A 136,798-nucleotide genomic window follows, 5' to 3' on the forward strand; every position below is an offset into this window, starting at 1 on the left:
AGGAGTGGCAGGGACTGTGTGAGGATATGGGCAGGAACCTAGAGCAGTGGGCACCTCCAGTGCTTTGGAGCTTCACCTCTGAGAATGTGCAGAATCCTAGAAAAAACTGTGAAATGCTTGAAAACTGCGTGTGATCACCCTGGCATTTCCAAAGAGACACAAATTACTGGAATGTGCTGGGGCTTGACCTGTGCTTAACAAGCCACAGGCAACACGTCTCCGACCCCTGGGACTTTTCCTGCAGGCACACGCCAGTCCCTGTGGCAGGCCCATCAGCCACTCCAACTTCTCCTGGACAGATGCTCCATTCTGTCAGTTGTTAATTTCTGTAGGCAGATGACTCACCCTGATTGTGCTGTCTCTCACAAGATAACAGCAACAGGAGTTGCAGGACGCTTTAGAGAATACGGCAGTAAGCAGTTGAACGGAATTACAGCATAGACTCAGGTAAGGGCAGGGGATGTAAGGCTGCCACGTTCCACCTTTTCTGTGCTTTTTTTCCATCCATTTTTTCGTTTGGTGTGGAGCTCAGTCCTCCATGTCTTGAAGCTGTGCAGGGACAAAATCAGAATGGCCAAATCCTAACTGGAGCTCTATCTGACTATTACTAACAAAAAGAGTAATTATATATATATATATATACATATATATACACATAACAAGAGCATTAAGGAGCATCTCCATTCTGAATTGGATGTGAGGGGAATGATAGTGACATAGAACCATAGAAGACATGAGGAAAAGGCTGAGGTACTTAATTCCTTCGTTGCCTCAGTTTTTAGCAGCAAGACCAGTTGTTCCCCTGGTACTCAGCCTCCAGAGCTGGTAGATAGGTACAGGGAGCAGAATGAAACACTCATAATGCAGGAGGAAATAGTTAGAGAACTGCTACTCCACTTAGATATACACACATCTATGGGGCAGAATTGGATCCACCTGTCACTACTGAGGGAGCTGGCAGAATCACTTGCCAACCTGCAACCATCATTGATCAGCAGTCGTGGCTATCAGGGGAGGCTGCGGTCAACTGGCGACTAGCAAATGTGACGTCTGTCTACAGGAAGGGCTGGAAGGAGGAGTCGGGGACCTACGGATCTGTTATTCTGTCCACGATGCTGGGAAAGCTCATGGATCAGATTATCCGGAGTACCATCACACAACACATTTCCCTCTGTACTCGGCTCTGGTGAGGCCGCACCTCGAGTACTGCGCTCAGTTTTGGGCCCCTCGCTACAAGAAGGACATCGAGGTGCTTGAGCGGGTCCAAAGAAGGGCGACGAAGCTGGTGAGGGGCCTGGAGAACAAGTCCTACGAGGAGCGGCTGAGGGAGCTGGGCTTGTTCAGCCTGGAGAAGAGGAGGCTCAGGGGCGACCTTATCGCTCTCTACAGATACCTTAAAGGAGGCTGTAGTGAGGTGGGGGTTGGCCTGTTCTCCCACGTGCCTGGTGACAGGACGAGGGGGGATGGGCTTAAGCTGCGCCAGGGGAGTTTTAGGTTGGATCTTAGGAAGAACTTCTTTACCGAAAGGGTTGTTAGACACTGGAACAGGCTGCCCAGGGAAGTGGTGGAGTCACCATCCCTGGAAGTCTTTAAAAGACGTTTAGATATAGAGCTTAGGGATATGGTTTAGTGGGGACCGTTGGCGTTAGGTCAGAGGTTGGACTCGATGATCTTGAGGTCTCTTCCAACCTAGAAATTCTGTGATTCTGTGATTCTGTAACACTGAAAGAACAGTCGGGTGATCAGGCCATTTCAGTAGGTGGTTATCAAAGAGAGGTCCTGCTTGACAAATCTGATCTCCTTCTAAGACAAGGCAATGTGCTCAGTGGACGAAGGAATGGCTGTGGATGTGGTCTACCTAACCCTCCGTAAGGCTTTCGACACCTTTTCTCACAGAATTCTCCCAGAGAAACTGGCTGCTCAAGGCTTGGGCGCATGTATGCTTACCGTTGCGTCCCGCATGTTCGTGGGAAACCCGGTGCTAAATCATTTGTAGACGACCTGATTCTGGGTCAGGGTTCCGTACGTAGCAGAGCAGCTCCCTCGCTGCGATCTATTGAGAGTCAGCCCTTGACACGAGTTTTTGTCACTTTTCACCCTTGCCACCACCGCGCGGAGGAGGGAAAGGCAAGGGGATGCGGTTGTCACGCGCAGACCTGCGCCTGCCTGCCATTCACTCGTTCCCCCCTCGGGGGAGAACACACTCACTTTTCTCCCTCTTTTCCCTCTTACCCTCTTCCCATCACACGGCCCCACTTCCCCGCTCCACGCAGCATGGATTGGGTCTCTCTCCTGTCTCCTTCCCCGTTTTTTTTTCTCCCCCCCCCCCCCCTTCCCGGGTCTGGGTTGACCTGGCGGCTCCGGCTCTCTGTTGGAGAGGGTCCAGAGGAGGGCGACGAAGATGGTGAAGGGCCTAGAGGGGAAGACATATGAGGAGCGGCTGAGGGCGCTGGGCCTGTTCAGCCTGGAGAAGAGGAGGCTGAGGGGGGACCTCATCGCAGTCTACAACTTCCTTGCGAGGGGGAGTGGAGAGGCAGGTGACCTATTCTCCGTAATCACCAGTGATAGGACCCGTGGGAAAGGTGTTAAGCTGAGGCAGGGGAAGTTTGGGCTGCACATCAGGAAGAGGTTCTTCACCAAGAGGGTGGTCGCACACTGGAACAGGCTTCCCAGTGAAGTAGTCACTGCACCAAGCCTGTCTGAATTGAAGAAGCGATTGGACTGTGCACTTAGTCACATGGTCTAAACTTTTGGGTAGACCTGTGCGGTGCCAGCAGTTGGACTTGAACGTTATGGGTCCCTTCCAACTCGGGAGATTCTACGATTCTACGATTATTTCTTCATTATCTCTAATTCAGGAACGTGTGCAATAGTGCAAAGCCACCTGCAAATTCCTTTCCCACACAAGACCCACAAGGATCATTGAGTCAAACGCCAGGCTCCACACAGAACCGCCCAATATCGGAGAATGTTAGAGCGTTGTGCAAACGCTTGACTTGACTTGACTTCCAGCAGGCTTGGAGCCATGCCCAATGCCCTGGGCAGCTTGTCCCAGTGCCCGACCACCCTTTCAGTGAAAAACCTTTTCCTAACACCCAGCCTCTGCCTCCCCTGTCCCAGCTCCGTGCCATTCTCTCGGGTCCTGTCACTGTCCCCAGAGAGCAGAGCTCAGCACCTGCCTGTGGTACAGTTGCCTGAAGTAACTAGGAAAATAAAACTAACATTCACATCTTAAAGAAAATGCACAGCATTGAAAAGGCTTTCAGGGTAGGGCGTAGCTGCATTACCTGAGCATTCCCTAGGCTTCCAACCTTAGATGCTATTGCGCTGGGGGAACCTGGTGTGCTAGCTCTAAGGAACAGCACGGAGCATAGAGTGGAGTGGAGACACCATGGCTAGGCTCTGTGACCAGGTGCGGACTCGATTGTTCCTGTGCACGCTGAGACCGATAAGCTGCACTTTTTGCTACCCTGAGCCAACGACCTGTCATGTTTTGACAAATGCTGTACTCTAATGTACTTTTGCGCATTATTGTGGTGGTTTTACCGTGCTGGGCAGCTAAACCCCACAACCGCTCTCTCACTCCCCCTCCTTTAGATGAGGAGGGGGAGAAGTAAAGCAAAGAACAACTCACGGGTTGAGATAAGGATAATTTAATTAAAGGGAAATAACTATAATAATTAAATCAAGACTACTATGAACTAAAAATTTAACTAAGGAGAAATAAAAGGGAAAGGGGAAAAGGGAGGGGGAAAGGGAAAAATAAAAAGAAGGGAGGAAAACAAACAAATAAAATAAATGAAGGCTATATGGAAGTGCAGAGGAAAGAAATTACTCTCTACTTCCCACAAATGAGCGATGATTGACCGTGTCCTTGAAGCAAGGCCTCAACGCACGCAGCCAGTGTTCCAGAGGAGGAGCGACGTCTTCTCAACGAGAGCCCACCCCTCCCCTCTTCTTCCTGTTTCCACCTTTTATTGCTGAGTGTGACATCACATGGTATGGAATATCCCTTTGATCGGTTTAGGTCAGCTGCCCTAGTGATGTTTCTCTCCTCACTTTCTGCCCACCCCCTAGGAGGGTTAGAGAAAGGCCCGATGCTGTGCCACTGCTGCTCAGCAGTAGACACAACACTGGTGTGATAACACTGCTGTTCCAGCTACAAGTACAGAGTACGGCACTGTATGGGCTGCTGCCGGGAAAGTTAACATTCCAGCCAGACCCAGTACAATTATAATATCATTAAAATGCCAAAACACACCTCCATCCCAAAAGCTACCTGCTTCCAAGGTGCGACCACCCCTCTCTGAGCATGTGCTCTGAATTTCTCAGAGCCTACTACTTTAAACAGAGGCAAGAAACCTTTTCACCAATCCTAACTAAAATATGGTTGACTAGAGTCACTCAAGCTCCACCTCATAAATTGGCCTAAGAGAGAGGGTGTGTCAGGGAAGATACCATTGTTAGGGAAGGTACCATCATTAGGGAAGATACCACCATCAGGGGAGATGCCATCCCAAGGGAATACACCATCCTGAGGACCTCCTGACTCCTGGGATCAGTCGACGGGCTGAGCCTCTCTTCTCGCCCATTGGGACGCCTTTGGGTGAGATTTGAACACTAGGTTATATCGTGTGTCTCTGCGGAAACTTAGGAATCTCTATAGAGTCTTTGTGCCTTTTAACACGTTCATTTCCAGGCTGCGCACCTGTGCCACCTCTGTATTTCATACATGCTAGCTTGCTTTTGCAGACAGTAACTATCGCCGGCAATCCAAAGAACCTGTGTACCTGTTGCTGTACTAAACTGCACTTGATTGCATTGTTCCTAGTCGTGGTAGTTCTCATTAAATGCGACTAGAGTAAGGGTGGTTATACGTTATTGGTGAATCCGTGACCGTGGTAGTTTAGTGCTCTGAATCCAACCAGACCCCTAACGGTTAATGCGTTATTGGTGAATCTGTGATTGTGATAGTTCAGGACCCTGAATCTGACCGGACCCGTAACACTTAATCAGCTACACCCCTAAATGCCACACTGCCCCTCTGCTCCCCTCGTGAGGGAGCTGCAGGCCGCCAGGAGGCCTCCCCTCACTCTCCTCCAGGCTGAATTCTGACACGTATTCAACTTGCTGTCGACCAAAACCCCCAGATCCCTTTCTGCAAGGCTGCTCTCCAGCCTCTTCTGCTGGCCCTAAGTGGAACCCTGGGGAACCCCACTAGGGACTGGTCAACAGCCTGATGCAACCCCATTTCTGTAACCCCTTGAGCCCAACCCATCAGCCAACTTTTCACCCTAAACAGCATGTATTTATCTAGCTGTACAATGGACATTTTGTCCAGAAGGATACTGAGAGAAACAGTACTGAAAACTTGATGGAAATCCAAAACCTGGCATCCCTTGCTCAACTAGACGGGTGATGTTGTCATAAAAGGAAATTAAGTTTGTTAAACAGGACTTTCCCCTCATGAACCTGGGTGGGCTGTGATCAACGACTGCGTTGTCTTTCCGGTGTTCTTCAGTAATGCCCAGAACAGTTTCTCCATATTTTTACTAGGCTCTGAAGAGAGACTGGCGGGTCTGTAATTATTGGGCTCTTCTTTCTTGCCCTGCTTGAAACCTGTCACAATGATTGCCAGCCTACAGTCAACTTGGACCTCTCTGGCCTCCCAAGACCATTGAAAAATAATTGAGAGAGGTCTCACAAGGACATTAGTCGGCCCTCTGAGAACCCTGGAATGAATCCCCTCAGGCCCCGTAGACTCATATGCATCCAGTGTGGGTTTGGCTAGGAGGTTTTTGTTACCGCACTCATGGCCCCCCAACTCTGGGCCCCTTGGGTCCCAGAGCCCAACATTGCTCTTGAAGACAGAGGCAAAAGAGGCATTAAATGGCTCTGCTTCGCCTATGTCTGTGTTTGTGAGGTGACCATCCTCAGCAAGTAACGGACCAATGTTTCCTCTAGCCCTCCTTTAGCAGTTCACATCTTCAATACACATATTAATGTATATATCTGCGTTGTCGCCCACACTACTAGCCAGCTTCACCCCTGAGCTTTGCCTACACGAATTTTCTCCCGACAGAGGCAAACAGCACCTCTGTAGCCCTGCCATGTCACACGACCTCGCTTCCAGTGGCCACACGCTTTCTTTTTCCACTTAAGCTCTAGAAGAAGATCCCTGCTCAGCCAAGCTGGCCTCCTGCCCCGCCTCCTTGACTTCCAACATTTTGGAATCGCCTGCCCCTGTGCTCTTAGGAGGTCGTGCTTAAAATGATGGACCCCGATACCTTCCAAAACAGCTTTTCAGAGGATCTTCCTAACTAGTTCCCTGAGCAGCCTGAACTCTGCCCTCCCCGTGTCCAAAGTTCACAGAATTGGAGGGGTTGGAAGGGACCTCAAGAGATCATCGGGTCCAACCCCCCTGCCAAAAGCAGGTGTACTGGCAGTCTTCCTCCTATCGCCAAAGATTTTTAAACTCAACTGCTTCATGATTGCTATGGCCAAAATGGCCGCCCATCACCACTCCACCCACCGCACCCTCTGTGTTCACGAGCAACAGGTTTAGGATGGCACCTTTCCTTGTTGTCTCCCTCAGTAGCTGTACCAAGGAGTTGTCATCAAGGTGTGTGAGGAATCTCCTGGACCTGCTTGTATCAGCTGTGTGGTCTTCCCAGTTAACGTCTGGCAAGTTGAAGTCCCCCATCAGGACAAGGGCAGTTGAGCTAAGAGAGGTCTCTCTTAGTTGCTTAGCGAAAAATTCATTGGTATCGCAAACACCCACTGCAACATCCAAGTGATTGGTTTCTCCCTTAATCCTTACCCAGAAGCTCTCGGCCACGTCCTTGTGCCAGCCCCTTGCCTCGCCTGCCCTGCCTATCCTTCCTGAAGAGCCCATACCCGTCCATCACAGCACACCAAGTCTCGCTTGTTCTGGGATGGAGCTGAAGCTTCCAGCTCCTCCTGCTTGTCCCTCATGCTGGGTGCATCGGTGCAGAAACATTCCAAATGTGCTCCAGTGTACCCAGCGTGGCATGGAGCAGGCCGAAGGATCTCGCTAGCGCACACTCCCTCCCATTTTGGTGTGCCACTTAGAAGATTCTGTCAGGACAGAACAATAATGGATGATGCTCAGAGGGCCTTACGGGGCGAGTGAGCTTTCTAGAAACATCTTTTACCCTGATCTCCTGGGAGGCAGCAGACTTCTCCATGGGTTGGGTCAGGCCGGCATATGCGGCCCTCTGTTCTGCTCAGAAGGGAGTCACTTATGACAGTAACCCTTCTCTTCTTCTTGATGGAGGTGGTCGTGATACTGGGGAAGGCTGACTTGCCCTAGAAAACCCCTCCAACCTGGATGGACCTTCATGCACATCATCGTTTGTGTGTCCATTACTTCCAGAGTCTGTTGTTTCAGGGCACCTGAAAGGAAGGTGAGGTAGGCAAGGAGGGGTTCGCCTGCTGCCCCGAGCAGATCTAAACTTCCATCCCTTCGTCACTGAGATGCACTCCTTCTGCCTGATGGCCAGAGGGTAGGGGATCCTCCATTTCCTCTGCTGTGTCTGCCTGACGCATCTGTCCCAGGGCTGGCACAGTACAGTTCAACCTTCTCCGACTCCCTGGTGCTCCTCAGCCTGCCCACGTCCTCCCGAAGCTCTGCCAGGAGGCTGAGCAGTTCTTCTACCTGGGCGCACCTACCACAGGTGGACTCACAGGATGGGATGTCAGGAAGAATTTCTTCATGCAAAGGGTGGAACCGGCTGCCCAGGGCACTGCTGGAGTCCCAGGCCTGGAGCTATTAAAGAAATGCGTGGACTTGGCGCTAAGGGCCGTGGTTTTGTGGTGGGCCTGGTGGTGTTAGCTGACGCTTGGACTTGAGCTGAAGGCCCTTTTCCAAGCGCAAGGGTTCTGTGACTCTTTCACTGGTTGAGTAGGCGCCATGCAGTCACCGGGCCCAGGGAAAAGACGTCCTTGGTGGCCTCCAAGTTAGCTCAGCGTCATGGCACCGAGTCACTGTGAAGGAGCTGCTGGAATAACGAGACAACAACCTAGTTCTATTCAAATATATATTGCTCTTTTGAGGACTGCTGCGGGGCTAGCAGCACCACAGCAGTGGAAATCTCCGTCCTGACATTGCCTTATGCCTTGACGTCAGGATCAGGGTGGTTTGAACTGCCAGGGAATGGACCATGGGTTCTGGGTCTTTATATGAAGGCTGGAGGACTGCAAAAGAAAGAAGAGCAGAGATGAAAACCCACTCCTTGCAGAGATCCCCAGGCATCCCCTGCAGACCATGCCAGCCCCACTCGACTCTTCCCCAGGCCAGGAGGAGCAGGAGGGACAAAGGAATCCGTTGAAAGCTGCTGCTCAGCAATGTCCCAAATGCAGCCACCAGTCCTTCCCCACCTGCGCACCACAGGTCAAGTGGGGCACCTTCACAAGCTGGTTCCCTCACCACCTGCCTCCATCCCTTGGGAGGATTCACACACTCCAGGAATCTCCTGGACTCTTTCCTCTCGCTATTGTGCTTCCCCATGAGAGCAAGGGCTAGCAATCGTGACCCTGCTCCTAGCTGCTTGTAGGCTGTCTCATCTCCCTCTTCGTCCTGGTTGCGTGCTCTACAACAGGCTCCCACCTTCTGTCAGCCTTACTGCCCTTTCCCCTGACTCTTCCTCAGGGACACTCAACCCTTTCAGCGGCACTGCCCAGCTCCAGGCTGGGAGGCCATTCCCTGACACCACAGGCTACCCCGTCTCCTCTCCCTCGTTCCTATAGGTGCATTGCTCCTCCGCCCCGAAGCATTTCCCTGGAGCAGGGCAAGGCACGGGGGCCTCTGCCGCTGTCCCCCCAGCCCTAGCACACCCCCCACTGCCCTCACTCACCTCTGAGGATTTCATTCAGCTTCTCCTCGCTCTGGTCCTTGCATTAGTGCGCAGCAACGCCCTAGATTCGCCAAAGATTTTAAACTCAACTTCTTTGTGATTGCTATGACCAAAATAGCTAGCAATCACCACTTCCCATGTGGCTGCCCCCTCTGAGGTTTTTTTTTTTTTTTTTGTATATATGAAGAAAGGTTTGGGCTAATTTCAGTTGAAATATTTTCAGTTGCTTGCTTGGCCATATTGTCCTTTCAATGTTGAAATCTGAAGCAAAACCACGGGAATTGTTGCTTCTAGGAGTAGCCCAGTTCTCTTGTCTGCACTCTGCATTCTATTGATCTAAACCATATTTAAAACCAAACCAAACTAAACAAACAAACAAACAAACAAACAAAAAACATCTGCTGCTCTTCCTGCTCTCTTTGTCTCTTTCTCCCTTCTTTTGCTTTGCCCTTCCCCTTTCCCAGGTGACTGGAGTGGAGTGCTAGGCAGGGTCTAATGGTATACGAGTCCCAGGCATCCCATCAGAGCTCCTTATGCCTGAGCTGCTCTTTAGGGTAAGTGCTTTGTTTTTCCTTTAGCTGGTTGCAGGATTCTTTAGGTGGGTCAGAGTCTGTGGGCTGATGCATTTCCAAGTTGAGAGAGGTAAGCAAGTCTTTTTGAGGTAACAGCTAGTAGGAGCTTTTAGAGTAAAGCAATCTATATAGTAGTAGGTGCCTTTATTGCATGCAGCTCTTCTTCAGATGAGTAATTATTATAGCATGTTTACGGATAGGATGACGATGTTACTTTGTGTGTTTGCTTTGTGCTTCTAGGTCCCTTGTGATGTTTCCAGAATAACAGGGCTTACTGTGAATGTGACCTTATGTCTTCACTTGTGTGTCGAATACTGTCAAAGTTACAGCCTTGGTGGTAAAGTGATACATGCAGAGCAGGGCTTAGGGAAAATGTATCATCCAAGTTCCCTGTGCCAGTATGTATCTGAAAACAGCAGCAGTAGGCACCTAAGGTGTAGTCTTTTTCAGGGTTAGGAACAGTTTGTTATATTTTTGGAGCTTTTTCCTGCTGTTTTGCTGGCTGTATATTTTTTAGACCTTGTAGCCTGCTAGATTCTAAGTGCTTGGAATTCCCTTAGTAGAGGGATATTTAGCAGAGGTTGCTGGCTAACTTGGTTTTGGGACACGGTGGGGTACGCTTCTGGTTTTGGGTTATGTTTTAATCTCAAGATAGATCAAGCCATTTGTGTAACTCTCCAGAGGATTCACAAAGAGCTTCAGTACGCACCGCAAGAGTCTTGACCACATAGGCACAATATTACCAAGAGACTGAGCAGGGTCACCTTTTTCAGCTGTAAAGGATAAGTCTGTGATTCCCTCTGTTGGGGCTGCTGTGTATTCATGGCCTTTTGGCATTTGTGGACCTAAGGGTTTTTTTTCTGTCTCTGGTCTCTGCGCTTGAGTCCTCTGCAAGGAGCTGTGCTGTTTGCGTGTCCATCATGGATATGACCATCTCTCTTTGTTTCTCATAGCCCCGGGCATAGGCAATTTGAACAAGGCATGAGGATGAGTGGATGACACTGTGGGCCATGAGTTGGTCAGTTGGTTTTGTTAGTCTGTTTTGCCTGGCAGGCAGGCTTAGCAAGCACCTTGTGATGGCAGCATTCATCTTCTGCCATGTTCCTGTGTCACGCCAGGCATCAGCGGTTCCAGTTCCTGAAATGCTGGAGATGCTGGGAGTGCTAGAGGAGCTGGGAGCGTGATGCATCTCCTTGGGATGTTAGGTGAGCGAAGCAGTGGTACTGGGTTGGGGCACGTGGCTCTGGGGCTTCTTGGCTGTTGGGGTAGGGGAGAAAACAAGAGGGGTGGGTATAGGCTGTTTTGTGGATTGTCACATTTGTCTGTTCTTTCTCTTTGGTCTAACCTATGTGACCTTGGCTTGGCATGGTGAATGGATGCACTAAACCTTGATCGCGAAGGTGAGTGGAGAAAAGATGGAAAATGGGAATGGTTTTTGGTTTGGTAGTCTATCAGTCCACCTCTGGGTGACTCCTCTTTTCAGGGGATGAAGAAGAATCTGTCGACATCCTAGTTGGCCTCTGTGGTCCACACTGAGGATGGATTCTGACCCCTGAGAATTAAATCAAGGGGCAAATACTGTGTGTTGGGAGTGGTTGGCAGGGGGCGGCGGGGAGTTGTCCAGCAAGTTGTCTATCTGACTTGAGTAGCAGAGCAGGTCAGTTGACTACCGTTCTGCTTCTGAGGAGGGTGTTACATTGGAAGAAGTTTGGCTGGTGTGCCAGTTCCTGATGGCCCTTTATTTCTGCAGGTGAAGAGGAGCCTCGTACCTGAAGCCATGTTGTGGGAATAGAAATGTTGTTTTTGCAGAGTTACGCTGTTTAGAAGGAGGGAATGTGGTACTGAGATATGCTTAGTGATAAGACGGTTTAGCAGGCGACCTAGTAAAATGCAGACAAGCAGACTCCTTAGGACAATTAGGTGAAAATCACGGTGTCAAGTCAAGTCAGATAAGTGAAGAAACATTACCACTTCAAGCAGTAAAAATGTCAAAAGAAATTTGAAATTTAGCAGGCCGGCAACTGAAGGCCATGCGTTGTTTGTGAAGCATCAGATAGATTGTGAACCTGGATTACCCACTCAGTGGGGAAACAGGGGAGGGTCCTGCCATCAAAAGGTATATAAACTGTGTTTTGGAACTAGTAGATGCGCTCTCTCCTGCTTGTGGGGCGCCCGCCATTGCAATCGCGAATAAATTACTACTTCACTGAGATCCTCGCCTGAGCCTAAGTTATTGGCTACGGAGTGTTTCTCACAATGTCCTGGTTAGCCTTGGTGTTCCTTGATGAGGATGGAACCTGCCTCCCAGCATTGCCAAGCTAAGCTGGGGGACAAGCGATATGTTTAGGGGTTGTGAATGGACACACAGGGCAAGGGTCTGTGCTTTTAAGTCGTTGCAGCAGACGGAACTTTTCAGGATTGGTCACGGTCAGGCGGGGGGGGGGGGGGGTCCGTCAGGTAGAGCATGAGCATGTGCCAGGCAGGGCAGTTCCAGGTCAGATGGAGAGAAGGCGCAGAGTCCTGTTGCCTGTGGGGTTGTGTAAAGGCTCCCCAGGGGAGTTCAGGTGTACCCAAAGGCTTCTGTTGGGAGCACTTTTGTATGGGGGAAAGTGTACTTTTGTACTGGGCTGGGGGAGTGACACTGGGCATTGGGATGGGGGATGAGGGAGGTGGTACCTGCACTGAGGGGGGTGCTACGGGGATGGGGGAGGAATGCTGGGAGTGAGGGGTGGGTACTGGAACCAAGGAGATACTGGGACTGAGGAGAGGGGGTTACTGGTGTGGAGGGGGTGTACTGGTGTTATATATGGAGTGGTAATTTGTGTTGAGAAAATGGTTGATATTAATAAAGAAGGGGGAGATTTGGGAATGTGGCCATGGGGGTTGGAAAGCCCCATGGTTGAGATAACATTAGACTCTTAAAGACGAGGCCATCAGGAATATAAAAGAGTTTAGAGGGAAGAAAGAAGGGTGATTCAGGAGACTTCATGCAGGCTCGGGTTTCTTGTTCTCCAGCCATTAAGGCATGGATGTTTCTGGGCGTTTGCTGTTGTTGTTACATTCAAAGTTGTTTGACCAATTAAAAGTTGTTTTGAAAAGAACTGCTGTGGAGAGAAGGGGATAAGAGGGGAGCCTGCCTTCAAGATAAAAAAAGAAAAAGGCAGCACGATGAAGTTACATCAATAAAGAAGCAGGAAAAAGAAGTGAAGAGGAACAGGCTGGCAGAATGGAGACCAGGACGGGAACAGGCATTTTGATTGCCTCATGAAGATAGGTTCGGCCAAACTCAGCAAACTGCTCAGAGAAGCTCGTACTGAAAGTCGCTGGAAACAGGCGCGCCAGAGCTGGAGAGAAGCTCGAGCTGAGAGAAGCGGAGCCAGCACACAACTGCCCCTCGCTGCTAAGCAGCTGCGCATTATGGGGAATCATACGTCCTTAGGAACAAAGACTGTCCTGGTCACCTCACAGCTTATTCTCCTTATTAACAATCGGACAGTTTATGATCCTGAAACATGGGACCAAACTGAGGTCAAGGTGTGGGACTCTGCAACGAGAAACGACAAGGTTGCAGTGGGATTGCTCGGCACCTGGCGAGCAGTCTCTGAGGCCTTAAAGAGCCCTGTGGGACCACAGTCAGAAACGTGTGGTTTGCCAGACTGTGAGGGAGCCGTGGGCTCCTTTACTGCTCCTTCTGCCACGCCATCGGCCCCTCTGCTGCTACAGCCATCGAAGGCTTTTGCTGTTACGCCCATGGTGACCTGGATGTGCCTTTTGGCCCAGGCCCTATGGCCTTGAGAAGGAGCTGGATATGCTTGTCTTCGATTTGGGAAGAACGGGATCCATAGGGCCTGAAGACCGAGTTGCTTGACAACATAAAGCAAGACAGAATCACAGAATCACAGAATTTCTAGGTTGGAAGAGACCTCAAGATCATCGAGTCCAACCTCTGACCTAACGCCAACAGTCCCCACTAAACCATATCCCTAAGCTCTACATCTAAACGTCTTTTAAAGACTTCCAGGGATGGTGACTCCACCACTTCCCTGGGCAGCCTGTTCCAGTGCCTAACAACCCTTTCGGTAAAGAAGTTCTTCCTAACATCTAACCTAAAACTCCCCTGGCGCAACTTAAGCCCATTCCCCCTCGTCCTGTCACCAGGCACGTGGGAGAACAGGCCAACCCCCACCTCACTACAGCCTCCTTTAAGGTATCTGTAGAGAGCGATAAGGTCGCCCCTCAGCCTCCTCTTCTCCAGGCTGAACAAGCCCAGCTCCTTCAGCCGCTCCTCATAGGACTTCCTCTCCAAGCCCCTCACCAGCTTCGTCGCCCTTCTCTGGACCCGCTCAAGCACCTCGATGTCCTTCTTGTAGTGACGGGCCCAAAACTGAACACAGTACTCGAGGTGCGGCCTCACCAGAGCCGAGTACAGGGGGACGATCACCTCCCGAGCCCTGCTGGCCACACTGTTTCTGATACAAGCCAGGATGCCGTTGGCCTTCTTGGCCACCTGAGCACACTGCTGGCTCATATTCAGCCGACTGTCCACCATCACTCCCAGGTCCTTCTCTGCCTGGCAGCTCTCCAACCATTCCTCTCCCAGCCTGTAGTTCTGCTTGGGGTTATTGCGCCCCAGGTGCAGGACCCGGCACTTGGCCTTGTTGAACTTCATGCAGTTGACCTCAGCCCATCGGTGCAGCCTATCCAGATCCTCCTGCAGAGCCTTCCTACCCTCGAGCAGATCGACACAAGCACCTAGCTTGGTGTCATCTGCAAACTTACTGAGGGTGCACTTGATCCCCTTGTCCAGATCATTGATGAAGATATTAAAGAGGACCGGCCCCAGCACCGAGCCCTGGGGGACGCCACTAGTGACCGGCCTCCAACTGGACTTGACTCCATTTACCACAACTCTTTGGGCCCGGCTATCCAGCCAGTTTCTAACCCAACGAAGCGTGCGCCAGTCCAAGTCAAGAGCAGCCAGTTTCTTGAGGAGAATGCTGTGGGAGACGGTGTCTAATGCCTTGCTGAAGTCAAGGTAGACCACATCCACAGCCTTTCCCTCTTCCACCCAGCGTGTCACTTTGTCATAGAAGGAGATCAGGTTCGTCAAGCAGGACCTGCCTTCCATAAACCCATGCTGACTGGGCCTGATCGCCTGCTTGCCCTGCAAGTGCCGCAAGATGGCTCTCAAGAGGATCTGCTCCATGAGCTTCCCTGGCACTGAGGTCAAACTGACCGGCCTGTAGTTCCCCGGGTCTGCCCTCCGGCCCTTCTTGTAGATGGGTGTCACATTTGCTAGCCGCCAGTCAGCTGGGACCTCCCCCGATAGCCAGGACTGCTGATAAATGATGGATAGGGGCTTGGCCAGCTCCTCTGCCAGTTCTCTCAGTACTCTTGGGTGGATCCCATCCGGCCCCATCGACTTGTGCACATCCAAGTGCCGTAGCAGGTCACCAACCAGTTCTTCGTGGATGGTGAGGGCCACATCCTGCTCCCCGTCCCCTTCCACCAGTTCTGGGTACTGGGTATCCAGAGAGCAACCGGTTTTACCACTAAAGACTGAGGCAAAGAAGGCATTGAGCACCTCCGCCTTTTCCTCATCTCTTGTAACTAAGTTTCCCCCCGCATCCAGTAAAGGATGGAGATTCTCCTTAGTCCTCCTTTTTGTGTTGATGTATTTATAAAAGCGTTTTTTGTTATCTTTAACGGCAGTAGCCAGCTTGAGCTCCAGATGAGCTTTGGCCTTCCTAATTTTGTCCCTGCACAGCCTCGCTACATCCTTATAGTCCTCCCTAGTGGCCTGCCCACTTTTCCAAAGATTATAAACCCTCTTTTTTCTTCTAAGCTCAAGCCACAGTTCTCTGTTGAGCCAGGCTGGTCTTCTTCCCTGCTGGCTCATCTTTGGGCACATGGGAACAGACCGCTCCTGTGCCATTAGGATTTGCCTCTTGAAGAGCGCCCAGCCTTCCTGGACCCCTCTGCCCTTCAGAACTGCCTCCCAAGGGATTCCACCAACTAGTGTCCTGAGCAGCCCAAAGTCAGCCCTCCAAAAGTCCAATACAGTGGTTTTACTGGTTCCCTTCCTGGCCTCGCCAAGAATAGTGAACTCCACCATTTCGTGGTCACTCTGCCTAAGACAGCTCCTGACAATCACATCCTCCACCAGTCCTTCTCTGTTTGTGAAGAGAAGGTCTAGCGGGGCACCACCCCTGGTAGGTTCACTAATCAGCTGCGTCAGGAAGCTATCTTCCACTGTCTCCAGAAACCTCCTAGACTGCTTCCTCTGGGCTGTGTTGTGCTTCCAGGATATGTCAGGGAAGTTGAAATCCCCCACGAGTACAAGCGCTGACGATTTCGCAACTTCTGTCAGCTGCCTGTAGAACTCCTCATCCGTCTCCTCATCCTGGTTCGGCGGTCTATAGCAGACCCCGACCAGGACACTAGCCTTGTTGTCCCAGCCGATCCTAACCCAAAGGGACTCGACCTTGTCATTCCTAGCCTCGAGTTCTACAACATCAAAAGACTCTCTAATATAGAGAGCCACACCGCCACCCCTTCTGTGCTGCCTGTCCCTTCTGAAGAGGCTATAGCCAAGCATCGCAGCACTCCAGTCATGAGACTGGTCCCACCACGTCTCCGTGATGGCAACCAAGTCGTAGCCTGCCCGCTGCACGATGGCTTCCAGCTCCTCCTGTTTGTTATCCATGCTGCGTGCATTGGTGTAGATGCACTTCAACTGGGCCATTACCTTATCCTCCGGCCTTGCCATTGCTCCCCCTGGCACAGCCCCAACAATCCCTGCTTCAGCCCCATCCCCCTTCTTACCTAGTTTAAAGCCCTATCAATGAGCCCCGCCAGCTCCTGGCCCAGGGTCCTTTTCCCCTAAAGGATAGGGACCCGTCTGCGGCCATCAGGCCAGGTGCCGAGTAAAGTGCCCCATGGTGGAAAAACCCAAGATTTCTGCATTGGCACCAGCCCCAGAGCCACGTGTTTAACAGGTGGGTTTTCCGCGTCCTCTCCGTACTCCTCCCTGCCACTGTAGGGATGGATGAAAACACTACCTGCACCCCCGCTCCATCCACTAACCGTCCCAGCCACCTGAAGTCTCTTTTGATTGCCTTCAGGCTTCTGTCTTCAATGTTGTCACTGCCCGCCTGGACTATCAGAAGAGGATAATAATCAGAGGGGCGTACCAGGTTGGGAAGCTTCCTGGCAACGTCCCTGACCCTGGCCCCAGGGAGGCAGCAGACTTCCCTACGGGTAGGGTCAGGCCGACAAATAGGGCCCTCTGTTCCCCTAAGAAGAGAGTCTCCAACAACAATAACCCTCCTGTCTTTCTTGGTGGAGGCAGTCCTGAGGCGTGGAGTCGACCTCCTCGCCCTAGGCATCCTCCTGGGAACACTTTCTACCTCTTCCTCAGTTGCTGGTCTCTCAAGCTCCAGGGCCTCAAACCTGTTGTGTAAGGGCACCTGGGAAGGTGGGGCCGGAAGGGGAGGGCATCGCCTGCGATGTCGAGCAGGGACCTGTCTCCACTCCTCCTCAACTCCCAGATCCCCTCCCTCTGCCCGACGGCGACAGGGCAGGGGGTCCACCCCCATTTGGGGTGTCTCACCCTGGTACCTCTCCTTGAGGCCCTGCAGGGAGTTGCTCCAGAAGTCTATCTCCCGCTCACACTCCCTGATGGCCCTCAACCTCTCTACCTCCTCCTTGAGCTCCGCCACCATGCGGACCAGGTCATCCACCTGCTCGCACCTCACACACGCAGCGTCTCTGCCTCCCACCGATGAGCAGCAGGCTCTGACACTCCGTGCATCCGGTGACCTGAACTGCTGCATTCTTTAACGGGCAGTCGGTCTGGGTGTGTACCGACCTCCTGGAGAGCGCACCGTGCCTGGTGGAGACCATTATCGCCTAGCTAACGGCTGTCGTTAAGAGGTGTTCGTGTGGGCAGGGGGTTGCTCTCCGCCCTTCCTGCGCGAACTGCCGCGCTAACTGCCGCGCCACTCCCCTACTGACGCGCCATGCCCTGTTTGCCCACCCTGGTCGCCGCGCTCCCTAGGGGCTGCTTTTGAACGGCCGGGGAGGGGGCGCTGCTGGCTCCGCCTTCGCCTCGTCAGCCTCCCTCACGAGGGCTGCCGGGTCCTGGCGGCTCCCTGAAGTCGGCTCGATGCCGGAAAATTAGCCCTGCCTGGCCCGATCCCCCGCTCCGCTGCAGAACGCGTCTGCCCCGGAGCCGATCGCCTCGGCAAAAAAAAAAAAAAAAAAAAAAAAAAAAAAAAAAAAAAAAAAAAAAAAAGACATATTGTTCAAAAGGAATGGAAAATGAAGACTTGTTAGTAATCAAGAAAAGGAGTGGAAAATGGAGACTGTTGAGTCATGGAACTTAAAGGATTGTTACCTTTTCTGATTGTACTTATGTATAGGCGTACTCGATTTTAGTAAGTCATGGAACTTAAAGGATTGTTTGTTACCTTTCCTGATTGTACGTATGTATAGGCATACTCGGGTTTAGTATGTCAAGCAATGTTCTGTATATTTAGAATGTGTGATGTTCGTGTGTATGTCTTGTATGTTTTACATTCCTTATCTTCTCCCTTTGTAAGCAGTCCTCCTTATCTCTGACCCCTTGGTTAAAATTCTGAGCCACGACGGGCTCCTGTTATCTGGAGGCCTAAGCATAGCACAGGCGCAGTACATAGCATCTATTCCTTCTTAATCAATTATGCTCTAATTTCTAATCCCAATGATTCAGTCCCCCCTTTTCTGGAAAATCTAGTAAATTCTTTTACTTAACATAAAAATTCTTCTTCCCAGTCTCTATGATATGTACCCCTCAATACCTTGCCATGCACTTTTGTCAAGGAAGCTAATATAGACATTCGTTGTAACAATTTCCAATTCCATACAAGTATTATGAAAGACAATATTAAACTTATACCAACTAATATCAATAAAACAATAATTGGGTGACACAATGTGTTCAAAATCCCAATTGCAGCTGGCAACCATCCAAAGAGTGTATCCCACCAGTTGTGATTTGTGTACTTGATCAACTGGTGGGATACCACTGGTGCCAAATATAGAAAATCACACCCGACAATTCTAACAAAGTTACAAATACAAAAGTTAGAATGATTTTTGCTAGGGAGAGTTATGTTCTCCTTATCTACTTCTACAAAATCACAAGCAGTTCTTAAACACACACAGCCTTGACTAATATATACAAGCACAGTCTTTTGACTAGTATTTGGATGAATTTCAAAGTGGCAAACACCTTGCTCCATGTCAAGACATACATCCTGAGCATCAATTGTATTGCTCTCATAAATAAATCCCTGTTGTTCCCAGGTAACACATGATTCTAGATTTACAGACTGCCATTTCCCATTCTCCATCCATGCCCATGTTCTATGCTCTGAAGGACAGAGCACTGTCTCCTCATGGTTTAATCCTTGTGCAATGATCGGGTGGATAACATAAACTGTGACATTATGTATAGTAAGCACAAAGGCAGTAGTCATGTTAACAATGGGATCATAGGTAAAATTCACCAGAGTCCACCAAGATTGGAACTTCTTCTCAAAATCATTGGCATTGTCCCAAACAGTCTTTCAGACTTCAGCCAGAAAAATGCCTTCACTTCCTTCCCGAATGATCAAGGCAGCCGTTGTCTGCATCCATAACTGTGCTTGCATACAACTAAGAGCTAAAGATCTAACTTTCCATTAATGCTCTTATCCTCTGTTGTTACAGCTTCAGACCAAGGCCACTCACCATTCTCTATTATCATAGAGGCACCTTCTTGAATCACAATTACAACTTATAAGCCATAGAAATAAAACAACTCTGTTAACGAAATTCCTGCTAACTATATTATTAAATACTCCTGACTGTAATGTCCTCGTTTTGCTCAACTGAGCTTTAGTTTCAGTTCACCGTCACCTGGCATTACTTTCCAGGGGGCTTCTAGAGCTTTCTTCACTTGAGAATGGTGAATCCAGGCACTCTGTTCCTTGATCTCAATTGTGGTGGAGGTTGTAAGGAGCACCTGGTATAGTCCTTCCCACTATGGTTTCAAAGTTTTCTCTACAAGAGACTTAGATACCTCTCAGGCTTTGGCAGTCCTAGTGGGGAAAGCCTCTGGCCATCCTGAAAAGGTATCTGTTAACACCAGTAAATATCGACACCCCCTCTTTTCTTGAAAGTTCAAAAAAGTCAATTTGCCACTGTTGCCCGGGTCCATGGCCTTTTCCAATTTGACAGTTTTGGTTTGGGGGCATTTTTGGGGTTAGTCTGGAGACAAAGGTCACATTGGTAAGTTATTTGGGTGATGGTAACGTGTTCCTGACGATATTTTTTCCAATTAGATAGTTATACAAAGCATCTATTCCCCAATGTGTTTTCCGGTGTTCTTTCTTTACCAGTGACCACAATAAATTGGAGGGGATGACTAGCTTCCCTTCCCTTCTTTGGTAATAGCCCATCCATCTTGGTTATATTTTCCCTTCTGGCTTTCGATTAATTTTCTATCCTTTTTGTTATATACAAGCTTACTTTCATGGGGAATTTGCCTGTCTGGAATCAGGGCTCCCTCAGTTGCTACCTCACCTTCTGCTGCTTCTTTTGCCTCTCTGTCTGCCAGACCATTTCCTTCCTCCAATTCTGAGCTCACCTTCTGGTGTGCCTCAGTGTGCATGATTGCTACCTTTTCAGGCAGCTGAACTGCTTCCAATAATCTCATTATTTAGTCCCTATAGATGTTTATTTTCCAGATTCTGTTATGTCTTTGCAAGTGGTAACTGCATACCCAGCATGTCGTTTTCCCCTGATGACGTAGCTGCTCCCATATTTCCACATCATCAAAAGGAGTGTCCTTCAGATCTGGACGGCTGGAGTAGATAGCTTAAATGGTCTCCAGGCAGTCATGGTGTACTGGCTCCCCTTGGTTTCTGCTGATTTAAGGAACCTTTGTGGGGAAAGCCAGTGATCGCCTTTCACTTCCAGCACTGTGGACACTGTGTGAGACACTAGTACAGTTATTTTCTGACCCAAGGTGAACTTGCGTGCTTCCTGGATATTTAGTACCACTGCTGCAACAGCTCTGAGGCATCCCGGCCATCCCTTGGCAGCAGCATCCAGCTGCTTAGAAAAATAAGCAACTGCTCTTCAGTATGGGCCCAGGTCCTGTGCTAGTTCCCAGGGCAATCCCCTGTTCCTCATGGGAGAAGGGGAAAAATGTTTTATTCGCATCTGGAAGTCCCAGAGCTGGGGCTGACATGAGAGCCTTCTTTAGTTGGTCAAAGGCTCGCGTGGCCTCCTTTGTCCATTGGAGGTCCCTGTTCCCATTTGTAATGAGTGCATACAGCAGTTTTACAAGCAATCCGTAATTATAGATCCACAATCTGCACCACCCCCCCGTCATTCCCCAAAAGGTTCACAGTTCCTTTATTGTCTTGGGTTTCAGGTTTTGACATATCGCTTCTTTATGATCTTGCCCCAAGGTCTGTTGTCCGGCACTAACCTCATAACACTGGTAGGTCACCTTCTGCTTTACCACCTGAGCCTTCTTCTTCAATACCCTGTACCCCTGTAGTCCCAGAAAGTTTAGGAAGCTTACCGTCCAGGCCACACATGCTTCTTCTGTCTGGGTGGCTACTAGGAGGTCATCTATGTACTGCAACAGCCTTCCTTCTCCTGATGGGGCTTCCCACGTCTCCAAGTCCTTTGCAAGCTGTTCTCCGAGTAAGGTGGGTGAGTTCTCAAAACCCTGAGGCAACCTTGTCCATGTGAGCTGTGTTTTGTGCCCACTCTTAGGGCTTTTCCAATCAAATGCAAAGATTTTCTGACTGGCTTCATGGAGAGGGAGGCAAAAGAAGGCATCCTTCAGGTCTAAAACAGTAAACCAAGTTAGCTCTGGTGTTAAGCATGTTAATCAATTATTGGGCTAATTCCTTCTCTATCTTTCTTTTTCAAGGGGCGCTATTTGCTACTCCACCAGGATCCCTACAAGTCCATGGGTCCGGATGGGATTCATCCCCGGGTGCTGAAGGAGCTGGCGGACGTCATCGCGGAACCTCTCTCAATTATTTTTCAACGATCCTGGGAGTCTGGAGAGGTCCCGGTAGACTGGAAGCTGGCAAATGTTGTGCCGATTTTCAAGAAGGGTCAGAAAGAAGACCCTAGCAACAGGCCTGTCAGTCTCACGTCAGTGCCTGGTAAAATCATGGAGAAGATGGTTCTCAAACTTATTGAGGCGCACCTGGGGGACAAAGCAGTCATTGGTCCCAGCCAGCATGGGTTTGTGAAGGGTAGGTCCTGCCTAACTAACCTGATTTCCTTTTATGATAAAATCACCCGTATGGTGGACCAAGGGAAACCAGCTGATGTGATTTTTTTTGGACTTCAGCAAGGCTTTTGACATGGTTTCCCATAGGATCCTACTGGACAAAATGTCCACCATACAGCTAAATAAAAACATCATACGATGGGTGAGCAATTGGCTAACGGGCAGGGCCCAAAGGGTTATGGTGAATGGGGCTGCATCAGGCTGGCGGGCGGTCACCAGTGGGGTCACAGAATCACACAGAATCACAGAATTTCTAGGTTGGAAGAGACCTCAAGATCATCGAGTCCAACCTCTAACCTAACACTAACAGTCCCCACTAAACCATATCCCTAAGCTCTACATCTAAACGTCTTTTGAAGACTTCCAGGGATGGTGACTCCACCACCTCCCTGGGCAGCCCGTTCCAGTGCCTAACAACCCTTTCAGTAAAGAAATTCTTCCTAACATCTAACCTAAAACTCCCCTGGCGTAACTTTAGCCCATTCCCCCTCGTCCTGTCACCAGGCACATGGGAGAACAGGCCAACCCCCACCTCGCTACAGCCTCCTTTAATGTACTTATACAGAGCAATAAGGTCACCCCTGAGCCTCCTCTTCTCTAGGCTGAACAAGCCCAGCTCCTTCAGCCGCTCCTCGTAGGACTTGTTCTCCAAGCCCCTCACCAGCTTCGTCCCCCCTTCTCTGGACCCGCTCAAGCACCTCGATGTCCTTCTTGTAGCGAGGGGCCCAAAACTGAACACAGTACTCGAGGTGCGGCCTCACCAGAGCCAAGTACAGGGGGACGATCACCTCCCTAGCCCTGCTGGTCACACTGTTTCTGATACAAGCCAGGATGCCGTTGGCCTTCTTGGCCACCTGAGCACACTGCTGGCTCATATTCAGCCGACTGTCCACCATCACTCCCAGGTCCTTCTCTGCCTGGCAGCTCTCCAACCACTCATCTCCCAGCCTGTAGCTCTGCTTGGGGTTATTGCGCCCCAGGTGCAGGACCCGGCACTTGGCCTTGTTGAACTTCATGCAGTTGACCTCAGCCCATCGGTGCAGCCTATCCAGATCCTCCTGCAGAGCCTTCCTACCCTCGAGCAGATCGACACACGCACCTAGCTTGGTGTCATCTGCAAACTTACTGAGGGTGCACTCAGTGCCATCATCCAGATCATTGATGAAGATGTTAAAGAGGACCGGCCCCAGCACCGAGCCCTGGGGGACGCCACAAGTGACTGGCCTCCAACTGGACTTGGCTCCATTTACCACAACTCTTTGGGCCCGGCTATCCAGCCAGTTTCTAACCCAACGAAGCGTGCACCAGTCCAAGCCAAGAGCAGCCAGTTTCTTGAGGAGAATGCTGTGGGAGACGGTGTCAAAAGCCTTGCTGAAGTCAAGGTAGACCACATCCACAGCCTTTCCCTCATCCACCCAGCGCATCACTTTGTCGTAGAAGGAGATCAGGTTCGTCAAGCAGGACCTGCCTTCCATAAACCCATGCTGACTGGGCCTGATCGCCTGCTTGCCCTGCAAGTGCCGCATGATGACTCCCAAGAGGATCTGCTCCATGAGCTTCCCTGGCACTGAGGTCAAACTGACCGGCCTGTAGTTCCCCGGCTCTGCCCTCCGGCCCTTCTTGTAGATGGGTGTCACATTTGCTAGTCGCCAGTCAGCTGGGACCTCCCCCGATAGCCAGGACTGCTGATAAATGATGGATAGGGGCTTGGCCAGCTCCTCTGCCAGTTCTCTCAGTACCCTTGGGTCCCTCAAGGCTCCATTTTAGGGCCGGTACTTTTCAATATTTTTATAAATGATCTGGATGTAGGAATAGAAGGTATTTTGAGCAAGTTTGCTGATGACACCAAACTTGGAGGAGTTGTGGACTCGAATGAGGGTGGAAAGGCCTTGCAGAGGGATCTGGATAGGTTGGAGAGCTGGGCGATCGCCAACCGCATGAAGTTCAATAAGAGCAAGTGCCGGGTCCTGCACCTGGGACGGGGAAACCCTGGCTGCACGTACAGACTGGGCGATGAGGCGCTGGAGAGCAGCCTAGAAGAGAGGGATCTGGGGGTCGAGGTAGACAGCAAGATGAATATGAGCCAGCAGTGTGCCCTGGCAGCCAGGAGGGCCAACCGTGTCCTGGGGTGCATCAAGCACGGCATCGCTAGTAGGTCAAGGGAGGTGATTGTCCCGCTCTACTCTGTGCTGGTGCGGCCTCACCTCGAGTACTGCGTGCAGTTCTGGGCACCACAGTATAAAAAGGACATGAAACTGTTGGAGAGTGTCCAGAGGAGGGCTACGAAGATGGTGAAAGGCCTGGAGGGGAAGACGTACGAGGAACGGCTGAGGGCACTGGGCCTGTTCAGCCTGGAGAAGAGGAGGCTGAGGGGGGACCTCATCGCAGTCTACAACTTCCTTGCGAGGGGGTGTCGAGAGGCAGGAGACCTTTTCTCCATTAACACCAGCGACAGGACCCGCGGGAACGGGGTTAAGCTGAGGCAGGGGAAGTTTAGGCTTGACATCAGGAGGGGGTTCTTCACAGAGAGAGTGGTTGCACACTGGAACAGGCTCCCCAGGGAAGTGGTCACTGCACCGAGCCTGTCTGAATTTAAGAAGAGATTGGACTGTGCACTTAGTCACATGGTCTGAACTTTTGGGTAGACCTGTGCGGTGTCAAGAGTTGGACTTGATGATCCTTAAGGGTCCCTTCCAACTCAGGATATTCTATGATTCTATGATTTAAGTGCATTTTTTGCCTTCCCTGTTACATTAGAAGATCATACTCCAGAAAACACTTGACTTAGGATTTCCTCACTACTTTCCTCTTTGGTCTCAATAGCTGTCAATATCAAACTCAACACTTCCACATATCTTTGATCATTTACCTCCAGAATAATCTTCCCATTTTTAAATGAAATGGTTGCATGTAATCTTTCCAATAAATCTCTCCCTAGGAGTGACTCTGTAGAGTTGAGAACTTGTGAATGCCCCACTGCTTCCCATATTTGTATTTCAATGGTTTGCAGAAATATGCCATTTCAGATTAGCCAGTTGCCCCCTTCACTGCAATGTAATCATTCCCCACTAATACTAATGCTTTATTTAAAACTGAATAGGTTGCCCCCTCACCCACCATAAGTTCCACCTCTTTTCCCTCCTTCCCCAGCTTCATTTTTATAACCAGCGGATCTCTGGAGTAGATTCCCCCAGTCCTCCTCTTTTGTCATCTTTTGCACGCATGACCACCACCTCCCTTCTCCGGTTCCCTTTTCCATTTCTTTTGCATTCTGGGTATTCATTTTCCCAATGCCCAAATTTCTTACACAGGGCACATTGCTCCTTGCCTAGCCGGGGCTGTTCCTGTTTGGGCCTCCTTTTTCCTTCTCCTCTAATAACTGCTATCAGCCCCTTCTGCATGTTTAATTGAAGAAGATAAAAGTCCTCTCTCCTTCCAAATTGCCCCGTGTGCATGCGCCACACAAAACGCATATTTCAAATTTGTCCAAATGTTTGCCAGCTCAAAAGCTCTTATCAAGGCGATGATTTCCACCTTTTGGGCTGATGTTTGTTACCGCATGTCCTGTGAGGCAAAATCCCTGGCAGACGAAGCTGCTGCCATCTATAGACCAATCCTCCGCATCTTCTAGGGGTGCTTCCTTTAAGTCTGGTCAGCTGGAGTATACCATGTCCGTGGTCTTGATGCAATCATGAATGGGTGATCTGGAAACTCTGTTACTCAGGAAAGAGCCTGGGTTCACAGTATTAGTGCCAAAAAAACGTAGTGAACTAACAGTCCATTGTACACATTCCGTTTCTTCTTCAGTAGCTATCATTTATGTATTGCAATAGTGTCCCCTTTTCCCGAAGGGGTATTTCAAGCTTCAAGATCACAGTTCCCGAATATGGTGGGGCTGCTCTTGAACCCCTGTGGTAACACTGTCCAAGTAAGCTGAGTTTTCCATCCTCTATTATTATTTTCCCACTCAAAGGCAAAGAGTTTCTGGTTTTCAGTTGCCACAGACAGGCAGAAAAAGGCAGCCTTTAAATCTAGCACCAAGAACCAAACTTGACTGTTTTTTCATTTTGTAATCCCAATCATTTTTCCCAATTTAAACTTCAAGCATTGCAAAAAAAACGCCTTTTCCTGTTGGCCACTTGCTCCTATTATATTTACAGACTAATTAACACAGAGAAATAAGTTCCCATAACCAACAAAAAATTCAAGCTTCGCTTCTTCATTCCCTAGCTTTGTTTCAACCAGCGGACCTGCTAGGCTAGATGCCCCAGGTCCCCATCATTCCTGACTGTTGTAAGTTTATCCTGCAACCTAAGACAATTTCTTTCCAGTATCAGGAGCTGATTGCCCTAGAAAGAGGCTAACCAATTGCCTCTGTTTGTTTTCTGAAGCCAGATTCAATTTTTTTTTTAATTTATACATTTATTATTATTTTTCTCCAAAAAATAATATTATATTTTTATATTATATAAAAATATTATTATTATTATTATGGAAAATGGAGACTGTTGAGTCATGGAACTTAAAGGATCGTTTGTTACCTTTTCTGATTGTACATATGTATAGGTTTACTCGGGTTTAGTATGTAAAGTAATGTTCTGTATCTTTAGAATGTTTGATGTTCGTGTGTGTGTGTTGGTGGAGCGTAGACTCCCCGCACGCCCAGTGCTGTTTACTTGCCTTTTCTACCTTTTATAAATATTTGTTTTATAAATATTATAAAATTCAGATTGAGTTGAGACTTCATTTATAACAATCCCATTCCCACCCTTTGGAGCTCAGCACCCTTTATGCTCCATCCGTCCCCTTTTCCTGCTGTTTTCCCCCAATTTTGAGGGCTCCGGTGGGGCTTTGTGTACCTCCCAGGGGGGTAGCATTGCTCTTCCCCCCCATCCCACCCCCCTTTTCCTGCTGGTGTTTTTCTCACCAAACCTCCCTTATTTAGGGTCATCCGGGAGGTGTTGGTGGGTTTTTGATACGCAGCAGGGGGCAGAGGTGCAAATTGCCCCCCTCATTGGGACATCTAATGGGGCAAGGGGGGGCTATTGAGGGGGTGACAAGGACATCAGCGGGGTGGCAAGTGCAAGGAAGGAAGCAGTGTTTTTGAAGTAGAAGGTGGCTTTATATTCCAAAGGGATCACGCAGGCAGGACTGTGGCACAGCAAGATGTGAAGGGGAAGGTCCCACGGTCCTGACGTAAGGAGGACGGCTCAGAAAAAGAGGGCAAAATCAGCAAAACCGAAAATCACAGGCCCTCTAGGCATGGGAGAAGAACGGAAAGAAAAAAGGGAGACATTAAATGGTTGGTCAAATAAAATTGTTCATATAGGATATAGAAAAGGCTTTGAGTAGGTTGTGAACCTGTAGTACTCAGCCAGCGAGGAAATGGGGGAGAAATCATGAGAAATCAGCATCAGAAATAGGGAATGTAGCTCCACGGATCACCCCGTCTGGAAAACTTACTGGGATTTTTTGCACAACTTTCATCAGCCCCACATGGGATTCGTTCGGCCCCAGCCCACGGCTCCTGTCCCCACTGTGTGCGCCCCCCCAGTGCTCCCTCCTCAAGCACGCGCAGCGCCTCTAGGGAAAAAGAGAGCACCAACACTGCTGCGATCCCCACAGCAACAGCCTCTCAAAGGACTTTATTGGGGCAGAAAGGTCCTGATTGCGGGTCACAAACACCCCAATATTGGGGCACAAACTCTCGGTATTGGGACACAAACATCCCGGTATCGGGGCTCAAACGTCCCAATATCGGGGCACAAATGTCCCAGTATTGAAACACAAACGTCATGATATCAGGGCACAAACGTCATGATATCGGGGAACAAGCTCTCGGTATCGGGACAAAAACATCCCGATATTGGGGCACAAACATCCCAGTATTGGGGCACAAAGTCTTGGTATCAGGGCACAAACATCCTGATATCAGGGCGCAAATGTCCTGGTATTGGGACACAAACGCCCTCGTATCGGGGCACAAGTGTCCCAGGATCAGGTCACAAACTCTCGGTATTGGGAAACAAACGTCACAATATCAGGGCTCAAACAGGATTGGGACTCAGACGTCCCAGTACCAGCAAGAAAAAAAACCCTCCCCTCCTTCTCCAAAGTCCTCTCTGGTGTCTTGTGGGGTCCATCACCGCTGCCTCAGACCTGGAAGGTGCCGGGAGGGTTAAAGAAGAAGAAGAGGAGGACGAGGAAGGGGCAGTTACGCTCCGAGCGCAGGGTCCTCATCCTCACCTGTGTGGCCGAGGCCCGGGGTGGCAGAGGCTGCTCTGTCCCTGGGGGGCTCACCCCAGGACCCCCCCCCGGCTCCAGTGTTCGGCTGCTGGTGAGAAAAAACACATCAGCCATGTGCCCCAACTCATCCCCCCAGGACCCCCAGCTTCCCCCTTGTCCCCCCGTGCCCCCCAGCTGCCCCACACCCCCCCCGTACCCCTCACTCTCACCTCTCCCCCCCCCCCGCCCGCCTCCTCCACCCGCGGGCCGCCAGCACCAAACCCAGCCCAGGCCCCAGGAGGGCGACGGGGAGGGCGCAGGCGATGGCCAAAGGCGCCGGGGCCTGGCGGCGAGGAGAGGCCGGGGGGGGTCCCCCGACCTCTTCCTCGCAGCGGGGGCCCATGAAGCCGGGGGGGCAGGCGCAGACGTGGCCGGAGAAGTGGGTGTAGCAGGTGGCACCGTGCAGGCAGGGGCCCGAGGCGCAGGCGTCGGCCCGCAGGCGGCAGCGGGCGCCGGCGTAGCCCAGGGTGCAGGAGCAGGTGAAGGCGTTGGCGCCGTCCACGCAGGTGCCGCCGTTGGCGCAGGGGTTGGGGCTGCAGTCGTCCACGTTGTGCTCGCAGCGGGGGCCCGAAAAGCCCGGGCGGCACCTGCAGAGCACGCTGCGGCCCCCCAGGTCCAGGCAGTGGCCGCCTGCGGGTGAGGGGTTATGGGGATACTGGGGGGGAGGTGGGGGGGGGGGGGGAAGAGATGGGGGTCGGGGATGGAGGGGAGTGTGGGGAGGTGTTGGTTGGGGAGGGTTTGGGGGGGGGTGGGAGGGGAGAGAGGGGGGTTGGGAGGGCAAGGGGGTTGTGGGGGGGAGAAAGGGGGTCTGGGGCGGAAGAGAGGGGGTCTGGGGGGGGTGGAAAGGGGGCTTGGGGGGTGAGAGATGGGCATGGGGGGGGCAGAAAGAGGGACTTGGGGTGGGAGGGGGCACACTGGGAGGGATCACAGTGGGGGGGGGGCACCCAGGGGGAGTCCCAGTGGAGGGGTCACACTGGGGAGGGTCCCAGCAGGAGGGTCCCAGCGGGGAGGGGGGGGGCACCCAGGGGGTCCCAGCAGGGGGGGGTCCCAGTGGGCCTCCCCCCCCCTCACCGTTCTGGCAGATGCTGTCGGCGCAGCGGTCGGTTCGGCGCTCGCAGTTGGAGCCGTGGAAGCCGGGGGGGCAGCGGCAGCTGTAGCCGGTGCCGGGGGGGGGCGCGGGGGCGCAGGCCCCCCCGTTAAAGCAGGGCCCAAGGGCGCAGGGCGACGGCGACGCCTCCGGCACCGGCTCCGCTTCGGGGGGGGCTCTCGGGGACGGGGGGCGCCCCAGGGCGGGGGGGTCACAGCGCGGCCCCCCCAGGTCGCTCCTAAAGACCTGGTGGGGGGTGTGGGGGGGGGGTCACCGAAAGCATCCCCGGGGGGGGCACGGAGGCCTAAAAGCCCATGTGGAGGTGGCAGAGGGGGGGGTCCCAAAGGTGACATAGGGAGGGGGGGGGGCCTGAAGGTGGCACAAGGGGGTCCCAAGGGGGTCCCAGAGGTGACCCGGGGGGGTCCCAAGGGAAGTCCCAGAGGTGGTACGGGGGGGTCCCAAAGGGGTCCCAAAGGTGACCCGGGGGGGGGTCCCCAAGGCGGAAGGGGGGGGCCCCCAAGGTGTCACTCACCGTGCTGTTGGCACCGGGGGGGGCACAGCCCTGGCCGTCTCCCCTGCACCCCCCAGCCTGGGGACAGGCGTCGGGGGATGCCGGGGAGGAGGGGGGGGGCTCTGGGCACTCCCGGGGGGGGCAGCAGCGGGGGGGCCAGCAGCGGCGGTGCTGGGGTGGGGGGGGGCGGCGGCAGGCAGCGGGGAAGGGGGGGCAGCGGCGGGGGCAGGGGGCGGCCGAGGGGCACGGGGGGAGGCAGCGGGGGCCACGGGCGGGGGTGCGGCAGCGCAGGCGGGTGCCGAAGCGCAGCCCCCCCCCTGCCCCCCCCCGCCACGGCCCCCCCGGCACCAGGCGCTGCCTTGCCACCGCTCGGCCCAGCAGCCGGCCCTGGGGAGCTGTGCGAGCCGTCAGACCCCCCCCCCCCAAAAAAAAAAAAAAAAAAAAAAAAAAAGGTCTGCCCCCCCCCCAAAAAAAAAACAGACTTTTTCTCCTCTGCTTGCCCCCCTCCCCAAATGCCCATTTGCAACATCCAAACTCCCACCTCCCCCCCCCCCAAATCTTTGTGTGTCCCCCCCCCCCAAATAAAATCAATAAGGTCTGTGCCCCCAGGGCATCCTATGGACTCCCCCCCGCAATCCCAAATTTGAACATTTTCTCTTCTGCTTGCCCCCCCCAACCCAAATTCCCATTTATAACACCCAAACTCCCACCTCCCCCCAAATCCTTGTGTCCCCCCCCCCCAAATAAAATCAATAGGGTCTGTGCCCCCCCCAGCACCCTATGGACCCCCCCAATCCCCAATTATTATTTTTTTCTCCTCTGTTCCCCCCCCCATCCCAAATGCCTATTTACAACATCCAAACTCCCACCTCCCCCCCCCCAAATCCTTGTGTCCCCCCCCCCAAATAAAATCAATAGGGTCTGTGCCCCCCCCCAGCACCCCATGGCTCCCCCCCAGCACCCTCTGCCCCCCCCCACTCACCCCCAGGCCCTTTGGCCTCATCCAGCCGCCAGGATTCGACCACAAGGGACACGGTGCCCTGCTCGGGGGGGGGGGGAGGCAAAAAATGGGGCGGGGGGGGGTCAAATCTATGGGGTCCTAGGGACCAGATTGGGGGGGGTATTTGCAGGGAGCCAAGGTCTCGGCTCCATGGGTGGGGGGGGGCACGGGGGGGTCCTCACCGGCCAGGGGAAGGCGAAGGGCAAGCGGAGCAGGCGGGGGGCACCCGGGCTGGGGGGGGGCCCGGGGGGGCTGTGAGTGATCCCCAGGCTGCAGCCGATCCCCCCGGGGGGGCGCAAGCAGAGGCGAAAGACGAGGCGGCAGGAGGGGGGGCCCCCGCACGGCCCCCCCGGGCCCCCCCGTGCCGACAGCACCCGCAGCTCCAGCACCCCCCCGGGCTGCACCTGCGTGGGGGGGGGGGGCATCGAGGACCCCGGGTAAGACCCCAATGCCCCCCCCGCCCCCCCCTTGGGGAGCACCAAACATCCCAGAGCCGCCCCCTCCCCCAGCAAAACCCAAAACACCCATTGGGATTTGGGGATTTGCCCCCTCCCAGCACCCCAAAAGCCCCCCACCGGTCCCCAAATCCACCCCCCAGGTCCCCAAATCCAACCCCCAGCACCCCAAAAGCCCCCCCAGCTCCCTGAAAGCCCCCCCGGCACCACCAATATGCCCCCCAGGACCCCAGAGCCCCCCCATGTCACCAATTACACCCCCCCAGCACCCCAAACACACCCCCAAGCTCCCCCAAATCCACCCCCCAGCACCCCAAAAGCCCCCCCATGTCCCCAATTACACCCCCCTAACACCCCAAATACGAACCCCCCCCCCGGCACAACTCTTCCAACCCCCCCCCCAAAGACCCTCCAGTGCAAACTTTGAGGGCAAAGACCCCCAAAACACCCCCCAGGACCCTCCCCCCCCCCCAAAAAAAAAAATAAATCCACTGAGAGCCTCCTGAAGAGCCCCCCCCCGGCCCCTCTCACCGGGGGGGGGCAGAGCAGTGCCAGGAGGGCAGCCAGGAGCAGCGGGGCCATGGCCTGGTGCTGGGGGGGGGGTCCCAACCTGGTGGTCCCGAGGCTCAGCAGGGTCTGAGCCCGACCCCCCCCTGCCCCCAGGAATTCCTTGGGGAGGGAAGGGCCAGGGGAGAGCCCGCCCCAAAGCCCACCCCCCAAATGGGGGGGGGGGCACAGCCCCCTACCATCCACGCACCCCCCAGGCAAGACCGCAAAGCCCACCCCCAAAAGGGGGGGGAGCACCCCATAAAGACCCCAAAGCCCAACCCCCTCCCAAAGCCCACCCCCAAAAGGGGGGGGGGCACAGCTCCCTACCACCACCCCCAAAGACCCCAAATCCTGGGGACACCGCCCCCCCCAATAAAGATCCCAAATCGGGGGGATGCAACCCTCTGCCCCCCTCCCCAAGACCCCAAATTTTAGGGACACAGACCCCCCCCCCATAAAGACCCCAAAGCGGGGGGGACACAGTCCCCTGTCCCCCCATAAAGACCCCAAACTGGAGGGACACAATCCCCCCCCCCTGCATAAAAACCCCAAACAAGGGGAGGGGACCCCCGCTGTGTGTTCCCCCCCCCAAAAAAAATCACCACGCAGCGCCCCCACCTCCGCCAACTCCTTTTATTTCCCTCCCTTGCGGGATGCAACCAACCCCCCAAAAAAATAAAAATAAAAGCTGGGGACGCGTCGGGGGGGGTCAGTGACAATAGGGGGGAGTCGGCGACAACGTGGGGGGGTCGGGGACACGAGGGGGGGGTCGGGGGCGTCACTGCTGCTTGGAGTGGGGCCAGAGGCGCCGGGCGAGGGTGCCCAGGAAGAGCCCCGGGGGCTTCTTGCCCTGCGCCAGCTCCGCCAGCCGCTGCTGCTCCTCCTGTAACGAGACCCCAAAAGCCGTTAAAACCCTTTTTTTTTTGGAGCCCCCCCCCCCCCTCCCAAAAACCCGGCAAACGTCCCCAAAAAAGCCCCGACCTCCTCGAGCTGCGAGCGGCGCCGCTTGAAGGCAGCCAGGGGGTCGTCCTCCAGCGCGTAGTTCTCCAGCACCGCGCGCACGTCCTCCACCCCGCTCAGCGCGATGGCTGGGGGGGAAAAAAAAAAAGGGGGGGGGGGGTGAGGAGCTAAGGAAGGGGTTTTTTTGGGGCGGTTCGGGGCTTTTTGCTCACTTTTAAGGAAGGCGGCCAGGTCATAGAGGGAGCGGTCGTCGGAGCTGCCGTCCCAGCGGCGCAGCGCCAGCCCGTTGTAGGGCTGCAGGCAGAAAGCTTCCCGGCGGCAATCCACCACCACCACCTTGGCGGGGTCTCTGTTGAGGCACGAGATGTCCTGGGGGGGGGGGACAAGGAGCTCAAACCCCCCCCCCCACCCCAGGTCCCCAAAATCTCTCCCCCCCCCCCCCCCTTCCCAAACCTTGACGTGGTGCCCGTCCATGTAGCGCGTGGCGTCGCGGAAGAGCCGGTAGGAGACGAAGCCGTGCGGGTCGATGCTGTCGATGAGGGGGAAGGCGGTCTGGGTGGGGGGGGGGGGGGGGGGCGAAAAAAAGAGGTTTTTTGGGGTCCGCCACCTTTTTTGACAAGGGGGGGGCCTCCCCGTGGCGGGGGGGGGGCGCTGACCATGCCCGTTTCGGAGGTGAAGACGACGATCTCGTAGAGGGGGGCGAGCTGCTGCAGGAGGCTCTCGATGCCCGGGCGCTTCTTGAAACGCCAGCCGGTGACGAGCTGAGGGGGGGGGGGGGGACATAAAAATGGCACCTGGAGGGGGTGACAGCGAGGGGGGGGACACGCAGGGCCCGGGGGGGGCACTCACCGACCACTCGGGGTGCAGCAGGACGTCGGTGAGCTCGATGACGAGGGTGTAGGGGGGCTGGTAGTAGGGCTCGCGCAGGGGGTCCGGCAGCAGCTTGGGGCTGGTGGGCTCAATGATCATCTGGGGGGGGGGGGGTTAGGGGTGAGAGCCCCCCCTCAAATAGAGGGGGAGCCCCCCCCCCAACTTGGGGAGAGCCCCCCCTGGAATTAGGGGGGCGGGGAAGGCTCGAATTGGGGAGAGGAGCCCCTCAAATGGGGGACGGGGACAGCCCTCAAACTGGGGGGGGGGGGGGCAAATTATTAGGGGGATGGGGGGGCAAATTATCGGGGGCGGGCCCAAATTATCGGGGGGGGCTCCAATTATTGGGGGCGAACAGGGGGAGCCCCCAATTACTGGGGGGGGAAAGGGACCTCAAAACCGACACCCAACGCCCCAAAATGACGTCAGAGCCTCTCGAAAGGGGACCCCAAAACGGGGACAAATCTCATGGGGGGGGGGCACTCAGGGGTGCCCCCCCCACCCCTGCGGGAGACAAACAGCCCCGAAACAAAGCGAAATGGCAGGAAATTGGGCAAAAATCCCTCCCCCCCAAAAAAAAAACCTGTCGGTAGTCCTTGAAGTATTTGTAGGTCCGGCGCAGCTGCTGGATGCCCACGGGGTCTGCGGGGAAAAAGGGGGGGGCGAGAGCCATTTGGGGGCCCTGTGCGCCCCCCAGCAATGCCCCCCCCCCCTTAAATTCCTTTTCTGCATGGGAAAAACCCCAAAAGCGCCAAAATTCCACGGGGGGTGTGAAGAACCTTATAAAAGGGCGTGGGGAGGTGACAAATGGCCCCAGGGACACCTCCGTCCCCCCCCCGGGGGGGGGGGTCACTCACCTCCATCGAACTCGTCAGGGACCTGCAAAAAATAAAGGGGGGGGGGGGGCGAGAGGTAATATGGGGGGGTGACCCCATAAAAAGAGGGGAACCCCATAAAAAGGGGTTGGGGGCAGCAGGAAGGGGGGGGGGACACCTCAAGGGGGGGGGCACGGGGGCAATTTGCAGCTGGGTGAGGGTTTTTTTTTGTTTGGGGGGGGGGGTGGGGGGGGGGGAGCTTCCTGAAAGCCCCTTGATGTCCCCAGCGGGGGGCCGTTGTCACCTCCGCCCCCTGGGGACATCAAAAGCCCCGAACAATCATAAAAAAAGGGAATTTGTGAAAAAAAAAAAAAAAAAAGAGGCTTGGGGGGGGCGGGCACCAAGTCCTGCCCCCCCCCCCCACATGGGGCGGAGTCTCTGAAATGGGGTAAAAAGAGCAACAAAAGGGGGCAGTGAGGGCGCGGGTTTGCTGAGGGTAGGAAGGGGGCTCGGGGGGGGGGGGTCCTGAGGGGGAGGGGGGGGAAATGGGGATGGGGGAGTCCGGGGGGGGGGTCCTGGGGGGGCCCTCACCTTGGCCCCGTGCTCGTCCACGGCGTTGCTGCCTGCGGGGAGGGGAGAGAAGGGGGCGTGAGGGGGAGGGGGTCCCGGTACCGGTTTTTTTGTGTTTTTTTTGTTGTTTTTTTTTTTGGGGGGGGGGGGGTCCCGGGGGGGGGTCTCACCGAAGACGTAGACGATGGCCAGGCCGGTGCCGGCCCCCAGCAGCCCCCCCAGGCGCAGGGCCAGGCGCCGAGCCCCCGCCAGCCGCTGCCGCCGCCGCTCCTCCTCCTCCTCCTCCTCCTGCTGCTGCTGGGAACCGGGCCGGGGGGGGGCACCCGGGGGGAGGGGGCCCGGGGGGGGCGCAGCCGCTGCCTGGAAAAATAAATAAATTAATAAATAAATAAATAATTAATTAATTAAAAGGGGGGGGGGGAACGGTGAGGGAGGGAGGGAGGGGGGGGAACGGGAGAGCCCCCCCACACCCCAGTAATAGGGAAATAGAAACCGAGAGACCCCCGGTGAACCGGGACCCCCCCCCCAGGACGCTGGGAGCCCCCCGGTAACCGGGAGCCCCCCCCCCAAAGGGACCGGGACCCCCCCGGTAATGGGGAAATGGGAACCGGGAGACCCCCGGTGAACCGGGAACCCCCCCCCGGGACACTGGGAGCCCCACCCCGGTCCCCGGCCCCCCCCCAAGCCCCCACCTGGTGCCGCCGCAGCCGCTCCTGCAGCAGCTCCGCGGTCCCGGTGCCGCTCCCGGTCCGGAGGCGGCCCTGAAGGCCCCGGCCCGGCCCCGGCGGGCCCCGAGAGCGGCGCGGGCCCCGCACGCCACCGCCGCCCGCCCGGCCGCCGCCATCTTCCCGCAGGCCCGAGGGCAGCGCGCAGGCGCGGCCCCGCCTTCGAGCACCGCCCATCAAGCCGGCGGCCAATAGGAAAAGAGGGCGAGGCGGAAGAGCCAATGGGGAGAGGGGGGCGGGGAAGGGGGCGGGACGTGGGTGGGGAGCAGGGTGGGCGCGCGGTCCTAGTGCCCGGCGCTCGCTCCCAGTACCCCGCCCCCCCCGTCCCAGTACGGCCCCCATGGTCCCAGTACGGCCCCCCCAGCCCCAGTCCCCTCCTCCCTTTCGTCCCAGTAGCCTCCCCCTCCATCCCAGTAACCCCCCCCCCCCCCATCCCAGTATTCAGTATCTCAGTCCCAGTATCCCAGTCCCAGTGGCCCAGTGAGGCTGCTGGGACCCCAAAACCGGGGACATGGGGCACATGGGGACATGGAGCACCTGGGACCCGAAACCCCGTGATGTGGGGTTAATGGGGACGTGGGGGACATTGGGACGTGGGGCAGCAGGGACCCCAAACCCGTGATGTGGGGGTCCTGGAGATAATGCGGTTAATGGGGACATGGAGCACCTGGGACCCCAAAACCCGTGATGTGGGGTTAATGGGGACGTGGGGGACATTGGGACGTGGGGCACCTGGGACCCCAAAACCCCTGACATGGGGCTCGGGGGGACACGGAGCACGGGGGGGACACCCGGGGCACCGGGGGGGGGCTGTCCCATATGGCTCGCGGAAGCCCGACCCCAAAAGCAACCCCATAACAGAGCCGGCTCCTGGCGCCCACCTTTATTCCAGCACCAAGGGTTTTGTTTTTTTTTTTTTTGGGGGGGGGGGGGCAAAAGCCGGGGGCCGTGTTAGCGGAGAAACTTGGGGGGGGGATTAAAATTGGGGTGAAAAGGGGGGAAAAAAGAACACCCAAAAGCTCAATTAGGATCTTCGGTGGGGGGGGGGAGAGTGGGGTTAACGCCCCCCCCCAAATGGGCCGATGGCGCCGCTTCTTCCTCACCGGTTCACCTTCTCCTCCTCCTCCTCCCCTGGGGGGGGGGGCAGCGGGCGGGGGGCTGAGCTCCAGCTGGGGCAGCTGGAACTTGGGGTGTCCCCCCCTGCCCCCAGCCCCTCCACGGCCCCCCCGGCCAGCTCGGGGGGCACTGGGGGGGGGCGAGCTCCAGGCGGGGCAGCCGCACTTTAGGCTGCTTTTGGGGGAGCTGCTGCTGCCCCCCCCCCACCGAGAAGCCCACCTTGGGCACCCAGCGCCGGGGGGGTGCCTCGGGCTCCGTTTTGGGTTTAGAAAAGCCCCAAACGGGCCCCCCCACCCCCCGTTTTCCTCGCCCCCCCCCCCGGCTTTGCCCTTCACCAGCACCAGCACGGCCTTCCTCACGCTGCCCATCCTCAGCCTCGCCTCCGCGCCTTCCCCCCCCCGCCGTGGGGGGGGGGGATTTGGGGGGCTTGGCCACCCCCACTCCTCTCCCCCCCCCCCGGCTGCTTCTTTGCCCCCCCCGAGCCCCCCCGGGGCCGCCAGCTCCAGCTCGGGCACCTTCAACGCCGGCCTCTTCCTCGCCCCCTCCTCAGCCTCCCCCCCCCCGCGGCCTCCCCCCTTCCGAAAAGCCCACGGCGGGGATGGAGACCCCCAGCCCCCCCCCAGCCCAATTTTTGGGCCCCCCCCCCAGCAAGCTCTCGGCGCTGCCCCCCGCCCCGCCGGCCTCGCTTTGGGGACCCCCCCGCTGCGGATGTCGGGGGTCGAGCCCCGAATTGGGGCAGCCTCGCCCCCCCCCACCGCCACCCCCCCAGCTCCCAGCCCCCGGGGGGGGGCAATTTGCCCCCCTTCACTTTGGGGGGGGCCAATTTGGGGGGTTTGGCCTCGGGGACGCCCGCGTCCCCCCCGCTCCCCAAAGCCACCTCCAGGGCCACCGCAGGGGCGGCCACCTCCAGGCCGGGCATTTTGGGCCCTTCGCCGCCCTCGGCGGGCGTTTTGGGGCAAGAAAGGCCCAATTTGGGCAATTTCCCTTGGGCGCCGGCTTTGGGCAGCGCCAAACCCACCTCGACCTTGGGGACGGAGATGGCCAGCACTGGTGCCACTGGTGCCACTGGGGTCACCTCCTTGGGTGGGGGGGCGCCCAGCCCCACCTTGGGGACCGCCACCTTGGGGACCCCCACTTTGGGCACCCCCACTTTGGGGACCGCCACCTCCACGGCGGGCAAGCGGGGGCCCCCCCCGCCTCTGGTGTCCCCCCCCGGGCTCGGTGAGGGTCCCCGGCAGTGCCACCTCCAGCGCCGCCGCCTCCTCCCTCACCGTCACCCGCTGCGGCCGGGGGGCTTCGGGCACCGCGCGGGGGGGCGAGGGGGTGGCGGGGGGGGGCTCGGTGCCTGCCCCCCCCCGGGGGGCAGCAGGGCCAGCTTGGGCAGGGCCAGCTCCACGTCCACGGGGGGCGACGGGGGGGCTTCTTCTTGAGGGGCGCCAGGCTCAGGAGGTTCTGGGGGGGGGACAGAAAGCGTGGGGGGGGTTGGGGCTGGGGGGGGGGGCGTGGGGATGGCCAGCGGGAGGTGGTGGCACCCATGGGTGTCCCCTTGTTCCTGGTGACAGCCGTGGGTGTCCCATGTCCCTTGTGTCACCCATGAGCACCCTACGCCCCCAGTGCCACCCACGGGTGCCCCACGTCCCTGTAGCCACCTATGGGTGCCCCATGTCCCCAGCACCACCCATGGGTGCCCCATGTCCCCGGTGCCACCCACAAGCACCCCATATCCCCAGTGCCACCCATGGATACCCCAGTGCCACCCACGAGCACCCCACACCCCCAGTGCCACCCATGGGCACCCAGTGCCACCCATGGGTGCCCCATGTCCCCGGTGCCACCCACGAGCACCCCATATCCCCAGTGCCACCCATGGGTGTCTCACGTCCCCAGTGCCACCCATGGGTGTCCCATGTCCCCAGTGCCACCCATGAGTACTCCAGTGCCACCCACAAGCACCCCATGCCCCCAGTGCCACCCATGGGCACCCAGTGCCGCCCATGGGTGCCCCACATCCCTGTAGCCACCTATGGGTGTCCCATGCCCCCAGCACCACCCATGGGTGCCCCATGCCCCCAGTGCCACCCATGGGCACCCTGTGTCACCCATGGGTGTCCCATGTCCCCAGTGCCACCCACGAGCACCCCATGTCCTCAGTGCCACCCATGGGTACCCCAGTGCCACCCACAAGCACCCCATGTCCCCAGTGCCACCCATGGGTGCTCCATGTCCCCGGTGCCACCCATGGGTGCCCCATGTCCCTGTAGCCACCTATGGGTGCCCCATGCCCCCAGCACCACCCATGGGTGCCCCACGTCCCCGGTGCCACCCACGAGCACCCCACGCTCCCAACGCCACCCTCCCCCCCCCCCCTCCTCCCCCAATCCCCGTCACCCACCAGCTTGGCCACCTTGGCCTTGGGTTCCTTGCCCTGGGGGGGGGCTGTGGTGGTCCCGGGGGGTCCGCGCCCCCCCGGCCCGGGGCGCTTGAGGCAGAAGGAGACGCGGCAGGGCTGGGCGCAGCGCAGCACCCGCGCCGCGTCCTCGCACCGCACGTCCTCGAAGAAGACGCGGGCGCTCAGCAGCCGGTCACCTACGGGTGGGGGGGGGGGTGAGGGGGGCTTTTTGGGGTGGGGGGCGCCAATGATAATGGGGGGGGGCTGACCTTGGCGGAGGCCGGAGCCGCGGTGAGCCTCGCGGACGTAGATGCCGTCGCGGCCACCAGCCAGGAGGATGTCACCGGCACCGGCCTCCACCACCACCTCCAGCAGCTCCTGGGGGGACAGCGCCGGGGGGTGGGGGGGGGCACCCAAGGGTGGGGGGCGCCCAGGTTCAGCGTCCGAGCGCCGACGTCCTCCCTCCCCGTCCTCCATCCCCCTCTGGCCTCCTCTTCCTCTTCTTCCTCCCCCCCTTTCTCCCTCCTCACCTCTCCGCTGGCCGGGGGGCTCCATGGTGCCCGGGGGGGGGCTTCAGCGGTGCCCGGGGGTGTCACCAGCGTCACCACGGGGGGGGGGGGCTGCAGGGGACGGGGCAGAGACACCGCCTGAGCCCCCCAATGGACCCTCTTGCGAGGCAACCCCCAGCGCAGCCCCCCCCCCAGTGCAGGCCCCACCTTGAAGCCCCCCTATTGAACCCCCCCATTGCACACCCCCCCTACTGAGCCCCCCCATTACAGACCCCAATTGCAGCCCCCCAATTTTACCCCCCCCCAATTTCAAGCCCCCCATAGCACCCTCTCCCCAAATCACCCCCTTCCAGCGGGTGTGGGGGGCACATCCCCATCACCCTCCACGGAGACCCCCCCGTGCCTCTCCCCAGCCCCCCCCCCCGGCACCCCAAAACCTCTCTGATTCCCCCCAAAAGAACCTGCAGCCGCTCCAGCCCCGTCCCTGTCCCCTGGGGACAGCAGGGTGACAGGGTGACATTTCCTTCCCACGCCACCAAAGGCCACAGCTCATTGCTGGCATTCCCGCGGCGGGACGCGCCCTAAAATGTGTCCCCCCCCCCCGCAAGGTGCCACCCCCGTGCCCATGGGGACAGCGAGCCCTTTGTCCCCAGCCTCGCGCCCCCCCCCCCGGCCCGGGGAATGCCGAGCATTCGGGGTGCTCAGCACAAACCCCATGGGGGTGGCACCCACGCAGGACTGGGGAGGGGGGGGGGGGGCACATGCCAGTGTGCCCCCCCCCCAAAAAAAAACAGGCCCTCGCTCCATTGCACGTGCAATTTGCAGCTTTATCAGGTGCAAGGGCGCACTGGTGCACAGATACGTGGGTGCAAAGGGTGCACGGGTGCATTGGTGCAGTGGTTGCATGGGCGCCCCGGTGCATGGGTGCACGGGTTCAAGGGTGCACAAATGCGTGGGTGCATGGTTGCATGGGTGCAAGGGTGCGTAAATGCATGGGTGCATGAGCGTGCAATGCATGGGTGCACAGGTGCATGGCTGCAAGCGTGCCCAGATGCATGGGTGCACGGGTGCAGGGGGCGCCTGGGTGTTTTAGTGCGCTGGTGCAAGCGTGCCCAGATGCATGGGTGCATAGTTGCAAGGGTGCACAATGCATGGGTGCACAGGTGCATGGCTGCAAGCGTGCCCAGATGCATGGGTGCACGGGTGCAAGGGGTACCTGGGTGTTCTGGTGCACCAGTGCAAGGGTGTACGGATGCATGGGTGCACAGTTGCACGGGTGCAAAGCTGCAGCAGGTGCATGGTTGCACGGTGCTCGGGTGCACAAATGCATTGGTGCAAAGGGTGCGTGGGTGCACGGATGCACAAGTGCACGGGTGCACGGCTGCATGCGCACAAAGATGCACGAGTGCACAGTTACGCCGTGCACAGGCGTGCAGCTGCATGGGTGCAAAGAGGCACGAGTGTGCAAATGCAGGGGTGCGCGGGTGCAAAGGCGTGCAACTCACAGAGGGGTGGGAGCACGGGTGCACGGGGTGCAAGGGGTGCACGGGTGCGCGGGGTGTACGCCAGCACCCCCACATCACGTCCCCCCCCTCCTCGGTGCCACCCTCCCTGCAGCCAGCACGGCCCCGTATGCATCACCCCCCCCCCCCAATGCAATGGGGACACGGGGATATGGGGACATGGGGGGGATGTGGGGGACACTGGGACATAGGGACCCAGGGAGTGGGGATATAGGGACATGGGGGACACGGGGATATAGGGACAGGGGGATATGGGGACAGGGGGATATGGGGACGGGGGGACATGGGGATGGGGGGGATGTGGGGACAGGGGGACATGGGGGACACAAGGATGGGGGATATGGGGACGTGGGGACACAGGGACAGGGGGCACACGGGGACACGGGGATAGGGGTATATGTGGCCATGGGAATATGGGGACAGGGGGATAAGGGGATAAAGGGAAAGGGGGACATGGGGATATGGGGACAAGGGGACACAGGGACATGGGGATATGGGGTCAGTGGGATATGGGGACAGGGGGAGAGGGGTATTGGGGGACAAGGGGACACAAGGCAATGGGGACATGGGGGTATGGGGACACAGGGACAGGCCCTTACCTCCGTCCCGTGTCCGTGCCCGCCCGGTGCTGGCCCCGCAGGCGGGGGGACGTAGGGGAAAAGGGGCCGGGGGCTGGGGGCCGGGCGCTGGGGGCTGCGGGTGGCCATTGGTGGCCCCGGGCGCGGGGGCCGGTGGCACCCGGCCCTGCAGAGGCTGGCACGGGCTCAAAAGGCTCGGGGGGGGGTGGGGGGGGTGAGGGGGGGGGTTGGGATTGGTGGGGGGGGCACAAGCAGGGGAAAGCCCCAGGGTGGGGAAGGGACCCCAAAAATGGGCTCTGGAGGGTGGGGGGGCACCACTGGAAATGGGGGGCAAGGGGTTGGGTTGGGGGGGGCAGGGTGGAAGGACCCCCCCTCCCCTGGCACTATGGGGACCCCCCAGCACCCAAGAACCCCCCCGGACCCCCCAGCACCCCAGGAACCCCCCAGCCCCATAGGACCCCCCCCCAGCATCACCAGCACCCCATAACCTCCAGACTCCCCCCTCCCAGCACCCCAGGACCCCCCCAACACCCCCAGCCCCCCCCCCCCCCCCCCCCCCCCCCGGTGCTGACTCAGCACTTCCCGCATGGGGGTGGCGTCGAGGGGGGGGGCCAAGAATGGGGCGATTCACGGCGGGGGGGGGCCCTATAGGACCCTTCGCAGTCCTACAGATACCCCCCAGCCCTATAGAACCCCCCCTCCCAGCCCTACAGGAAACCCCCCAAGCCCTATGGGACCCCCCCCTCCCCAGCCCTATAGCCCTACAGGACCCCACCCCCAGCCCTACAGCAACCTCCCCCAGCCCTATAGGACACCCCCTGGCCCTATAGCCCTATGGGACCCCCCCCAGCCCTATAGGACCCCCCCCAGCCCTAGGGGACCCCCCCAGCCCTACAGAACCCCCCCCCCACCCCACTGCCACCCTCCCCATCCCCTCGGGACCCCCACCCCCGGCTCCAAGCGCCCCCTCCACGAGAGGGCCGAGACCCCGAAGGCGCAAACCAGCGACCCTTTATTGTCACCGGGGTGAGGGGGTTGGGGGGGGGGCACCGCGTCCCTCCCCCCGTCCCCTAGGCCTTGGGGTAGTGGCCGCAGACGTAGACGCCCTTCCCGTCGTACTCCGAGGTGTGGAGGCAGCGGAGCATGAAGTGGCCGAGGTCGTGCTTGGAGATGACGCGGGAGCCCCCCGCGGTGGCCCCCACGGACACGGCGTAGTCCCCGGTCAGCGGCTGGTCGTCTGCGTGGGGACAGGGACACGCCGTGGAGCCGTGGTGCCACCGCCGCCACCACCGAGTGCGCCCTCGGGTAGCGTCACCCCGGTGGTGGTACAGGGGGGTGGGGGGCACCCAGTGGCTCCGTGACACCACCCAATGTCACCAAGATGGTGGCATCCCCACATAGGGTTGGGGACACCCAACGGCTCCATGCCACCACCCAGTGTCATTGGACCACCCAATGTCACCCAAATGGTGGCTTTGTCATGTAGGGTTGGGGACACCCAAGAGTTCCATGACACCACCCAACATCGTTGGGTTGGTGGCATCTTCATGTAGAGTTGGGGACACCCAGTAACTCCATGACACCACCCAATGTCAGCAAGATGGTGGCATCCCCGTGTAGGGATGGGGACACCCAATGGCTCCATGACACCACCCAATGTCACCAAGATGGTGGCATCTCCGTGTAGGGTTGGGGACACCCAATGGCTCCATGACACTACCCAATATCACCAAGATGGTGGCATCTCCGTGTAGGGTTGGGGACACCCAATGGCTCCATGACACCACCCAATGTCACCAAGATGGTGGCATCTCCGTGTAGGGTTGGGGACACCCAACGGCTCCATGCCACCACCCAGTGTCATTGGACCACCCAATGTCACCCAAATGGTGGCTTTGTCATGTAGGGTTGGGGACACCCAAGAGTTCCATGACACCACCCAACATCGTTGGGTTGGTGGCGTCTTCATGTAGAGTTGGGGACACCCAATGGCTCCATGCCACCACCCAATGTCACCAAGACGGTGGCACCGGCACATGGGGTTGGGGACACCCAATGGCGCAGTCCCATCACCCGATGTCATTGAGTCGGTGGCATCTCCATGTAGGGGTGTCCCCAACCCTACATGCCACCACCCAACGTCACCAAGATGGTGGCATCCCCATGTAGGGTTGGGGACATCCAATGGCTCCATGACACCACCCAGTGTCATTGGATCACCCAATGTCACCCAGATGGTGGCATCCCCACGTAGGGTTGGGGACACCCAACGCCACCACCCACCGCCACCACGACGGTGTCACCACCCACCCGCGCCGCCTTGGTGCCACCCACCTGGCCGTTTGTCTCCGTGATGGTGGCCCCACCATGACATGTTGAGACCCAAATCATCCCCTCGTCCCCCCCCACCCCGTGTCCCCAGGTGTCCCCAGGTGTCCCCACGCACCGGCGATGTGCGGTGGCATCACGGCCACGCAGTCCAGCCCCGAGTCCTGCAGCACCCGGTGCATGCGGACGTGGTCCTCGGTCACCGGCAGCAGCCGCGGTGGCACCTTCTGGAGGTCCCACAGCAGGAAGGCTACGGGGTGGGGACACGGGGACACGAAGGGACGATGAGGGAGGGGTGTCCCCAAGGGGGAGGGGACGCATCGGGGGGGGGGGGGGGGGGGGTGGCGCTCACCGGACAGGCAGGCCACCACCTTGCGCACGCCGTGGGCCTTCATGGCGGCCACGATGTTCTTGGTGCCCTCGGACATGACGGTGGTGGGGCCTGGGGGGGGGACAGGGTGACAATATGGGGGGGTGGGGACACGCGGGGAGGGGCACGAGGGTGGTGGGGGAGGGTCCGGGGGGGCTGTGGTGCAGTGTGTGGGGGGGTAAGGGGTGGTGACGGGGACGCGTGGGGGCGATGGGGACGGGGGGGGGCAAAAGGGGCACACGGGGGCAGGTGGGGACAATGGGGACATGGAGGATAATGGGGACACAGGGAGGGAATGGGGACACGGGGGACAATGGGGACACGGGGGGGGATGAGGGCACGGGGGGGGCATAGGGGCACACGGGGACAGGTGGGGATAATGGGGACGAAGGAGGGTGATGGGGACACGGGGGCAACGGGGAGGCAGGGGGCAATGGGGACGTTTGGGGACAACGGGGACATTTGGGGACAATGGGGACATAGGGGGGTAATGGGGACATGGGGGGGCAATGGGGACACAGGGCTGGGGTCCTTGGGGCACTGGGGACACAGGAACGGGGTCCGTGGGGACATGGGGACACTGGGGGGGGGTCCTTGGGGTAATGGGGACACGGGGTTGGGGGTCCTTGGGCAATAGGGGTGCAGGGACAGGGACCCCCCCAGGAGAACGGGGACACGGGAGGGGGGGGGTCCTCATCCGGCTCGGGGACATGGGGGACACGGGGGTGGGGGGGACACAGGGGGGGTCCCATACCCAGGTCGTTGCGGGTGCCGAGGATGATGAGGACGGCGTCCTGACCCCGCACGGCCTCGGCCACGGCGGGGGGCTCCAGGACGTCGCCCACCACCACCCGCGCTGGGGGGGGGCCCTGTTGGGGCAGGCGCCCGGGGTCCCGCACCAGCACGGTCACCGCGTACCCTGGGGGGGGGGGAGGTGACAATAGGGCCGTGACTCAGCATTTCGGGGCGTGACTCAGCACCGCCGCTGCGGCCCCGTAAGCCTATTCCGGGGGAAATTGGGGGGAAATAGGGGGGGAATGGGGCTGGGGGGCTGCGTGGGAGCCCTATAGGGTCCTCCCGCCCTATAGCGGCAGCGTCTGCCCCACAGGGGCTCCACGTGCCCTATAGGGGCTGTATTGGCCCCGGGTGAGCTGTGTTGGCCCCATAACGGCTCCGGCTGCCCCGTATCAGCTCTGGCAGCCCCATATCGGCTCCAGCTGCCCCATATTGGCTCTGTCCACCCCATATCGGCTCCGTCTGCCCCATATCAGCCCCACCTGTCCCATACAGGCTCTATCTGCCCCACACAGGCTCCGTCCGCCCCACAGAGGCTCCCCCTGTCCCCACTGCATGGGCAGCTTCTACCCCATACAGGCTCTACCCGTCCCATACAGCCCCTAAGTGTCTCATAAAGCCCCTGTCTGCCCCATACAGCCCCTAATTGCCCCATACAGTCCCTATCTGACCCATACAGCCCCTAACTGCCCCATACAGTCCCTATCTGCCCCATACAGTCCCGATCTGCCCCATACAGCCCCTAACTACCCTATGCAGCCCCTAACTACCCCATACTGTCCCTAACTGCCCCACGCAGTCCCTAACTACCCCATACAGCCCCTAGCTGCCCCATACAGCCCCTGTCTGCCCCATACAGCCCCTCGCTGCCCCATACAGCCCCTAACTGCCCCATACAGCCCCTATCTGCCCCATACAGCCCCTAACTGCCCCATACTGTCCCTAACTGCCCCATACAGTCCCTAACTACCCCATACAGCCCCTAGCTGCCCCATACAGCCCCTAACTGCCCCATACTGTCCCTAACTGCCCCATACAGCCCCTAGCTGCCCCATACAGCCCCTAACTGCCCCATACTGTCCCTAACTGCCCCATACAGCCCCTAGCTGCCCCATACAGCCCCTAACTGCCCCATACTGTCCCTAACTGCCCCATACAGCCCCTAGCTGCCCCATACAGCCCCTAACTGCCCCATACAGGCCCTATACACCCCATATGGGCTCCGGCTGCCCCACACAGCCCACAGCCAGGACCCCCCGACCCCATTATCACCCGTCCCATGTCCCCAGTGGCCCCGTCCCCAACGTCCCCGTCCCGATCCGGAAGGGGGGCAAGGGGGGGGCTGGGGGCGCCACCCATGGGTGCTGCCCCCCCCCCCCCTTACCGCCATCCAGAGCCTGGCTCAGGGTGGCCAGCCCGGTCCTGCCGGTGGCCCCGAAGATGGCGATGTTCCTGCAGGTGGCCATGGTGGCCCTGGGGTCGCCACCACCCCTCGGGGCCCCCCCTCTCCCCCCCGCGCCTCGCTCCACCCCCGGGGGGCGGCCACGGAGCAACGGCCCCGCCCCGGGGGCCGGAGGAGCCGGGGGGGGGGGGGGGGGGGGGGCAAACTGGGGGTTATGCACCGAGCCCTGCTCCGTGCACCCCCAGTTTGCACGACCCCCCCCCCGGTGCATGCACCCCCCGGTTGTGTACCCCCCGCTGCGTGCACCCCCACTTTGCACGACTCCGTTTCACACACCCCTGCTTTGCACCACCCTGCTGCGTGCACCCCCAGGTTGCGTGACTCCATTCCGTGCACCCCCAGTTTGCACCGCCCTGATGTGTGCACCCCCATATTGCGCGACCCCCCCCAGTGCATGCACCCCCCCCAGTTGCACAACCCCAGTGCATGCACCCCCCAGTTTGCACGACTCCCCTGCTGCATGCATCCCTGCTTGCACTTCTCCAGTTTGTGCACCCCCGGTGCACGCACCCCCAGGTTGCACAGCCCCAGCCCGGGCCCTGCTCCGTGCACCCCCTGTCCGTGCACCCCCAGCATATGCACCCTGCTTTGCATGACACCATTTGTGCCCCCCCCTGCTTTGCACGGCCCTCGTTTGTGCACCCCAGGCCTGTGCAACCCTGGTTTGCGTGACCCCAGCCTGTGCAACCCTGGTGCATGCACCCCGGGCTGTGCACCCCTGCTTTGTACAAATCCGTTCGTGCACCCCCAGTTCGTGCACCTCTGGTGCCTGAATCCCCAGTCTGCACGTCCGCATCCGTGCCCCCCTGTTTGTGCCCCCCCCCCCCCCCCCCAGTTTGCAGGGCCTTGCTTTGTGCACCCCTGGTGCATGCACCCCCGGTTTGTGCAACCCCAGTCTGTGCACCCTTGGTGCGTGCACCCCCAGTTTGCACGCTCCTGTTCATGCACCCCCAGTTTTCATGGCCATGGTTTGTGCACCCCCTACTCGTGCACCCCCAGTGTGCACGGCCTTGCTTTGTGCACCCTTGGTGCATGCACCTGCAGTTTGCACAACCCCTGCTTGTGTACCCCCGGTTTGCACGGCCCAAGTTTGTGCACCCCTGTTCGTGCACCCCCAGTTTGCACGCCTCTGTCCATGCATCGGCATTGGTGCACCCCCGGTTTGCACAACCCCACTTTGCACAACCCCACTTTGCACAGCTGCAGCCGTGCACCCCCCCGTCTGCACAGCCTGGTGCACGCACCTGCAATTTGCACACCCCCGCTCGTGCACCCCCACTTTGCACAGCTCCACTTCGTGCACCCCCGCTTTACACCCCCCCGCTTTGTGCCCCCCCCTCCGTGCATGCCCCCCCCTCCCGTTTTGCACGCCCCCCCCCTTCACCCCCCCCCTTTTACCAGCGGCAGCCCCCGCCCCCCTCCCTCCCGGTGCAGCACCGATGCGGAGGGGGGGGTACGGGGAGGGGGGGGGGGGCAGCACCGGCGTGATTTTGGGGTGGGGGGGGGTCACGGGGAGGGGGTCCAGCCCCGGGATTGGCTGCCGGGGTGGGGGCGGAGCTTGGGGCGAACCGGGCGGCTCCGCGGCGGCGGCCCCGGGAGCGCAGCCCCCCCCCCTCCCCGGTAAGTGCCCCCCCCTCCAGTAATTGCCCCCCCCCCCCCCCTTTCTCATCCCACCCTGGTGGGGGGGGCACAGCACCGGGGGCCTCCCCCCGACCCCCTTTTTCCCCTCCCCCCCCCCTCCCCCGGTGCGGACGTGCTGGGGGATGCTGGAAACGGGGGAAGGGGCTCCTGGGGGAGGGGGGGGCGCCGGAGACCCCCCCCCCCGGTGCCACGGTAGCGGCGGGGGGGGGCTCCGGGAGGGGGGGGAGCGGGATCCCCGGGGGGGTCCCTCAAGGTGACCGCGGGGAGGGCCGGATCCTGCGGGGAAGGGGGGAAGGGAAGGGGGGGGAGCGCGGGGGGGGCTCCATGGGGGGCTGGGGGGGCTCTGGGAGGGGCTGCTTGGGGTTTTGGGGGGACTGCAGAGGGGCCCTTGGGGGTCAGGAGGGGCTGTATGGGGTGCTGGGGGGGCTGTATGGGATTTTGGGGGGGGGCTGCAGGGGAGCCGGGGGTCTCTATGGGGTGCTGGGGGGGCTGCAGGGGGGCTGAGGGCGGTTCTGTGGGATTTTGGGGGTGCTGCAGGGGGGCTGAGGGGTCTCTGGGAGACGCTGGGGGGGCTGTATGGGATGCTGGGGGGGGGCACAAAGGTGCTGGTGGGGTCCCTATGGGATTTTGGGGGGTGTCTCTGGGATTTTGGGTGTCTCTATGGAGTGCTGGGGGGGGCTGCATGGGATTTTGAGAGGGCTGCAGAGGGCCTGGGGGGTCTCTGTGGGGTGCTGGGGGGCCACAAGGGTGCCGGGGGGGTCTCTGGGATGCTGAGGGGGCGGTATGGGATTTTAGGGGGGGCTGCAGGGGTGCTGGGGAGGGTCTCTATGGGGTGCTGGGGGGGCTGCAGGGGTACTGGGGGGTCTCTGCGGGATGCTGGGGAGCTGTATGGGGGGCTGGGGAGAACTGGGGGGGGCTGCATGGGATGCTGGGGGTCTCCATAGGAATTTTGGGGGGTCTCCACAGGAATTCTGGGGGGTCTCCATGGGATTTGGGAGGGTCTCTATGGGGTGCTGGGGGGCTGTAGGGGCGTTGAGGGGCTCTCTGGGGGGTGCTTTAGGGGGTGCTGCAGGGGTTGCTTTTTTGGGGGGGGGCTGCACCAGATGCTCGGGAGTACCTAGGATGATGTGGGGGGGCTGCTGTGGGGTCCCCCATTGCCCCCCCCCTTTACAACACCCCACAACTGAGGTGCGGAGGAGCCCCCCTTAATCCAACAAAGTGAAAGGGGGGCACAACGGATGGACAGACAGACACATTTCAGGGGTGTCCCCCCCCCCAACGACCCTATCACCCCCCCCAATAAAAAAAAAAAAACCTAAACCCCCCCCCCCCCCCCCCCAGATGGCGACCGAGGTGGACACCATGGAGGTGCCGCAGAACAACAACGGCCCCTGGGAGGGTCCCGACCCCGCGGCCACCGCCAAGCTCTTCGAGTGCTCCCGCATCAAAGCCTTGGCTGGTGGGACCCTGCCCAGCACCCAGGGGTGCTCCAGGGGGGGTTGGTGGGATTGGGGAGGGTCTGACGGGTTATTTGTGTCCTCCCCCCCCCCCCCCCCCCTATTTGGGTAGACGAGCGGGACGCGGTGCAGAAGAAGACCTTCACCAAGTGGGTCAACGCGCACCTCGCCCGCGCCTCGTGCCGCGTCGGGGACCTCTACGCCGACCTCCGCGACGGCTACGTCCTCACCCGCCTCCTCGAGGTGCTCTCCGGGGAGCAGCTGGTGAGAAACGGGGTCCCCCCGGAGCCCCCCCCGGCCCGAAAAGTCACCCCCAATTCTTCCCAACCCATCCATCGCCCCAAGACCCAAGCGGGGCTCCAACCATCTCCGTAGGGTTCTTGGTGGAGGCTTAGCAGTTTTTCGGGGGGGCAGATTCGGGGTGTTGAGGGGCTGTGACCCCCCCCCCCCTCCTTGTTTTTTTTTTGGGGGTGTCAGCCCAAGCCGACGCGGGGCCGGATGCGGATCCACTCGCTGGAGAACGTGGACAAGGCGCTGCAGTTCCTCAAGGAGCAACGCGTGCACCTGGAGAACGTGGGCTCGCACGACATCGTGGACGGCAACCACCGCCTGACCCTCGGCCTCATCTGGACCATCATCCTCCGCTTCCAGGTGGGCCGGCCGGGGGAGGGGTCCCTCGGATTTGGGGACGGGGTCCCCAGCCCCGGTGGCAGTGCCCCATCGGCTTCATCCAGATCCAGGTGATCAAGATCAAGACCGAGGACAACCGCGAGACGCGCTCGGCCAAGGACGCGTTGCTGCTCTGGTGCCAGATGAAGACAGCAGGGTGAGTGGTGGCACCGTCCTCACGCCAGGATGGGTCCTCCCCCCCCCCAAAAAAAAGGGGTGACCTTCCCCTTTCTACCTGCAGGTACCCCGAGGTGAACATCCAGAACTTCACCACCAGCTGGAGGGACGGGCTGGCCTTCAACGCGCTCATCCACAAGCACAGGTTGGCCACGGGGTTTGGGGCTCCTCCGTGGGGTTGGTGTTTTGTGGTTGTTTTTTTTTTGGGGGGGGGGGAGGAGGACACCCCAAAATTGGGCTCTGCGTGGCTGTGTCCCGACTGCAGGCCAGATCTCATTGACTTCCACAAGCTGACCAAGTCCAACGCTACCTACAACTTGCAGCAAGCCTTCAACACGGCCGAGCAGCAGCTGGGGCTCAGCAAGCTGCTGGACCCCGAGGGTAGGGACAGGATGGGACGGGACGTCCTCGTGTCCCTGCTGCTCCTGGGGGACTCCGTCTGTCTGTCCGTCCACCCATCTGTCCACCCATCTACCTGTCCATCTCTTCATCCATCCATCTACACGTCCGTCCGTCCTTCCATCCATCCATCCATCCATCCATCCATCCATCCATCCATCCATCCATCCATCCATCCATCCATCCATCCATCCATCCATCCGTGTGGGGTGCGAGGTCTTCTCCACCCACCCACCCACCCGAATCTCATCCAACCCATCCTCCTCACCCCATCGCTCGCTCCTCGTTAATTGCTCCCCGCTTCGTTTGCTGCCCCTGAGGACTTCTTCAGCCCGGGGACGGGGACGGTGGCGAGGGGGGCATTTTGGGGGCAGGGAGGCTCGGGGCCGACGCTTCGCTGCCCGGCAGATGTCAACATGGAGGACCCCGATGAGAAGTCCATCATCACCTACGTGGTCTCCTTCTACCACTACTTCTCCAAGATGAAGGCGCTGGCCGTGGAGGGGAAGCGCATTGGGAAGGTGGGCGTCGGGGTGCCCCCGCATCACTCCGTGGGGTGCTGGACCCCCAACCCCACGGGGAGCCCCCTCCTGTACTCTGGGGGGCTCTGTGGCTCCATGAGGTGCCACAGCCCAACAGGTGCTGGGTGGTGTCCCACGGGATGCACCCCAAACCTTGCACGGTTCCTCGGGGGGTTGCAGGATGCACCCTTGCACCATGCATGGTTCCTCGAAGGGTTGCAGGATGCACCCCTGCACCACGTGTGGTTGCTTGAGGGCCACAGGTGCATCATTGCACCATGCACAATTGCTTCAGGTTTGCAGGATGCATCCTTGCATCATTCATGGTTGCTCAAGGGGCTGCGAGATGCACCCCCAAACTGTGCACGGTTGCTTGGAGGGGTTGCAAAATGCACCCCTGCACCACAAGTGTGGTTTTTTTAGTCCCACAGGTGCACCGTTGCACCATGCATAGTTGCTTCTGGATTGCAAGATGCAACCCTGCACCAGTTGTGCTTGAGGGTCGCAGGATGCGCCCTTGCACCATGCACAGTTGCTTCAGGGTTGCAGGATGCATCCTTGCACTATGCATGGTTGCTCGAGGGGCTGCAAAATGCGACCCTGTGCCACGTGTGGCTTTTTGAGTGCCACAGGTGCACCCTTGCACCATGCGTGGTTGCCTCGGGGGGGTCTGTGGGAAGGCCCCCTCCAAGCCGTGCACGCCCCCGTGCCCAGGTGCTGGATCAGGCCATGGAGATCGAGGCCATCATCGAGCGGTACGAGGCGCTGGCGGCCGAGCTGCTGGCCTGGGTGCAGCACACCGTCACCATCATCAGCAACCAGAAATTCGCCAACTCCCTCACCGGCGTGCAGCAGCAGCTCCAGGCCTTCACCGCCTTCTGCACCCTGGAGAAACCCGTCAAGTGAGGGTCCCGGGGAGGGGGTAAGGGTTGGGGGGGACAAGGTTTGGGGGGGCACATTCTCACCTTCTGTTGCCCAACCTGTGAAAGGTTCCAGGAGAAGGGGAACCTGGAGGTGCTGCTCTTCACCATCCAGAGCAAGCTGCGGGCCACCAACCGCAAGCTCTACGTCCCCAGCGAGGGCAAGAGCATTTCCGACATCAACAAGGTGCTGGTGGGACGGGGGCGAGGTGCGCCCCCAGGGAGACCCTCGGGGCAAAACCCTGTTGCGACCTCCCCCCCCTCGTAGGCTTGGAGCTGCCTGGAGAAGGCAGAGCACGAGCGGGAGGTGTCGCTGCGCAACGAGCTGATCCGGCAGGAGAAGCTGGAGCTGCTGGCCCAACGCTTCGACCACAAGGCGGCCATGCGGGAGACGTGGCTGAACGAGAACCAGCGGCTGGTGTCGCAGGTGGGGGGGTGGGGGGCTCGGCAGGGGGGAGGGGGGACGTGGTTCTGGATGCTGGGTGGGGTTGGGGTTCCTGGGGAGAACGGTGGGGCTGGTGTCAGTGAGTTCCTGGTGGGCACCCCGAGGGCCAAGGTCATGCCAAGGGTTGGTGATGGCCAATCATGGATTGATTTTGGTTGGAGAAGACCCCAGTGGCCAAGTCCAACCAGCAACCGGTGTTCCCAGCTTGCTGGGACATCCCCATGGGGTTCTGCTCTCCAGTGTGGTGCACCAAGACCACCACAAGAGTTGACATTGCCCAAGGATAGATTCCTTTTGGTTGGAGAAGACCTTCTAGGTTACCAGGTTCTACCATCTACCAGTGCTCCCAGCTTGGTGGGACGTCCCCATGGGGTTCAACTCTTCAATGCAATGCACCAAGCCCATCCCAAGGGTTGGTGATGCCCAATCAGACTGGTTGTAGAAGACCTTGGTGGTCAAGTCCGACCATTAACCAGTGCTTCCAGCTTGGTGGGACGTCCCCACGGGGTCCATCTCTCCTAGGTGGGGGGCCCACCTTCCTTACAACATCTCCCCCCACCCCAGGACAACTTCGGCTACGACCTGCCGGCGGTGGAGGCAGCCATGAAGAAGCACGAGGCCATCGAGGCCGACATCTCCTCCTACCAGGAGCGCATCCAGGTGGTGGTGGAGCTGGCCCTGGAGATGGAGTCCGAGGGCTACTACGACACCAAGCGCATCAGCGCGCAGAAGGACAACATCCTGCGGCAGTGGGGGCTGCTGACCGAGCTGGTCCGCGCCCGCCGTGCCCGCCTCGAGCAGAACTTGGCCCTGCAGAAGATATTCCAGGAGATGGTCTACATGATCGACTGGATGGAGGAGATGCAGGTAGAGCCGGGGGACGCTGGGCATCCCCGAGGAGGACGCGAACTCCGGACCCCATTGTCTTCACCCACCATTCCCCAGGTACTGCTGGTCTCCAAGGACTTGGGGAAGCACCTGCTGGAGGTGGAGGACCTGCTGCAGAAGCACGGGCTGCTGGAGGCTGACATCTCTGCCCAGACCGAGCGGGTGCAGGCGCTCAATGCCACCGCGCTCAAGTTCTCGGAGCTGGAGGGTAACGGGGACCACCAGGGTGGGGGCCACCGGGTTGGATGCCACCAGGTTGGGTGCCACCCGGTTGGGTGTCACCAGGTTGGTTGCCACCAGGTCACTAGGTTGGGTGCCAACAGGGTAGGTGCTACCACACTGGTTGCCCCCAGGTTGGGTTCCACCAGCTTGGTGCCACCGGGATGGATGCCATCGGGTTGGGTGCCACCAGAGGGGCTGAGCACGGGGGTCAGGACCTTCCTTGCTAAGTCATCTTCTCCTGCCCCAGGCTACCAGCCCTGCGACCCTCAGATCATCTGCAACCGGGTGAACCACGTCCAGACGTGCCTGGAGGAGCTGGGGGAGATGGCGGCCAAGAGGCGCAAGGAGCTGGAGGACTCACGCCAGCTCTGGGCCTTCTTCCAGGAGATGGAGGAGGCCGAGGCTTGGATCCGTGAGAAGGAGCAGATCCTGGCTGCCAAGACGTGCGGCCGGGACCTGAGCAGCGTGCTGACGCTGACCACCAAGCACAAGAGCATGCTGGGCGAGCTGGGCAGCCGGCGGGCGCTGCTGCACCAGACCATGAAGCGGGGCGAGCAGATCCTGGCCAAGAAGAGGTTCAGCCCCGGCGGGATCCAGGAGAAGATCCGAGAAGTCCGCCTGCGCTGGAAGAAGCTGGAGGAGGTGACGGGACTGCACCAGCAGCGGCTGCAGGAGGCCCTCAACTTCTTCCAGTTCAGCGCCGAGACGGACGACCTGGTGGCCTGGCTGCAGGACACCTACCGCATCGTCTCCAGCGACGACTTCGGCCACGACGACTACTCCACCCAAGCGCTGCTGCGGAAGCACCGGGCGGTGGTGGAGGAGGTGGAGAAGCACCGGGCGGCCGTGGTGGCCCTCCGTAAGCAGCTGGCGCTGCTGGCGCCCGAGCACCGCCAAGGGGTGGACGTGCAGATCCGCGTGGTGGAGGTGGAGCAGCTCTACGGGGAGGTGGCCGAGGTGGCCGTGCTGCGGCAGCAGTGGCTGCAGGACGCCCTGGCCGTCTACCGCATGTTCAGCGAGGTGCATGCCTGCGAGGTCTGGGTGGACGAGAAGGAGCAGTGGTTGGAGAGGATGGAGGTGCCGGAGGAGCTGGACGAGGTCGAGGTGGTGCAGCACAGGTGCGGGGTGGTGGGGACCGGGCGCCCGGTGGCCACCGTCCATCGGGGACACTGATGTCCCCATCCTGCTCGGGGCAGGTTTGAGAGCCTGGACCAGGAGATGAACAGCGTGATGGGCCGCATCCTGGACGTCAACCAGGTGGTGCAGCAGCTGGTGGAAGGAGGCCACCCCAGCTCGGAGGAGGTCCGTGCCTGCCAGGACCACCTCAACAGCAGGTATCGGCGTGGGGAGGGGGCAGCTCGATGGTGCACGGGGCCAAGCACACCACAAGGGTTAGTGATGGCCACTAGGGTAGATTGATTTTGGTTGGAGAAGACCCCAGTGGTCAAGCCCAACCATCAACCAATGCTCCCAGCTTGTTGAGATGTCCCCATGGGGTCCAGCTCTTCAACACAACGCACCAAGCCCACCACAAGGGTTGGTGATGGCCAAGGGTAGATTCCTTTTGGTTGGAGAAGACCCCAATGGCAAAGTCCAACCATCAACCAGTGTTCCCAGCCTGGTAGGATGTCCCCATGGGGTCTTGCTCTCTGGTGCAGTGCGCCAAGTCCATCCCAATGGTCAGTGATGCACAATGATGGATTGATTTTGGCTGGAGAAGACCCCAGGGGTCAAGTCCAACTGCCAACCATTGCTCCCAGCTTGGTGGGATGTCCCCATGTGATCCTGCCCTCCAACTCAATGACCAAGCCCATCCCAAGGTTGGCAGTGGCCAAGTCTAGATTGATTTAGATGGGAGAAGACTTCAATGGCCAAGCAACCGGTGCTCCCAGCTTGGTGGGACATCCCCATGGGGTCCAACTCTGCAACGCAACACACCAAGCTCACCACACGGCTTGGCCATGCCCAGTGATAAATTCATTTTGGTTGGAGAAGACCTTCTAGATCATCAGGTCCAACCACCAACCAGTGCTCCCAGCCCGGTGGGATGTCCCTGTGGGATCGTGCCCTCCAACACAATGCACCGAGCCCACCGCAAGGGTTGGCCATGCTGAGGCCAGGCCTCCTCGTGGAGGCAGAGCCTCCGCAGGGCTCCATCCCCTGCTTGTCCCCATCCCCAGGTGGAACCGGGTGGTGGAGCTGGTGGAGCACAAGAAGGGGCAGCTCAGCTCGGTGCTGAAGATCCAGAACTACCTGCTGGAGTGCGCCGAGATGAAGGCGCAGGTGCGGGAGAAGCGCAAAGCCATCGAGGCCACGCAGTCAGGCGGTGGCGACCTGGGCGGCGTGCTGGCCTTGCAGCGGCGCCTCTCCACCATGGAGGCCGCGCTGGTGGTGCTGGAGCCCAGGCTGGTGGAGCTGCAGCGCGAGGGCGAAGCCTTGGCTGCGGACCACCCGGGGCGGGCCATGGAGGTCCTGCTGCCCTTCGAGGAGATCAGCGAGGAGTGGGAGGCCCTGAAGCGGGCGCTGCAGGGCTGCGAGGACTCGCTCAGCGTCGCCGGGCGCTTGCAGCAGTTCATCCAGGACCTGGACAACTTCTTGGGGTGGTTGGTGAAGACCCAAGCGGCGGTGGCCAACGAGGAGGTGCCGGGCAGCTTGGCTGAGGCGGAGAGGCTGCTGAACCAACACGCGGCGCTCAAGGAGGAGATCAACGGCTACGAGGAGGACTACACCAAGATCCAGGCGGCCAGCGACCTCCTGGTGCTGGAGGAGGCCGAGGTCCCCTACCTCTCGCTCCAGCAGTGGCTGCAGAAGCTGGACGCGGGCTGGGGGAAGCTGCTGCAGAGCTGGGAGGCTCGCCGGGAGGTGCTGGTGCAGGCGCACGTCTTCCACCTCTTCCTCCGCGACGTCAAGCAGTGCGAGGCCAGCCTCTACAACCAGGTTGGCCTCGCCTCCTCAGGGCCATCACAGCCCCAACGTGGGGGAGAGGATGGGAGGGGAAGAAGGGCTTGGTGGCCTCCAGGGGGAGGATGGAGAGTGGAGAGGTCTGGAAGGAGAAGGGCTCGGTGGCCTCCGCAGGGAGGAAGGAGGCTGGGGAAGGCTGAGAGGAGAAGGAGAAGGGCTTGGTGGCCTCCATGGGGAAGGCTGAAAGAAGGGCTTGGTGGCCTCCATAGGGAGGATGGAGACTGGGGAAGTCTGGAAGGAGAAGGACGTGGCGGCCTTCATGGGGAAGGCTGGGAGGAGAAGGGCTTGGTGGCCTCCATGAAGAAGGCCTTAGTGGCCTCTGTGAGGAAGGCTGGGAGGAGATGGACGTGGTGGCCTCCATTTGAAACTCTGGGAGGAGAAGGGCTTGGTGGCCTCCATGGGGAAGGCCGGGAGGAGAAGGAGAAGGTGGGTTTGGTGGCCTCCACGGGGAGGATGGGGAGTGGGGAAGGCTGAGAGGAGAAGGAGAAGGGCTTGGTGGCCTCCATGGGGAGGACGGAGAGTGGGGAAGGCTGGAAGGAGAAGGACGTGGCGGCCTTCATGAGGAAGGCCGGGAGGAGATGGACTTGGTGGCCTCCATGGCCTCCATGGCCTCCATGGGGAAGACTGGGAGGAGAAGGGCCTGGTGGCCTCCACGGGGAGGCCGCAGCAGCCCTGCAGGCGACACCAGGCCATCTCCTACCCCCCCCCCCCCCCCCCACCCCAGGAGTCCACGCTGGCCCACGCCGAGCTGCCGGACACGGTGGAGGCCGTGACCAACGCCATCAAGAAGCACCGGGACTTCAGCACCTCCATGGAGCTCGGCCTCCACAAGGTCCAGCTGGCCCTGCAGGCTGGCGAGAGCCTCCAGCGCCAGGGCAACCTCTACAGCGCCCGCGTGGCGGAGGCCATGGACTCCCTCCGCACCAAGTAGGCGCCCCCCCACCCCCCGTGGTGACAACGTCCCCCCCCCCAATTGACGGGTGCATCCTGGTGGGCCTCCACCGCCCCGTGCCTCAGTTTCCCTTCGGGTCACAGCGGCGTTTTGGGGGAATGACGGACACTGGGGGGGGGGTTGTTGTGGTTGAGGGGGGGGCTGGAGGTTTAAAGGAGGGGTGGGGGGGTTGATGCGAGCCCTCCCCACCCCCTGGCCCCCCCCAGGAGCCACCGCAACGCCGAGCTGGCGCAGGAGTGGATGCAGCGCCTGCAGGACCACCTGGAGCTGCAGCAGTTCCTGCAGGACTGCCATGAGGTAGGGGCCGAGACCCCCCCCCAAAAAAAAAAGTCCACGCTGGGGGTTCCCCAAAAAAAAATTCACACTGGGGCGGTCCCCACCGGCTGCTTGGGGGGGCACAGGGGGACCAGGATGTGTCCCCCTCCCCATGCCACAGGGCTGGTGGCCCGTGGGGCAGGGGGGCACTGTTTTTGGGGGGGCTGTGTGCTATTTTTGGGGGGGCTGTGTGCTATTTTAGGGGTCTGGATCCTAATTTGGGGGGAGGTGTCCCATTTTAGGGGGCTGAATTCTATTTTGGGGGTGCTATATCTTATTGTGGGGTCTGTATCATTTTGGGGGGCTATGTGCTGTTTTTGTGGGGCTACATGTTATTTGGGGGGCGCTGCATCCTATTCTGGGGGGACTGTATCCTCTTTTGGGGCTCTATATCCTATTTTGGGATGCCGTATCCAATCTGGGGGGCTATATCCTATTTTGGGGGTGCGGCATCCTAATCTTAGCAGGTTGCATCCTCTTTTTGGGGTACCGTATCCTATTTTGGGGAGGCACATCCTATTTTTTGGTACTGCATCTTATTTTGTGGGGCTGAATCCCTACTTTTGGGGGCCACATCCTATTTCTGGGATGCTGCGTCGTGTTTTTTGGGTGCTGCATCTTATCTTTGGGGTGCTACCTCCTATTTTTTGATGGTCTGTATCCTATTTTTGGGGTTGCTGCATCTTATTTTTTGAGTGCAGCATCTTGGTTTTGGGGTGCTGCATCCTATTTTTGGGGGGACTGAATCCTATTTTTGGGTACTGCATCCTCTTTTTGGAAGACTGCATCCTATTTGGGGGAGCCACATCCTATTTTGGGGGTACTTCATCCTAATTTTGGTGGGCTGCATCCTATTTTTGGGGTGCTGCATCTTATTTTTAGGGGAACCAAATCCTATTTTCGGGCACTGCATCCTCTTTTTGGAAGACTGCATCCTATTTTGGGGGGGGGCACATCCTATTTTTGGGGTGCTTCACCCTGGTTTTTGGGCACTGCACCTTATATTTTGACTGCTACATCTTGTTTTTGGGGTGCTTCATCCTGTTTTTGGGGGGCTTCATCCTGTTTTTGGGGGGACCAAATCCTATTTTTGGGTACTGCATCTTCTTTTTGGAAGACCACATCCTATTTTGGGGGGGCACATCCTATTTTTGGGGTGCTTCATCCTCATTTTGATGGGCTGCAGCCTATTTTTGGGGTGCTGTGTCTTATATTTTGAGAGCTGCAACTTGCTTTTGGGGTGCTGCATCCTATTTTGGGGGGGACAAATCCTATTTTCGGGTGCTGCCTCCTCTTTTTGGAAGACTGCATCCTATTTTGGGGGGCCACATCCTATTTTTGAGGAGCTTCATCCTCATTTTGATGGGCTGCATCCTATTTTTGGGGTGCTTCACCCAGTTTTTTGGGCACTGCACCTAATTTTTTGACTGCTGCATCTTGTTTTTTGGGGTGCTTCATCCTATTTGGGGGGGGACTTAATCCTATTTTGGGGTGCTGCATCCTATTTTAGGGGGAACAAATCCTATTTTTGGGTGCTGCATCCTCTTTGGACGACTGCATCCTATTTTGGGGGGGCACACCCTATTTTTGGGGTGCTTCACCCTCATTTTGATGCACTGCAGCCTATTTTTGGGGTGCTGCAGCCTATTTTTTGGGTGCTGCATCTTTTTTTTTGAGTGCTGCATCCAGTTTTTGGGGTGCTGCATCCTATTTGGGGGGGGACTTAATCTTATTTTGGGGTGCTGCATCCTATTTTAGGGGGAACAAATCCTATTTTTGGGTGCTGCATCCTCTTTTTGGACGACTGCATCCTATTTTGGGGGGGCACATCCTATTTTTGGGGTGCTTCACCCTCATTTTGATGCACTGCAACCTATTTTTGGGGTGCTGCAGCCTATTTTTTGGGTGCTGCATCTTATTTTTTGAGTGCTGCATCCAGTTTTTGGGGTGCTGCATCCTAATTTTGGTGGGCTGCATCTTATTCTTGGGTGCTTCATCCTGTCTTTGGGGTGCTGCATCCCATTTTTCGGGCGCTGCGCCTTCCATTTTGACTGCTGCCTCCTATTTTGGGGTGTTCCATCCTCATTCCGATGCGCTCCATCATATTTTCGGCTGCTGCACCCCCTTTTTGCCGGGCTCCATCCCCTTCTTGGCATGCCGCAACCCCACTCCCATCTCCCCTGACCCTTATTTTCGGGTCGCCCTACCCCATTTTCGGGGTGCCCAACCCCTCCGCGGGGGGGCTCCCCCCCTTTTTTCGGGCCCCGGGGTGGGGGGGTGGGGGGGGGGGGTTGGCAGGAGGCTGGGATCCGGCCCCGTGCGCTCCGCCCGGCTGCTGCAGGGCTCTGCGGCATCGCGCCCCATGCAACCGCGCAGGTACCGACAATTGGGCTGGGGGGGGGGGGCCAGAAGGAAAACGGGGGGGGGCTCCCCGATTTCGGGGGACCCTCGGCGACCCCCCGAGCTCTCCGCAGCTGGAAGGTTGGGTCGGGGAGAAGGTGGCGATGGCGCAGGATCCGGCCCCGGAGCAGCGACCCCATAAGCGCTGGCTCCAGCACCAGGCGTTTATGGCCGAGCTGGCGCAGAACCGGGAGTGGCTGCAGCGCATCGAGGAGGTAACCAAAAAAAATTCGGGGGGGGTCCCCGGGGGGGGTGGGGGGGGTGGGCTTCTAACCCCCCCCCCCCCCCCCCGCATCCAAGCTTGCGCCGCCGCAGCTGCATCCCCGCGTGAAGGGGCGGGGGGCTTTGGAGGGGATGGGGGGGGGGGGGGGGGTTAGGGGGGGGGGATGCGGCGCTCCTGGAGCCCCCCCCCCTCGGTGCGACCCCTGCTTGGTGCGAGCCCCCCCCCCCCTCACCCCAATGAGCCCCCCCTCCCCGCCAAGTGAGCCCCCCCCCCCCCTCGTTGAGCCTCCCCCCCCCCCATTGCAACCAACCCCCCCCCCGATTGCACAACCCCCCTCTGAGCCCCCCCATTGCCTCTCCCCCTTTGAGCCCCCCCCTTTGAGCCCCCCCAATTTCACCCCCCCTTTGAGTCCCCCCCATTTCATCCCCCCCACTGCACCCCCCCCATTACACCTCCCCATTACACCCCCATATTTCACCCCCCTGCACCCCCCCCATTTTGCCCCCCCATCCCACCCTCCCCACACGCCCCCCCCCAGCATTTCCCATTGCATCCTTCATGGCAGCCCCCCCCCAAAAAAAAAATACCCCCCCCACTGCCCCCATCCTGATCGCCCCCCCCCTTCGCTGCACCCCCTTTTCCTGCACCCCCCCCTTGTTGCATGCGTGCCCCCCCAGCCGCACACCTCCCCCCCCGAAAATGCATCTCCCCGGGTGCCCCCCCAAAATCTAAATACCCCCCCAAAAAATTTATACACCCCCCCACTGCCCCCCAAAAAACTGCACCCCCAAAAAATGCACCCCCAAACTGTACCCCCCCAAAAAATTGCACCCCCCAAAACCTTCACCCCCCACACTGCCCCCCCTTATTGCCCCCCTTTATTTTACCCCCTTTATTGCCCCCCCCTTTATTGCCCTCCTTAATTGCCCTCCCATTTATTTAACCCCCTTATTACCCCCCCTTTATTGCCCCCCCCCTTATTGCCCCCCCAAATGGGGGTCCCCATCCTTGCCCCCCCCCATCCTTGCCCCCTCCCCTCCGGGCACACGTGTGTGTGCGCGTGCGTGCCCCCCCCCCCCCCGGCACATGTCCCATGTCCCCCCCCCCCTTTACACGTCCCCCCCCCTCGCCCCCCCCCGCCTGCGCTCCCCTCTCGCACGGCTGCACCCGGCCCCAAATCGCCGCAGCCGCCGCAGCCACTCGTGAGCTGGGGACATTTTTGGGGGGGGGGGGACACGTTGGGGACACCGTAGGACACACACACACACAGGGGGACATTGGGGGGGTGGGGGGGACACGGGGATGCCCCGGGTGGGGGTTAGGGACCCCCCCCCCCCGGCTTAGCAAGGTCCTTGAGCGCTGTGGTCCCCGTGTCTGTCCCCTTGTCCCCATCCCTGTCCCCCCTCCCCGTGTCCCCCCATCGCTGTCCCCTTGTCCCCCCCCATATTCTCCTGACCCCCTCCACGTCCCCCTGTCCCCCATCCCTGTCCCCATGTCCCCCCCGTCCACATCCATGTCCCCCCCCTCCTCCTCTCCCCATCCCCACGTCCCCCTGGCCCCATCCACGTCCCCGTGTCCCCACATCCCCCCATCCCCATGTCCCCATCCACGACCCCACACCTCCTGTCCCCATGTCCCCACATCCCCCTGTCCCCCTGTCCCTGTCCGTGCCTCCCATCCCCATCCATATCCCCCGTCCCCATCCCCATCCCCATGTCCCCACCCACGTCCCCCTGTCCCCATGTCCCCGTCCCCATATCCCTGCACCCCCACATCCCCATCCCCACGTCCCCCTGTCCCCATCCCTGTCCCCACATCCCCATCCCCATGTCCCCATCCACGTCCCCCTGTCCCCATCCCTGTCCCCACATCCCTGTCCCCATGTCCCCATCCCCATCCCCCTGTCCCCATCCATGTCCCCCTGTCCCCCTGTCCCCATCCCTGTCCCCATCCCCATATCCCCACCTCCCCACATCCCCATCCACGTCCCCCTGTCCCCATCCCTGTCCCCATGTCCCCATCCCCATCCACGTCCCCCTGTCCCCCCCCCGTCCCCAGGAAGGCCAGCAGCTCCTGCAGGCCAAGCCGGCACTGGCGGGGGCCGTGGCCCCGCAGTTGGCAGCGGTGCGGCAGCGCTGGCAGGAGCTGGAGAGCGCGGCCCAGGCGCGGGGGCAGCGGCTGCGGGCGGCGGGGGCGGCCGAGCGGCTGCAGCGCGGCTACGCCGAGCTCGACCAGCGCCTGGCCCGCCTGGAGGAGCAGCTGCGGGCGGCCGGGGGGGCCCAGCCCAGCGCCGCCATCGGCACCCAGCTCCGAAGGCTGCAGGTAAAGGGTTGGGGAGGGGGGAGGGGGGAGGAAAGGGGGTGTCGTGGGGGGGGATGGAGGGGGTTGGAGGGGGGTTTGGGGTCACTGGAGGGGGGTTTGGGGGGCGTTGGGGGGCGTTGGAGGGGGTTTGGGGGCATTGGAGGGGGGTTTGGGGGCGTTGGGGGGGGGTGGGGGCATTGGAGGGGGGTTGGGGTCACTGGATTGGGGTTTGGGGTCATTGGATTGGGGATTGGGGGGGTTGGGATCATTGGAGGGGCATTTGGGGGTGTAGGAGGGGCATTTGGGGTCACTGAAGGGGGGCTTGGGGTCATTGGAGGAGGGGTTGGGGGCGTTGGAGTGGGGTTGGGGGCATTGGAGGAGGGTTTGGGGAGGTTGGGGTTGTTGCAGGGGGTTTGGGGGGTTGGAGGGGGTTTGGGGGCATTGGATTGGGGTTTGGGGGGGTTGGAGGTGGGTTTGGGGGCATTGGAGGAGGGGTTGGGGGTGTTGGAGGGGGGTTTGGGGGCATTGGAGTGGGGTTTGGGGACGTTGGATTGGGGTTTGGGGGCGTTGGAGGGGGTTTGGGGTCATTGGATTGGGGTTTGGGGGGGTTGGAGGTGGGTTTGGGGGCATTGGAGGAGGGGTTGGGGGTGTTGGAGGGGGGTTTGGGGGCCTTGGAGGGGGGTTTGGGGACGTTGGATTGGGGTTTGCGGGCGTTGGAGGGGGGTTTGGGTGCGTTGGAGAGGGTTTGGGGTCATTGGATTGGGATTTGGGGGGGTTGGAGGTGGGTTTGGGGGCATTGGAGGAGGGGTTGGGGGTGTTGGAGGGGGATTTGGGGGCCTTGGAGGGGGGTTTGGGGGCGTTGGAGGGGGGGTTGGGGTCATTGGAGGGGGTTTGGGAATGTTGGAGGTGGGGGGTTGGGGTCATTGGAGGGAAGTTTGGGGGCGTTGGAGGGGGGTTTGGGGGCATTGGAGAGGGGTTTGGGGAGGTTGGGATCATTGGAGGGGAGCTTGGGGGTGTTGGAGGGGCATTTGGGGTCACTGAAGGGGGGCTTGGGGTCATTGGAGGGGGGGCTGAGGGTGTTGGAGAGGGGTTGAGGTCATTGGAGGAGGGTTTGGGGTCATTGGAGGGGCATTTGAGGTCACTGGAGGGGGGGTTGGGGTCACTTGATTGGGGTTTGGGGAGGTTGGGGTCATTGGAGGGGGGTTTTGGGGGTGTTGGAGGGAGGTTGGGGGCATTGGAAGGGCATTTAGGGTCACTAGAGGGGGGTTTGTAGTCATTGGATTGGGCTTTGGGGTCATTGGATTGGGGTTTGGGAGGGTTGGAGGGAGTTTGGGGTTATTGGATTGGGGTTTGGGGGGACTGGGGTCAAGGGTGGGGGGTTTGGGGGTGTTGGAGGGGCATTTGGGGTTGCTGGAGGGCATTTTGGGGGGGTTGGGGTCATTGGAAAGGGGTTTGGGGGTGTTGGAGGGGGGTTTGGGGTCACTGGATGGGGGTTTGGGGTCATCGGATGGGGGTTTGGGGTCACTGGATTGGGGTTTAGGGTCAGTGGAGGAAGGTTTGGGGTCATTGGATTGGGGGTTTGGGGGGTCTGGGGATCATTGGATGGGGGTTTGGAGTCATTGGAGGGGATGTAGGGGGAGTATTGGGGTCATTGGATTGGGATTTGGGGTCATTGGAAGGAGGTTCAGGGGATATTTGGGGTCAAGGGAGGGGAGTTTGGGGGGATTTGGGGTCATTGGGCCGGGGTTTGGGGGCATTGGAGAGGTTGTTGAAAGGGGGTTTTGGGTGGTGTTTGGGGGTATAGGGGGGTTCTGTGTGAGGGTTGTGGGGTTGGAGGGGTGTAGGGGGGGTTGGGGTCATTGGAGGGGGGGTTGTGGGATATTTGGGGTCAAGGGAGGGGGATTTGGGGTCATTGGATTGGGGTTTTGGTGTTTTGGTGGTGTCGGAGGGGGGTTTGGGGTCATCAAAGGAGGGTTTGGAGGATATTTAGGGTCAAGGGAGGGGGATTTGGGGTCATGGGGTTGGGGTTTGGGGAGGGTTGGGGGGCTTGGAATGGGGTTTGGGGGGTATTGGGATGTGTGTGTGAGGTTCTGGGTGGGTGGGGGGAGTCCTGGGGGTGCTGGGGGGAATGTAGGGGGGTTTGGGGTCACGGCGTTGGGGTTTGGGGGCATTTGGGGGGTTGGAGGGGGATTGGGAGGATTTGGGGGGTTGGAGGGGGTTGCAGCTGGTTGCAGCACCGGTTGCAATGGGCGCCCAGCACCGCGTGCACGAGGAGCTCAGCACCACTGCAGCAGGGGCTCAGCCCCATTGCTGTAGGGTCTCAGCACCATCGCAGTAGGGTCTCAGCATCTTTGCAGCAGGGTCTCAACACCATTGCACTGAGCTCAGCACCATTGCACTGAGCTCAGCACCATTGCAGCAGGGTCTCAGCCCTGTTGCAATAGGGTCTCAGCACCATTGCACCGAGCTCTGCAACATTGCACCGAGCTCAGCCCCATTGCAATCGGGTCTCAGCATCTTTGCAGCAGGGTTTCAGCACCACTGCAGCGAGCTCTCAGCCCTGTTGCAATAGGGTCTTAGCACCCTTGCACCGAGCTCAGCACCATTGCAATGCATTCAGCACCATTGCAGCACGGTCTCAGCCCCATTGCTATAGGGTCTCAGCACCATTGCACTGAGTTCAGCATAACTGCAGTGAACTCAGCACCATTGCAGTGAGCTCTCAGCCCTGTTGCAATAGGGTCTCAGCACCCTTGCACCAAGCTCGGCCCCATTGCAATAGGGTCTCAGCACCCCTGCACCACGCTCAGCACCTTTATACCAAGTTCAGCACCCTTGCACCCAGCTCAGCACCATTGCACTGAGCTCAGCACCATTGCAGCAAGCTCTCAGCCCTGTTGCAATAGGGTCTCAGCACCCTTGCACCAAGCTCAGCCCCATTGCAATAGGGTCTCAGCACCCCTGCACCACACTCAGCATAACTGCACTGAGCTCAGCACCCTTGCACCCAGCTCAGCACCATTGCAGCAGGGTTTCAGCACCCTTGCAGCAGTCTTAACACCCCTGCACCAAGCTGAGCAACCCTGCACGGAGCTCAGCACCCTTGCACCCAGCTCAGCACCATTGCACCGAGCTCAGCACCCCTGCAGTAAGGTCCCAGCATCTTTGCAGCAGGGTCTCAGCACCCTTGCACCAATCCTAACACCCCTGCACCCAGCTCAGCACCCCTGCAGTAGGGTCTCAGCCTCTTTGCAGCAGGGTCTCAGCACCCCTGCACCCAGCTCAGGACCCTTGCACCCAGCTCAGCGCCCCCGCAGCCCCCTCCCAGCCCTGCTGCAGCCCGGCCAGGTGCTGAGTCACGGCCGAGGCTGCCCGGAGCTGCCAGTGCCACGGTGCCGGCGCGTCCCCGGTGCCCACGGTCCCGCCGCCGCCCCGCAGACGATGGAGACGCAGGTGGAGGAGTGGTGCAAGGAGGTGGGCGAGCTGCAGGCGCAGGCGGCCGCGCTGCCCCCTGAGGCCCCCGGTGCGGAGGCGGTGGGCGAGCGGCAGAGCGCGGTGGGCACCCGAATCGTCCGCCTGATCGAGCCCCTCAAGGAGCGCCGCAGGATCCTGCTGGCCGCCAAGGAGGTGCACCAGGTCAGCCACGAGCTGGAGGACGAGGTGGTGAGTACGGGGTGGGATTGGGATTGGGATTGGGATTGGGATTGGGATTGGGGAGGAATGGGGTTGGGATTGGGGTGGGGGTGGGGTAGGGAGGGGGATGGGGATGGGATTCCGATTGGGGTGGGAATGGATTGGGGATGGGATTGGGGTGGGATGGGGATGGAGATGGGATGGGGTGGGATTGGGGAGTGATTGGGATTACGGTGGGGTGGGATTGGGGTGGGGGTGGGATGGGGATGGGATTGGGATGGGATTGGGGTGGGGGTGGGGATGGCATTGGGATAGGGATGGGGATGAGGATGGGATGGGTGTGGGATTGGGGTGGGATTAGGATTGGGATTGGGGTGGTGGTGGAGATGGGATTGGGATTGGGATTGGGATTGGGATTGGGGTGGGACTGGGGTGGGATGGAGTGGGATTGGGGTGAGGAGGGGATTGGGATTGGAATGGGATTGGGATTGGGATTGGGATTGGGATTGGGATTGGGATTGGGGTGGGGGTGGGGATGGGATTGGGATAGGGATGGGGATGAGGATGGAATGGGATGGGATTGGGGTAGGATTGGGATTGGGGTGGGGTGGGATTGGGATGAGGAGGGGATGGGATTGGGGTGGGAATAGGATGGGATTGGGATGGGATGGGGATGGGGGTGGAACTGGGGTGGGCATGGGGATGGGATGGGATTGGAATTGGGGTGGGGATTGGGATGGGGCTGGAGCAGGACGGGTACAGGACCAGCACAGGAGCCGGTCCCCCCCCGCCGCCCCCCAGCTCTGGGTCCAGGACCGCCTGCCCCTGGCCACGCAGCAGGACCTGGGCACCAACCTGCAGAGCGTGCAGCAGCTCATCAAAAAGAACCAGGTGAGGCCAGCAGCGAGGCCAGGGGGGGTCCCACCATCATTGAGGGGGGGTCCACCCCATCACCTCTCCCTTTTCTTCACCCTCTTCCCCCCCCCCCAAACCCCAGAACCTCCGCCGGGAGATCCAGGTTCACCGTCCCCGCGTGGAGGAGGTGCTGGAGCGCGCGGCCGCCGTGGCCTCCATCAAGAGCCCCGAGGCCGAGGGGGTGCGGAGGCTGCTGGAGCGCCTGGGGGGGGCCTGGGGGGAGCTGCAGGAGCAGGCGGAGCGGCGGCAGCAGGCGCTGGACGCCGCCTTCCAGCTGGAGCAGTACTACTTCGACGTGGCCGAGGTGGAGTCGTGGCTGGGCGAGCAGGAGCTGCTGCTGATGAGCGAGGAGAAGGGCAAGGTGGCGGCGGAAAAATGGGGGGGGGGTTGGGGTCGGAGACCCCCTCCCCGAGGCTAATTTCCCTCCCCCCCCCCCGTGTCCGTGCCCAAGGATGAGCAGAGCACCCTGCAGCTGCTGAAGAAGCACCTGCAGACGGAGCAGACGGTGGAGAACTACGAGGAGAGCATCGCCCAGCTCTCGCGCCAGTGCCGAGCCCTGCTGGAGATGGGGCACCCCCAGAGGTGGGCGCAGGACCCCCCCCAAACCCCCCCCTCCCCCAAACCCCCCCCCCCAAACCCCCCCGACCCACCGCAACCCCCCCGCAAAGCCTGCAGCCGGGGGGGGGGCCGGGTGCTCACCGGGCGCTCTGTGTCCCCCCCCTCCAACCTCAACCTTCCCCCCCGTCCCCCCACCCCGTCCCCCCTCCCCGTCCGTGCCCAGCGAGCAGGTGAGCCGGCGGCAGTCGCAGGTTGACCGGCTGTACGTGTCTCTGAAGGAGCTGGTGGAGGAGCGCAAGGGCAAGCTGGAGCAGCAGTATTGGCTCTACCAGCTCGGCCGCGAGGTGGGTGAGCTGGAGCACTGGATCGCCGAGAAGGAGGTGGTGGCCGGCTCGCCCGAGCTGGGGCAGGACTACGAGCACGTCACGGTGAGCGGGGGGCAGGGGGCTGGGGGTGGCCTGGTTCCATCCTCGGGGGGCCCGGCGCCGCTCCTGCTCCGTGCTGGGGTTCCTGGGGTTGTCTTTGTGCGGTGCTGGGGGTCCTGGATTGATCCCTGCTCCATGCTGGGGGTCCTGGGGTTGTCTTTGTGCAGTGCTGGGGGTCCTGGATTTATCCCTGCTCCATCCTGGGGGTCCTGGGGATCACTGCTCCTCCATGCTGGGGGTGCTGGGGGTGTTCTTGTCTCATTCTGGGGGACCTGGGGGTGTCCTTGTCCCATCCTGGGGGTCCTGGGGCTGTTCCTGTGCCATGCTGGGGGTCCTGGGCATCATCACTGCCCTTTACTGGGGGTCCTGGGGTTCTTCCTGCTCCATGCTGGGGGTCTTGGGGTTGTCCTTGTGCAGTGCTGGGGGTCCTGGATTTATCCCTGCTCCATCCTGGGGGTCCTGGGGATCACTGCTCCTCCATACTGGGGGTGCTGGGGGTGTTCTTGTCTCATTCTGGGGGACCTGGGGGTGTCCTTGTCCCATCCTGGGGGTCCTGACACTGTTCCTGCTCCATGCTGGGGGTCCTGGGGTTGTTCTTGTGCCATGCTGGGGGTCCTGGGCATCATCACTGCCCTGTACTGGGAGTCCTGGGGTTGTCTCTGGGCAGTGCTGGGGGTCCTGGGGATCATGGCTCCTCCATACTGGGGGTCCTGGGGCTGTCCTTGTCCCATCCTGGGGGTCCTGGGGTTCTTCCTGCTCCATCCCGGGTGTCCTGGGGCCGTCCCCATCCCATTCTGGTGCTCCTGGCGTCATTCCTGCTCCACGCACCGCAACCCCAGCCCCAAGCCGCGGTGCCGTCCCCCGTCCCCATCGCCTCCCTGACCCCCATCCTGCCGTCCCGTGTCCTCCCCCCCCTCCAGCTGCTGCAGGAGAAGTTCCTGGAGTTCGCCAGCGAGACGGGCAGCGTGGGGCAGGAGCGCATCTCGGCCGTCAACCAGATGGTGGACGAGCTGATCGACTACGGCCACGCCGACGCCGCCACCATCGCCGAGTGGAAGGACGGCGTCAACGAGGCCTGGGCCGACCTCCTGGAGCTGATGGAGACGCGGGCGCAGCTCCTGGCCGCCTCCCACGAGCTCCACAAGTTCTTCAGCGACTGCAAGGAGCTGCTGGGGCAGATCGAGGAGAAGCGGCGCCGCCTCCCCGAGCTGGCGCCCAAGGACGCGCCGCGAGCCTCGGCCGGGGCCTTGCAGCGGGCGCTGAGCGCCTTCGAGCACGACGTGGAGGTGCTGGTGGGCCAAATCCGGCAGCTGCAGGAGGGGGCGGCACAGCTCAGGACCGTCTACGCCGGGGACAACGCCGAGGCCATCGCCAGCCGGGAGCAGGAGGTGCTGAGCGCCTGGAAGGAGCTGCTGGGTGCCTGCGAGGAGTGCCGGCTGCACGTGGCCAGCGCCGCCGACCGCGTCCGCTTCGCCGGCACCGTGCGCGACCTGGTGTCCTGGATGGATGGCGTGCTCTGCCAGATCGGCGCCGGGGAGAAGCCCAGGTTTGGGGGGGGTCCTCGCCACCCCCCCCCGCCCCCCGTGGGGACAGGGACACGGGAGAGGGATCAGCACCAGGAGCCCTGGTCTGGTCCAGCCACAGGGCTGTGCGTTGTCCCCGTCCCAAGGACCCAAGTTGGGGCCCCATCCCAATTTGTCCCCATCCCAGTGGCCCAAATTTTGTCCCCATCCCAATTTGTCCCCATCCCAAGGACCCAAATTTTGTCCCCATCCCAACTTGTCCCCATCCCAAAGACCCACATTTTGTCCCCATCCCAACTTGTTCCCATCTCAAGCACTCACATTTTGTCCCCATACCATTTTGTCCCCATCCCAAGGACCCAAATTTTGTCCCCATCCCAACTTGTTCCCATCCCAAGCACTCACATTTTGGCCCCATCCCATTTTGTCCCCGTCCCAAGGACCCAAATTTTGTCCCCATCCATGGAGCTGAGGATCCGTGCCCATCCCAATGCCCTGTGTCTTGTCCCATCCCAAGGCCTCGTGTCCTGCCCCATCCACGCCACCGAAGACCCCAACGCCCCCTCCAAGCTCCCGACCTCCCTCCCCACGTGTCCCCCCGCCTCGGTGCCACAACCCGTGTCCCCCCCTGCCCCCGCAGGGACGTCTCCTCGGTGGAGGTGCTGATGAACTTCCACCAGGGCTTGAAGAGCGAGATGGAAGCCCGCAGCAAGAGCATCGCCGCCTGCCTGGAGCTGGGCAAGACCCTCATCCTCGCCAAGAGCCCCGCGGCCGACGAGGTGCTGGGAGCGCTGCGGGGCATCGGCGGCATCGGCGGGGGGGGTCCCGGCTCACGTCGGGTCCCTCCCCCCCGTTTTCCTGCAGATCAAAGCCCTGGCGGAGAAGCTGCTGGCGAAGAAGAAGGAGCTGGCGGAGAAGTGGGACAAGCACTGGGAGTGGTTGCAGCAAAGTGAGCGCGGGACGGGCTCGGATGTCCCCGGAGGCTTGGGGGGACGGGGAACCGGGGCGCTCCCGTCCTCCCGTCCACCCACCCACCCACCCGTCCGTCCCGCAGTGCTGGAGGTCCACCAGTTCGCCCAGGAGGCGGTGGTGGCCGACGCGTGGCTGACGGCGCAGGAGCCGCTGCTGAAGAGCCAGGAGCTGGGCAGCAGCGTGGACGAGGTGGAGCAGCTGATCCGGCGCCACGAAGCCTTCCGCAAGGCGGCCGCTGCCTGGGAGGAGCGCTTCAGCTCCCTGCGCCGCCTCACCACGGTACGGGACCCCCGCCTCGGCTGGGGGGCAGCCCCCCGGGGGCACCGGCAGCCGGGAACCCCGTAGGAAGGAGAACCCGAAGGCGTGGAGAACCTCAATGCGTGGTGGACACCAAGGCGTGGGGAATCTGAAGTTATGGGGAATCCGAAATTACGGGGAATACGAAATTATGGGGAATCCTGAATTATGGAGAACCCCAAATCACAGGGAAGCCTAAATGATGGAGAATTCAACACATGGTGAACACCAAGTCATTGGGAACCCTAAATTATGGAGAGCCCCAAAGCATGGGGAATCCTAAATTATGGAAAACCCCAAAGCATGGGGAATCCTAAATTATGGAAAACCCTAAAGCATGGGGAATCCTAAATTATGGAGAATCCTAAATCATGGAAAACCCCAAAGCATGGGGAATCCTAAATTATGGAAAACCCTAAATTATGGAGAACACCAAGGCATGGGGAATCCTAAATTATGGAGAATCCTAAATTATGGAGAACACCAAGTCATGGGGAATCCTAAATTATGGAGAATCCTAAATTATGGAGAACCTCAATGCATGGAGAACCACAAAGTATGGGGAATCCCAAATTATGGAGAACCCCAAGTCATGGGGAATCCTAAATTATGGAGAACCTCAATGCATGGAGAACCCCAAAGCATGGGGAATCCCAAATTATGGAGAACCCCAAGTCATGGGGAATCCTAAATTATGGAGAACCTCAATGCATGGAGAACCCCAAAGCATGGGGAATCCCAAATTATGGAGAGCCCCAAATCATGGGGAATCCTAAATTATGGAGAATCCTAAATTATGGAGAACCTCAATGCATGGAGCACCCCAAAGCATGGGGAATCCCAAATTATGGAGAACCCCAACTTATGGGGAATCCTAAATTATGGAGAATCCTAAATTATGGAGAACCTCAATGCATGGAGCACCCCAAAGCATGGGGAATCCTAAATTGTGGAGAACCTCAATGCATGGAGAATCCCAAAGCATGGGGAATCCCAAATTATGGAGAGCCCCAAATCATGGGGAATCCTAAATTATGGAGAATCCTAAATTATGGAGAACCTCAATGCATGGAGAACCCCAAAGCATGGGGAATCCCAAATTATGGAGAACCCCAACTTATGGGGAATCCTAAATTATGGAGAATCCTAAATTATGGAGAACCTCAATGCATGGAGCACCCCAAAGCATGGGGAATCCTAAATTGTGGAGAACCTCAATGCATGGAGAACCCCAAAGCATGGGGAATCCCAAATTATGGAGAGCCCCAAATCATGGGGAATCCTAAATTATGGAGAATCCTAAATTATGGAGAACCTCAATGCATGGAGAACCCCAAAGCATGGGGAATCCCAAATTATGGAGAACCCCAACTTATGGGGAATCCTAAATTATGGAGAATCCTAAATTATGGAGAACCTCAATGCATGGAGCACCCCAAAGCATGGGGAATCCTAAATTGTGGAGAACCTCAATGCATGGAGAATCCCAAATCATGGGGAATCCTAAATTATGGAGAATCCGAAATCGTGGAGGTCCTCAATGCATGGAGACCCCGAGGGCATGGAGAAGCCCAAATCAAGGAGACCCCCAAGGCATCGGGATCCCCCATAAATGCCCCATCTCACCCCCCTTCCCCTCCACAGCTGGAGAAGCTGAAAGCGGAGCAGAGCAAGCAGCCGGCCACGCCGCTTTTGGGGCGCAAATTTTTGGGAGAACCCCCAGCGCCCTCGCGCCCCGGGGGGGATGAACGCCCCGAAACCCCCCGCGCCCGGCCGGAGCCCCGCGTTGCCTACGTGCGGCAGGAGCTGCGTCCCGAGAGGCTCCAGCCCAAGCTGGACCGGGTGCGGGAGGGGGACGGGGACGGGGACACCACCCCCGCCACCCCCGCCGCCGTCACCACCGAGGCGCCGGTGGCACCCAAGGGTGACAGTGGCGGGGGGGACGTCGGGGAGGGGAAGACGGGGCTGCTGGAGCGGCGGAGGGAGAGGAGGGAGCGGAGGATGGAGAGGCAGGAGTCCAGCGAGCAGGAGGGGCCTCGGCACGGGTGGGTGTGGGATGGGGATTGGGGTGGGATTGGGATTGGGGTGGGGATGGGATTGGGGACTGGATGGGATGGGATTGGGATGGGGAAGGGGATGGAGATGGGGATGGGGATGGAGGGGGGGATGGAGATTGGGATGGGATGGAAATTGGGATGGGGATGGGGATGGGGATGGGGATGGATTTTGGGATGGGATGGGATGGGATGGGATGGGATGAAGATTGGGATGGGAATGGGGATGGGATTGGAATGGAGTTTGGGATGGGATGTGATTGGGATGGGGATGGGGATGGGGATGGGGATGGGGATGGGGATGGGGATGGGGATGGGGATGGGGATGGGGATGGGGATGGGGAGGGATTTTGGGATGGGATGGGATGGGATGAAGATTGGGATGGGATTGGAATGGAGTTTGGGATTGGATGTCATTGGGATGGGGATGGGGATTGGGATTGGGAAGGGATGGGATGGGATGAAGATTGGGATGGGAATGGGGATGGGATTGGAATGGAGTTTGGGATGGGATGTCATTGGGATGGGGATGGGGATGGGGATTGGGATTGGGAAGGGATGGGGATGGGACAGGGACAGGGACAGGGACAGGGACAGGGACAGGGACAGGGACAGGGACAAGCACCCCCCGTCCCCTCTCCCCACCAGCAAAGCCACCCTGGCTGACATCGTGGAGCAGCTCCAGGAGAAGGAAGCCACCGTCCCCTCCCCAGCACTGGTGAGCACCGCCCATCCTCACGTCCCCCAGCCTCAATGACCCCCCCGAATCCCCCCTGACCTCTGTGTGTGTCCCCCAGCCCCGGGACCGCGAGTCCCCTGGCCGCCTCCCCAACGGCGTCGAGGCCCTACCGGAGAGGACCCCACGACCAGACCGGCCCCGTGCTCGCGACCGCCCCAAACCCCGTCGGCGCCCCCGGCCCAAGGAGCCCGGCCAGGGGGGGCCGGGGGAGGCCCGGAGGTCGAGGTCGGCCCCCGCCCAGAGCAGTGCCCCCCCTCCACCGCCCCCCAGCCACACGGTGCAGCACGAGGGGTTCCTCTTCCGCAAGCACGAGTTGGACGGGCCCAACAAGAAGGCGTCCAACAGGTCAGTGGGGTTGGGCGTGGAAGGGGGGGTCTCAACGGTTTGGGGGTCCAACAGTGGAGGGGATCCATCAGCGCTCAGGGACCACCAATGGGGAGGCGTCACGATCATTTGGGGGCCCGTCTTTGGGGAGGGAGCACTGTGATTTGGGGCCTGTTGATGGAGGAGAAGCTCCAGGATTTGGGTGTCCATCGATAGAGAAGCTCTACAATTTTGGTGCCCATCGATGGTGGAAGGGTTCCACAATTTGGTTGCCCATCAACGATGAAACTCCATAATTTGGGTGCTGATCAATGGTGAAGGAGCTCCACAGTTTGGGTGCCCATCAACAATGAAATTCCACAATTTGGATGCCCATCAACAATGAAGCTCCATGATTTGGGTGCCCATCAATGATGAAACTCCACAATTCGGGTGCCCGTCAACAACGAAACTCCATAATTCGGGTCCCCAACCATGATGGAGCTCCACAATTTGGTTGCCCATCAACGGAGGAGAAGTTCCACAATTTGGTTGCCCACCCATGACAAAACTCCACAATTTGAGTGCTCACCAACAACAAAAGTCCACAATTTGGGTGCTCACCACCAACAAAACTCCACAACTTGGTTGCGCACCAATGAACCAAGACCCCCACCATTCAACCACCCATCAATGGCTTGGGCCTCCCCTTGCCCCCCAAAGCCTCCCCCACCCCTGGGGTCCCACCACAGCCCCCCTCTGCCCCCCCAGGTCCTGGGTGAACCTCTACTGCGTGCTGAGCAAGGGCGACCTGGCCTTCTACAAGGACGCCAAGGGCCCGGCGAGCGGCAGCACCCATGGGGGCGAGCCCCCCCTCAGCCTCCACCAGGCCATCAGCGAGGTGGCCGCCGACTACAAGAAGAAGAAGAACGTCTTCAAGCTGCGGTGGGTGTCAGGGGGGGCTTCGGGGTGTGGGGGGGCAACGATGGGAGTCTTGGGGTCAGGGGGTGTAGGGGGGGGTGGGTGTTGAAGCCCCCCCTGTTGCCCCCCGTAGGACTGGTGACGGTAGCGAGTTCCTGCTGCAGGCCAAGGATGAGGTAGGCCCGAGGAGTTGGGGCGGGGAGGTTGGGGGGAGATTTGGGGGGTTTTGGGGGAGATTGCGTGGGGTTATGGTGAGATTGGGGGGGTTGGGGTCTTTTGTGGGGTTTTGGGGTTGTTTGGGGGGACGTTTATTGATGTTTTTGGACAGCTTGGGAGCTCCATTGCGGTTTGGGCAGATTGGAATAGGGGGAGAGTTTAGGGGGGATTTGGGGGAATTGGGGGCTTTTGGGTCTTATTTTGGTTGTCTTTTTTAATTACTATTATTTGTTGGAGTTTTGGGAGGTTCTTTGGGGTTTGGGGGTTATTTTGGGGCTAATTTCAGTGGTTTGGGAGTCTTTGTGGTTTTTAAATATTTGTGTTTTTTTTTTTTTTTTTTTTCTAACTATATTTGGAGGTTTGGGGGTTTCTTTGGGATTTGGGGGGTAATTTCAGTGTTTTTAGAGTCTGTTTATTATTCATTTGTATTTTTTATAATTATTATTTTTGGAGGTTTAGGGGTTTCTTTCGGATTGGGGGGTAATTTCAGTGGCTTTCGAGTCTGTTGTTTTTGTTGATTTGGTTATTTATAATTATTTGGGGGGGGGTTGGGGCTTTCTTTGTAATATGTGGGGTAATTACAGTGGTTTGGCTGCCTTTTTTTAATATATGTAATTATTTTTGGTGGTTTGAGGGTTTCTGTGGGGTTTGAAGAAGGTTTGGATGGAATTTTTGAGAGATTTGGAGACTTTCTGTTGGTTTTTTATTATTATTTCTGGCAGTTTTGGGGGGGTAATTTTGGAGGTTTGGGGTCTTCAATTTTTTTTCATTTTTACTGATTTAATAATTATTAACGAATTTATTTAGGGATTTAATTTAGGGATTTAATTATTGTTTAGGTTAGGGATTTATTTGGGATTTGGGATTTCAAGGGATAATTATGTGGGTTTGGAGTCTTTTCCTTTATTTTTCTTTAATTAGCATTTGAGGGGGTCATTGGGGCTTAAGAGGTAATTAGGGGGATTTGGGGGATTTAGGTACATTATGGGGGGGATCAAATTGAGTCAATTTTCGGGGGTTTCATTTCTTTTTAAGGGTGGGATGTGGGGGGGTTGAATTTTAGTTACATATTTTGTGTTTTCTTTTGCTTTTTCATGGCTTTGTGGTTATTTTTGCCTTTCTTGTATTTCTGTGGTTATTTTTGCCTTTCTTATATTTTTTTGTGTGTGTGTGTGTTTTTGATTTACTTTTTTGTGGGATTTTTTTTTTTTTACTTTTTTTTCATTTCTTCCATTTTTTATCGTGTTTTTCTCGATTTTGTTATTTTGCTGCTCTTTTTGATTTTATTTTGCTATTTTTTCCTTTTTTTTTTTTTTGTTTTGCATTTTTAAATACACTCCCCCCCCCGTTTTTTCCCCCCTTTTTTTCGGTTATTTTTTCTTTTTTCCCCCTTTTTTTCCCCCCCACCCCCCATTTTCAACCCCGCTTTTACTTTCCCTTTTTCCTATTGCTTTTTTTCTCATTTCCTCGCGGCTTTCACCCCCCCAACGCCCCCCCCGGACCCCCTCCCCAATAGGAGGAGATGCGCGCCTGGCTGCGCGCCCTGGCGGCCAGCGCGCGGGAGCACGCGGAGATTTGCGCGCGCCGCGGCCCCGCCCACCACTACGTCATCAACCGACGAGGGGGGGCCGCGGCGGGAGGGGGCGGAGCGCCGCCGGAAGTGACGTCGCCGCCCCTGCCGCTTCCCAGTGTGGCGGGAGGGGTGAGGCGGAAGGACCCCCCCTCGCTCTGCTCCCCCCCCCCCCCCCTTTAATTTTTTCAACCCCTCCCCCCCCAAATAATTTGGGGAGGGGCGAGGCCATGGGCCGGGGGGGCCCCCCCTCGCCCCCCCCCCACCCTTCCGGGGGTCTCCCCGGCCCCCCCCATCCCATGCACAAGCCATAGAGCCCCTGGGGGGAGGGGAGGTCCCATCACTTTTTTTTTTTTTGGGGGGGGCACCCTCCCCTTTTTTGGGGGCGGGGGGGGGGGGACAGAGTTTTGTAACGATTTTACCAAAAGCCAGGAAATTAACCAAAAAAAATAAAAATTAATTAAAACAGCCCCCCCCACACCCCCACCCCCACCCCCGCTCCGCCCCCCCCCCCCCACCCCGCGCTGTGATAAATGTACAAATGTAATAAACCGCCCCCCCCCCCCGCATAAATGGAGGCGTCCGAGTGTTGTGTTGGGGGGGTGCTTTTGGGGGGGGGGAGTTGGGGGGGACCCCTTTTTGGAGTGGGGGGGACCCCGGGGTTTAGGGGGTCCTGGCGGGAGGGAAAGGCCCTCGGGGTGGAGTTGTGGAGGAGGGGTTGGAGCTGACCCCCCCCCGAGCCCGTGACCCCTCCCCCCGATGAAAGCGACCCCCCCCAAAACCGCTGTTTTCTCCCCCAAAACTGCTGCCCCCCCCTTCCCCTCTAAATGCCGCCCTGCCCCTTTAAGAGGCTGCCCACCTCTCCCTGCAATCCCCGCCCCTCCCCCGCCCCCCTCAGCCAATCGCCGCGCGGGGCGCCGGCCTCCTCCAATTAAACCGCGGGGCCCGGCGGCGGCGCCCAATGGGAGGCCGGCGGTGGGCGGGGCGGAAGGAGCGGGCGGCCAATCGGGGCGAGCGGCGGCGGCCGCCGCGGCCATGGCGGGGCCGGGAGGGGCCGAGGTGGTGGAGCTGAACGTGGGCGGCAGGAGGCGCGTGAGGGGCCGGGACCCCCCCCCCGGACCCTGACCCTGACCCTGACCTTTGACCTTTGACCCCGACCCCCCCCCTGCAGGTTCAGCACCTCCCGGCAGACCCTGACCTGGATCCCGGACTCCTTCTTCTCCAGGTGGGGGGGGCCTGGGGGGGGGTCCTGGGGGGCCGGGGGGTCGTGGAGGGGGATGGGGGGGGCCCTGAGGGGGTCTTGGGGGTCCTTGGGGGGGTCATTAGGGGCTGGGGGGGTTTGGGGGGTCTTGGGGGGTCCTGAGGGGCTGGGGGGTGCCAGGAGGGGTTGGGGGGGGTCTTGGGGGTCGTGGGGGGGCCCGGGGGGAACGTGGAGGGGGATGGGGGGCCCGGGGGGCGTCTTGGAGGTCCTTGGGGGGGTCATTAGGGGCTGGGGGGGGGGGTTGGGGGGGTCTTGGGGGGTCCTGAGGGGCTGGGGGGGTCGTGGAGGGGGATGAGGGGGCCCTGAGGGGGTCTTGGGGGTACTTGGGGGGGGTCCTGAGGGACTGGGGGGGTGCCCGAGGGGTTGGGGGGGGTCTCGGGGGTCGTGGGGATGTCCTGGGGGGCCGGGGGGGGGGGTCGTGGAGGGGGATGGGGGGGCCCTGAGGGGGGACCTGGGGGTCGTTGGGGGGGTCATTAGGGGCTGGGGGGGTCGTGGGGGGGGTCCTGAGGGGCTGGGGGGGTGCCAGGAGGGGTTGGGTGGTCTTGGGGGTCTGGGAGGTGGGGGTCCTGAAGGGTTGGGGGGGGTCTTGGTGGTCCTGTGGGGGTCCCAGGAGGGGTCCTGGGGGGTTTCGGCGGTCGTGGGGGGGCTGAGTGGGTCCTGGGGGCTGGGGGGGTCCCAGTAAGGGATTTGGGGGGGGTCTGTAGGGTTATGGGGAGCTGGGGGGGCGTCTTGAGGGGGACTGGGGGTCGTGGGGGTGGAACTTGGGGGGGTCCTGAGGTGGGCTGGAGGGGGTCGTAAGGGGTTGCAGGGGGGGTCCCAGGAGGGATTGGGGGGGTACCTAAGTGCTTGGGGGGCTGTTTTGGGGAGCTGGGGGGGGGTCTCTGGGGCTGGGGGGGGTCTCTGGGGCCGGGGGGGGGGCGCTGACTTTGTTCCCCCCCGCAGCCTCCTGAGCGGCCGCATCTCCACCCTGCGCGATGAGACGGGAGCGGTGAGCGCCCCGATCCCCCTCCCCAACCCCCCCCCCATCATTTTTATTCCCCCCCCCCCCCCTCATTTTTTATGTCGTCCCCCCCCCCCCCAAAGATCTTCATCGACCGCGACCCCACCGTCTTCGCCCCCATCCTCAATTTCCTCCGCACCAAGGAGCTCGACCCCCGCGGCGTCGCCACTCCCCTGCTGCTGCACGAGGCCCAGTTCTACGGCATCACCCCCCTAGGTGCGACACCCCGGGGGGGGGACACACGGGGACACGATGGGGGGGGAGGTCACAGACCACCTCTCATGCCCCCCCCCAAAATTTTTCCCCCCCCAAAGTGCGCCGCCTGCAGCTGCGCGAGGAGCTGGACCGCTCGTCCTGCGGCAGCGTGCTCTTCAACGGCTACCTGCCCCCCCCAGGTGATTTTGGGGAGGGGGGGGGGGACATTGACACCTTGTGGGGGGGTGCCACCGCTCCTCAGGGTGGTGACACGACCCCCCACACCCCCCTGGCAGCTCTCCCGGCCAAACGCCGCAGCCGGCACAGCGTGGGGGGGCCGCGAGCGCCGGTGCGCCGCAGCAACACCGTGCCCCCCAACCCCGCGCACGCCGCCGGGCTGCTGGGGCGCCTGGGGGACGAGCGAGCCCCCCCCACGGGTAAGGAATTTTGGGGGGGGGGGTCAGCGGGGTGGGTGCCACCTTCCCGTGGGTGTCACCCAGCCCGGTGACGCGTCCCCCTCCCCGTGTCACCCCGCAGCGGGTGATGCCGGCGCGGTGCGCGTGGTGTGCGGCCACCACAACTGGGTCGCCGTGGGCTACGCGCAGTTCGTCGCCTGCTACAGGTGGGTGGGTGCCGCCCAGCACCCCTGGGTGACCCCACGGCGTCCCCTCCTGATGTCCCCTCGGTTGTCCCCAGGCTGAAGGAGACGTCGGGGTGGCAGCAGGCTTTCTGCAGCCCGCGGCTGGACTGGGTGATCGAGCGCGTGGCGCTCAACGCCAAGGTGCTGGGCGGCCCCGGGGGGGACCACGACAAGATGCTGGCGGCGGCGTCCTGCAGCGAGATCATCCTCTGGGCCCTGCAGGGCGACGGCGACGGCAGCGAGATCGGTGGGTGGGGGGTGGCCCCGTGTCCCTGTCCCCCCCCCCTTTGCCGTGTGTCACCCCCCCGATGGTTTCACGTCCCGGCACCCAAAGGCGTTTTCCGCCTGGGCGTCCCGGTGGAGGCCGTCTTCTTCGTGGGCAACCAGCTGATCGCCGCCAGCCACACGGGCAAGATCGGCGTCTGGAACGCCGTCACCAAGCACTGGCAGGTGGGTGGTGGCCTTGGGGACAAGCAGAGGGGGGGCAGGTGACACCCCCGTCCTCCTCATCCTCCCCCCCCGGCCGCAGATCCAGGACGTGGTGCCCATCAACAGCTACGACGCCGCCGGCACCTTCCTCCTCCTCGGCTGCAACAACGGCTCCATCTACTACGTGGGTGAGGAGGGGCTTTGGGGACACCGCGGGGACAACCCCGGGGGGGTGGGGGTGGCCCGCGGTGACGGTCCCTGCCCCCCCCCCCCCACCCCCTGTCCTGCAGACGTCCAGAAGTTTCCCCTGCGCATGAAGGACAACGACCTGCTGGTGACCGAGCTCTACCGCGACCCCTCGGAGGACGCCGTCACCGCGCTCAGCGTCTACCTCACGCCCAAGAGCAGTTGAGGGTCTTTGACACCTTGGGGGGGGGTCCTCGTCACCCGGGGGGGGGTTCTTGTCCCGTCAGGGAGGTCCCCCGTCACCTCCAGGGGGTTCCTTGTCACCTTGGGGGGGTTCTTGTCCCATCAGGGAGGTCCCCGTTGCCTCCAGGAGATCCTTGTCACCTTGGGGAGGTCCTTGTCATCCTAGTGATGTCCCCATCACCTTAGGGATGTCCCCGTCACCTCGAGGGGGTCCTCGTAACCTCAAGGGGGTCCTCGTCACCCTACGGAGGATCCCACCACCTCGAGGAGGTCCTTGTCACCCTAGAGAGGTCCCCGTCCCCCCGAGGAGGTCCCCACCATCCTGGGGACATCCTAGTGCCACCTCGTGGCCTGGCTGTTGAGTCCTCATCACCCCGTGGAGGTGCCACCACCTTGGGGACACCCTGACGGGCTCTTCTCCGAGCCTGCACGCCTCAGCCAGGAAGCAAGCCTTTTTTTTGGGCCCAAAAGCGACCATTTCAGGTCTCTTCCCAGGCGACAGCGGCAACTGGATCGAGATCGCCTACGGCACCAGCTCGGGCGTGGTGCGGGTGATCGTGCAGCACCCTGAGACGGTGGGCTCGGGCCCCCAACTCTTCCAGACCTTCACCGTGCACCGCAGCCCCGTCACCAAGATCATGCTGTCGGAGAAGCACCTCATCTCGGGTGGGTGCCTGGGGGGGGACACGGGGCGCACGCGCGTGCCCCCTACTTGTCCCCTACCTTGTCACCCATCCTTTGTCCCCCCCAAAAAGTGTGCGCCGACAAACAACCACGTGCGGACCTGGACGGTGACGCGCTTCCGCGGGATGATCTCCACCCAACCCGGCTCCACGCCCTTGGCCTCCTTCAAGGTCTTGGCCTTGGAGGACGTCGACGGCCACGCCGGCTGCGCCGCCGGCACCGATATCGGTAGGGGGAAAGGGCTGGGGGGGTGTTGTTGCCCCCCACGGGGACGCCCCCACGGTGCTGAGCCCCACGGTACCCGCAGGGCCCTTCGGGGAGCGCGACGAGCAGCAGGTCTTCATCCAGAAGGTGGTGCCCGACGCCTGCCAGGTCTTCGTGAGGCTGTCGTCCACGGGAAAGAGGTGAGGGGGGCGCTTCGGGGTGCCCCCCCGGGGCTTTGGGGGGCCTCCTGTTGGCTTTGGGAGGGGGGCTAAAGGTCTTTGGTGGACTATCAGTGGTCATTAAGGGGTCGCAATGGTCCTCAGGGGGCCCAAAGGTCTTTGAGGGCCCATCGATGGTCGTTAAAGAGTCCCAATGATCATTGGGGACCCGTTGATGGTCACTGAGGGGCCCTAAAAGTCTTTGGGGACCCATCAGGGGTCATTAAGGGGTCCCGATGGTCACTGGGGGGCCCCAAAGGTCTTTGGGGACCCATTGATGGTCATTGAGGGCCCTAAAAGTCTTTGGGGACCCATCAGGGTCATTAAGGGGTCCCGATGGTCACTGGGACCCGTCGATGGTCATTGGGGTGCCCCAAAAGTCTCTGAGGGACCAAGGACGGTCATTGGGGATCCCCAAAGGTCTTTGGGGACCCATCAATGGTCATTAAGGGGGCCCTAAAGGTCTTTGGGGACCTATTGATGGTCCCTGGGGGGTCCCAACAGTCTTCGGGGGGCCCATCGATGGTCATTAAGTGTCTTTGGGGTCCCCCGCGTGAGCCCATAGAGACCCCCTAAGACCTTTCGAGCCCCCCCAAACCCTTTAAAGCCCCCTCAAACCCTTGAAGCCCCCCAGCCCCCTCCAAGGGCCCTCGTAGGCTGCGGGGAGGCCACCACGGGGCCTCCCCTGAGACCTCCGCGTCCCCCAAACATCTCCTCACCCGTGTGTGCGTGTGTCCCCCCCCCAAAAATAAAAATACCCAAATAAAGGATCTGCGAGGTGCGGGCGGTGGACGGCTCGGCCATCACGGCCTTCACCGTCCACGAGTGCGAGGCCTCGCGGCGCATCGGCTCCCGGCCTCGCCGCTGCCTCCTCACCGGCCACGCCAACGGCAGCCTCCAGCTCTGGGACCTCACCACCGCCATGGAGATGCTGGGGAAGCCCCCAGGTAAAGGTTGACCCCCTCCCCGGGGCTTCGGGGGGGGGCCTTTTTTGTGTGTCCCCCCCCCCCCAAAATCTGTGTGGCCTCCCGTAGAGGCCGGAGGCCCCACGGAGCGGGAGCTGCTGCAGCAGCTGGAGCAGTGCGACCTGGCCCTGGTGCGCACCCCCGAGCTCAGCCCCCGCCGCCTCCGTCACCCCCGTGGGACCCCCCCGGGGCTCCACCACCAGGTACCGACGGTGCCCCCCATCCCAATTTTGAGTTGTTCCCCCAAATTTTAGGCATCATTTTCCCCCCCCCCCAAAATCTCACCTTCCCCCCCCCCCCCGAACCCCCTCCTTCTTCCACAGCCTCCACTCCCAAGGCAGCGACGGGACCCGGGAGAAGCCCCCCACGGGGGGGGGACCCCCACACCCCCTCTCTGCTGCCGCTGCCCCCCCGGCCGCCCCCCAGCTTCGTGAGGGGCTGCCGGAGCTGGCCCGGACCAGGCCCCCCCCACCCCCCCGGCGGGACAGGCGGGAGGCAAAGCCACCGGCGCCCCCCTCGCAGCCGTTCCCCCCCGGCCGCTCCCCCCGAGGGGGTCCCCGGGCCCCCCCCGGTCCCCCCCAAATCCCGGCTCAACGAGACCTCGTTTTGAGCTGGGGGGGGGGCCCTGCCCCTATTTGGGGGGCACTGGGGGGGGGCCATACCTACTGTGCCCCCCCTCCTCCCTTGCTGGACTTTGGTGGTAGCTTTCTGGGGGGGGGTGCCTATTTTTTTTTTTTGGGGGGGGCGCTTTGGGGTCCCCATCACTCAGCAGGGTCCTGGGGGTATTTTGGGGTCCCAAGGGGGTCGGGGGGGCTCTTTGGGGTCCTCCCCCCATCATCATCATCATCATCTTCGCCCCCCAGGACCCAATATCCAGGACTCCAACATTTCCAAGTGCTTTAAGAACACCCCCAAAAAAAAAAAAAGTTTGGGGACCCCCCAAAAAAGTGGGGATCCCCTAAAATTGTGGTGGGCGGGGGGGTCCGGGGGGGGTTTTGTACCAGTTTAGTGGCGCGGGCGCAGTTTTGTCCAAAAAGAAAAAAAAGGGGTAAAAACGGCTTGGTTTGGTGTCTTTGTGGGATCAGGGTGGAAGCCCCCTATTGCCTATGGGGTTTTGGGGTACCCCTGGGGGATGTGGGTCCCGTGGGGGGGCTCCTTGGGGGATATGGGGTCCTTTGGGTGGGGGGGGTCACCCGGGGGGTGGGGGCTCCTGATGGGGTCCTCTATGGGCTGGGGGGGCTTCTGGGATCCCCTATGGGGTCACTTATGGGGTGTGGGGGCTTCTGGGGTCCCCTGTGGGGTTTGGGGGTTCCCCTGGGACATATGGGGTCCCCTGTGGGGTCGGGGGCTCCTTATGGGGCCCCCTATGGGATATGGGGTCCCCTCTGGGGGTTGTGGGGATTGTAGGGGGCCCCCACTGGGGTTTGGGGGCGCTCCGTGGGGGGGGGGGGGAGTTCTTTATGGGATCCCCTGGGATTTGGGGGGGGGGGGGGGGGACGGGGACTGGGTGCCCCCGGCGCAGGGTGACGAGGATTTTCCGGGTGACGTCACCCCCGGCGGGGGGGGGACAGGGGGGCCCACTGGGGGTAGGAGCTGGTGGGGGAGGGGGGGGCTGGGGGCTGGCAGGGAGCCCCCCCCCCAGTGTCCCCCCCCCAGGGTACCCCCTGTCCCTGGGAGTCCCCGGGTCCCCATGTCCCCCCCATGTCCCTGTCCCCGTGTCCCCACGCAGCCCCGTGTCCCCCCCCTGTGTCCCCATCCCTGTCCACGCCCACGTCTCCCCTCCCCGTGCCCTCCCCCGCCGTGTCCATGCCCCCATCCCCATCCCGTTCCCCCTCCCACGGGATGGGGGGAGCCCCCCCCCCCAAAAAAAAAAAAAAAAAAAGAAGAAAGAAAGGAAAAAAAAAAGTAAGAAAAAAAAAAAAAGAGAAAAAAAGGGAAAAAAAGAAGGGAAAAAGAAATAAAAGAAAGAAAAGAGAAAGAGGAAAAAGAAGAGAAAAGAAAGAAAAAAAAGAAGAAAAAAGGAAAAAGAAGAACGAAAGAAAGAAAGAAGAAAAAAGAAAGAAAAAAATGAGAAAAAAAGAGAAAAAAGGAAGAAAAAATGAGAGAAAAAAGAGAAAAAAAGGGAGAGAAAAAAGAAAAAAAAGGAATGAAGGGAGAAAAGAAAAAAAAAGGAAGAAAAAAAGAAAAGAAAAAAAAGAAAAAAGAATGATAAAAAAAGAATAAAAGAAGAGAAAAAAAGGAGGAAAAAAAGAAAGAAAAAAGAGAAATGAAAGAAAGAGAAAGAGGAAGAAAGAAAGAAAGAGAGAAAGAAAGAAAGAAAGAAAGAAAGAAAAGAAAGAAAGAAAGAAAGAAAGAAAGAAAGAAAGAAAGAAAGAAAGAAAATAAAGAAAAAAGAGAATAAAAGAAGAGAAAAAAAGAAAGAAAAGAGAAAGAAAGAAAGAGAAAAAGAGAAATAAAAGAAGAAAAAAAGGAAGGAGAAAAGAAAGAAAGAAGAAAGAAAAAAAAAGAAGAAGAAAGAAAGAAAAGAAGGAGAAGAAAGAAAGAAAGAAAGAAAAAAAGGAGAAGAAAAGAAGAAAAAAAAGAAGAAGAAAAGAGAAAGAAAGAAAGAAAGAAGAAAAAAAAAGAAAAGAAAAAAAAGACTTTAAAAGGAATAAAAGAAGAGAAAAAAAGAGAAAAAAAAAGAGAAAGAAGAGAAAGAAAAGGAGGAAAAAAAGAAGAGAAAAAAAAAAAACTACAAAAAGGCGCAAAGCCCACCAAAACCCACCCAAAACAGCCCCGCTGCGGGGGGGTCGGGAGGGGGGGGAGCCCTTTCCCATCCCGTCCTTGCGGCGGCCCCAGCCCAGCCCCGGCTCGGAGCCGCCGCGCCCCGAGGCTCTGGGCCATGGCCCCGCTGCTGCTGCTGCTGCTGCTGGGGGGGGGGGGGGCCCGGCGGGGGGGGCCGCTCCCTCCCCCCTCTCCCCCGGGACCCCTCTCGGGCCCAGGGCCCGACACCCCCAGCCCCGGCTCCGCGTCCTTTTCACCGCCCGTCTGCAGCCCCCGCTGCCGGAGGGGCGACGCCACGGCCCTGGAGAGCGGCGGCAGCGCGGGGGGGGGGTTCCGGCTGCGTGAGTGGGGGGCGGGGGGGATGGGGTGGGGGGGGGGGTGGATGGGGTGGGGGGGTCCTGGGGGTGGATGGGGTGGGGGGGCTTGGGGAGTGGGGGGGGGGATGGGGGGGGGGGGTCCTGGGGGGGGTTATGGGGTGGGGGGGGGGGAGTAAGGAGGGAAATGGGGTGGGGGGGTCCTGGGGGGTGTATGGGGTGGGGGGGGCTTGGGGAGTGGGGGGGGCTGGGGGGGTTATGGGGTGGGGGGGACTGGGGAGTGGGGGTAGAATGAGGGGGTGATGGGGTGGGGGGACTGGGGGGGGGCTGGGGGGGCTGGGGGGTAAGGAGGGGGGATGGGGGGGCTATGGGGTGGGGGGCTTGGGGAGTGGGGGGGGGGATGGGGTGAGGGGGGGATGGGGGGGTGTATGGAGTGGCAGGTGGTATGGGGTGGGGGGTCCTGGGGATTTGTATGGGGTGGGGGGGGGCTGGGGGGTCAAGGAGGGAAATGGGGTGGGGGGGGCTTGGGGGCTAGGAGGGAAATGGGGGGGGTTATGGGGTGGGGGGATCCTGGGGGGCTGATGGGGTGGGGGGCGGTTGGGGGTGAGGGGTGGGGACAGGTATTTGGGGGGAGTGGGGTGGGGATGGGGGGGTGATGGGGTGGGGGGGGTATGGGGGGAGTGGGGGGAAATGGGGGTCAGGGGGTGGAGGGGAATGGGGGAAGGGAGAGGATATAGGAGAGGGAGCTATGTGGGAGGGAGAGGTGACTGGGGGAAACGTGGAGGGGGTCCTAGGAGGTCAGGGGTGTAAAAGGGGGGTGAGGGCTTGGGGGCATCTTGGGGGGGGGAGAGGGTAAGGGGGGGGTGTTGGGGGGGGGGCTGTTGGGGTGCACAGAAATGGGGGGGGGGCTGCAGGAGGGGGGGGGGTGCACCTGCACCCAGCTCCTGGCACGGCCGGCGGGGGGGGGGCCCGTGGGGGGGGGTGGGGCCGCATCCCCTCCCACACTCACGGCCATGAGCTCATCGCCCCACTGTGGCCCCCCCCGGGCGAAGAACACAAAAGAGGTCGGGGGGGGGGGCGGGGGGGGGCCGATTGGGGGGCGGAGCCGAAATTCACAACCCAGGGGCTTGGAGCAGGGCCGGGGGCTCCCCGCCAGCACACCGGCCGGGGGGGGACACCCCCCCCCTCCCCCTTTGGAGGCGGTGTGGTGCTGGGGGGGGCACCCGGCACCCTGCTCCGCCCCCCCCCCCAATTTGGGCCCCTTCCTTTGCTCGGGGCTGCTCCAGCACCCGGGCCGCAGCCTGGCCCCCCCCCCGGACACCACGGCCCCCCCCCAATACCCCATGGAGCCCCCCCAATACCCCATGCCCCCCCCCAGTACCCGGTATTCGCCCCCCTTATCCTGTATCCCCCCCCCAGGACCCCATACCCCCCCCCCCCCCCCACCACCACCCCATAACCCCCCCCATCACTCCCCAACACCCCCCCTTCTCCCCCCAGATGTGCCCCCCCCAGGTACCCCCCTCAAATGTGCCCCCCCCATGCCCCCCCAGAGGTGCCCACCCCAAATGTGCCCCCCCCGAGGTACCCCCCCCATATGCCCCCCCCAAATGTGCCCCCCCAAGGTGCCCCCTCCATATGCCGCCCCCCCCAAATGTGCCCCCCCCAAAATGCCCCCCCCAACTCTCCGTGTCCCCGCAGAGCTGTGCCCGCTGCTGTGTCGGAGCACGGGGGGGTCTGCGCGCGGCCGGACGCCTGCCTGTGCCCCCCCGGCTGAGCCGGCAAATTCTGCCAGCTGCCCGCGCCCCCCCTGCCGCCAACCCCCCGAGACCCCCCCCGGGGGGGCCGCAGCCCCTCACCCGCTCCGTCTACACCCTGCCCATCGCCAACTACCGGGAGGAGCAGGACGGTGAGGGGGGGCCCAAAAAATCCCCCCCCGTGTTGTCACCCCCCCCCCCGTTGTCACCCCCCCAGTTGTCCCCATCCTGATTGCCCCCCCCCCCCCAATTGTCCCCCCTCCCTCAAATTGTCCACGAATTTCGGCATCCCCAAACTGCCCCCCTCGTTTTGCCCCCCCAAATTGTCCCCCCCAATTCTCCCCCCTCGAATTGTCCCCCCCCAATTGCCCCCCAAACTGTCCCCCCTAATTTTGTCCCCCTCATTTCGCCCCCCCAAAATTTGTCCCCCCCAAATTGTCCTCCTCAATTATCCCCCTAACTTTGTCCCCCCTAATTTTACCCCCCCCAATTTGTCCCCCCCAATTTTGTCCCCCCAAAATCTGCCCCCCGTTTCCCCCCCCTAATTTTCTCCCCCCCAACTTTGCCCCCCTCATCTTCTCCCCCCTCCAATTTCCCCCCCCCCAAATCCCCCTCCCCAACTGCCCCCCCCCCCAAATTGCCCCCCCCCCCAAATTGTCCCCCCCCCCAGGCGTGACGTCCATGGTAAGCGTCCACGTGCGCCACCCCCCGAAGCGTCGGTCACCATCCACCAGGTGGAGCGGGTGCGGGACGGGGACGGGGACAGGGACGGGGGGGACGAAGGGGCCGGGGACCCCCCCCCGGAGCCCCCCCCCCGGCTGCTGGCTCAGAGCAGCCCCCCCTGCCCGGGGAGGGTCCCGGCTTCGGCCCCACCGCCGGCTTCGGATACTGCTTCCGCACCGTGCGGGGCGCGGAGGTGAGGGGACACGGGGACACTGGGGACATGGGGACATTGGGGACATGGGGATGTTGGGGACAGCAGGGGGACATGGGGACATGGGGACACTGGGGGACTTGGGGACATGGGGATGTTGGGGAGAGGGATGGGAACATTGGGACACTGAGGACATTGGGGATGTTGGGGACATTGGGGACAGCAGGGGGACATTGGGACGTTGGGGGCATTGGGGATGTTGGGGACATGGGGACATTGGGGACACTGGGGGACTTGGGGACATGGGGACGTTGGGGAGAGGGATGGGGACATTGGACACTGAGGACATTGGGGATATTGGGGACATTGGGGACATGGGGACATTGGGGACAGCAGGGGGACATTTGGACGTTGGGGGCATTGGGGATGTTGGGGACATTGGGGACATCAGGGACAGCAGGGGGACTTGGGGACATTGGGGGACTTGGGGACGTTGTGGACATGGGGACATTGGGGAGAGGGATGGGGACATTGGGACATTGGGGATGCTGGGGACATCGGGGACATTGGGGACAGCAGGGGGACTTGGGGACATTGGGGACATGGGGACACTGAGGGACTTGGGGACATTGGGGATGTGGAGACATGGGGACACTGGGGATATTGGGGGCCTTGGTGGTGTTGAGGACATTTGGGGACATTGGGGACATCGGGGAAGTGGGGAATGTTGGGGACATTGGGGGTGTTGAGGGCATTGGGGGACATTGGGGGACGTTGGGGATATTGGGGACATGAGGACAGCAGGGGGACATGGGGACACTGGGGATGTTGGGGACACTGGGGATGTTGGGGACGTTGGGGACAGCAGCGGGACATTGGGAACAGTAGGGACAGCAGGGAGACATGGGGACATTGGGGACATGGGGACACTGGGGACGTTGGGGACATTGGGGACAGTGATGGGGACATTGGGGACATGGGGACACTGCTTCCGCATGTTGCAGGGCATGAGGGTGAGGGGATGTGGGGACATGGGGACAGCAGGGGGACTCGGGGACAGAAGGGACATGAGGGGGAGATGGGGACATGGGGACGTTGGGGACAGGAGGGGGACATGGGGATGGGGATGGGGACTTGGGGGCGGGGATGGGGACATGGGGACAGGGATGGGGACATTGGGATGGGGATGGGGACATTGGGATGGGGACATGGGGATGGGGACATTGGGGTGGGGATGGGGACATGGGGACAGGGACATTGGGGTGGGGACATGGGGATGGGGACATTGGGATGGGGATGGGGACATTGGGGTGGGGATGGGGACATGGGGATGGGGACATTGGGGTGGGGACATTGGGGTGGGGACATTGGGATGGGATGGGGACATTGGGGTGGGGATGGGGACATGGGGATGGGGACATTGGGGTGGGGACATTGGGATGGGGATGGGGACATTGGGGTGGGGATGGGGACATTGGGGTGGGGATGGGGACATGGGGATGGGGACATTGGGGTGGGGACATTGGGGTGGGGACATTGGGATGGGATGGGGACATTGGGGTGGGGATGGGGACATGGGGATGGGGACATTGGGGTGGGGACATTGGGATGGGGATGGGGACATTGGGGTGGGGATGGGGACATGGGGATGGGGACATTGGGGTGGGGATGGGGACATGGGGATGGGGACATTGGGGTGGGGACATTGGGATGGGGATGGGGACATTGGGATGGGGATGGGGACATGGGGATGGGGACATTGGGGTGGGGACATGGGGATGGCACCGTGAGCACGGGGAGGTGGCCGAGGATGTGGGGCTGGGGACGTGGTGGGGACACGGAGGGGGACCTGGGGATCCAGGTGGGGACATGGGGACGTGGGAGGGGACATGGGGACACGGGGGGGGTCCCGGCGCCCCCCGACCCCCCCGCCCCGTGCAGTGCAGCTCGCCCCTGCCCGGTCTGCGCACCCAGGACGTCTGCTGCCGGGGGGCCGGCGTGGCCTGGGGGGTGCACGAGTGCCAGCCCTGCGACGCCGACCCCCGTAAGGCAGCGGGGTTTTTTTGGGGGTTATGGGGTTGGGGGGGGTTCTGCGGTGGGGGGGGGGGGCTCACTTTGTCCCCCCCTCCCCCCCCCCCATTTGCAGCGAACCCCCCCGCCGTGGGGCAGCACCCCTGCCCCAAAGGTTTCCGCCGCGCCAACGGCTCCTGCGTGGGTGAGTTTGGGGAGATTTATTTTTGGGGGGGTTAAAAGGGGATGGGGGGGGGGTTGGGGTGCTGACCCCCACCCTGTGTGTGTGCGTCCCCCCCCCAGACGTGGATGAGTGCCAGGAGGGGGGGTTCTGCCAGAACGGGCTCTGCACCAACACCCGGGGCAGCTTCGCCTGCCTCTGCCACGAGGGCTTCATCCTGGACTCGTCCCGGAGCAGCTGCATCTGTGGGATCGGGATCGGGATGGGATTGGGGGTGGGGTTGGGGTTGGGGTTGGGATTGGGGTTGGGATCAGGATTGGGATTGGGGGTGGGATTGGGGGTGAGGTTGGGAGTGGGATTGGGGTTGGGATTGGGGTTGGAATTGGGGATGGGGTTGGGATTGGGGTTGGGGTTGGGATTGGGATTGGGATTGGGGTTGGGATTGGGGTTGGGGTTGGAATTGGGATTGGGGTTGGGATTGGGGCTGGGGCTGGGGCAGGGGCAGGGGCTGGGGTTGGGATTGGGGTTGGGGTTGGGGTTGGGATTGGGATTGGGATTAGGATTGGGGCTGGGGTTGGGATTGGAATTGGGGTTGGGATTGGGATTGGGGTTGGGATTGGGATTGGGATTGGGGTTGGGGTTGGAATTGGTATTGGGGTTGGGGCTGGGGTTGGGGGTGAGGTTGGGGTTGGGGTTGGGATTGGGATTGGGATTGGGAATGGGAATGGGATTGGGATTGGGATTGGGATTGGGGTTGGGGCAGGGGCTGGGGCTGGGATTGGGATTGGAATTGGGGTTGGGGTTGAGGTCGGGGCAGGGCCTGGAATTGTGGTAGGGATTGGGATTGGGGTTGGAATTGGGATTAGGTTTGGGATTGGGATTGTGGTTGGGATGGGGATGGGGATGGGGTGAGGAGGGAGTAGGGGTTGGGATTGGAGTTGGAGTTGGGATTGGGAGGGGATGGGGATGGGATGGGGATGGGGGGGGTCTGAAATGGGACTGGGATTGGGATTGGGATTGGGATTGGGGTTTTGGGGTTGGAATTGGGATTGGGATTGGGGTTGGAATTGGGGTTAGGACCAGGACTAGGACTGGGATTGGGATTGGGATTGGGATTAGGGTGACAGGTACCACCCCCCCGCCCCCCCCCCCCAGCCCACCAGGTGATCTCGGAGGCGCAGGGGCCGTGTTACCGGGTGCTGCGGGAGGGGCGCTGCGCGCTGCCCACCCTGCGCAACATCACCCGCCAGATCTGCTGCTGCAGCCGCGTGGGCAAGGCCTGGGGGCCGGCGTGCCAGCGCTGCCCCCCCTTCGGCTCCGGTGAGCCCCCCCGGGACCCCCCCAACCCCTTGGGATCCCCCCAAAAAAAACCCTTTAGGGCGGACCCCCCCCAGAAAAAAAAAAAACCCTTTGGGGAGCCTCCGTTTCATGGGATTTGCACCCAAAGCCACGGGCTCACCCTTTGGAGGGGGGTTTTTTTTGGGGGAGGGGGGTAATTTTTTTTGGGGGGGGGTCCATTTTGACACCCCCTCCCCCCCCTTCAATTGCAGAGGGGTTCAAGGAGATCTGCCCCGCCGGCCCCGGCTACCACTACTCGGCCTCCGACCTGCGCTACAACACCCGCTACCTGGGCCAGGACCTGCCCCGTGTCCCCCTGGGGCGTCCCCGTGTCCCCTCCCCAGCTGGGACCGCCGCCCGTGAGCCCCTTGTCCCCCCCGCTTTGTCCCCCCCCATCCCCCCCGGCTGCCAGGACCCCCCCTCACCCCATTGCTCTGCCCCACAGCTCGCTGGCGCCCCGGTCGGCCGCCCCCCAGCAGGTCACCGCCTGTCCCCGAGGTGCCACCGCGGGTCCCCAAGGTGCCACAACGCGTCCCCGAGGTGCCACCACGCGTCCCACACGTGCCACCGCGTGTCCCCGATGTGCCACCACGTGTCCCCGAGGTGCCACAACGCATCCCCGAGGTACCACCACGTGTCCCCGAGGTGTCACCACATGTCCCTGATGTGCCACCACGTGTCCCTGAGGCACCACCTCATGTCCCTGAGGTGCCACATGTCCCCAAGGTTCCACAGCGGGTCCCTGAGGCGCCACAACGTGTCCCCGAGGTGCCACAACGCGTCCCTGAGGTGCCACCGCGCATCCCCGAGGTGCCACCACCAGCCCCCGAGGTTGTCATCGTGCCTCGACCCACCCTGGGGCTGCTGGGACCCCTCCCCACGCCACCCGGCCCGGAGGGTCTGGCACCAGGTAGGGCTGGGGCACTTGTGCACGGCTGCACGCGTGTGTGCACCGTTGCACGCATGCATGGTTGCAGATGTGCACGGGGTTGCACTGTGTGCAGCTGTGTGCATGCATTTTATTTTATTTTTTGCACGTGTGGTTACGCTCTGCGCCGTTGCACATACACATCTCAGCACAGGCGTGCAAGGTCACACGTGTGTGCATGTGGCTGTGCACTTGTGCATGGTTGCATGCTTGCATGGCTGCATGTGTGCAGTTGCATGTGCACGTGTGCTCAGTTACATGTGCAAGCAGTTATGTGTGCAATTTGCATTTATTCAGTCTCATTTGTGCACAGTTATAGGCGTGCACAGTTACACACGTGCGTGTTACACGTGTGCACACCATTGCAGGCTTGCCCAGCTGCATGCAGCTGCAGTAGCACGTGTGCATCTCATGCATGCACAGCTAAATATATTGTGCACGTGTGCACGGTTTGCATGCATGACTATTTGCACACGTGTGCACGGCTACATGCATGCCTGCTTACACACGTGTGCACAATGCTTACTTACACACGCCTACACGTGTGCATGTGTCCTGTATGCCTATTTGCACACATGTCCACAGTTGCATGCATGCTTGATTGCACACACGTGCACAGTGTGCATGCGTGCATGTTTGCACAGGTGTGCACAGCTGCACGCCTGCCCGTTTGCACACACATGTGTTACTCACGTGTGCCCGCTTGCAGCCGCCGGCAGCGTGTGCGAGCGGAACCCGCGGATCTGCGGCCCCGGGCGCTGCGTCCCGCGCCAGGGCGGCTACACCTGCCTGTGCCACCCCGGCTTCTGGCTCAGCACCCAGGGCACCCACTGCATCGGTGAGCGGCGCCCAGCCCCTCCCCGGGCACCCATGTCCCCGTGCACCCACCTCCCCCTGCACTCATTTCCCCGTGCGCCCATTTCCCTGTGCACCCACCTCCCTGTGCACCTGTTTCCCCATGCACCCACCTCCCCCTGCACTCATTTCCCCGTGCGCCCATTTCCCTGTGCACCCACCTCCCTGTGCACCTATTTCCCCATGCACCCACCTCCTCGTGCACCCACCCATTTCTCCGTGCACCCATTTCCCCATCTATCCACTTCCTTGTGCACCCACCTCCCCGTGCCCCCACCTCTCCAAGCCCCAATTTCCCCCTGCCCCCATTTCCCCATGCACCCGTTTCCCCACGCACCCACCCATCTCTCCATGCCCCCACCTCCCCGTGCCCCCATTTCCCCCTGCCCCCATTTCCCCGCGCACCCACCTCCCCACTCCCCTCTCCCCCTTCCCTCCCACCCACCTCTCCATCCGTCCCCGCTCCTGTCTGTCCGTCTGTCCCCATTGCCGTCCGTCCCCCCGCCTGCCCAGACGTGGACGAGTGCCGGCGCAGCCCCCGGCCCTGCGCCCCCAGCCGCTGCGAGAACACGGTGGGGAGCTTCCGCTGCGTCTGCGGCCCCGGCTACCGGCCCGGCCCCGGCGGCACCGACTGCCAAGGTCAGCAGGGACGGGGGGGGGACAGAGGGGGACAATGGGGACAACGGGGATGGGGCTGAGGTGGCCGTGTCCCTGTAGATGTGGATGAATGCGCCCAGAGCCCCTCGCCCTGCGCCCAGAGCCGCTGCGAGAACTTGCCCGGTGGCTACCGCTGCGTCTGCCCGGCCGGCTACCAGGCCAGCACGCCCACGGGACAGTGCCAGGGTGAGCGGGGACACCGGGGTGTGGGGACACCGGGCTGTGGGGACACTGGGTGTGGGGACACCGGGGTGTGGGGACACCAAGGGTATGGGGACACCAAGGGTATGGGGACACCATCTGCGTGTTCAACACCCATGGGGTCATCGTTCATGGGGTCACCATCCATGGGGTCACCATCCATGGGGTCACCGTGCCATAACGCCACCATCCAAGAACTCAACATCTATGGGGTCAGCAGCCATGGGGTCACCATGCCATAGTGTTGCCAGCCACGGGGTTAAACATCAATGGTGAACCCATCCATAACCTCCCAATACGTGGTGTCCCCATGCGTGGTGTCCCCATCCGTGGTGTCCCCATCCATGGTGTCCCCATCCATGGTGTCCCCATCCATGGTGAACCCATCCATAACCTCCCAATACGTGGTGTCCCCATGCGTGGTGTCCCCATGCGTGGTGTCCCCATCCATGGTGTCCCCATCCATGGTGAACCCATCCATAACCTCCCCATCCGTGGTGTCCCCATCCACGGCGTCCCCATCTGTGGTGTCCCCATCCGTGGTGTCCCCATCCGTGGTGCCACCACCCACGCCCTCCCCGCGGTGCCACCACCGCCGCCCCCTCTCCGTGCCGCGCAGACATCGACGAGTGCGAGAACCACCTGGCCTGCCCCGGCCAGGAGTGCGCCAACACGCCGGGCTCCTTCCAGTGCCGGCCGTGCCGCGACGGCTTCGAGCTGCACCACGGGCGCTGCGCAGGTACCCGCGTCCCCCCACGTCCCCCCTGTCCCCCCGAGGGGGGGGCCAACCCTTAATTGTGCCACCCCCTAGACGTGGACGAGTGCGCCACGGGCTCGCCCTGCGGTCCCCACGGCCGCTGCAGTAACACCGAGGGCTCCTTCCACTGCCAGTGCCGGCGCGGATACCGGGTGGGTGCCGGCGGCGCGCCATGCGCGGGTGAGTGGTGGGGGCGGCGTGGGGATGGTGCCGTGTCCCCCCCACACCCGACGGCCCCCCCACGGCCCCCATCTGCCCACAGATGTCAACGAGTGCCTGGAGGGCGACTTCTGCTTCCCCCACGGCGAGTGCCTCAACACCGAGGGCTCCTACAGCTGCCTCTGCGCCCAGGGCTATGCCAGCACCCCCGAGGGCACCGCATGCGTTGGTCAGAGCCCGGCATGGTCCCGGTCCCTGTCCCTGTCCCTGTCCCTGTCCCCGTCCCCATACCCATCCCGGTCCCATTGCAGTCCCCATTCTCATTGTGGTTTCTATTCCAGTTGTGGTTCTTAGTCCCAGTTAATCTACTCAATCCCATCCCCGTGCCTATCCATGTCCCCATCCAATCCCAATCCTATCCCCATCCCAATCCCATCCCCATCCTATCCCATCCCAATGTCTCTCCCTGTCCCCATCCCATCCCACCCCAATCCCAACCCCCATCCCATCTCTGTCTGCATCCCAACCCCATTCCCACCCCAGTCCCCATCCCCATCCCAATCCCATCCCCATCCTACCCTTTTTCCACCCCAATCCCAATCCCACCCCAATCCCATCCCATCCCTTTTCCACCCCAATCCCAATCCCACCCCAATCCCATCCCAATCCCAATTCCATCCCAATCCCAATCCCACCCCAGTCCCATCCCATCCCACCCCACCCCTCCATCACCCACCCACGCATCCGGGTACCACGGGGTGCCACCAGCCCCTTGTGTCCCCCTCTTTCCCCGTATCCCCCCTGTCCCCGTGTCCCCCCCCTGTACCCACATCCACCCCGTGCCCATGTCCCCCCCGTCCTCACCCCGTGTCCCCCCCCAGACGTGGACGAGTGCCAGCGCGGGGACGTGTGCCGGGGCGGCCGCTGCACCAACACCGATGGCGCCTTCGAGTGCCACTGCCCCGCCGGCTTCCGCACCGACGCCGAGCGGGCCCAGTGCCACGGTGAGGGGCTGGGAGATTGGGGGGGGGGGTATTTTGGGTGCCCCCCACCCTGGGGCTGGCGGTGAGGGTGGCCCTGTCCCCGCAGATGTGGACGAGTGCCAGGAGCATGGGGCTGAGCTGTGTGGGGCCGAGCGCTGCGAGAACTTGCCCGGATCCTACCGCTGCGTGCCCGCCTGCCAGCACGGCTACCGGCCCCGGGACGGCGGGGGGTGTGAGGGTGAGCGGGGATTGGGATTGGGATTGGGATTGGGATTGGGATTGGGATTGGGATTGGGATTGGGATTGGGATTGGGGTTGGGGTTGGGATTGGGGTGGGGATGGAGATAGAGACCGATAGTGGATGGGTTTAGGGACTGGGATTGGGATGGGAGGGGATGGGATTGGGGTGGGATTGGGATGGGGATGGGAGGGGATTGGGGTGGGGATGGGAGGGGATTGGGATGGGATTGGGATGGGATTGGGATGGGATGGGGATGGGGATGGGAGGAGATTGGGGTGGGGATGGGATGGGATGGGATGGGGATGGGATTGGGATTGGGATTGGGGTGGGGATGGAGATAGAGACCGATAATGGATGGGTTTAGGGACTGGAATTGGGATGGGGATGGGAGAGGATGGGATTGGGATGGGATTGGGATGGGGATGGGATGGGATGGGATTGGGATTGGGATGGGGATGGGATTGGGGTGGGGATGGAAATGGAGACTAATAATGGATGAAAATAGGGACTGGGACTGGGACTGGGACTGGGACTGGGACTGGGACTGGGACTGGGACTGGGACTGGGATGGGGATGGGAGGGGATGGGATGGGGATGGGGATGGGATTGGGATGGGGATGGGAGGGGGATGGGAGGGGATTGGGGTGGGGATGGGATGGGTTGGGATGGGATGGGATGGGATGGGGATGGGATTGGGGTGGGGATGGAAATGGAGACTAATAATGGATGAAAATAGGGACTGGGACTGGGACTGGGACTGGGACTGAGACTGGGACTGGGACTGGGACTGGGACTGGGATGGGGATGGAATGGGTTTGGAATGGGGATGGGGGTGGGATTGGAACAGGATTGGGATGGGGATGGAGATGGAGACCAATAATGGATGAAAATAGGGGGTGGGATTGGGGTGGGATTGGGATGGGATTAGGGTGAGATTGGGATGGGGTTGGGGATGGGATGGGAATGGAGACAGGTCCAGGGACCAGAACGGGACGAGGATGGGGACTGGGACAGGGATGGGAACCCGCACACAGGGCTGTGATGCGCACGGGGCTCATCCTGCCCGGGGCCGTGGTCCCCATCACCCCCCACCCCACCTTGTCCCCCCCCCATGCTGGGGGTCCCCCCGGTGTCCCCGCAGACGTGGACGAGTGCCAGGAGCACGGGGCCGAGTTGTGTGGGGCCGAGCGCTGCGAGAACCTGCCCGGATCCTACCGCTGCGTGCCCCCCTGCCAGCCCGGCTACCGGCCCCGGGACGGCGGGGGCTGTGAGGGTACGGGGCCATGGGGACGGGGACGGGGCCATGGGGATGGGGACGGGGCCATGGGGACGGGGATGGGGCCATGGGGACGGGGATGGGGCCGTGGGGACGGGGATGGGGCCATGGGGACGGGGACTGGGGCACGGGGATGGGGATGGGGGTACGGAGAGGCTGAGGGGACCCTGCCCTAGGGGACAGCGGGGACACCACTATGGGGTTTAGGGGCAGGGGGATTTCTCCATGGGGTTAGGATGGGGACGGACAGCAGGGGCCATGGCATGGGGGACATCAGGGACAAGCCAATGGGGCACAGTGGGGACAAAGCTATGGGGGACATGGAAAAAACAACGGGGATGCTGGGGACAAGCCAATGGGGTCGAGGTGCAGGGGGACTTCTCTATGGGGTCAGGATGGGGATGGGCAGCAGGGGACATCAGGGACAACACCACGGGAGATAATGGGGACAAAACGATGGGGGACATTGGGGACAACCCAATGGGGCCACTGGGGACAAGCCAATGGGGTCGAGGTGCAGGGGGGCTTCTCCATGGGGTCAGGATGGAGACGGAGAGCAGGGACCATCGGGGGACAGTGGGGACCCCCCCATGGGGCTGAGCTTTTGGGGGACGGCTCCACGCTCCCCCCCCCAATGTCCCCACCGCCCCCTCCCCCCAAAAAAACGTCACCTCCCCGCTTGCAGACGAGGACGAGTGCGCCGAGGGGGGGTCCCGCTGCGGCCCCCACGCCGCCTGCCACAACCTCCCCGGCTCCTTCCAGTGCGCCTGCCACCAGGGCTACGAGGCCGCCCGGCACGGCCACCACTGCCAGGGTACGGGGACAGCGGGGACAGCAGGGGGGGGACACCCAGAGTGACACTGAGCCCCCCCCCTTCGTGTTTCCCCCCCAGACGTGGACGAGTGCGCGACGCTGCCGGGGGTGTGCGGGGCAGCGCGCTGCGAGAACGTGGACGGCTCCTTCCTCTGCCTCTGCCCCGACGGGGGGCACGAGTTCGATCCGGTGACGGGGACGTGCGGGGGATCCCCCCCCAGCGACCCCACTCCTCCGGCCCCCCCCGGAGCCGTGGAAGCCCCCCCGGGCTTGGCGGCGTGCTTCAGCCCCGCCTGCGGGGTGCTGGCGCCCAACGTCAGCCGGCAGCAGTGCTGCTGCAGCGTGGGGGGCGCCTGGGGGGTCCGCTGCCCCCCCCCGAGGCCGTGCCCCACGCCTGGAACCGGTGGGGACATGGGGACGCTATGGGGGGGGGAGGGGATTGGAGATGGCGTGGGGTGGGAAGGGATTGGGGTGGGAGTGGGATTGGGGATGGGGATTGGGATTGGGGATGGGGATGGGGATGGGATTGGGATTGGGATTGGGGATGGGATTGGGATTGGGGATGGGGATGGGGATGGGGATGGGGATGGGATTGGGGATGGGATTGGGGATGGGATTGGGGATGGGATTGGGGATGGGATTGGGGTTGGAGATGGGGATGGGGATGGGGATGGGGATTGAGGATGGGATTGGGGATGGGGGATTGGGATTGGGATTGGGGATGGGATTGGGGATGGGATTGGGGATGGGGATGGGGACGGGGACGGGGATGGGGATGGGGATGGGGATGGGGATGGGGATGGGGATTGGGACTGGGATGGGAAGGGATGGGGATAGGACTGGGATGGGATGGGATGGGATTGGGATTGGAGTGGAGTGGGATGGGATGCGATTTGGGATGGGATGGGATGGCGATGGGATTGGAGTTGCAATTGGGACTGGGATGGGATGGGATTGGGATGGAGATAGGATTAGGATTGGGATGGGATTGGGATAGGATTGGGGGGGTGGAGATGGAATTGGGATGGGGTTGGTGATGGGATTGAGATAGATTGGGATTGGGACTGGGATGGAATGGGGATGGGATGGGGATGGGATGAGGATGGGACTGGGATTGGGGTGGGAAGGGATTGGGATGGGTTTGGGGTGGTGATGGGATTTGGGATGGGGATGGGGATGGGATTGTAAAGGGATTGGGATTGGGGTGGGTATTGCCAGGGATTAGGACTGGGATGGGATGGGATTGGGATCGGGGTGTGGATGGGGACAGGGATGGGCTGGGGATGGGGTCAGGATGGTGCCAAGGTGCAGGGGGGGTGACACCTCTGTCCCCCCCCCCAAGCCGAGCACCGAGCCCTCTGCCCCCACGGGACCGGCCAGACCACGGGGCCCCAGGGCTCAGCAGCAGGTCAGTGCGGCCGCGGGGGGGGCACAGCGATGGGGCCCCCCCCATTTGGGGCTCCCTCCGTTTAGGGACTCCCCCCCCTACTCAGGGGCTCCCCCCTGTATTTAGCGGTTCCCCAATGTTGGGGATGCCCCCCCATTTTGGGGATGCCACCCCTGTTTTGGGGCTCCCCCATTTATGGGATGCCCCCCGTTTTGGGGACTCACCCCCCCTAATTTGGGAATGGCCCCCATTTGGGGGACTCACCCCTCCCATTTTGGGGATGTCCCCATTTTTCAGGGTGCCCCCTCAATTTGGGGATGCCCCCCCTATTTTGTGGGGTTACGCCCCTCCCCTTTTGGGTGCATCCCGCCTATTTTGGGGCAATACCCCCCCTATTTTGGGGTTCCCCTCCTATATAGGGGCTCCCCCGTTTCGGGGGTGCCCCCCCCAATTCCGAGGACCCTCCCCCTGACGTCGCCCCCCCCCTTACCCCCTTACCCCCCAGATGTGGACGAGTGCCGGGTGTTCGCGCCGCAGCTGTGCCGGGGGGGGGTCTGCATCAACGCCGCCCCCGGCTTCAGCTGCTACTGCCCCAGCGGCTACTACTACGAGCAGGAGCACCTGCAGTGCGTGGGTGAGCACCCAGCACCCCCAGCACCCCCCCAGCACCCCCCCAGCACCCCGACCTCAGCACCCTAATTGTGCCCTGGGTGCACCCTGCCTGCACCCTGAGCACCCTGAGCACCCTAATTGTGCCCTGAGTGCACCCTGAGTGCGCCCTACCTGCACCCTGAGCACCCTGACTGCACCCTCAGCACCCTAATTGTGCCCTGAGTGCACCCTGGCTGCACCCTGAGCACCCTACTTGCACCCTGGCTGCACCCTGAGCATGCTACCTGTACCCTGCCAGCACCCCAAGCACCCTGCTCACACCCTGCCCACACCCTGAGCACCCTGCCCACACCCTGAGCACCCTGAGCACCCAACTTGTGCCCTGCCAGCACCCTACCTGCACCCTGAGCACCCTGCCTGCACCCAGCCAGCACCCTGAGCACCCTGAGCGTGCCCTACCTGCACCCTGGGTACCCTAATTGTGCTCTGAGTGCACCCTGGCTGCACCCTGAGCACCCTAATTGTGCCCTGAGTGCGCCCTACTTGCACCCTGCCTGCACCCTACTTGCACCCTGAGAGCACCCTGAGCACCCAGCCAGCACGCTGAGCTCCCTACCTGCACCCTGAGCACACAACCTGTACCCAGAAAGCACCCTAAGAGCACCCTGGCTGCACCCTGAGCACCCTCTTTGCACCCTGAGCACCCAACTTGTGCCCTGCCAGCACCCTACCTGCACCCTGAGCACCCTGCCTGCACCCAGCCAGCACCCTGAGCACCCAACTTGCATCCTGAGCACCCTGAGCGTGCCCTGTCTGCACCCTGAGCACCCAACTTATGCCCTGAGTGCGCTCTACCTGCACCCTGAGCACCCTACTTGCACCCCACCAGCACCCTGAGCACCCTGCCTGCACCCAGCTCACACCCTGAGAGCACCCTGCCCACACCCTTCCAGCACCCTGCCAGCACCCTGAGCACCCTGCCTGCACCCAGCTCACACCCTGAGAGCACCCTGCCCACACCCTTCCAGCACCCTGCCAGCACCCTGAGTGCACCCTACTTGCACCCTGAGCACCCAACTTGTGCCCTGCCAGCACCCTGCCTGCACCCTGAGCACCCTAATTGTGCTCTGAGTGCACCCTGGCTGCACCCTGAGCACCCTCTTTGCACCCTGAGCACCCAACTTGTGCCCTGAGTGCGCTCTACCTGCACCCTGAGCACCCTACTTGCACCCTGCCTGCACCCTGAGCACCCTGAGCACCCTCTTTGCACCCTGAGCACCCAACTTGTGCCCTGAGTGCGCTCTACTTGCACCCTGAGCACCCAACTTGTGCCCTGCCAGCACCCTGCCTGCACCCTGAGCACCCTAATTGTGCTCTGAGTGCACCCTGGCTGCACCCTGAGCACCCTCTTTGCACCCTGAGCACCCAACTTGTGCCCTGAGTGCGCTCTACCTGCACCCTGAGCACCCTACTTGCACCCTGCCTGCACCCTGAGCACCCTGCCTGCACCCAGCTCACACCCTGAGCACCCTGCCCACACCCTTCCAGCACCCAGCCAGCACCCTGAGCACCCTGAGCGTGCCCTACCTGCACCCTGAGCACCCTAATTGTGCTCTGAGTGCACCCTCCCTGCACAATACCTGCACCCTGAGCACCCAACTTGTGCCCTGAGTGCACCCTCCCTGCACCCTCAGCACCCTGCCTGCACCCTGTCTGCACCCCGAGCACCCTACTCGCACCCCAAGCACCCTGCCCTCAGCCCCCCGAGCACCCTTCCAGCCCCCCCCCTGTGCCCCCCACCCCCTTGCCGACCACCACCGCCCCCCCCCAGATAACGACGAGTGCCAGGACGAGGACGCGGAGCCGTGCATCGGGGGCCGCTGCGTCAACACGGTGGGCTCCTACTTCTGCTCCTGCGCCCCCCCCCTGGTGCTGGACGGCTCCCAGCGCCGCTGCGTCACCAACGACACCCGCGCCATGGGTGAGGCCACCCCCTGTCACCCCCCCCGTGTCACCGTCACCCCCCCCGTGTCGCCCTGTCCCCACGTGTCCCCATATCCCTGCCCTATGTCCCCGTGGCCCCCCATCCCCGTGTCCCGGCACTGTCCCCTGATGCCCCCCCCGGGTCCCCATGTCCCACATCCTGATGTCCCACGTCACCGTGTCCCCACGTCCTGTGTCCCCATACCCCCATGGCGCTGTATCCCCCATGTCCCCAAATCCCCGTGTCCCCGTGTCCCCATGTCCCACATCCTGATGTCCCACGTCACCGTGTCCCCACGTCCTGTGTCCCCATACCCCCATGGTGCTGTATCCCCCATGTCCCCAAATCCCCGTGTCCCCATGTCCCCATGTCCCACATCCCTTCATCCCAGTGTCCCCCATTGTCTCCCCACATCCCACATCACCTCCCCATGTCCCCACCTCACTGTGTCCCCATGTCCCCGTGTCCCCATGTCCCCATGTCCCCATGTCCCCGTGTCCCCATGTCCCCATGTCCCCGTGTCCCCATGTCCCCATGTCACTGTGTCCACATGTCCCTGTGTCCCATATCCCCACGTCCCCGTGTCCCTCTGTCCCCATGTCCCCCGTTGCCTCCCCACGTCTCACACTGCCTCTCCGTGTCCCCACACCCCCCGTCACCATATCCCCATGTCCCATGTCCCCATGTCCCTGTATCCCTGTGTCCCCGTGTCCCCATACCCCACGTCCCCATGTCCCACGTCCCTTTATCCCAGTGTCCCCTGTTGTCTCCCCACATCCCACGTCACCTCCCCATGTCCCCATGTCCCCACATCTCACATCCCCATGTCCCCATGTCCCATGTCCCCATGTCCCCGTATCTCCATGTCCCCATGTCCCTGTGTCCCCATGTCCCCCGTTGCCTCCCCACGTCCCACGCCACCTCCCCATGTCTCCACGTCCCCCTGTCCCCATGTCCCCACGTCCCCTGTCCCCACATTACCATGTCCCCATGTCCCTGTGTCCCATATCCCCATGTCCCATGCCCCACGTCCCCGTGTCCCCATATCCCCATGTCCCCACATCCCCCTGTCCCCATGTCCCCATGTCCCCATGTCCCCTCGTTACCATATCCCCATGTCCCCACGTCCCCTATCCCCACATTACCATGTCCCCATGTCCCTGTGTCCCATATCCCCATGCCCCACGCCCCACATCCCCATGTCCCCATATCCCCCGCCGCCTCCCCGCCTCCCCACGGCCCCCGTCACCGTGTCCCCGTGTCCCCCCGTCCCCAGAGGAGGACCCGGCCGTGTGCTGGCAGGAGGTCGGCCCCGACCTGGTGTGCGGGCGCCCGCGGCTGGACCGGCAGGCGACCTACACCGAGTGCTGCTGCCTCTACGGCGAGGCCTGGGGCATGGACTGCGCCCTGTGCCCCGCGCGACACTCAGGTGCCACCGCCGTGTCCCCGATGGCCCCATGTCCCCAATGTCCCCATGTCCCCCATGGCCCCCTGGCCCCATGTCCTTATGGCCCCATAGCCACGTGGCCCCGTAGCTTCGCATCCCAATGGTTCTGTGTCCCCCCCATGGCCATGGCCCCGTGGCCCCGTGGCCCCACGTCCCCATGTCCCCGTGTCTCCTACGTCCCCATGTCCCCATGTCCCCTTGTCCCCATGTCCCCGTGTCCCCGATGGCCCCGTGTCCCCCACGGCGCCCTGGCCCCATGTCCCTATGGCCCCATAGCCACGTGGCCCCGTAGCTTCGCATCCCAATGGTCCTGTGTCCCCCCATGGCCATGGCCCCGTGGCCCCGTGGCCCCACGTCCCCATGTCCCCGTGTCCCCTACGTCCCCATGTCCCCGTGTCCCCATGTCCCCATGTCCCTATGACCCCACAGCCACGTGGCCCCATAGCCTCATGTTGCCATGCACCCCTGTCCCCTACGGCCCCTTGTCCCCATGTCCCCGTGTCCCCTTGTCCCCATGTCCCCTTGTCCCTGTGTCCCCGTGTCCCCGATGTCCCCATGTCCCCCACGGTGCCCTGGCCCCATGTCCCTATGGCCTCATAGCCACGTGGCCCCATAGCTTCGCATCCCAATGGTCCTGCGTCCCCCCATGGCCACGGCCCCATGTCCCCGTGTCCCCATGTCCCCGTGTCCCCATGTCCCCGTGTCCCCACATCCCCATGACCCCACAGCCACGTGGCCCCATAGCCTCATGTTGCCATGCACCCGTGTCCCCTACGGCCCCTTGTCCCCTTGTCCCCATGTCCCCATGTCCCTAAGGCCCTATAGCCTCACATCCCTGTGTCCCCATGTCCCCCCATGTCCCTGTCCCCCCCCCCCATGCCCACGTCCCCATGCCCCCTCCCATGCCCACGACCCCCCCATCCCCTATACCCATGTCCCCATGTCCCCATGTCCCCAAGACCCCACACAGGGGGACCCCCACCCTGCCCCCCTCCTACCCCAGCAATAGGGACCCCCCCCCAGACCCCCATAATGGGGACCCCATGGGCACCCCCCAGAGTGGGTCCCCCTTAGACACCCCCCCCATGATTGGGACCCCTTGGACCCCCCCCATAACAGGGACCCCTTTGCCCCCCCCAATAACGGGAACCCCTCCCACCACCCCACAACGCCCCCCCCCTAATGGAGACCCCTTGGGCACCCCCCATATAACAGTGCCCCCCCCACCTCTTTACACCCCCCCCCTTAGCATCCCCAATTTTTAGGACCCCACCCCACAACCTGCCCCCCCCCCCATTTTTTTTTCTCCCCCCCCCCCCCCAGATGACTTCGAGTTCCTCTGCAACGTCCTGCGCCCCCCCGGCCCGGGGCTGGGCCCCCCCTACGAATACGGCCCCGAATACCCCCCCCACTACGGGCTGCCCTACGGCCCCCTCCCCTTTGGGGGTCCGGGCCCCCGCCTGCCCCCCCCGGGGCTGCGCGCCGACTACGACCCCTACGGGCTGGGGGGGGGCTACGACCCCCGCGGGGATGCCCTTTACGCCGCCCCCCCCCGCTACGAGGACTTGGAGGATTTCGAGGGGTCCCGCCGGGGCCCCCCCCGCTCCTCCCGGCCCCGCAGCCCCCCCAGCGCCCCCCAGGACCCCCCCCCGTGGCTCTTCCAGCCCCACGGCGTGGCCGAGCGGCCGGGGCGAGCCAGCGAGGACGGTGAGTTTGGGGGGGGGGGGGGATTGAGGGGTTTTGGGGGGGGATTTTGTTTTTTTTTATGGGGAGGGGGCTGACGGGGACCCCCCCCCGCAGACCCCCGGGACGAGGCGCTGCCGCCGGAGCTGTGCGGGGTGCTGAGCGGCTGCGAGCACGGGCGCTGCGTGCGGGTGCCCCAGGGCTTCACCTGCGCCTGTGACCCCGGCTACCGGCTGGACGCGGCACGCGTGGCCTGCATGGGTGAGACACGGCCTAATCCCGGCCTAATCCGGCCTAATCCGGCCTAATCCGGCCTAGTCCCGGCATAATCCCGGCATAATCCGGCCTAATCCGTCCTAATCCCGGCCTAATCCGGCCTAGTCCCGGCATAACTCGGCCTAATCCCGGCCTAATCCCAGCATAATTCGGCCTAATCCCGGCCTAATCCAGCCTAGTCCCGGCATAATCCCGGCCTAATCCGGCCTAATCCGGCCTAGTCCCGGAATAACCCCGGCCTAATCCGGCCTAGTCCCAGAATAACCCCGGCCTAATCCGGCCTAATCCCGGCCTGATCCCGGAATAATCCCGGCCTGATCCCGTCCTAATTCCTTCATAATCCCGGCCTAATCCCGGCCTAATCTGGCATAATCCAGGCCTAATCCCGGCCTGATCCCGGCCTAATCCTGGCCTAATCCCGGCCTGATTCCGGCCTGATCCCGGCACAATCCCGGCCTGATCCCGGCATAATCCCAGCCTGTTCCCATCCCAATCCCATCCCATCCCAAACCCCAGTCCCAGCCCAAATCCCACCCCATCCCATCCCCAATCCCACTTTAATCCAACCCCCAATCCCACCCTAATCCAACCCCAAATCCTACCCCAATCCTACCCCAATCCTACCCCAAATCCCGATCCCATGCCCATTCCATACCCCCAATCCCAATCCCACCCCAATCCCATCCCCACCCCCCCCAATCCCATCTACAACCCCTTCCCACCCCAGTCCGACCCCAAATCCAATCCCAATCCCACCCCAAATCCCAACTAAATCCCAATCCCGCCCCAAATCCCAACCAATCTCAGTCCCACCCCAAATCCCTTCCCATCCCAACACAAACCCATCCTAATCCCACCCCAATGCCATCCCAAATCTCACCCCAATCCCATCCGCAACCCCTCCCCACCCCAGTCTAACCCCAAATCCAATCCCAACCCCAATCCCACCCCAAATCCTACCCAATCCCAATCCAACCCCAATCCCACCCCAATCCCCCCTCAAATCCCCCCCAAATCCTCCCCAATCCTACCCCAATCCCCCCCCAAATCCCCCCCAATCCCAATCCCACCCCAATCCCTCCCCAATCCCCCCCAATCCCAATCCCACCCCAATCCCCCCCAACCCCCCCCAATCCCACCCCAAATCCCACCCCATTCCCACCCCAATCCCCCCCAATCCCCCCAAAACCCCCAATCCCACCCCAGTCCCACCCCAAATCCCCCCCAACACCCCCCCAATCCCACCCCAAATCCCACCCCATTCCCCCCCCAATCTCCCCCAATCCCCCCAAAACCCCCCAATCCCACCCCAATCCCACCCCAAATCCCCCCAACCCCCCTTAATCCCCCTCCCCGACCCCCCCTAACCCCCCCCTTTTCCCCGCAGACCTCGACGAGTGCTCGGAGGCCGCCCTGTGCCGGGGGGGGCGCTGCCTCAACACCCCCGGCTCCTTCCGCTGCCTCTGCCCCCCCGGCTCTGTCCCGGCGCAGGGACCCCCCCGCTGCGTCCCCGCGCGCCCCCCGGCCTGAGCCCCCCCCTCCCCATCCCGGGGGGGGGGGCCCTGTATTTATTGTCTGTATATATCGGAGCTGGGGGGGGGGGGATGGAGAGACACTGGGGGGCACCGTCCGGCATCCCCCCCCCGCCCGCTGTGGGGTGAGGTGGGGGGGGGGCTCCTGGGGGTGCCCATGGGGGTGCCCGGCCCCCCGCTCCCTCCCCCCCCGTCCATGTGAGCCCCCCCTCACTTCCCCCCAATTTTTACAGAATAAAGGTTTTCTATAAAATGAGCTGGGGGGGGGGGAGTTCTTTCATCCTAATAGGGTCGGGTGGGGGGGGGGCTGTGGTGTCACAGGGACTGGGACCCCAAATGGGCCCCCCCCCTCATGAGTCTGGACCCCCCTACTTGGGACTGGGACCCCTCTATGGGTTTGGGACCCCACCCCAGTGGGACTGGGACCTCCCCCTAATGTGTCTGGGACCCCTCCATGGGTTTTGGATCCCCCCCAGTGGGACTGGGACCCCCCCCATGTATCTATCCCCCCCCTCAATGTGTCTGGCCCCCCCCCCCCAATGGGACTGGGAGCCCCCCATGTGTCTGAGACCCCTCCATGGGTTTGGGGACCCCCCCCCAATGGGATCAGGATCCCCACCCCAATGGTGCTGTGACCCCCCCCCCCATGGGTCTGTGACCCCCCAGTGGGACCGGGAACCCCCCTATTGGATCTGGGACCCCCCCCCCCATGTGTCTGGGACCCCCCCCCATGTGTCTGGGACCCCCAACCCCCCCCAGTGACCACAGCGAGCCCGTCGCGCTTCGAGCCCCCCGTTTATTGCCCCCCCTCGTCCAGCAGCCCCCCGTCCTCCTCGGGGGGGTCCGGGGGGGGGCGCAGCGCGGCGCTGACCCCGTGCAGCTCCAGCAGCTGCTGGAAGGCCGCCAGCAGCAGCAGCGCCGCCGTCACCCCCAGCAGCAGGTAGGCTGGGGGGGGGACACAGCGGTCAGAGACCCCCACCCCCCCGTGGAGACCCCCACCCCATGGAGAGATCCCCATGGAGACCCCATCCCCATGGAGACCCCATCCATGGAGACCCCATCCATGGAGACCCCCCCCAATGAAGACCCAATCCGTCATGGTGACCCCATCCATGAAGACCCCGCCACCATGAAGACCCCACCCCAATGGAGACCCCACCCCAATGGAGACCCAACCACCATGAAGACCCCAACCATGAAGACCCCAACCACCATAAAGACACCACCATAAAGACCCCACCCCAATGGAGACCCCAACCACGGAGACCCCAACCATGGAGAACCCAACCACCATAGAGACCCCAACCATGAAGACCCCAACCACGAAGACCCCAACCATGAAGACCCCAACCATGAAGACCCCGCCCCAGTGGAGACCCAACCACCATGGAGACCCCAACCATGGAGACCCAACCACCATAAAGACACCACCCTAATGGAGACCCCGACCACGAAGACCCCAACCATGGAGACCCCAACCATGAAGACCCCACCCCAATGGAGACCCCGCCCCAGTGGAGACCCAACCACCATGGAGACCCCAACCATGGAGAGCCAACCACCATAAAGACACCACCCCAATGGAGACCCCAACCACGAAGACCCCAACCATGAAGATCCCAACCATGAAGACCCCAACCATGAAGACCCCAACCACCATGGAGAACCCAACCATGAAGACCCCCAACCACGAAGATCCAACCACCATGAAGACCCCAACCATGAGGACCCCAACCATCTAAACCCCAACCATGAAGACCCCAACCATCTAAACCCCAACCATGAGGACCCCAACCATGAAGACCCCAACCATGAAGACCCCAACCACGAAGACCCCACTACCATAAAGACCCCACCCCAATTAAGACCCCCCCCACCAAGAAGACCCCAACCACGTAGCCCCAACCCCCACATAACCCCAACCCCAGATCCCCAAACCCCAACGCCCCCCACCCCAACGCCCCCCCCCCCAACCCCCCGCCCCCGCTCACCGGCCAAGGCCACCCGGTAGAGGTGGCGCGGGGGCTGCCCCTCTGGTGCCCCCGCCGCGTCCCCCAGCCCCACGGTGGTGACGGCCATGCCGCAGAAGAAGACGGCGTCCAAGAAGCTCCCGGAGCCCCCCAGGGCCCACAGGGCGGCGGCGGGCAGCAGCACGAAGCCCCCCGCCACCGCCCCCGCCAGCAGCCCCAAATGGAGCCCGGCGGCCCCCCGGGGGCTCCAACCCCACCGCGTCCTCAGGTAGCGCCGGGGCCACCGGGTGACCGGCACCGAAAGCCACCGGGCCACCACCGCCAACGTCAACACCGTGAAGGGGACGCCCAGCGCCGCGTAGGCCAAGCAGAAGGCTTTGCCCCCCGGGGACAGGGGGGCCACGGGGCCGTAGCCTGGGGGGGGGGGGAAAATTTAGGGGGGGGACCCCCCCCGGTAAGTGAAAGGGGAGGGGGGACCCCTGGGGGTGGTGGGGGGAGGTTGGGGGCTTGGTGGTGATGGGGGTCCTGGGCGAACTGGGGGGCTCTGTGGGCTGGGGGGGTCCTGGTGGGGCTGGGGGGGGGCCTGGGGGTCCCAGTGCTAAAGGGGGTCCCAAAACCCATGGGGGTCCTGAGGTTCTCAGGGGGCTCAGTGCCTATGGGGGGCCATGGAGGGTCCTGGTGCCCACGGGGGTCCTGGTGTTCATGGGGGTCCCGGTGTTCTTGGGGGGGTCCCGGGGGGGCCTGGTGCTCAGAGGCGTCCTGGGGGAATTGGTGCTCATGGGGGTCCTGGGGTTCATGGGGGTCCCGGGGGTCTCAATGCCCTTGGGGGGGTCCTGGTGCCCATGGGGTTCTTTAGGAGGGTCCCAATTCGGAGGGGGGGTCCCGATTTGGGGGCGGGGGGGCTCCTTACCCACAGTGGTGAGCAGGGTGGTGGAGAAGAAGAAGGCGGAGGCCAGGTCCCACCGCGGGGTCCCGGAGGCGTTGAGGGTCCCGGGGGTGGTCCCGAGGGTCCGCGCCCCCCCCTCCAGCACCCAGAGCCCCAGGGTGCCCAGCAGCAGCAGCCCCCCCTGGGCCACCAGCAGCAGCCCCAGCGCCACCCCGCGCCCCATGGCGGCGCCCCACGGCCGGCCCCATAGCGGGCCCCATAGCGGAGATCCCACCCCCCGGACATGGCTGGGGGGGGGCCCCGATTCTGTGTGTGTGCCCCCCCCCCGTCAACGCCATGGGGACGTCACGGGGCCGGTCACACGCTGCCACCACGGGACCCGCGGTTTCCTCCCGATAGCCCCGGGGCGGTGGTGGTGACGTGGGGGGGGACACGAGGGGGGGAGGAGGAGGAGGATGGGGGAGCCTTGGGGGGGCTCTGGGGGCCGGGGTTGGGGGGGCATGGGGACAAGATGGTCGTCATGACATGGCCTACGGCCATGACACCTCAGGGACAGCCCTAGGGCCACCACGGCCACCGTGTGGCCTTGGGGACGTGGTGGCCATGGGGACATGGTGGATATGGGGACATGGTCATCCTGGGGACATGGTGGCCACGGAGACATGGTGGCCATGGGGATGTGGTGGCCATGGGGACATGGTGGCCTTGGGGAAGTGGTAGCCCTGGGGACGTGGTGGCCTTGGGGACAAGATGGCCGCCGTGGCCAGGAAATGGCCACGACACCTCAGGGACAGCCCTAGGGCCACCACGGCCACCGTGCGGCCTTGGGGACGTGGTGGCCTTGGGGATAAGATGGCGCTGGGGACATGGTGGATATGGGGCCGTGGGGGCTATGGGGCCATGGGGGCTATGGGGACGTGGTGGCCCTGGGGACATGGTGGCCTTGGTGACGTCATGGCTTTGGTTGCCATCGTGGCTTTGGTGACGTGGTGGCCTTGGTGACGTCATCACCTTGGTGGCACGGTGGCCTTGCTGACATCACACCCTTGCTGACGTCACGGCCCCGCGCGCCCGTCCCCATGGCAACCGCCACTTCCGGCCCCGCCCCGCCGCTCCGCCAACAGCTTCCTCCCGCGCTCCTCACGTGACCGGAAGCGGAAGCGCCATGGAGCCCCCGGGAGCGGCGGCGGGGCTCGGTGCGGACCCCCGGCGCCCCCCCCCTCCCCCGACCCCCCCCCCGACCCCCCCTGACCCCCCCTCTCCTCTCCCCGCAGCCCCCAAGCGCCGCGGCCCGGGCCCGGCCCCTCCGCGGATGGCGGAGCCGCGGCCGCTCTTCGACGACACCAGCGGCGGGGCCGCCCCCCCCCCCCACGGCCCGGCCCGGGCCTACGGGGCCCCCCCGGCGGCCCCCCCGGCGTCCTCCGCATCCCGCCTGCCCCCCCCCGCCGCCGCCTTCCTGGCCGAGCCCGTGTCCAGCCTGGCCGCCGCCTACGGCAGCAGCTTGGCCAGCCAGGGCCGGGACATCGTGGACCGGAACGTGAGGAGCGGGATAAGGGGGGGTGGGGGGAGAATTGGGGGGGTGGGGGGGGCGCCGGGGGGCTCAGCGCCGCTCCCCCCCCCCCCCCCCCGCAGCTCGACCGCTTGGTGCCCGTGGGCCGCCTGAAGTATTACTTCGCCGTGGACACGGTGTACGTGGGCAGGAAGCTGGGGCTGCTCGTCTGCCCCTTCGGGCACCAGGTGGGCACCGGGGCCAACACCGGGGCTGCCCCCCCCCCGCCCCCCTCCCCGCTCCCGGTCCCACTTCTGATCCCGGTACTGGTCCCGGTTCCAGCCCTGATCCCGTCCCAGTCGTGGTCCTGTCCCCATTCCCGTTCCTGGTCCCGTTCCTTTTCCCCCTCCCGCTGCTGTTCCCAGTCCTGGTTCCAGTCCCCTTCCCAGTCCCGGTGCCATTCTCAATCCCATTTCCAGTCCCAGTCCCGATCCCATTCCTAGTCCTGGTCCTGTTCCCATCCCCACTCCTGTTCCCGTTCCCATTCCCACTCCTCTTTCCCCTCCTGCTGCTGTTCCCAGTCCCGATCCTATTCCCAGTCCTGGCCCTGTTCCTGTTCCCACTCCTGCTGTTCCCATTCCCAGTGCCAGTTCAGATTCTGTTCCCAGTGCCATTCCCGGTCCCGTTTCCAGTCCCGACCCCATTCCCACTCCTGCTGCCATTCACAAACCCGTTCTCAGCACCAGTCACAATCCTATTCCTGTTCCCATTCCCAGTTCTGTTCCCATTCCCGGTGCCAGTCCCATTCCCACTGTGTTCCCGTTCCCACTCCTGGTGCTGTTCCTCCTCCCGTTCCCAGTGCTGATCCCATTCCCGGTGCCATTCCCGTCCCAGTTCCTGTTCCTATTCCCATTCCCAGTGCTGCTCCTGTACCCATTCCCGATCCCATTCCCAGTGCCGTTCTTATTCCCAGTCCCGACCCTGATCCCATTCCCGGTGCCAGTCCCATTCCCAGTGTGTTCCTGTTCCCATTCCTGATCTTGTTCCCGTTCCCATTCCTGATCCCATTCCCAGTGCTGATCCCATTCCTGGTGCCGTTCCTATTCCTATTTCTGCTCCCCATCCCATTCCCAGTACCAGTCCCATTCCCACTGTGTCCTAGTTCCCATTCCTGACCCCGTTCCCAGTGCCGTTCCCATTCCCAATCCCATTCCCAGTGCTGTTCCCATCCCAGTTCCTGTTCCTATTCCCAATCCCAATCCTAATCCCAATCCCACAGGACTGGCAGGTTCGCTACCAGCAGGACGCACCGGTCGCCCCCCGCTTCGATGTCAACGCCCCCGACCTCTACATCCCGGGTACGGCCCCGACCCCAAACCCTGACCCCTGACCCCAAACCCTGACCCTAACCCCGCTCCCTGTCCCCACAGCCATGGCCTTCATCACCTACCTGCTGGTGGCCGGGCTGGCACTGGGCACCCAGAACAGGTCGGGGGGGCCCCGGGATATTTGGGGGGGGGGGGGGGCAAAATCCCAACAGGGGTCCCTGAGCCTTTTTTTTGGGGGTGGGGGGCTGTGCCCGGGGAGGGGTCCCTGTCCCTATAGGGAGCCCCCAAACCCTTGGGGGGGGCCCAGTCAAGGTCCGTGGGAGTCTGAGGGAGGTGGGGGGGGGGGTCCCCAAAAGGTCCAAATTTATTTTTTTTTTGGAGGGGGGGCCCTGTGCACTGGGGGATCCCCAAATTTATGGGGGGGGGCAGGGGGGGTCCCTGGGCCCTGAAGGGGGGGGTTCTGGGGGGAGCTCTCTGGGTCCCAAGGGGGGGTCCCCGAGCCCTGGGGAGGGGGGTCATGGGCCCTGCGGGTACCCACAGGCTCTGGGGGGGGGGGGGGTCCTGTCCTTAAACCCAGCGGGGGGGGGGTCCCTAAACCTCGAGAGGGGGCTCCCCAACCCCCCCCCAACCCTCCCTATTCGCTGGCAGCCCCCGCTCTTCCCCTGAACCCCCCCAAACCCCTTGAAGGGGCTTCCCCAAACCCCCCCAGGACCTCGTGGCTGCAGGGGGGGGTCCCCAAAAAGCCGCCCCCCCCGCCCCCCCCGCTGTGCCCCCCCCCCCCCCCCCCAGGTTCTCCCCGGACAGCCTGGGGCTGCAGGCGAGCTCGGCGCTGGCCTGGCTGCTGCTGGAGGTGCTGGCGGTGCTGCTCAGCCTCTACCTGGTGGCGCTGCCCACCGACCTCACCACCATCGACCTCGTGGCTTTCGCCGGCTACAAATACGTGGGGTGAGCAGCCCGGGGGGGGGGGGGGCTTTTAATATTTTTAGGAGCTGGGGGGGGCAGGTTTTGAAGCCCGCTTTCCCCGAGCAGGATGATCCTCGGGCTCCTCTCCGGGCTCCTCTTCGGCAGCACCGGTTACTTCGTGGTGCTGAGCTGGTGCTGCCTCAGCATCTTCGTCTTCATGGTGAGTGTGACACAAACAAAGGGGGGGGGGGGGAAAAACCTTCAAACCCACCCCCCCCGCGATCCTAAAACCTGATTTTTATTTTTGCAGATCCGCACGCTGCGCCTCAAGCTGCTGTCGGAGGCGGCGGCCGAGGGGGTGCCGGTGCGCGGTGCCAAAAACCAGCTGCGCATGTACCTCACCATGGCCGTGGCCGCCGCGCAGCCCCTGCTCATGTACTGGCTCACCTTCCACCTCCTCCGTTAGCGGGGGGCCCCCCCGGACCCCCCCCCCATCGGCCGGGACCCCCTCCCGGTGCCCGGTTTGATGCTGGGATCCCCCCTTCCCCTGCCCCCATCCCGACCCCGGAGCACGGTTCCCTGTTGGGGTCTGCCCGGCCCGGCCCCGGTTTTGTCAATACAGGAGCTGGGGGGAGACGGTGTCTGTGCTTTGTTATTGGGGGGGGGGGCAAAAAGGGGGTCCTGGGGGGGAAATGGGGTCCGGGGGGGTATAAAGGTGTCCTGGGAGGGGGATATTGGGGTCTGGAGGTGTAAATGGAGTGCTGGGGAGTGATATTGGGGTCCGGGCGGTGATATTGGGGTGCTGGGGGGGCAATATTGGGGTCTGGGGGGGAAATGGGGTGCTGGGGAGTGTAAATGGGGTGCTGGGGGGCGATATTGGGGTCCTGGGGGGGTGATATTGGGGTGCTGGGCGGGCAATATTGGGGTCTGGGGGCGATATTGGGGTGCTGGGGGGGCGATATTGGGGTCTGGGGGAGTTAAATGGGGTGCTGGGGGTGGATAATGGTGTCCGGGGGGTGATTTTGGGGTGCTGGGGGGTGATACTGGGGCACTGGAGGGGGTTATTGGGGTCCTGGGGTGGGTAATGGGATGCTGTGAGGGATTAACGGGGTCCTATGGGGGCGTAACTGGGTCCTGGGGGATGATATTAGGGTCGGGGGGGGGTAAATGGAGTGCGGGGGGGTGATACTGGGGACCTGGGGGGGATATTGGGGACCTGTGGGGACATAACGGGGTCCTGGGGGACAATATTAGGGTCTGGGGGGGGGGGGCATTTTGGGGTCCTGGGGGGGGCCACAGGGGAGCTTGGTGGCTCTTTGGGGTCACCGGGTGGCCTCTCAGCTCCTTGGGGCCATGGGGTGGGACCTGGGTGGCACTTTGGGGACAAGGGGCACGCCGGTGTCACCCCCCCGCCCCCCCACACCCCGCCGGTGTCACCCGCGTCCCCACGGACTCTGCCCCCGGGCAGCGCCTGCGTCAGCAATTTATTGGGTGGGGGTGGGGGGAGGGGGGCCCCCCCCCGTGCATCTCAGTGCGGTGACCCCCCCGTGTCCCCTCGGTGTCCCCTCAGTGTCCCTTCTTCTCCTTTTTCTCCTTGTGCTTCTTGTGCGCCTTGTCCTTCTTGTGCTCCGCGCCGTGGGGCTGGGGGGGGGGACAGGGACATCGGGGGGGGGGGTGGGGACATTGGGGGGGGGGATTTGGGGACATCGGGGGGGGTTAGGGGACATTGGAGGGGGGATTTGGGGACATCGGGGAGGGGGATAGGGACATTGGGGGGGGATTTGGGAACATGGGCGATGGGGACTTGGGGGGGGATTTGGGGGCATTGGAGGGGGTTGGGGACATCGGGGGGGGTTGGGGACATTGGGGGGGACAGGAACATGGCGGATGGGGACGTGTGGGGGGACAATAACATCGGGGGGGATTTGGGGACATTGGGGGGGATTTGGGAACATGGGGGGGGCAATGACGTTGGGAGGGGATTTGGGGACATTTGGGGGGGGTTGGGGACATGGGAGAGGGTTGGGGACATCGGGGGGGACAATGACACGGGGGGGGATTTGGGGATGCTGGGGGGGGAGGGAGGGAGGGACACCGGGGGGGGGCTTGGGGGACAGTAAAGGGGAGGTTTGGGGACACGGGGGAGGGATTTGGGGACATTGGGGGGGGGGTTTGGGGTCGGGGGGGGTTGGGGACAAGGAGGGGTTGGGGACAATGGGGGGGGGATTTGGGGACAGTAAGGGGGGGTTTGGGGACATTGGGGGGGGATTGGGGACACGGGGCCCCCCCTCACCTTGCCCTCATCGCTGGAGCTGGAGGAGGAGGAGGAGGAGGAAGAGCGGCGCCCATCCTGGGGGGGGGGGGAAAGCAAAGGGGGGGGGTCACCGCAAATCCTGACCCCATGGGGTGGGGGGGGCCTCCAGAGGCTCGTGGGACACCCCAAAAAGGAGGGGGGGGTCGTGGGTGGGGGGTCAAGGTTGGGGGGCTCCTGGGGGGGGTCCCGAGGTTTGTAGGGTGCTGGGGGGGGGTCCTGAGGTTGTAGGGTGTGGGAGGGGTCTTAGGGTTTGGGGGGGGGGTCTTGGGGTGCCATTGGGGGTGTCCCCCAGCTGTGGGGTGCCACAGTTACAGGGCGGGGGGGTCCCATTGGGGTGTGGGGGGGGTCCCAATGGGGTGTGGGGGGGGGTCCCAATAGGGTGGGGGGGTCCCAATAGGGTGCGGGGGGGGGGGGTCCCAGGGCGCCCCCCCCCCCCCCCCCATTACCTTGTGCTTCTTTTCGGGGTGCCCCGAGTGCTTCTTGGCCCCGTCCATGGCTCCGCTGCCGCCACCCCCCCCCGTCCGGCTTTTATGGGGCTGCCGGGACCTTGCCCTTGGGTGGGGGCCACCCTTGGGTGCGCCCCCCCCCCCCCCCCCCCGTCCTCGCCCCACCCCGGGGAGCGGCCGGACCCAGCCCCGCTGGCGCCAGGGCCGGGTGGTGCCGCCGAGCCCCCCCCCCCCCCCCCACAGCACCCAAGGGTGCCCTATGGGAGGTGGGGGGGGGGGGCACCCACCCCAAAAGGGCCCCCCCCCATTAAAAAAAAAAAAAAAAAAAAAAAAAAAAAAGGAGCCAGAGAAGGGAGGGGGGAGTTCGGAAATCCCTTTATTGCAAAAATTTTCCTTAAAAGTGTAAAAAAAAAATCCCGAAACCGTGAAGATTTTCATTAAAAAAGCCCCCAGCTGGTAAGGGGGGGGGTGGGGGGGAGCACCCTTGGGTGCTCAGAGCCCCCCCCCCCAAATCCCAAAGCACCCCGCAAACAGCCCCCTCCCAGGGGAAATGATCAAAAAATAAAGCCCTGGAGGGGGGGAACCCCATTTTGGGGAGAAAAAGCCCTATTTGGGGGGGGGAGAGGGGGGAAGGCCTCAGTTTGGGGTGAAAAACCCCATTTTGGGACAGGGAAGGGGGGGGAGGCATGTTTGGGTTGAAAAAGCCCCGTTTGGGGGGGGAGCCTCGTTTTGGGGTGAAAAAGCTACTTTTTTGGGGAGGGGAGGGAGAGGCCCAATTAGGAGAGGGGAAGATCAATTTTGGGGGGAAAAATGCTAGATTTGGGGAAAAAAGACTCTTTAAGGAAAAAAAAGTAATTCTTTTGGTAAAAAGCCTCATATTTATAGAAATAGCCCTATTTTTGGGGAAAAAAAAAGCCTAAAAAAGCCTCGCTTTGGGGGAAAAGGCTTCATTTTGGAGGAAAAAGCCTCATTTTGGTGGCAAAAGGCCATTTTGGAGGAAACAAAACAACTTTTTTTGGGGAAAAAGTCTAATTCTTTTGGTAAAAAGCCTCGTTTGGGGGGGGAAAGTCTCTTTTTTTTTGGGAAATGACTTTTTGGGGGGGAAGTCCTCTTTTTTTGGGGCGAAGGCCTCTTTTTCGTTGGAAAGCCGCGTCGTTTTGGGGGAAAATTCTCACTTTTTGGGAAAAAGCCTCATTTTTGGGGCAAAAAAACCCCAAACAAAGCAACCTTCCTTTTCGGGGGCGATCACATGGGCCCCACGGCCCCCACAAGAGCCTCCTTGTCGGGGGTGGGGGGGCCGTGGCCCAGCCCGGGGGGGGCACATCCCAAAAAACGGCAGCGGGCGAGGGCGGCGGCGACCCCCCCCAGGAGCAGCAGCAGAGGCAGCAGCAGCAGGGCCAGGGCTGGGGGGGGGGGGACACAGCGGTGACCCCACGGGTGTCCCCAATTTGGGGACACACACACACACACACGTGGGGACGTGGTTTTGTTTTTTTTTTGGGGGGGGGGGGCACTCACCTATGGTGGGCTGCACGGCAGGCTCAGTGCCGGGGGCTGGGTTTTGGGGGGGGGGGGGGGGGGGCATCAATCCTGGCCCCGCTGTCCCCGAGCCCCCCCCCAATGTCCCCAACCCCTCCCCCAAATCCCCCCAGCTCCCCTCCAACCCCCCCGAAGACCCCTCAAGACCCCCCCCCCGGGCCCCAAGACCCCCCCTAGATCCCCCCCAGCTCTCCCAACCCCCCCCCCAAACACCCTCCCAACGCCCCCAGGCCCCCCCCAAATCCACCCCCCGTGCTCCCAACCCTCCCCCAAAGACCCCCCCAATCCCCCAGCTCCCCCCCAAACCCCTCAAAGCCCCCCCCAACCTTCCCCTGAAGACCCCCCCAACCCCCCATCTCCCCCAATCCCCCCCAAATTCCCCCCAGCTGCCCCCTAACCCCCCCAACCCACCCCTCCCCAAGACCCCCCCCCAGGCCCCAATCACCCCAAAGACACCCTCAACCCCCCCCCCCCGCAGCTCCCCCCAAGCCCCTCCCAGCCCCCCCAAGGCCCCCCCAAACTCCCCCCAGCTCCCCCCCAAACCCCTCAAAGCCCCCCCCAACCCACCCCCCCCGTCCCCAAGACCCCCCCCAGGCCCCAATCACCCCAAAGACACCCTCAACCCCCCCACAGCTCCCCCCAAAACCCCCCAACCCCCCCCCAAGACCCCCCCAAACTCCCCCCAGCTCCCCCCCAGCCCCCCCCCGGCCCCCCCCCCGTACCGGGGCGCTGGCAGCTCCTCAGGCAGTCCTGGCGCCGGGCGTAGTTGTTGGCGTTGCCCCCGCACCCCCTGTAGGTGAAGGGGCGGCAGCCGCCCCCCCCCGGGCTGTGGAACCAGCGCTGGAAGGAGGCACGGCACGGGCCGGGGGCCGGGGGGGCCGCACAGCGGGCTGGGGACACGGGGACACCTCAGGGACACACGGGGACACCGGGGGGATTGGGGGGGGGGGCTTGGGGGGAGATTGGGGACAGCTTGGGGACAGGCGGGGTCACCACGGGGACACCTCGGGGACCTTGGGGACACCCCAGGACATGTGGGGACACGGGGGGGGTGGAGGGGGGGTCCTGGGGACAGCTTGGGGACAGGCGGGGGCACCACAGGGACATCCCAGGGACTTTGGGGACACCCCAGGACATGTGGGGACACAGGGGGGGGTCTTGGGGACACTTTGGGGACAGGCAGGGGCAGCATGGGGACACCCCAGGGACTTTGGGGACACCTCAGGGACATGTGGGGACACCGGGGGGGTTGGGGGGGGGCTTGGGGGGAGATTGGGGACAGCTTGGGGACAGGCGGGGTCACCACGGGGACACCTCGGGGACCTTGGGGACACCCCAGGACATGTGGGGACACGGGGGGGGGGCTTGGGGACAGCTTGGGGACACCGTGGGGACACCCCAGGACATGTGGGGACACGGGGGGGGCTTGGGGACAGCTTGGGGACACCGTGGGGACACCCCAGGACATGTGGGGACACGGGGGGGGCTTGGGGACAGCTTGGGGACACCGTGGGGACACCCCAGGACATGTGGGGACACGGGGGGGGCTTGGGGACAGCCTGGGGACATGTGGGGGCACCATGGGGACACCTCAGGGACCTTGGGGACACCCCAGAACATGTGGGGACACCGGGGGGGATGGGGGGGGGTCCTGGGGACAGCTTGGGGACAGGCGGGGGCACCCCAGGGACACCCCAGGGACTTTGGGGACACCCCAGGACATGTGGGGACACGGGGGGGGGCTTGGGGACACTTTGGGGACATGCGGGGGCACCATGGGGACATCGAGGGGACGGGGGGACCCCGTGGGGACCCCGTGGGGACACCTTGGTAGGCGGCGTCCCGCAGGTCCTGGGGGGGCTCCGTGGGGCCGGGGGGGACCTCGGGGGTCCCCAGGGGGTCCCCGCCAGGGGACGCGGCTGCAGGTCCTGGGGGGGCCACGGGGCTGTCACCGCCGGTGGCACCGGGGGTGGCCCTGATGTCCCCCCCCCCACCCCCACCCCCTGACTTTAGGGACCCCCCCAGCCCCCCTCCAGGCCCCCCCAGCTCCCCCAACCCCCCCCCAAGCCCCCTTTAGACCCCCCCAAGCTCCGCCCAGGACACCCCCAGTCCCCTTCAGCCCCCCCCAAGCCCCCCCCAGACTCCCCACGACCCCCCCCCACCCCCCCCAGCTCCTTCCTCCGACCCCCCCGACCCCCAGGACCCCCAACCCCCCCCAGGCCCCCCCAAACTTCCCGAGACCCCCCCGGGACCCCCCCTCTGACCCCCGGGACCCCCCCAACCCCCCCAGCCCCCCCAGGACCCCCCCGGGTGTTTTTTGGGGAGGGTTTGGGGGGGTCCCCGTGCCCCCCCCCCCCCCGTTACCGGTCGGGGGCAGCAGCAGGAGGAGCGCCAGGAGCGCCGCCATGCTGCTGACGTCACGCCTCGCCCCGCCCCCCGCCGGTGACGTCACGCAGGTGCGCTCCACGCCCCGCCCCCCCAGGTGAGCAGTGCGAGGCCCCGCCCATTTCCCGCCAAGCCACGCCCTCTTTCAACGAAGCCACGCCCACCCCGTGCTCTGGCCACGCCCCCTGCCTCTGGAGGTTTAGCCACGCCCACTCGGTGTTTGGCCACGCCCACTGGCCCCGCCCCCTCATATGCATACGGCGCGGGAAAGTGGCGCGTGGGGGCTACGGGGGGCTACAGGGGGCTATAGGGGGCTATAGGGGGCTGCGGGGGGCTACGGGGGGCTATAGGGTGCTATAGGGGGCTGCGGGGGGCTACGGGGGGCTACGGGGGGCTATGGGGGGCTATAGGGGGCTATAGGGGGCTATGGAAGGCTACGGGGGGCTATAGGGGGCTATGGGGGGCTATGGGGGGCTTCGGGGGGCTATGGGGGGCTACGGGGGGCTATAGGGTGCTATAGGGGGCTATGGGGGGCTTCGGGGGGCTATGGGGGGCTATAGGGGGCTACGGGGGGCTATAGGGGGCTATAGGGGGCTATGGAAGGCTACGGGGGGCTATGGGGGGCTACGGGGGGCTATAGGGGGCTACGGGGGGCTACGGGGTGCCATGGGGGGCTACAGGGGGCTATAGGGGGCTATGGGGGGCTATAGGGGGCTACGGGGGGCTACGGGGGGCTATAGGCGGTTATGGGGGGCTATGGGGGTCTGCGGGGGGCTGCGGGGGGCTATAGGGGGCTATGGGGGGCTATAGGGGGCTATAGGGTGCTATGGGGAGCTATAGGGGGCTATAGGGGGCTATAGGGGGCTACGGGAGGCTATGGGGGGCTGCGGGGGGCTATAGGGGGCTATAGGGGGCTACGGGGTGCTACGGGGGGCTATAGGGGGCTATAGGGGGCTACGGGGGGTATAGGGGGCTATAGGGGGCTATGGAAGGCTACAGGGGGCTATGGGGGGCTACAGGGGGCTATGGGGGGCTATAGGGGGCTATAGGGAGCTACGGGGGGCTACGGGGGGCTATAGGGGGTTATGGGGGGCTATGGGGGTCTGCGGGGGGCTGCGTGGGGCTATAAGGGGCTCTGGGGGACTCTGGGGGGCTATAGGGGGCTGCGGGGGGCTGCGGGGGGCTCCGGGGGGCTACAGGGGGCTGTGGGGGGCTATAGGGGGCTGCGGGGGGCTATGGGGGGCTATGGGGGGCTATGGGGGTGTCCTGGTTTCAGTTAGCACAGAATTAATTTTCTTCCTAGTAGCTGGTGGAATGCTGTGTTTTGGCTTAGGATGAGAAGAGTGCTGATAACACCCCGATGCTTTAATTGTTGCAGAGCAGTGCTTATACTAAGCCAAGGACATCTCAGCCTCTTGCTCTGTCCTGCCAACGGGCAGGCTGGGGGTGCAGTAAGAGCTGGGAGGGGACAGACCCAGGACAGGTGACCCAAACTAGCCAAAGGGGTATTCCATACCATCTGACGTCATGCTAAACAATATATAGGGGTGGCTAGCCGGGGGAAGGGGGCCGGACTGCTCGGGGTTAGGCTGGGCATCGGTCAGCGGGTGGTGAGCAATTGCATTGTGCATCACTTGTTTGTACATACTATTATTACTTTCCTATTATCACCATTGTATCATTATTATTATTATTGTTATTATTATTTTTGTTATTATTATTTTCCTGTCTTATTAAACTGTCTTTATCTCAACTCACGGGCTTCACTTTCCATTTCTCTCCCCCGTCCCAGAGAGGGAGGGGGGAGGGTGAGCGAACGGCTGCATGGTGTTTAGCTGCCGGCCGGGTTAAACCACGACAGTCTTTTTGGCGCCCAACATGGGGCCCGAAAGGTTGAGATAATGGCAGATCTGATCAGAGTGTGTTAAACTAAAATTGGTGTAAGGATTAGACCTGCTTAATAGTCACTTGTCATGATGCTGATTGCTTTAATCTCAACTCTGCTGTGCCTGTTTTCCAAATTGAGTATTATAGTACATTATTTTCCGTATTTGCTCTCTGCAGTGTTGTTTATCCTCTCCGGGCCCTGGTTTCAGGTCATTATGGTACTGTGTGTTGTAGCAATGGCTTATGAGACGATAAGATATCTGGTCATGACTCTAACTTGGTATTTATACTCAGTAACATCGTGGACTCTGTACTTTGGAAACAGTATCTTGGGACCTATTAGCAATTATACCTGTTGTTTTTCTCCATTAGAGAGTCAATCTGTGGAGGGGAAAGGGGAGGATATTTTTTCTTACTTGCTTACTCTCCCTTTCTCCTTCACCACCCCTGTATCCTCCTGGATCACTCTGCCTTCCTCCTTCACCACCCTCTTATCCCCTGAGCTTGTCACAATAGCTCTCCAAGATATTGAATATTCTTGGGATACTCAGACCACCATAGTCTTGTTGTTCTGCCTCATGAATGCACTTCAGGTTCTGCTTAAAGTTAAACAACTACTTGGGAAGCTCATCCGGAGATCTGCCCGGAGGCAGGATAGTTGTGGGTGGCAGGGAGTATGGGTGGATATGGGCAGGCATCTAGAGCAGTTGGCACCCCCAGTGTTTTGGAAATTCACCCCTGAACAATGGCAAAATCCTCAAAAACTGGCAGAATGCTTGAAAAAAAGGTGTCATGATTCTGGCAGTTCCAAAGTAACACAAATCATTGTAACGTGCTGGGGCCTGGCTCATGCCTATCGAGCTGCCATTGATACTGCTATCAACTTAGTGACAGACCCTGCGGCCACTCCAAGCCCTGTGACAGATCCAACGGCCACTGTGACCCCTACAGTGGACTCTACAGCCGCTCCAGTCCCAGCTCCTGCAGCTGCTCCAGTCCCAGCTCCTGCAGCCGCTCCAGATCCGGTTCCTGCAGCCGCTCCAGCTCCAGCTCCTGCAGCCGCTCCAGATCCGGTTCCTGCAGCCGCTCCAGCTCCAGCTCCTGCAGCCGCTCCAGTCCCAGCTCCTGCAGCCGCTCCAGTCCCAGCTCCTGCAGCCGCTCCAGTCCCAGCTCCTGCAGCTGCTCCAGTTCCAGCTCCTGCAGCCGCTCCAGTTCCAGCTCCTGCAGCCGCTCCAGTTCCAGCTCCTGCAGCCGCTCCAGTCCCAGCTCCTGCAGCCGCTCCAGATCCGGTTCCTGCAGCCGCTCCAGCTCCAGCTCCTGCAGCCGCTCCAGCTCCAGCTCCTGCAGCCGCTCCAGTTCCAGCTCCTGCAGCCGCTCCAGCTCCAGCTCCTGCAGCCGCTCCAGTCCCAGCTCCTGCCGCTACTCCAGTCCCAGCTCCTGCAGCCGCTCCAGCTCCAGCTCCTGCAGCCGCTCCAGCTCCTGTGGCCGTGTCAGAGAAACGAGCTGTAGCAGTGCAAGTTGACCCTGCAGAGGGTATTCCAACCTCTGGGGCAGACCCTGTAACAAAGTCAGAGAAACGAGCAGTAGCAGTGCAAGCTGCCCCTGTAGAGAAGGTGAAAAAATGATATAGAGGTTCAGGTCGTTTAGAACGCAGAGAGTCTTCTGCCAATCCAGGTGAGGCTTCTGCCAAAACTAGGTATAGAGATGACGAAGATGACGACGACGCTGGGCCATCAAGGATTCAGGAGGAGGAAGACGAGGATGCCGAAAAAGCAACAGTAACTACCCGAAGCCTAAACGAGCGCGAGCTACGAGATGTGCGAAAAGATTTTGGTCGCTGTATAGGTGAGCAGCTTGTCACCTGGCTGCTCCGGTGCTGGGACTCTGGAGCCAATTGTGTGGAATTAGACGGCAGGGAAGCCAAGCGGCTGGGATCCCTTGCTCGAGACGCCGGCATTGACAAAGCAATTGCAGATGGAGCACAATCCACCAGCCTCTGGAGGCGTCTCCTCTCAGCTGTGAGGGAAAGGTATCCCTTCAAGGAAGAACTTTTATGTCTACCAGGCAAGTGGACCACTATGGAGAAGGGAATCCAGTACCTGAGGGAATTAGCCGTACGGGAAGTGATTTATGAGGATCCAGACCTCAGACAAACATCCAAAGACCCAGATGAAGTCAGGTGTACACGACCCATGTGGCGGAAGTTTGTACGGAGTGCACCATCATCATATGCCAGCTCATTGGCAATAATGGCCTGGAAAGAGGATGAGGAACCCACAGTGGATGAAGCGGCTAAACAACTCCGGCAGTACGAAGAAAGTCTCTCCTCTTCCTTACAGGCCTGCGTCTCAGCTGTGGAGAAACTTTCTGAAAAGGTTCACCAACTTGAAGAGAATCTATCGTCCTCCCCACCTGAACCAACCAGTGTCCATCGACCAAAAGAGAACACCTGGGAGAAACTTTCTGAAAAGATTCATCAACTTGAAGAGAGATTATTCTCCTCTGCACCTGTACAAAGCAGTGTCTCAGCTGTCAGGGGTAGGCGTTCACCCACACAAGGAAGATGCTATGGTGGGTACTCACCCCGTGCCACCCTGTGGTTTTACTTACGAGACCATGGAGAGGACATGAGAAAATGGGATGGAAAATCTACCGCGACCCTAGAGGCACGGGTACGTGAGTTGCAAAAGAAAACAATCAGGAAAAAGGGATTCTCCGAAAAGTTTGCTGCTCCAACTTCCAGCAGACAGTCCTTCAAACACAGAACCGAGGAAGATTCTGACCAGGATTAGGGGGGCCCTGCCTCCAGCCAGGGGGAGGAAAGGGACAATCGAGTTTATTGGACTGTGTGGATTCGATGGCCTGGCACGTCACACGCACAGAAGTATAAGGCTTTAGTAGACACCGGTGCACAATGTACTATAATGCCATCGAGCTATAAAGGACCAGAGCCCATCTATATTTGTGGAGTGACAGGGGGATCTCAGCAGTTGACTGTATTGGAGGCTAAAGTGAGTCTGACTGGGAATGAGTGGGAAAAGCACCGCATTGTGACTGGCCCGGATGCTCCATGTATCCTTGGCATAGACTATCTTAGAAGAGGCTATTGCAAGGACCCAAAAGGGTTCCGGTGGGCTTTTGGTATAGCTGCCTTAGAGACAGAGGGCATTAAACAATTATCTACCTTGCCTGGTCTCTCAGAGGACCCCTCTGTTGTGGGGTTGCTGAGGGTCGAAGAACAGCAAGTGCCAATCGCTACCACAACTGTGCACCGGCGGCAATATCGCACTAACCGAGACTCCCTGATTCCCATCCATAAGCTAATTCGTCAATTGGAGAGCCAAGGAGTGATCAGCAAGACCCATTCACCTTTCAATAGTCCCATATGGCCAGTGCGAAAGTCTAATGGCGAGTGGAGACTAACAGTGGACTATCGTGGCCTGAACGAAGTCACGCCACCACTGAGTGCTGCAGTGCCGGACATGCTGGAACTTCAGTACGAACTTGAGTCAAAGGCAGCCAAGTGGTACGCCACAATTGATATCGCTAATGCATTTTTCTCCATCCCTCTAGCAGCAGAGTGCAGGCCACAATTTGCCTTCACTTGGAGGGGAGTCCAATATACTTGGAATCAGCTGCCCCAGGGGTGGAAACACAGCCCTACCATTTGCCATGGGCTGATCCAGTCTGCGCTAGAGCAGGGGGAAGCTCCTGAACACCTGCAGTACATCGATGACATTATTGTGTGGGGTGACACAGCAGAGGAAGTTTTCGAGAAAGGGAAGAAAATAGTCCAAATCCTTCTGAAAGCCGGTTTTGCCATAAAACAAAATAAAGTCAAAGGACCTGCACGAGAGATCCAGTTTTTAGGAATAAAATGGCAAGATGGACGTCGTCAAATCCCAATGGATGTGATCAACAAAATAACAGCTATGTCTCCACCAACTAACAAAAAAGAAACACAGACTTTCCTAGGTGTTGTGGGGTTTTGGAGAATGCACATCCCAAATTACAGCCTGATTGTAAACCCGCTCTACCAAGTAACCCTTAAGAAGAATGAGTTTGAATGGGGCTCTGAACAACTACAAGCCTTTGAACAAATCAAGCAAGAAATAGTCCATGCAGTAGCCCTTGGGCCAGTTCGAACAGGACCGGATGTAAAGAATGTGCTCTACACTGCAGCCGGGGAGAACGGCCCCACCTGGAGCCTCTGGCAGAAAGAACCTGGGGAAACTCGAGGTCGGCCTCTGGGGTTTTGGAGTCGGGGATACAGAGGATCTGAGGCCCGCTATACTCTGCCTGAAAAGGAGATATTGGCAGCATATGAAGGAGTTCGATCTGCTTCGGAGGTGGTCGGTACTGAAGCGCAGCTCCTCCTAGCACCCCGATTGCCAGTACTAGGCTGGATGTTCAAGGGAAGGGTCCCCTCTACGCATCATGCAACTGATGCTACATGGAGCAAGTGGGTTGCACTGATTACTCAGCGGGCTCGAATAGGAAACCCCAGTCGCCCAGGAATATTGGAAGTGATCATGGACTGGCCAGAAGGCAAATACTTTGGGATATCATCAGAGGAGGAGGTGGGTCGTGCTGAAGAAGCCCCACTGTACAACCAGTTGCCAGAGAATGAAAAGAAATATGCCCTGTTCACTGATGGGTCCTGTCGTATTGTGGGGAAGCATCGGAGATGGAAGGCTGCTGTATGGAGTCCTACGCGACGAGTTGCAGAAGCTGCTGAGGGAGAAGGTGAATCGAGTCAGTTTGCAGAAGTGAAAGCCATTCAGCTGGCTTTAGACATTGCTGAACGAGAAAAATGGCCAGTTCTCTATCTCTACACCGATTCATGGATGGTAGCAAATGCCCTGTGGGGATGGTTACAGCAATGGAAGCAAAACAACTGGCAGCGTAGGGGCAAACCCATCTGGGCTGCTGCATTGTGGCAAGATATTGCTGCTCGGGTAGAGAACCTGGCTGTGAAAGTACGCCACGTAGATGCTCATGTGCCCAAGAATCGGGCTACTGAAGAACATCAAAACAACCAGCAGGTGGATCAGGCTGCTAAGATTGAAGTAGCTCAGGTGGACCTGGATTGGCAGCATAAAGGTGAATTTTTTATAGCCCGATGGGCCCATGACACCTCAGGCCATCAAGGTAGAGACGCAACATACAGATGGGCTCGTGATCGAGGGGTGGACCTGACCATGGACGCTATAGCACAGGTTATTCATGACTGTGAAACATGTGCTGCAATCAAGCAAGCCAAACGGTCAAAGCCTCTTTGGTATGGAGGACGATGGCTGAAATATAAATATGGAGAGGCCTGGCAGATTGATTACATCACACTCCCTCAAACTCGCAATGGCAAGCGCCACGTACTTACAATGGTGGAAGCAACCACCGGATGGCTGGAAACATATCCTGTGCCTCATGCCACCGCCCGGAACACCATCCTGGGCCTTGAAAAGCAAGTCCTATGGTGACATGGCACCCCAGAAAGAATAGAGTCAGACAATGGGACTCACTTCCGAAACAACCTTATAGACACTTGGGCCAAAGAACATGGTATTGAATGGGTGTATCACATCCCCTATCATGCACCAGCCTCCGGGAAAGTTGAACGATACAATGGCCTGTTAAAGACTACCTTGAAAGCAATGGGCGCTGGGACGTTCAAAAACTGGGATACGCATTTGGCAAAGGCCACCTGGTTAGTCAATACTAGGGGATCTACCAACCGAGCTGGACCTGCCCAATCAAACCTGTTACGTACTGTAGATGGGGATAAAGTTCCTGTAGTGCATGTAAAAAATATGCTGGGTAAAACAGTCTGGGCTACTCCTGCCTCAGGAAAAGGCAAACCTATTTGTGGAATTGTTTTCGCTCAGGGACCTGGATACACTTGGTGGGTGATGCAAAAGAACGGAGAGGTCCGGTGTGTACCTCAAGGAGATTTACTACTGGGTGAGAATAGCCCATGAACTGAATTGTACCATGTTAATTAGTATATTACACTGTATGTTATCACTACCATGATTACTATAGGTGACTAATTAGAATGTATGGAAAAGAGTGTAACCTGAGCATGACATAAATGGTATGGAATAAGGGGTGGATAGATGTCCTGGTTTCAGTTAGAACAGAATTAATTTTCTTCCTAGTAGCTGGTGGAATGCTGTGTTTTGGCTTAGGATGAGAAGAGTGCTGATAACACCCCGATGCTTTAATTGTTGCAGAGCAGTGCTTATACTAAGCCAAGGACATCTCAGCCTCTTGCTCTGTCCTGCCAACGGGCAGGCTGGGGGTGCAGTAAGAGCTGGGAGGGGACAGACCCAGGACAGGTGACCCAAACTAGCCAAAGGGGTATTCCATACCATCTGACGTCATGCTAAACAATATATAGGGGTGGCTAGCCGGGGGAAGGGGGCCGGACTGCTCGGGGTTAGGCTGGGCATCGGTCAGCGAGTGGTGAGCAATTGCATTGTGCATCACTTGTTTGTACATACTATTATTACTTTCCTATTATCACCATTGTATCATTATTATTATTATTGTTATTATTATTTTGTTATTATTATTTTCCTGTCTTATTAAACTGTCTTTATCTCAACTCACGGGCTTCACTTTCCATTTCTCTCCCCCGTCCCAGAGAGGGAGGGGGGAGGGTGAGCGAACGGCTGCGTGGTGTTTAGCTGCCGGCTGGGTTAAACCACGACAGGGGGGCTATAGGGGGCAACGGGGGGCTTCGGGGGGCTTCAGGGGGCTGCGGGGGGCTATAGGGGGCTATAGGGGGCTACGGGGGGCTTCAGGGGGCTATAGGGGGCTATAGGGGGCTAGGGGGGCTATAGGAGGCTATAGGGTGCTATGGGGGGCTACGGGGGGCTGTACTCGGCTCTGGTGAGGCTGCACCTCGAGTACTGTGTTCAGTTTTGGGTCCCTCGCTTCAAGAAGGACATCGAGGTGCTTGAGTGGGTCCAGAGAAGGGCGACGAAGCTGGTGAGGGGCCTGGAGAACAAGTCCTACAAGGAGTGGCTGAGGGAGCTGGGCTTGTTCAGCCTGGAGAAGAGGAGGCTCAGGGGCGACCTTATCGCTCTCTACAGATACCTTAAAGGAGGCTGTAGAGAGGTGGGGGTTGGCCTGTTCTCCCACGTGCCTGGTGACAGGACGAGTGGTGACACTGAAAGAACAGTCGGGTGATCAGGCCATTTCAGTAGGTGGTTATCAAAGAGAGGTCCTGCTTGACAAATCTGATCTCCTTCTAAGACAAGGCAATGTGCTCAGTGGACGAAGGAATGGCTGTGGATGTGGTCTACCTAACCCTCCGTAAGGCTTTCGACACCTTTTCTCACAGAATTCTCCCGGAGAAACTGGCTGCTCAAGGCTTGGGCGCATGTATGCTTACCGTTGCGTCCCGCATGTTCGTGGGAAACCCGGTGCTAAATCATTTGTAGACGACCTGATTCTGGGTCAGGGTTCCGTACGTAGCAGAGCAGCTCCCTCGCTGCGATCTATTGAGAGTCAGCCCTTGACACGAGTTTTTGTCACTTTTCGCCCTTGCCACCACCGGGCGGAGGAGGGAAAGGCAAGGGGATGCGGTTGTCACACGCAGACCTGCGCCGGCCTGCCGTTCACTTGTTCCCCCCTCGGGGGAGAACACACTCACTTTTCTCCCTCTTTTCCCTCTTACCCTCTTCCCATCACTCCCATCACACGGCCCCACTTCCCCGCTCCACGCGGCATGGATTGGGTCTCTCTCCCGTCTCCTTCCCCGTTTTTTTTCCTCCCCCCCCCCCCTTGCCGGGTCTGGGTTGACCTGGCGGCTCCGGCTCTCTGTTGGAGAGGGTCCAGAGGAGGGCGACGAAGATGGTGAAGGGCCTAGAGGGGAAGACATATGAGGAGCGGCTGAGGGCGCTGGGCCTGTTCAGCCTGGAGAAGAGGAGGCTGAGGGGGGACCTCATCGCAGTCTACAACTTCCTTGTGAGGGGGAGTGGAGAGGCAGGTGACCTATTCTCCGTAATCACCAGTGATAGGACCCGTGGGAAAGGTGTTAAGCTGAGGCAGGGGAAGTTTGGGCTGCACATCAGGAAGAGGTTCTTCACCAAGAGGGTGGTCGCACACTGGAACAGGCTTCCCAGTGAAGTAGTCACTGCACCAAGCCTGTCTGAATTGAAGAAGCGATTGGACTGTGCACTTAGTCACATGGTCTAAACTTTTGGGTAGACCTGTGCGGTGCCAGCAGTTGGACTTGAACGTTATGGGTCCCTTCCAACTCGGGATATTCTACGATTCTACGATTATTTCTTCATTATCTCTAATTCAGGAACGTGTGCAATAGTGCAAAGCCACCTGCAAATTCCTTTCCCACACAAGACCCACAAGGATCATTGAGTTAAACGCCAGGCTCCACACAGAACCGCCCAATATCGGAGAACGTTAGAGCGTTGTGCAAACGCTTGACTTGACTTGACTTCCAGCAGGCTTGGAGCCATGCCCAATGCCCTGGGCAGCTTGTCCCAGTGCCCGACCACCCTTTCAGTGAAAAACCTTTTCCTAACACCCAGCCTCTGCCTCCCCTGTCCCAGCTCCGTGCCGTTCTCTCGGGTCCTGTCACTGTCCCCAGAGAGCAGAGCTCAGCACCTGCCTGTGGTGCAGTTGCCTGAAGTAACTAGGAAAATAAAACTAACATTCACATCTTAAAGAAAATGCACAGCATTGAAAAGGCTTTCAGGGTAGGGCGTAGCTGCATTACCTGAGCATTCCCTAGGCTTCCAACCTTAGATGCTATTGCGCTGGGGGAACCTGGTGTGCTAGCTCTAAGGAACAGCACAGAGCATAGAGTGGAGTGGAGACACCACGGCTAGGCTCTGTGACCAGGTGCGGACTCGATTGTTCCTGTGCACGCTGAGACCGATAAGCTGCACTTTTTGCTACCCTGAGCCAACGACCTGTCATGTTTTGACAAATGCTGTACTCTAATGTACTTTTGCTCATTATAATATCATTAAAATGCCAAAACACACCTCCATCCCAAAAGCTACCTGCTTCCAAGGTGCGACCACCCCTCTCTGAGCATGTGCTCTGAATTTCTCAGAGCCTACTACTTTAAACAGAGACAAGAAACCTTTTCACCAATCCTAACTAAAATATGGTTGACTAGAGTCACTCAAGCTCCACCTCATAAATTGGCCTAAGAGAGAGGGTGTGTCAGGAAAGATACCATTGTTAGGGAAGGTACCATCATTAGGGAAGATACCACCATCAGGGGAGATGCCATCCCAAGGGAATACACCATCCTGAGGACCTCCTGACTCCTGGGATCAGTCGACGGGCTGAGCCTCTCTTCTCGCCCATTGGGACGCCTTTGGGTGAGATTTGAACACTAGGTTATATCGTGTGTCTCTGCGGAAACTTAGGAATCTCTATAGAGTCTTTGTGCCTTTTAACGCGTTCATTTCCAGGCTGCGCACCTGTGCCACCTCTGTATTTCATACATGCGTTATTGGTGAATCTGTGATTGTGATAGTTCAGGACCCTGAATCTGACCGGACCCGTAACGGTTAATTGGCTACACCCCTAAATGCCACACTGCCCCTCTGCTCCCCTCGTGAGGGAGCTGCAGGCCGCCAGGAGGCCTCCCCTCACTCTCCTCCAGGCTGAATTCTGACACGTATTCAACTTGCTGTCGACCAAAACCCCCAGATCCCTTTCTGCAAGGCTGCTCTCCAGCCTCTTCTGCTGGCCCTAAGTGGAACCCTGGGGAACCCCACTAGGGACTGGTCAACAGCCTGATGCAACCCCATTTCTGTAACCCCTTGAGCCCAACCCATCAGCCAACTTTTCACCCTAAACAGCATGTATTTATCTAGCTGTACAATGGACATTTTGTCCAGAAGGATACTGAGAGAAACAGTACTGAAAACTTGATGGAAATCCAAAACCTGGCATCCCTTGCTCAACTAGACGGGTGATTTTGTCATAAAAGGAAATTAAGTTTGTTAAACAGGACTTTCCCCTCATGAACCTGGGTGGGCTGTGATCAACGACTGCGTTGTCTTTCCGGTGTTCTTCAGTAATGCCCAGAAGAGTTTCTCCGTATTTTTACTAGGCTCTGAAGAGAGACTGGCGGGTCTGTAATTATTGGGCTCTTCTTTCTTGCCCTGCTTGAAACCTGTCACAATGATTGCCAGCCTACAGTCAACTTGGACCTCTCTGGCCTCCCAAGACCATTGAAAAATAATTGAGAGAGGTCTCACAAGGACATTAGTCGGCCCTCTGAGAACCCTGGAATGAATCCCCTCAGGCCCCGTAGACTCATATGCATCCAGTGTGGGTTTGGCTAGGAGGTTTTTGTTACCGCACTCATGGCCCCCCAACTCTGGGCCCCTTGGGTCCCAGAGCCCATCATTGCTCTTGAAGACAGAGGCAAAAAAGGCATTAAATGGCTCTGCTTCGCCTATGTCTGTGTTTGTGAGGTGACCATCTTCAGCAAGTAACGGACCAATGTTTCCTCTAGCCCTCCTTTAGCAGTTCACATCTTCAATACACATATTAATGTATATATCTGCGTTGTTGCCCACACTACTAGCCAGCTTCACCCCTGAGCTTTGCCTGCACGAATTTTCTCCCGACAGAGGCAAACAGCACCTCCGTAGCCCTGCCATGTCACACGACCTCGCTTCCAGTGGCCACACACTTTCTTTTTCCACTTAAGCTCTAGAAGAAGATCCCTGCTCAGCCAAGCTGGCCACCTGCCCCGCCTGCTTGACTTCCAACATTTTGGAATCGCCTGCTCCTGTGCTCTTAGGAGGTTGTGCTTAAAAAGATGGACCCCGATACCTTCCAAAACAGCTTCTCAGGGGATCTTCCTAACTAGTTCCCTGAGCAGCCTGAACTCTGCCCTCCCCGTGTCCAGAGTTCACAGAATTGGAGGGGTTGGAAGGGACCTCAAGAGATCATCGGGTCCAACCCCCCTGCCAAGAGCAGGCATACTGGCAGTTTTCCTCCAATCGCCAAAGATTTTTAAATGTGAAGTGTCAATAGAGAACTATTTGTGTTTGTATGTTCTTTCTTTGAAGTCTCTGATGTCTGGGGGTTTCAGAACAACTGCTAACAACTAGTAACTGTTATGACTTCCGAATGGGACACTATGCAAGCCCCTGATATCTGGCCAGGCGGCCAGGAGATTAAGGAGAAGAAAGAAGCTGAAGGATGGCTAGAAGACAAAACTTGCAGGGAACGCTGTGTAAGCTTTTGACATGCTGCCAAGGAGTACAAAGGGGAAGGACAAGAAAAAAAACGGAGAGGAAGACTACGAGCCTTCAGCATGAAAGACCCCCAGAGACCCCCAGGGGGACCACCAGAGACTGATGCGCATGCTCCAGTAGGAGGGTTTGGATCCCGGAAGCTAATTATAATAACCCATTTTTTTTAGAAGTAGTAATGAATATGTATCAGCCTAGGAGCATAAAAATCAGCTGCTTGATGTAACTGGTGTGCGTCCTGGTGGAGCAGAGACTCCCGGCGCACCCAGCGCTGTTTGCTTACCTCTATTCCTTTAATACATTGTAAACTTTGATTATAATCCTATTTTGAAGACTGAGCCATTTATAACACAAGCAACAGGTCTAGGATGGCACCTTTCCTTGTTGTCTCCCTCAGTAGCTGTACCAAGGAGTCGTCATCAAGGTGTGTGAGGAATCTCCTGGACCTGCTTGTATCAGCTGTGTGGTCTTCCCAGTTAACGTCTGGCAAGTTGAAGTCCCCCATCAGGACAAGGGCAGTTGAGCTAAGAGAGGTCTCTCTTAGTTGCTTAGCGAATAATTCATTGGTATCGCAAACTCCCACTGCAACATCCAAGTGATTGGTTTCTCCCTTAATCCTTACCCAGAAGCTCTCGGCCACGTCCTTGTGCCAGCCCCTTGCCTCGCCTGCCCTGCCTATCCTTCCTGAAGAGCCCATACCCGTCCATCACAGCACACCAAGTCTCGCTTGTTCTGGGATGGAGCTGAAGCTTCCAGCTCCTCCTGCTTGTCCCTCATGCTGGGTGCATCGGTGCAGAAACATTCCAAATGTGCTCCAGTGTACCCAGCGTGGCATGGAGCAGGCCGAAGGATCTCGCTAGCGCACACTCCCTCCCATTTTGGTGTGCCACTTAGAAGATTCTGTCAGGACAGAACAATAATGGATGATGCTCAGAGGGCCTTACGGGGCGAGCGAGCTTTCTAGAAACACCTTTTACCCTGATCTCCTGGGAGGCAGCAGACTTCTCCATGGGTTGGGTCAGGCCGGCATATGCGGCCCTCTGTTCTGCTCAGAAGGGAGTCACTTATGACAGTAACCCTTCTCTTCTTCTTGATGGAGGTGGTCGTGATACTGGGGAAGGCTGACTTGCCCTAGAAAACCCCTCCAACCTGGATGGACCTTCATGCACATCATCATCTGTGTGTCCATTACTTCCAGAGTCTGTTGTTTCAGGGCACCTGAAAGGAAGGTGAGGTAGGCAAGGAGGGGTTCGCCTGCTGCCCCGAGCAGATCTAAACTTCCATCCCTTCGTCACTGAGATGCACTCCTTCTGCCTGATGGCCAGAGGGTAGGGGATCCTCCATTTCCTCTGCTGTGTCTGCCTGACGCATCTGTCCCAGGGCTGGCACAGTACAGTTCAACCTTCTCCGACTCCCTGGTGCTCCTCAGCCTGCCCACCTCCTCCCGAAGCTCTGCCAGGAGGCTGAGCAGTTCTTCTACCTGGGCGCACCTACCACAGGTGGACTCACAGGATGGGATGTCAGGAAGAATTTCTTCATGCAAAGGGTGGAACCGGCTGCCCAGGGCACTGCTGGAGTCCCAGGCCTGGAGCTATTAAAGAAATGCGTGGACTTGGCGCTAAGGGCCGTGGTTTTGTGGTGGGCCTGGTGGTGTTAGCTGACGCTTGGACTTGAGCTGAAGGCCCTTTTCCAAGCGCAAGGGTTCTGTGACTCTTTCACTGGTTGAGTAGGCGCCATGCAGTCACCGGGCCCAGGGAAAAGACGTCCTTGGTGGCCTCCAAGTTAGCTCAGCGTCATGGCACCGAGTCACTGTGAAGGAGCTGCTGGAATAACGAGACAACAACCTAGTTCTATTAAAATATATATTGCTCTTTTGAGGACTGCTGCGGGGCTAGCAGCACCACAGCAGTGGAAATCTCCGTCCTGACATTGCGTTATGCCTTGACGTCAGGATCAGGGTGGTTTGAACTGCCAGGGAACGGACCATGGGTTCCGGGTCGTTCTCTGAAGGCTGGAGGACTGCAAAAGAAAGAAG

At 60.5% G+C, this 136,798-nt stretch overlaps 8 protein-coding genes and 2 long non-coding RNA genes across 13 annotated transcripts; 4 read left to right on the forward strand and 6 right to left on the reverse strand.

Annotated features, from left to right (window-relative positions):
- Positions 1-28,044: 28,044 nt before the first annotated feature.
- LOC113841033 (uncharacterized) lies at positions 28,045-30,680 on the reverse strand. Its single transcript, XM_072029967.1, has 3 exons — positions 30,660-30,680; positions 29,151-29,412; positions 28,045-28,709 (listed from the first exon to the last, which is right to left on the reverse strand). The coding sequence occupies exons 1-3, from the start codon at positions 30,678-30,680 to the stop codon at positions 28,246-28,248; spliced, it is 747 nt and encodes a 248-aa protein (XP_071886068.1). The 3' UTR covers positions 28,045-28,245.
- Positions 30,681-32,300: 1,620 nt separating this feature from the next.
- On the reverse strand, positions 32,301-36,042 carry TIMM50 (translocase of inner mitochondrial membrane 50). 4 transcript variants are annotated; one of them, XM_038172061.2, is made up of 11 exons: positions 35,586-35,761; positions 35,064-35,253; positions 34,915-34,946; positions 34,366-34,387; positions 34,092-34,150; positions 33,491-33,610; positions 33,298-33,402; positions 33,095-33,193; positions 32,854-33,010; positions 32,663-32,769; positions 32,301-32,564 (listed from the first exon to the last, which is right to left on the reverse strand). In XM_038172061.2, the coding sequence occupies exons 6-11, from the start codon at positions 33,608-33,610 to the stop codon at positions 32,460-32,462; spliced, it is 693 nt and encodes a 230-aa protein (XP_038027989.2). In that variant the 5' UTR covers positions 34,092-34,150; positions 34,366-34,387; positions 34,915-34,946; positions 35,064-35,253; positions 35,586-35,761; the 3' UTR covers positions 32,301-32,459. The 4 variants fall into 4 exon arrangements, with proteins under 4 accessions (XP_038027989.2, XP_071886034.1, XP_071886035.1 ...); XM_072029933.1 differs by lacking the exon at positions 34,915-34,946 and having other exon boundaries at positions 35,586-35,768; XM_072029934.1 differs by lacking the exon at positions 34,092-34,150 and having other exon boundaries at positions 35,586-35,768.
- Positions 36,043-42,724: 6,682 nt separating this feature from the next.
- BLVRB (biliverdin reductase B) lies at positions 42,725-46,771 on the reverse strand. The gene is made up of 5 exons (XM_038172064.2): positions 46,611-46,771; positions 45,186-45,350; positions 44,414-44,503; positions 44,180-44,311; positions 42,725-42,970 (listed from the first exon to the last, which is right to left on the reverse strand). Exons 1-5 carry the CDS (start codon positions 46,690-46,692, stop codon positions 42,804-42,806), a joined length of 636 nt encoding a protein of 211 aa, XP_038027992.1. The 5' UTR covers positions 46,693-46,771; the 3' UTR covers positions 42,725-42,803.
- A 2,888-nt stretch (positions 46,772-49,659) lies between these two features.
- SPTBN4 (spectrin beta, non-erythrocytic 4) lies at positions 49,660-77,534 on the forward strand. The gene is given in 35 exon segments (XM_072029931.1): positions 49,660-49,788; positions 49,899-50,050; positions 50,264-50,437; positions 50,521-50,612; positions 50,697-50,777; positions 50,898-51,013; positions 51,440-51,552; positions 52,267-52,454; positions 52,542-52,659; positions 52,741-52,899; positions 53,482-53,784; positions 53,863-54,013; positions 54,275-55,145; positions 55,224-55,361; positions 56,208-56,964; positions 57,713-57,915; positions 58,147-58,237; positions 60,730-60,870; positions 62,937-63,200; positions 66,618-66,842; positions 67,614-67,703; positions 67,810-68,088; positions 68,179-68,309; positions 68,509-68,713; positions 69,631-70,256; positions 70,874-71,012; positions 71,098-71,182; positions 71,288-71,484; positions 73,147-73,547; positions 74,205-74,274; positions 74,354-74,640; positions 75,370-75,543; positions 75,653-75,695; positions 77,252-77,311; positions 77,313-77,534. Coding segments are annotated over 35 exon segments (7,329 nt in total). The 5' UTR covers positions 49,660-49,670; the 3' UTR covers positions 77,400-77,534.
- A 731-nt stretch (positions 77,535-78,265) lies between these two features.
- On the forward strand, positions 78,266-83,764 carry SHKBP1 (SH3KBP1 binding protein 1). The gene is given in 18 exon segments (XM_072029968.1): positions 78,266-78,393; positions 78,477-78,530; positions 79,509-79,554; positions 79,650-79,782; positions 79,881-79,961; positions 80,058-80,198; positions 80,299-80,383; positions 80,458-80,648; positions 80,736-80,851; positions 80,931-81,018; positions 81,121-81,237; positions 81,755-81,925; positions 82,015-82,025; positions 82,027-82,171; positions 82,251-82,347; positions 83,134-83,312; positions 83,400-83,533; positions 83,654-83,764. Coding segments are annotated over 18 exon segments (1,953 nt in total). The 5' UTR covers positions 78,266-78,340.
- Positions 83,765-88,045: 4,281 nt separating this feature from the next.
- On the forward strand, positions 88,046-105,697 carry LOC139998585 (latent-transforming growth factor beta-binding protein 4-like). The gene is made up of 23 exons (XM_072029970.1): positions 88,046-88,316; positions 88,854-89,080; positions 90,980-91,253; positions 91,352-91,474; positions 92,385-92,549; positions 92,780-92,926; positions 93,013-93,191; positions 93,294-93,477; positions 94,205-94,333; positions 94,864-94,989; positions 95,068-95,193; positions 95,828-95,947; positions 96,020-96,145; positions 96,228-96,353; positions 97,006-97,128; positions 97,214-97,345; positions 98,490-98,621; positions 99,310-99,438; positions 99,517-99,840; positions 100,780-100,845; positions 101,330-101,458; positions 103,268-103,417; positions 104,697-105,697. Exons 1-23 carry the CDS (start codon positions 88,046-88,048, stop codon positions 105,680-105,682), a joined length of 4,494 nt encoding a protein of 1,497 aa, XP_071886071.1. The 3' UTR covers positions 105,683-105,697.
- A 3,440-nt stretch (positions 105,698-109,137) lies between these two features.
- Positions 109,138-112,136, reverse strand: LOC119715379 (potassium channel subfamily K member 6-like). Its single transcript, XM_038172686.2, has 3 exons — positions 111,239-112,136; positions 110,350-110,742; positions 109,138-109,303 (listed from the first exon to the last, which is right to left on the reverse strand). The coding sequence occupies exons 1-3, from the start codon at positions 111,435-111,437 to the stop codon at positions 109,155-109,157; spliced, it is 741 nt and encodes a 246-aa protein (XP_038028614.2). The 5' UTR covers positions 111,438-112,136; the 3' UTR covers positions 109,138-109,154.
- Positions 112,137-112,273: 137 nt separating this feature from the next.
- Positions 112,274-115,568, forward strand: LOC119715192 (protein YIF1B-A-like). Its single transcript, XM_072030137.1, has 8 exons — positions 112,274-112,410; positions 112,489-112,751; positions 112,847-112,951; positions 113,983-114,061; positions 114,134-114,191; positions 114,821-114,976; positions 115,061-115,154; positions 115,245-115,568. Exons 1-8 carry the CDS (start codon positions 112,380-112,382, stop codon positions 115,398-115,400), a joined length of 942 nt encoding a protein of 313 aa, XP_071886238.1. The 5' UTR covers positions 112,274-112,379; the 3' UTR covers positions 115,401-115,568.
- Positions 115,569-116,404: 836 nt separating this feature from the next.
- LOC119715193 (uncharacterized) lies at positions 116,405-117,797 on the reverse strand. The gene is made up of 3 exons (XR_005262385.2): positions 117,695-117,797; positions 117,228-117,284; positions 116,405-116,575 (listed from the first exon to the last, which is right to left on the reverse strand). It is a non-coding gene; the product is annotated as an uncharacterized lncRNA (long non-coding RNA).
- Positions 117,798-118,052: 255 nt separating this feature from the next.
- LOC119715194 (uncharacterized) lies at positions 118,053-121,755 on the reverse strand. Its single transcript, XR_005262386.2, has 5 exons — positions 121,598-121,755; positions 121,060-121,161; positions 119,956-120,123; positions 119,213-119,248; positions 118,053-119,097 (listed from the first exon to the last, which is right to left on the reverse strand). It is a non-coding gene; the product is annotated as an uncharacterized lncRNA (long non-coding RNA).
- Positions 121,756-136,798: the final 15,043 nt, after the last annotated feature.

The sequence above is a fragment of the Anas platyrhynchos genome, chromosome 33 (assembly GCF_047663525.1).
Source record: "Anas platyrhynchos isolate ZD024472 breed Pekin duck chromosome 33, IASCAAS_PekinDuck_T2T, whole genome shotgun sequence".
Lineage (NCBI taxonomy): Eukaryota > Metazoa > Chordata > Aves > Anseriformes > Anatidae > Anas > Anas platyrhynchos.

Bases quoted from the DNA above. Each gene is read 5' to 3' on its own strand.
- LOC139998585 (XM_072029970.1), top strand. From the start codon at position 88,046: ATGCCGCCCCCCCCAAATGTGCCCCCCCCAAAATGCCCCCCCCAACTC. The intron at 98,622-99,309 runs GTACGGGGCCAT...CCCCGCTTGCAG, and splicing joins GGACGGCGGGGGCTGTGAGG to ACGAGGACGAGTGCGCCGAG. The intron at 101,459-103,267 runs GTGAGCACCCAG...GCCCCCCCCCAG, and splicing joins GGAGCACCTGCAGTGCGTGG to ATAACGACGAGTGCCAGGAC.
- BLVRB (XM_038172064.2), bottom strand. From the start codon at position 46,692: ATGGCCACCTGCAGGAACATCGCCATCTTCGGGGCCACCGGCAGGACC. The intron at 44,504-45,185 runs GTATGGGACCCC...TCCCCCCCCCAG, and splicing joins CGGCACCCGCAACGACCTGG to GCCCCACCACCGTCATGTCC. The intron at 44,312-44,413 runs GTGAGCGCCACC...CCCACCCCGTAG, and splicing joins GGTGGTGGCCTGCCTGTCCG to CCTTCCTGCTGTGGGACCTC.
- LOC119715192 (XM_072030137.1), top strand. From the start codon at position 112,380: ATGGAGCCCCCGGGAGCGGCGGCGGGGCTCG. The intron at 114,062-114,133 runs GTACGGCCCCGA...CTGTCCCCACAG, and splicing joins CCCCGACCTCTACATCCCGG to CCATGGCCTTCATCACCTAC. The intron at 115,155-115,244 runs GTGAGTGTGACA...TTATTTTTGCAG, and splicing joins TCAGCATCTTCGTCTTCATG to ATCCGCACGCTGCGCCTCAA.
- TIMM50 (XM_072029932.1), bottom strand. From the start codon at position 36,027: ATGGAGGGGGAGGCTACTGGGACGAAAGGGAGGAGGGGACTGGGGCTG. The intron at 33,194-33,297 runs GTCAGCGCCCCC...CCCCCCACCCAG, and splicing joins TCACCTCCGAAACGGGCATG to ACCGCCTTCCCCCTCATCGA. The intron at 32,770-32,853 runs GTGAGCAAAAAG...TTTCCCCCCCAG, and splicing joins CCTGGCCGCCTTCCTTAAAA to CCATCGCGCTGAGCGGGGTG.
- LOC119715379 (XM_038172686.2), bottom strand. From the start codon at position 111,437: ATGGGGCGCGGGGTGGCGCTGGGGCTGCTGCTGGTGGCCCAGGGGGGG. The intron at 110,743-111,238 runs GTAAGGAGCCCC...CCCCCCCCCCAG, and splicing joins CACCCTGCTCACCACTGTGG to GCTACGGCCCCGTGGCCCCC. The intron at 109,304-110,349 runs GTGAGCGGGGGC...TCCCCCCCCCAG, and splicing joins CTACCGGGTGGCCTTGGCCG to CCTACCTGCTGCTGGGGGTG.
- LOC113841033 (XM_072029967.1), bottom strand. From the start codon at position 30,680: ATGAGGCCAAAGGGCCTGGGG. The intron at 29,413-30,659 runs GTGAGTGGGGGG...ACCCCCCACCAG, and splicing joins TGAGGCCAAAGGGCCTGGGG to GTCTTTAGGAGCGACCTGGG. The intron at 28,710-29,150 runs GTGAGGGGGGGG...CCTCACCCGCAG, and splicing joins CGACAGCATCTGCCAGAACG to GCGGCCACTGCCTGGACCTG.